The sequence below is a fragment of the Triticum urartu genome, chromosome 5A (assembly GCF_056163025.1).
Source record: "Triticum urartu cultivar PI428250 chromosome 5A, HENAU_Tu73, whole genome shotgun sequence".
In the NCBI taxonomy this organism is placed as follows: Eukaryota; Viridiplantae; Streptophyta; class Magnoliopsida; order Poales; family Poaceae; genus Triticum; species Triticum urartu.
This window is the reverse complement of record NC_141877.1, coordinates 49,986,244-50,128,925: the sequence shown is the minus strand read 5'-3', so window position 1 is coordinate 50,128,925 and position 142,682 is coordinate 49,986,244. Positions and strand designations below refer to the sequence as shown.

General features: G+C 46.2%; 11 protein-coding genes across 12 annotated transcripts; 7 read left to right on the top strand and 4 right to left on the bottom strand.

Annotated features, from left to right (window-relative positions):
- Window positions 1-722: 722 nt before the first annotated feature.
- Window positions 723-2,209, bottom strand: LOC147967947 (uncharacterized). Its single transcript, XM_087523326.1, has 4 exons — window positions 2,106-2,209; window positions 1,576-1,945; window positions 1,326-1,442; window positions 723-1,157 (listed from the first exon to the last, which is right to left on the bottom strand). Exons 1-4 carry the CDS (start codon window positions 2,207-2,209, stop codon window positions 723-725), a joined length of 1,026 nt encoding a protein of 341 aa, XP_087379452.1.
- A 13,590-nt stretch (window positions 2,210-15,799) lies between these two features.
- LOC125555594 (uncharacterized) lies at window positions 15,800-17,715 on the top strand. The gene has a single exon (XM_048718495.2). It carries the CDS (start codon window positions 15,849-15,851, stop codon window positions 17,376-17,378), a length of 1,530 nt encoding a protein of 509 aa, XP_048574452.2. The 5' UTR covers window positions 15,800-15,848; the 3' UTR covers window positions 17,379-17,715.
- A 9,708-nt stretch (window positions 17,716-27,423) lies between these two features.
- LOC147967946 (protein FAR1-RELATED SEQUENCE 5-like) lies at window positions 27,424-29,141 on the top strand. The gene is made up of 4 exons (XM_087523325.1): window positions 27,424-27,567; window positions 27,642-27,707; window positions 27,801-27,926; window positions 28,011-29,141. Exons 1-4 carry the CDS (start codon window positions 27,424-27,426, stop codon window positions 29,139-29,141), a joined length of 1,467 nt encoding a protein of 488 aa, XP_087379451.1.
- Window positions 29,142-29,238: 97 nt separating this feature from the next.
- Window positions 29,239-30,224, top strand: LOC147967945 (protein FAR1-RELATED SEQUENCE 9-like). The gene has a single exon (XM_087522595.1). The coding sequence runs from the start codon at window positions 29,256-29,258 to the stop codon at window positions 30,222-30,224; it is 969 nt and encodes a 322-aa protein (XP_087378721.1). The 5' UTR covers window positions 29,239-29,255.
- A 13,540-nt stretch (window positions 30,225-43,764) lies between these two features.
- Window positions 43,765-46,111, bottom strand: LOC147967944 (uncharacterized). The gene is made up of 3 exons (XM_087523324.1): window positions 45,794-46,111; window positions 44,135-44,218; window positions 43,765-44,034 (listed from the first exon to the last, which is right to left on the bottom strand). Exons 1-3 carry the CDS (start codon window positions 46,109-46,111, stop codon window positions 43,765-43,767), a joined length of 672 nt encoding a protein of 223 aa, XP_087379450.1.
- A 1,874-nt stretch (window positions 46,112-47,985) lies between these two features.
- Window positions 47,986-50,912, bottom strand: LOC125506736 (uncharacterized). 2 transcript variants are annotated; one of them, XM_087522594.1, is made up of 3 exons: window positions 49,698-50,912; window positions 49,164-49,260; window positions 47,986-48,732 (listed from the first exon to the last, which is right to left on the bottom strand). In XM_087522594.1, the coding sequence occupies exons 1-2, from the start codon at window positions 50,521-50,523 to the stop codon at window positions 49,211-49,213; spliced, it is 876 nt and encodes a 291-aa protein (XP_087378720.1). In that variant the 5' UTR covers window positions 50,524-50,912; the 3' UTR covers window positions 47,986-48,732; window positions 49,164-49,210. The 2 variants fall into 2 exon arrangements, with proteins under 2 accessions (XP_087378720.1, XP_087378719.1); XM_087522593.1 differs by having other exon boundaries at window positions 47,986-49,260.
- Window positions 50,913-65,631: 14,719 nt separating this feature from the next.
- Window positions 65,632-72,359, top strand: LOC125555593 (meiosis-specific protein PAIR3-like). Its single transcript, XM_048718494.2, has 11 exons — window positions 65,632-65,821; window positions 66,459-66,536; window positions 66,646-68,295; window positions 68,413-68,560; window positions 69,468-69,611; window positions 69,687-69,750; window positions 69,830-69,979; window positions 70,118-70,176; window positions 71,095-71,229; window positions 71,735-71,826; window positions 71,907-72,359. The coding sequence occupies exons 2-11, from the start codon at window positions 66,504-66,506 to the stop codon at window positions 71,973-71,975; spliced, it is 2,544 nt and encodes an 847-aa protein (XP_048574451.2). The 5' UTR covers window positions 65,632-65,821; window positions 66,459-66,503; the 3' UTR covers window positions 71,976-72,359.
- A 424-nt stretch (window positions 72,360-72,783) lies between these two features.
- On the top strand, window positions 72,784-88,088 carry LOC125507782 (protein WIR1B-like). Its single transcript, XM_087525452.1, has 2 exons — window positions 72,784-72,905; window positions 87,968-88,088. The coding sequence occupies exons 1-2, from the start codon at window positions 72,787-72,789 to the stop codon at window positions 88,086-88,088; spliced, it is 240 nt and encodes a 79-aa protein (XP_087381578.1). The 5' UTR covers window positions 72,784-72,786.
- On the bottom strand, window positions 79,688-83,603 carry LOC125507780 (uncharacterized). The gene is made up of 3 exons (XM_048672277.2): window positions 82,146-83,603; window positions 81,928-82,005; window positions 79,688-81,529 (listed from the first exon to the last, which is right to left on the bottom strand). Exons 1-3 carry the CDS (start codon window positions 83,219-83,221, stop codon window positions 79,945-79,947), a joined length of 2,739 nt encoding a protein of 912 aa, XP_048528234.2. The 5' UTR covers window positions 83,222-83,603; the 3' UTR covers window positions 79,688-79,944.
- A 2,218-nt stretch (window positions 88,089-90,306) lies between the features above and the next one.
- LOC125555592 (protein WIR1B) lies at window positions 90,307-90,974 on the top strand. The gene is made up of 2 exons (XM_048718493.1): window positions 90,307-90,543; window positions 90,665-90,974. Exons 1-2 carry the CDS (start codon window positions 90,405-90,407, stop codon window positions 90,787-90,789), a joined length of 264 nt encoding a protein of 87 aa, XP_048574450.1. The 5' UTR covers window positions 90,307-90,404; the 3' UTR covers window positions 90,790-90,974.
- Window positions 90,975-93,069: 2,095 nt separating this feature from the next.
- LOC125555591 (protein WIR1A-like) lies at window positions 93,070-93,985 on the top strand. The gene is made up of 2 exons (XM_048718491.2): window positions 93,070-93,532; window positions 93,671-93,985. The coding sequence occupies exons 1-2, from the start codon at window positions 93,412-93,414 to the stop codon at window positions 93,793-93,795; spliced, it is 246 nt and encodes an 81-aa protein (XP_048574448.2). The 5' UTR covers window positions 93,070-93,411; the 3' UTR covers window positions 93,796-93,985.
- Window positions 93,986-142,682: the final 48,697 nt, after the last annotated feature.

Below are 142,682 nucleotides of genomic sequence, written 5' to 3'. Positions count from 1 at the left end.
GCATGTACAATGGTGCTATCTTAGGAGTGCCATGTAGGATAAATGATGAGATGGAGGAGAGAGAACTCATAAGAAAAGGCTTGTCTTCTCTTATTTAAGATAAGACAAGAGATGATCTCTTAGCATAATTTGTCTCACCATGTTCTAATGAATTACTAGTTATTGAAGATAAGGCTAAGATATAACCCATTGTAGACATACTTTTTTATCATCTTTAAAATACATGCAAAACTTAAGATAAGACTGTCCTATCAACCATTGTACATGCCCTTATATCTTGGTGGGCTGCAATTAGACGCGATGTGAAAGAGAAATTTCGGAGAAGAGAGCAACTAGTGATACCAACAGCTCTCATGTTGGATTAAAAAAAATTCTTCTCATGACTTACAACATTGATCGATTGCCATACTGTTGATTTTGTGTTTAAACTTGTGTGTATTTAAATTTCCAAACTTTTGTTTTCCTTTGTCGAAACTGGTTATGTCGTTCACATAAAGTTGTGTTCGAGGTGAAATGGTGGACGCTGCAAATGTAAGAATGCGTACATTTCAACATATGCATGAAGTGAAATACATGAATGTCGGGTGCTGAATTCTACTAGCTCAGAGTAAGTTTTGGAACTTGAATTCTCACAAAAGCAACATTCAACTCAGTTCTAACTTGACAGGCAGCCTTAGCAAGCGACGTACTGATGAAGTGATGAGCGTGAGGAAGGACAAGTGTCAAAACAAAAGGCATGCTGGCCTTGGTTCGCACGTCAGGTCGGCCGCTCTCGACCTCTTGGCAGAGCGACGGTCGCCGGAGTCCGGCTCATGTGCTCCTGCGTGGCTGCGTCTCGACGGCGGTGGGTCGTGGTGCGCGTCGACGTCAGCGCCGGTGCTCCTGCGTCTCGGCGGCGGTGGGGGAGCGGGGAACAGAGGGTGTTCCACTTCCACGACGTCTGGGTTGACGAGTGCCGCAAGGAGATCCATGTCCTCTTCCATGGGCGGTGCTAGGGCGCCGGGCAACAGAGGGTGTTCCACTTCCACGACGTATGGGTTGACGAGCGCCGCCAGGAGATCCATGTCCTCTTCCATGGGCGGTGCCAGGGCGCCGGGCAAAAACCAGGCCAGGAACAGTAGTACCAGGGAGCAGAAAGCGCCGATCCCATTCTGCGTCTGCATCCATAGTAAATCCAGCGAGTTCATGCATGTTAAGCACCAGCAGCAGCAAAGGTAGCTAGATAACGAAAGAATGTGCTTTGGCAAAACTGAATGTTATAATGTGCAGCAGCAGTAGAGCTACGAAGGTATGAAGTCCAAGGAAGGAAGGAAGAAATTTCGCACCGCCATGTATAAGTCCTCATGCTGTGGTGCCGGCTTCGTGACGCCCCGTATACACCACGCGAAGCAGTGTACGATGGAGAAGGCAGACATGCCCCAGGGCGGAAGCGTGTCTTGGTCCTGCAATGCAATGCAACAAAGGAACCGTGCAGGTTCAGGTTCAGGTTCATCATTTTCAGAGTATACACTTTGTTCAGTTGAGTTAGTTGAAACTTGAAAGCTGAGAGATGGATGACGCTCGATCAGATGGTACCAGGAACCAGTAGGTCAGCGGCGGCGCGGCGGCGGACACCGAGCCCGCGATGGTGCAGAGAAACTTGAAGGTGCCTAGATCGACGGACCCGACGGAGAGCAAGAGGGCCACGTAGATCCCGGCGGTCGCCATCGGCCTGATAGCACGGCGTCGCTCCTCACCGGTGCACAGGAAGAGGAAAGTGACGAGGTACACCGCCTGGAACGCGGCGCCCCAGGCGTTGACAGACACCGGCTCGACCGTGTCGTCGATGACTTTGACGCCGTACGCGAGCCAGGCCAAGCTGCCCGTGAGCGCGGCGATGATGGGTTCCGGGCGCCGGCCACCCCCGCCCAGCGCGCGGTGGCGCCACGAGATGCATGTCGCCCAACTGCAACATGTACAAAGCGCGCATGAATGAAAGTCGGAAATGATCCATCGAGAAAATGAATGCTTCCTTGCTTGCTTCATTCGATTCGATTAGATGGTTCCACTTCCATAATGATCGATCGATCGATAATGCACTCCTTGAACTTCTGCTGAGTACTTACAGTGAAAAGAGGGGGCTGATCCAGGCCGTTCCCCAGCAAAAGACATCCAGGTGGCTAGCGTCTGCCCATCCCTTGGCCATCCTCTCTGCCCATCCCTGCGCCATCTGTGGAAGTAATCAGTAGTAACTTTTAATAATGTGATTGATGTTAGAGAAGAGCAGCACAAGACAAGAGCTGCGGCTTCACTGATTACTTGGGGGCGATTGCATAGTCTGAAAGATGAAGACAGTAAGTAAATTCAAAGTGCAGCTTCATTGATCGATTTTGCCAGCAGAAGATGAATCAATGTAAGTAATCAGTGAAAGTAACCAGGGGATGCAAACATATATACATATATGAATCCAAGGATTATTTACTAAGTAACTCAAGACGAGCAAAACCTTGATTACGTCTACGTCTGACTTGGGAGCAAGTGCAGCAAGCAAAGCAAATGAATCCGTTCCGAATTATTTACTCAAAAAACAAAATGAATCCACTCTCTGTTGGTTAGTAGAGTATCTCATCCGGGTGCAGAAGCTAGCAGGCATGCATTCAAATTCCTCCGGGTGCTCACATATTAAACCCCAAGAAACAAAATTAGCAGGCAGGTATCCAATCCAGCAGCAGCCTCAGCAAAAATTTAGTAACCACATATAAATTTAACCCACCCAAGGTCCATGAACAAATAAATTTCACCGTAGAGATTTTTTAGAAAAAGGAATCTCACCGTGCCTTAAGATGGCCCTCCCGCAGTAAACAAATCTCTACTCCTAATGGACGAGTTGGTTGAATAGTCCCACCACTTTCGTCTGGGTTTTTTTCGTCTGGTTTTTTTTCGTCTGGTTTTTTCGTCCCCTCCCCCACCCCTTTTCTACGGGTTTATTTTCGTCTCCATTCTTTTCTTGTAAACCAACACTTTCCTAAGATACAAAAAATCACAGGTCTAACTTTCCTAACTTACCTAAATCAACTTATTCCTCCCATCAATGCAATTTACTTTAGGAAATAAAATAACGAATTTTAAGGAAACAAATAACGGAATTTTACCCATGATCTATTTAAACCAAATTTATATGCCAATAAGATCAATTTTCGGTAACTTTTATATGGAAAGGAATAATTCATGATCAATCTTTAATCAAGCATAAAAAAATTGGGTAGTATTTGGTAACTTTTATATGGAAATGAATAAATCACGATCAATCTTTGATCAATCATAAATCATTACTATTATATGAGAATGGGTCATTTGATTCCTCTCTCGAAAAAGAAAAAAACAGTACGCCGCCAACTCCTCTCTCGATCCTATCCTCCTTGATATTTTTGCTAGGTTGTGGCTATGGGATGGCGCCGCCGCCGCCGCCATCACGGGACCACAGTTCCATGCCTCCGCCGTCCAACGTCTTGCCCCTTCCCGTTCTAGGGCTTCCACAAGTCAACATCGCACCTCCTTCCCACCAGAGAACATGTAGCAGTAGGAGCAGAGAGGAATCGGGGGCAAGGTTCGCCGGAAGCACCTCGCTGGGACAATCCCCATGGCGACCAGGCGCATAACCAGCACGCGGCAGTCGCTCCACGGCCAGCCAACAGAGGTGAGTCGCCTGTCCGCCCATCAACATAATCTCTCTTTCTCGCCGCGCTGCATGGGAAACGACCGCTCTAGGGATTCTCGATTCGGTCCTGGCTGCGTCGTTAGGTTTCTCACGGCTTTGTTTCAGTTGAGTTCTGATGTTCATAGTCTAATTCGTCAAGACCAAATTTTCATTAATAATGTTTCCAACCAGGACAGTCTGATGCGAGAGAGTTTCTTGCCCGATTCGTGTGTCAACTAGCAATTCCTTGATCTTTACTCATGTTTCTCGTTCGTGATGTCCAGGTGCCGCAGGCCCGACAGGGAAGGAGAAGAACGCCGGCGCCAGCGCTGGCCTCCCCTGTGTGAGAGGAAACAGACGGGTGCTCGGGGACATCGGCGACGTTCTCCACGTGAACGTCCTCGACGGGTAAGAAAATCAGCGCAAGGATCGAATAATGTTCTGTTTTTTTGTTCTTCCGTTCTTTGGACTGAACTGAATCTTGTCTTGTTCACTGCAACAGCAAGATCCAACTGCCGACGGGGATCAATCACCCAATCACCAGGAGCTTCGGCGCCAACCTCTTGAAGAAGGCTCAGGCCGATCCATCTAAGGTATGAACAACACCCCCTTTTCCGCTCATACAGGCTTTCGAAAGCAATTTCCTATAGATGACATCAACATTTTGATCCTGCACTTGCAGATGACATCAACATTTTGATCCTACACTTGCAGGAGTTCTTGGGTTCTTCTTAATTTACCATTGCTGGAGGAACTAGACCAACACTCTAGGTAGTATCGCTAATAGAGTGGTGTGTTAAGTGGATGAGCAGGATAGGTAGATAACTTACTTTGCAAGCAAAATTCTAGGTGTGAATGCACTGTTTTGTTGGGGTTTCAGCATTCAACGTTTTCATATTACCATACACTAGTAAGAATGCACGTGCAACGCACGTATAATTATCTCATTCCAAATTCTCATGATATAAATATCATTGTAATTTAAATGGCCCTGCAAATAATTATTACATTCTGATTATCATCAGAATTTCCTAAGCATCTATGTCACAACATGATAATATCATAAGAATTTCGAACTGCATACACACCTGGTAAAATAAAAACAGCTAAACAAGAAATAATAACAAGATTACAATCTTATGGAAACACCATGATTTCAGTTTACACACTTGCCAAAGCAGATAGTGGAAGCATAGTACTGTATGTAAGCAAGCACATCAATTATCATAAGTTAGAACAATGAGTAAACCAGAGGAAGGGGTACACCATCAAGGATGGGTGAACTCTTTGTAGCAGCAGCAGCAGCAGCAGCTGTTTAGTAGCCACTGCAAGAGTTCAAACTGTCAACATGCAGTACCTCGGAGTGTCAAAATTGCAAGTGAACATGCAAAGTCTGATTAATCATCATGATATAAAATTCATCAAGAGTATAAGATGTATATTTTCTTCCGAGACATCCTTAAGAGGTAGAGAAAAGCGGAAAATTATAGCTGTACAATAGCTGCAACAGGCACACCAAGGTTTCTAAACTCTTCAATTTGGAAAATGGAAAATTAATGCCTGCAGACAACGGTTTTATTTAGATCAAAAGAAAAGAAAAATGAAACTACAAACTGGAAAGGAAGAAAGTCATCCTGCCATTCAGTTGACACAGGACTATAAATACACAGACAACAAGCTACTATATTTTGCGCATCAGCAACACCATATGCTAGATACTACTCGTGGCTTAACGATGAGTTGAAATGATAAATTAGCTTCCGCTAGTTCCTTCTGTAACTCACTGCCATGGATGCGTTTTATTTGCATTACACAATAGCGTGCAAATAGAGTCGAGATTAGGTACAACAATTATGTGACATGCAAGACATATAAATGATCTTCAACAGTGCATAAAGATAGAAGAGTACAGTAACACTGAAGTCACACTTCTGCATAAGTGTAATTCAAATAAAAAGTCACATACAGTACAAAATCAATGAAGTCATATACTTCTGCATAAGTATTTCAAATAGAAGGGCGTTCAGAGAATGTGGTGCTCGGAGTTTGGGTCTTCCTTCGGTTCCAAGTTCCTGCAATATAACTAAATTTTCTGAATTTGCAGACAATTCAAGAATGGGGAAATATTTTTCAATGGATCGATGAGCAAAAAATCATTAAAGGAGCTAAACATGAGCTTAACCAGATTCTGCGAATAAATGCATCACACTACACAGATAAAAGGCAATCTCAGAACAGGTTAACAAATGCATGAGCATCTAATTAAATGAGAATAGCTGAACACCGTGGATGACAAAATTTAATTGCCCAATGTCCGAAGGTAAGGATACAGAGCGAATATGATCCAATAAAAGTCCTTAAATTAGCCTAGAAGAAGAGAGAAGCTCTGAGTAATTAAGTATGTCACTAAAAAGAGAACTGAAAATGTTCAATGTAAACTTTACTTGAATTAAAGGCAAACTTAAGCAAGAGAGAGAAGATGGCATAGATTCATATAAGCATCTACTAAATGCACATAGAAAAGGAGATATTCTGCAACTAACCATAAAAAATTTACGTGCAACATGTACTGACAAAGTTACGATTTAATGTAGAATTATTCATCGAAGGAAAATAGATTGATGCTCATTGGCGCCTTCAACTGTCACTGAAGAACCGCACAAAAAGTAAATGTTTTCTAACCCAATAATGAAATTTCGTATCGATAGGGAAACATAACTAAAAATAGAGTAGCACAAAAACCTCAATTGAACTTGTGAGAATTATGGGCTTCCATGTGCGCCCGCCCACCCCCCCCCCCCCCCCCCCATCCCATGGCAGCAGCGACTTCCACGTGCGCCCGTGTCCCCTGCGGAGGTGGCGGCTAGCGCGTCCGGATGGCGGCGGCAGATTTGACTCCCACATCCCCAGAGGCGGTGGCGGTGGTTCCCCGATGGTTCCTTCACATTTTCACATCTACTAATAGCCTTCGCCTTGGCAAAAGTGAGGAAACCAGGTACCTATGTCAAAATATGGCAAATGCCCATTAGTAACATGGTCAAGTAAAGAAAATTTAAGCTAGGAACCTTCTACCACTCATTACTTATCACATTGCATGTCATCATAGAATGTTTTCGCTTTCCAGAAAAGGCTGCTTGGCAGGAGGACTATTACGTCATACCACATTTGCTAACTAATATTTTATCGAGAAGTGCAAGCTAAATATTTCATACAAGCTGATTCTCTCCTAGAAGCTCGGCAAGAGTGTCATTTTGTAAATCATAATCCCTTCACGTCAGCAAGTACATGAAGAACTAACATAAATGAACCATGCTTCATCTATAGAGGAAAAATGGATAAATCACACAAGGGAAAGCGTAGCATCAGACACTCGATCTGGACCTGACCGTTCTAATTTCTAACCACAATTATAAGCACCCCAACCACTGTAATATTTGATATTTGTCGAATTGCAGTTTCTTACTACTCAATGTCCCCCAATTTGCTTGAAACTAAATTATTGCCTCCCATAGTGTAACAAGACATCACCAAATACACAAACCGGAGACTGGAATCACCAGCTACCACATGCATCCAATCCAGGGGTGCATGGTATGGCTTGGGGAGATGAGAGGGTGAATGAATTCTTACTCTACATCAGATGAGATGTAGAGGACCTCGAGCGGGGATGCCACTGGGAGCCAATTTTGGGCGTCGGCGCACAGGAGCACAATTGGGCGATGAGCCTCAACAGCAGCATCACCCTGAGAAGCGGCGGCTGCTGCTGCGCCCTGCGTCCTTGCCAGATGGGGTGGCTCCCGTGTCGTAGGAAGCGGCGATCGGTGCGGTACCCTCGGTGGTTCACGAATCATCGGCAGTCCCGCGGCGTCCCCTGAAGGTGTGGGAGGTGGCGGCCCTCCGGTGGCTCAGCCGACGACGGGAACGAAGCAGGAACGTGGGGCGGATCGCACTGGGCAGGGAAACGTCTGGTGGGCGGCGGGGGAGAAAGCGAGAGGCATAGTCTTCGGCTCCTCGTCGCCATGCCGAGTGGAGGCCGGTGGTGGTGATTTTTCTTGGGAGATATGGATCGTGATCCAAAAGGTTGAGGTGATGGACGTGTCAATCTGTGCAAATACCCGATTAGTTTCCTAATAAAACGCGGTCGTGATTAGTTTCCTAATAAGAAGCGATGGTGATTATAGTTTCCTAATTGATTGGGCATGGATTTACCCTCTACGGTGAAGCACGGTCAGTCAATATAAATTGTTAAGTGCACACAGAGGATGGATTAAATTAAGGCTAGCCATTAGATTGAGTTTAGGGGTTCTAATCATGCGGTGATAGTGATTCCGTGTACGTTTTATGGAGTGCACGTAAGAAAGTTCTTGTTTGATTGTTTAATAGTAGTGGAGATTATGTACGTAGATATATATCTCAATACCATTCATTCCTTGACTCTAATGGCGGGGTTAGTGTGTTTCCTCTGCGACCAATGCAAGGACTGTGCTGGCCATACTTCTTAGATATCTCACTACTAATGCAATGCATCTACTCGAGGCAGGGTTGGCACTGTTGCCTTGAGGATGTCTGATTGGAGAACACCATCATCCTCTCCTTGGTCTCTGATGTCTTGGTAGAGTGGTGGATCACGAGCAGGGTCCTCATTTCAAAGAAGCGGTGAGGTTTTGATTCTCTGGTCATGTTAACCGGCTGGAGCCTTTATTATTTGCCAACACTAATATGTGACCACTCAAATCTTATCTGATATGCTTCTTTGGAAGCTGGCCAGAGGAACCGGAGTTGCTGCATGTGGGAGTAGTTCCATTTGTATCTAGGAGTGATGTATTATTGGTGTTCCTATTATTACGACAGCTCTCTTGTAACATTACTTGCTTTCTCCTTCTATAATAAATATTGTAAGCAATTTGCGTGCTCTAAAAAACAAGGTCGGGTTAGTACTCACCTCGTCCTATAAGAGGCTATTGTGTATGCACATGGTTGACTTGGCAGCAGAGACTCATTAATTCAGTATCAATGTTAACTGTGCCTCTGCTTATTTTGAACACTCTGCTTTTGAGTTGCATATAGTTTATGTTCGTCAATTAGTTGACAACCTCACACCTTAACATAGCTGAGAATTATTATTGTGCGTATAACTGGACAGAAAATTAATTGATGCAGACTTGAAGATGGTGAAGAAGTTGGTTGGAAAGAGCAAAAAAGAAGCAGGCTGGACTTAAGGTCGACAACTTGATGTGCATGAGGAGTAGGCATAGGCGAGCATGGCTGCACAGAGCAGTGACATTAGCCGGTGACCGGCCAGCACGGCCTCGACGAGGATGCTCCACCCCATGCTTGCCATTGTTCTGCACCACCAAGGTTTTGTTTTTTCCCCTTCTCTTTCCTTCCTCCAATCTTCAGTCGAGCTGGATGAACAGAAACAAACTATCTCTTCTATTTGTAGATGAAGAAGTTATCTGGCTTACCAGCCGCCTGAGCACCCAGATCTTCGCGCCCGACTATTGAAGAAGCCTTGGGCTGATTAAGCTATCTCAAACAAGGTACATACATCCCCGTTGGCCAAGGTTCACAGATTTTTAAATTAAATATATGCTGAAAACTCACCATTATATATGTGGTTATCATCTGAAATTAAATATGCAGCTGTGACCTACTCCCTCCGTCCCAAAATAAGTGTCTCAACTTTAGTACAACTTTATAATGAAGTTAGTAAAAAGTTGAGACACGTATTTCGGGACTGAGAGAGTAGATAATATTCAGACTATTTCTCACTATTGTCCAAAATTTGTTTGAGAGAAGTAGTCCAAATTTTGTTTGAGAGAACAGAAAGCTTATAGTCATCACGAGAAAACAGTTGTCGTGGATGTTGATGCTCGAGCTGATAGGAGAAAAATAGTTGCTTTTATCAGAGGCTACGACATACCTGGGCAAGCTTCAAACTTTACTATCCAAACTTTGTTGTAAGTGTCTGACTCCTTTGTCGTGTACTTGTGTATTTTTGCAGCTTCTCATGTAACAGCTATTGGAGTCTATTTTTTTACAGGAGTAGGAAACTTATGTTATGTTTGGTTCTTAATCACTACAATGAGATCATAATAGACAGGAAGAATAGTTACATCTTCTCCTATGCTTAGTGTTAATTTGAATTGTTGTTCTGAAATTTTTATTTAGGGAAACTGAAAGTAATTATCCTTGTCCTCCATTTGCAGTCAGATGATGCCCGCGGCCCTAGGGAACCATGGTATGACTTGCATTCAGAAATTGATGATCCAACAGCTTATGATGTTCTACAGAATTTTCAGGAGCATTGGTTGAAGGCATCGAAACGCCATGCCAAATATCCTCTGAATATTCTCGAGATGAACCCATGAACCAGATTTGGAAACATTTATGGATCAATAAATCTTAATATTTGATCCACTATTAGCTAATAATTGTTATAGCTTATGATCTTATCGAGTTTAGGGTCGCTTATTATCTTATAGCTAAAGACACAAGCTGTTGAAAAATATCGTGGAAGTAAGTACTTTTCTCCCTCTCCACTTTCGTCGGTGACAAGTTCAGTTTTTTTTGTATTGATGGATCAAGTCGTGTTGGTTTAACTTCATAGTATAAGGAACTTGCAGTTATTTTTTGTTCATTATCTTATAAGCTACATAAAATAGCAGTATTATCTTGAAGCTGGTGATGGATTAGTGGCCCCAGGTATTCCTGGTAGTGCAAACATATATTCATTTTTGTGAACTGAAAATGGGGGATATAGTATGTGTGATGAGTGGGATGGGAAAGGTTCAATAAGGCCTTGTACAATGGGAGGTGCTTAGGAGAGGTGCTTAGAGAAATAAACCAGGATTTCCTTAAGCACCGGTGCTTATTTGTACAGGGTAGACGCTTAACTAAGCGTCTCTTCTATAGAAATAGGCACCGGTGCTTCAGAAAAACCCGGTTTATTTTTCTAAGAACCTCCCTAAGCATCTTCCATTGTACAAGGCCTAAGGAGACATGAGTAGATTGGTTATCTGTACCATATCAACATAATGTACTTTTAGTTTTCAAATTCTGATGTGAGCGTACGACTGACCCCTGTCATATTGGGTATAAAGAATTTTCCTTTTTCATCATGCCTCCTTGTACATGTTCTTTTGTGAGATTAAGAAAGAAAAAGCAAAATGGTTCAATTGCATAGGATGCATAAATACAACATTTTGCAACTGAATTAGTTCAGTGTTGTTTTTCCGTAAGAATAAACACAATATTTTGTAGGTTATGTTAGCTGGAATCTGGACTGCATGCTTAGAAATTGCAAAATTTTAAAAATTAGATTAAACAAATATAGTTGAATCATACTTCATATTACTCAGTGAAACGGAGGCACGGTGGATTCACTTGGCAAACTCTGAGCTGGTGTTAGAGTGAACACTCTCAGGGCGGGGAGGTGGTCGGACATCACTAATGCCGCCACGGCCAACGGACGAAGAATAGAGTTCCTTTCTGCTTTCCCGTGCATGGATGAATGATTGGAGGAGGAGAAGGTGAGCTTGCTTGGAGAAGTATACATGATGAGAGCTATATGTTTGAATAATGGTATACTATATGTTTTATTGTCCTGTGGCCAATTTGAATTGCACACATATCACCCGTTGAGGGGAAAGGAAAAAAAATAACACACATGATCGGCTTTCCTGCTCGCCTTCTTCTTTTCTCTTCTCTGGCGGTACCATCTCTCCCATCACCAGTCCTCCCGGCATCTCCAATGCGGCAAGAGATGAAGATGGATGTGCCGACGCGCGTCGACCACCACAAAATAGTCCCGGTTGATCTTGCTACATACAAGAGCCCCCGAACTTCGGGTGTTTTCGCGCTCACGCATGAGCTTCATGGTGACGTCGCCAAGCAAGAGAACTAGAGGAGATCGATGAACGAATCGATGCACATTTCCCAATTAGAATATTTATTTAATTATCCTGTTTTTTGTTGTTTCGTGGCAACACATGGGAATTCAGTTAGGTTGATTAAGATCTATTTTTGTCTTACGCCTTTTTATTAGGTTGATTATGATCCTTTTTTGTCCTACCTGTTGCAATAGGCATTGGAGTGGGATTTGGGTAGCATTGTGTTTTTCTAAGGAAGGCCATCATGGCTCTCTTGCATTATTTATGAGATTACATCGAAGAAAGGGGTTCATCGACCCAGTACGATGTTTTCTTATAATTAAAACAAAATACAGCTAACTATCGGATCATATGATTTACTTCACTTTGAGAGTGCTTTAATTTTCCCTCCTCATTTAATTGTCAAAACTTAAGCATGTTAAAGAATCACAATGGTTAATGGGAAGGTGGGATATGCGAGAGGCACTTTAGCACTTGTTGTAATGTGCTTGTGGTATTTCTCGCCTTCTACCCATAGTAACACATGAACATTTCTTTATTAAAAAAAAGACATGAACATTTCTTTGTCATAGTAGACGCATGGTGAAAGTGAGGTAGGTTTTGAAGGAGAGGGCTCCAACGAGAAATGTCCCTGTGGTGGGAAACCGAGCCGGAAGAGAATGGTCCTGTAGGAAAAGAAAAGGGTGAGTCGTGGGTTGGTTTCCTTTTGTGTTGGGCCCGCGTGTTGGAGACAACATGTCGGATAGTCCGGACAACCACATTTCTCTCACACATATGGTTTGGATTTGGAGGATCCCAAACAAACGGTTCAATTTTGGCGAGCCCGCTGGGCATCTGTACACGTCCGGACGTACGAGAGAAAAATGAACTTCGACCTTGAAAACGACCTTAATCATTTATTTATTTACTTATATGCATTGTATCCCGTAGCAATGCACAGACATTTTATTAGTGATAATAAAATCCGTGCCCCAACAAACAAAACTAGTAGCAGCATGGACAAATAAATCCGCGGATCGACGGAGGAACACGTACGGACCCTGGTACACAGCGTACACGAGAGATCGGTGGAGTTGGCCGGCCTGATTCGCTCGTCCTACGCGATACATCCATTTCTACAATAAGTAATTCAAGAACTAAAATTCGTACCTTCCAAATGAATGCATGCAGGTCGTTCCTGTGCTTCCCAAGCCCCTCAAGCCAACCAGGGGCCGGACTTTACTTACGCAACAAGTACTTGTGCCAACTAATGCAGTTCACTTGATTATTAATCAATCCATCATTAAAGGAAGGAAGGGAGCCCACCTAGTCGCGTGGCGAGAGGGATCCGGCTTGCCTGCTCTCTTCCCATGTTCCCATCCGTGCTCCCAGTCCATCCTACGACTGTCTTTTTCTCTTTTTTCTTTCTAATCTAATTACCCCCCCCCCCCCCCCTAATTTAAAGAGGATGGGCCGGGCCTTATTTTGTTCCAATCAAACCATGCCACGTATGCGGGAGCACGGATGGACGCACGCCGGGGGAGCAGGCAAGTCTCGTCCGTGGTGAGAGGAGGGGACACCATGGGATTTGGTGGGCCCAGACGACCACTACCTCACTTGAAAATTTCCTCTTCTCAAAGGAAAAAACATTAAAGAAGACCCCACTTCTATTTTTAGCAGCGGAAGGAATTTGGTTTCAACTCGAATATGAAAAGCGAATGTATTAGTGGCCCAAGCCCAAATAAAACCTTTGAGAGAGAGAATGCGGAGGTGCTCCTCCTCTATCACCTCTCCCACTCCCTCACAACACCACCGACTTGCTCCCTCTCGCCTCCGCCTACGACAACCTTGGAAAGGGGCCTTCTCGCGCATCCACCCTCAGTATTCTTTGCGACCAGCTTTTTCACGTTGCATGCTTCAACAACATCATCTGGTCGGAAAAGTAGGCGATTAAGTGGGTCCGATTCTAACTTTGTACAATTAAATAAATACAGTTCTATTGCCTTACACCGTTTTTGGCATTCATAAATCATAATTTGTTATCTAAAGACTTATGGATGTCATGGGTTTGTAAGACTTGTTGAATGTGGCTGATATGAATCCAACCCAACAACTAGCCCATTTTGTTGTCATCACATGTTGTATGTGTGTTTTATGTTGTCCCAACTGAACTTGCTTGCTACTGATGGATATAAGGGCGAAATACCAGTTCTCTTACAAGCGTGTTGCTTGAGTGTTTCTTTTTATTGATATTATGCTTATGGTGTTTCCAGGAAATATGCACTTGTAATATCCACTTCACTTTACAAGCACTACTACTTAACTACAATATAGACGGTCATCATGCTAGCAGTGATGCTATGTATATCACTGTCACGACAGTCAAGTTTGATCATTTTCTTTCATTCAACTGCACTACACCATGACACTCAAAGTAGTGTCAAACAATTTGTTGAGATAGGCCACATAGAGCGACATACTTAATGTCGGTAAAAAAAATTGACGAGAAAAAGCAGTTGCCGACTATACTGCCATCGGCAAAGGTCTTTATCAAAATATAAATATAATTTGACTGGCACTATGATAGGATAGGTGTGATCTACACCGCCAGACTTTCTACACCGACATAAGTTTCTATGCCTATGGTTCATATGACATTGTTCTATAAGCACAGATAGTTCGACGTCCAATATTTCTATCGAAACACTGCTCGGGGTTTGACATTTTAGCACAAATCCAGACGCACCATATATATTATCTTGAAATTAAACTCAAAATATGCAATTCATGTTCAGTTTGTAATACATATATCAAAAATAGCAATCTTAGCTACAACCATTAAGCAAATGCAAAAGTCAACATACAAGTCGTGTCATGTTACAAAATATGATGGTCAAGTTCCTATGCTACCAAGCGTGTTCAATCACTCGGAATATTATGGAAGAGGCCAAGTCTTCAATCACCAAGCTGACAACAACTTCCATATGAACAAAATGTGTAAACCATATTATGAACAAAAGCGGCCACCATATAACATCTAAATTAGATCAACTTGTAGACTTGCTACTTCCTGACATTTGTCCCTGCAAAGGAACTCATGTGTTTCAGCAATTTCAGACCAAATAATTTGATCATTTTTCTGAGTTGCCATTGCGTCCAAAGATCTATAAAAAAAATAGTATAGAAGTTGTATTGCAACGTACTGGCTTGCTCAACAAACACTTGCGTCCTCTTGAATTATGCATCTCTCTCACATTGTAAAAGCAACCATCAATATTAGAAGTACTAGTTCCAATAGGATCAAAACATGTGCCATATTTGTTTGTAGAAGACCATTTGAACATACACATGCAAGTCTCGTGAACAAATTCAACCAAGCAAGGAGGCATCTTTTTTTTGACGATTTTTATGAAGTGGTTTTGTTTTCAGCATACATCAATTGCTCTATGAACCACTATCTGACGAAGAAGAGCATTCTTTGCAAGTATGCCACACAACATTGCCAAGATAAATAAACATGTCAAATATAAGTATGTCTTTTTCGACTAAAAGTTCTTAAACATACATAAAACCGATAATCTCATAAGCGATTGTAATTGTGCAAATAGTTTGTATACGAAATATATCCTTATCAGATATTTGCATTTAAAGTTCATCAACCAAATCATATAATCATGCTTATGGCAGCAACCTTCGGTTGAGCTACTAGCAACTGCACACTATTGGTCATTTGCATTGGCGCGGACACGAAATGGACCTGTGCGTGCAACTCGAGCCCTGGATCCACCGTCTCCAGTTGATGCCGTCGACGAGGAAAAACAGACCCGCTTGTGTTCGAGTAATGCTACACGTACAAACAAGTTACAAGGTTTTACAAAGAGGGTTAATTTGATTGGTCAATAGGTGAGGAGGCGGCCCACCTCCTCTGGAAATTTGAAAATTATGGGAGGAGGGGCAAGTTTGTGATTGGTTAGTAGATGGAAAAAACACTAATCAGCATGTAATTGCGTGTAATTCTTTGTATATTTAACATTATTGCTTGTGTTCTTCCCAATTTCGACTTGCACAAATTTGAAATCCAACCCACTTTTCCTGCGCTGAAAAGGGCTGGGATCGCCGGACCCTTGACCCGCTTTGACTAGGTCCCTCGCTCAAGACGGTTACGCGAGTGACGTGACGTGACCTGACGCCGTGCTCCGCTTTGCTCTCTCCCCTGCCATCACCGCGGCCGGCTACGCTTTATAGCCAGCCCCCTCCGGATCCATCCCCATCCCCATTCCAGTTCGTTGGTTCAGCCAGCCATGGCTCTCCGTCTTCACCACCTACCCCTCCTCCTCCTCCTCCTCCTCCTCGTGCTATCCACCGCCTCCGCCACCCACTCGCCGGAGAGCGCCACCGCCTCCGCCTCCGCCCGCGCCCACCACCACCACCGCCGCTCGCCGTTCGGCACGGCCACCGCCCACTTCCACCCCGTCCCTGCCGCCGCGCCCTCCATGCACCAAAACCACCTCCACGCCGACAGCCAGTCCCTGCTCTCCGCCGGCGACGTCGACCCCGTCCTCGCCGACGCGCAGGCCCGTCCCGCTCCGCTCGTGCCGCCCCAGGCCGAAGCGGCATCACCGCCTCCCACGCTCGTCCTCCCGCTGCCGGATCTCGCGGAGGCGACGCCGCGGCCGCAGGAGGAGGGCTCCGCGCCGACGACGACCAGCACGCTTCTCCCGCTCCCTGCCACGGTGGCGACGACCGCGAGCCCGCCTCCGCCTCCCGCCGCGTCCGACGCCGAGCAGGGGCTGCAGCAGCTCTCCAGGGTGCTCACCTCGCTGGGGTACAACGAGATGGCCTCGGAGGCGCCGCTCCTCGCCCGCGCGCCGCCGCTCGCGAGGTGGCCCGGGGCCATCACCGTCTTCGCCGCCCCCGACGCCTTCCTCCAGGCCGCCTGCCCCATGTGCTCGCGCCGCCACCTCCTCGAGCAGCACATCGCCATGGGCTACTACCCCTACTCCGAGCTCGCCGCCGCAGCCACCATGAAGATCCCCTCCGCCTCCGTCGGCTTCTGCATCAAGGTCGCCACCGAGCGGGGCCCCTTCGGCATCCACTACGCCAGGATCTACGCCGACGGCGTCGAGGTGTCCCACCCCGAGCTCTACAACGACGGCCGCTACGTCGTCCACGGCCTCCACGGCTTCCTGCGCCCGCTCACGCACTCCTGCTTCGACGGCCCGCACCACCACCACCTCACGAGCCGCTCCGCCGCAGCCTCCGCGGCGACTGCTTCCTCCGTGGTGCGCATCATGATCCGCGACGCCATGGCGCGACTCCGTGACGGGGGCTACGGCTTCATGGCGCTGGCCATGCGCGTCAAGTTTGCCGAGCTCGAGAAGTTTGCCAACCTGACGCTCTTCGCGCTCGACGACCCGGCCATCTTCGTCGGCGGAGGCCACGACTACGTCTCGGCGGTGCGCTTCCACATCGTCCCCAACCACCGCCTCACGCGCGCAGACCTCCACCGCCTCCGCCCCGGCACGGTGCTCCCCACGCTGGCCGGCGAGGGCCAGAGCCTCGTCGTCACCCACTACGCCACCGGCTCAGCCTCCTCCAACGACGACGTCCGCATCAACTACATACCCATCAAGGAGCCCGACGTGGTGGTCAACTCGCGCATTGCCGTCCACGGCGTCTACGCGCCGTTCCCCCGCCTCCACCTCGCCGACCTCGCCGTCGCGTCCGCCACCGACCAGACGAACGGCACCTGCGGCGTGGGGGAGCCCTTCGGCGACTGCGCCTCCTCAGCGATCACCTCTCCGAAGAGGCAAGTAGCTCCCGGCGAGTGATGCGATGCGTACGTCTCGTCTCCATCGTTTTGCTCTGTTATTATGTTTCTAGCCATGGAGGATTTACTGCTAGTAGTGCGTAGTGGTGGAGTAGTGGTTCGGATTTGGGCAGTCGTTTAGTTCAATAGAGGTTCAGATGAGAGATGAGTACTTCTGATTGCATTTTGTGGCACCGAATGATTGTTGCATAGCTTATCCAGTACGACTTGAATCAATTTTGGTGCGAATTTGATTCATCTTCTCGTTGCTCTGTTCCGACTGTTTGCTCAACTTCTGTTCTTGCCTGTGCTAATTTTGTTCCTGCATGCATCAGTTACAGTTTATATGGTTCAATTCACTTCGATTTTACTCTGAATCATCCTATGCATGCATACATACAACTACAAGGAATGTTGTTCAGTTGTTAGGATTCTGATTGAAAAGCGTGCGTGTTTGTTGATCAGGCACAGGACCCGATGCCACAAACTTACTGCAATGATCGTTTTGTTCTTCTTCTGTTATGATGTGCAGTACTAGGTTGAGTTTGCAGATGATCTTGTGATGGTTGATCTGCAGGATCTTTGTCTACTTCAGTTTGTTTGTTCTGGTCATGCTAAATTGCTAACCGAATGTCTTTGGCATTCCCCTTTCGGTTATGGCTCGTGAACTTACGGTGTTTGTCTTGTTTCAGATCTGTTAAGGTGTGCATGATAGATCGACTGCATGTTCTATTTTTGCACCGTGGATCATGTAGGATGAATGTCATTCAGATACTGGATCAGCCTTACTGAAACTCTTTGATATTCCCGCCTCTTCGGTTTTGACTGACGAACTCAACTCGGTTAAATTCTAGCTTATGACAGAAATGTTGGTAGCTGGGCTAACTTTCAGGATTTTATCAGTAGTTATGATTGATCAACTACAGAACCTGACTTTACCTTGAATTGTGTTTCATCACACGGTTTTCTTGAAGTTACTAGGTAGTTTGTTTCCTAGATTCGTGTCTCATCGAGCAATTTTCCGGAGCTTGTTCTTGGGCTAAGTTACTTTCTGTTGGTTGCTGAGCTAAGTTTTAGCATATCTTGGCACAGGCACGGATGCCACAAACACACTGCCGTGATCATTTTGTTCTTGTCATGTTAAAATGTACTAGTACTAAACTGAGTTTGCATATGATCTTGTGATGGTTTTGATCTGCATTACCTTTGTGTACCTCAGTTTGTTCTGTCATCCATACCATTTGCATATTCTGTGTTTCGCACCATGGATCATGCAGCGCAAATGTCATACATGCTTACTGATTTTTTTTATATTCCCCTTTCCGTTTTGACTCACGAGTCATGAGTGATAATTTTGTTTCTGCTATGTTAAGATGTAAATTGGATGTCATGATTTAATCTGCTGTTTCTTTATATACTTCAGTCTGTTATTGTCACCGCTGTGTACATCATTGATCAACTTCATATGCTTGTTTTGACTCATGAACTTTACCTCACTTAGATTACACTGTATGACAGAAATATCGTGTGCTGCTCGGCTATGTTTCAGTATTTCATCAATGGTACTCCCTCCGTCCCATAATGTAAGACGTTTTTTGACTCTAGTGTAGTGTCAAAAAACATCTTACATTATGGGACGGAGGGAGTAGTAGTTTGTTTCATAGAGTTGTGTCTGATTAAGTAGTTTTCAAGAGTTGGTTGCTGGGCTAAGTTTCAGCATACTAGGTAGTTTCCTTGAAAATGCAAATGCAACTAGTTTCAGCTTACTTGCTGATCAAACTGTTTTCTAGAGTTGTGCAAATACAACTTGCAGTTTCTGTAATAGTCTGCACCGATAAAGGTCTCATGATGGTTTTTAGCCAGTAATCTCGCTCACTTTCATGTGTTTTTTGAGACAAGGAAAGAAACTGCATATAGGAAAATGTTCAGATTACATGCATGTACTCTAGAGATTTCTGCTTACACTGAATGCATGTGTTTGTGTTGCTTGTGCTAATTTCGTTCCCTCATGCATCAGCTAGTGTTTAAGATGGCCCCGTTTATTTCCAACTTTTATTCTGAATCTTGCCGCGTCGGTGCATGCATGGGAATGTGGTTCAGTTGGTACTCCCTCTGTACCAAAATATAGACGTTTTTGTGGTTTAAGTTGAACTACAAAAACGTCTTATATTTTGGTACAGATAAGTAAGATTCTGTTTGAAGTTTGAACCGCATGTGTGTTTGATAAGGCACAGGCACGGATGCCCGAAACTTGCTGCAATGATAGTTTTGTTTTTATCCTGTTAAGATCTAGTACTACATTCAGTTTGCAGATAATCCTGTTGTTTGTAAAGAATTTTAAGAATTTTTTTTTGAATAATCTATGATGATCCTTTCCCAGATGATCAACAACACAAATGATCTTGTGATGGTTCGACATGCAGGATCTTTGTGCACTTCAGTTTGTTCTCATAATCATTGCCATCTGCATACTTCTGTGTTATGCAGCGCAAATGTCACACAGACACAGAGGATCAAGCTAACTGAAAATATTTGATATTCCCCTGTTGGTTTTGACTCCTGAACTTATGGTTATCTTCTTGATTGTGTCTTCTCTTAAGATGTAGACTGGATGATAATGTGATGATTTGATCTCGATGTGAGAGATTTGGGCAGCCGTTTAGTTCATAGATGTGAGAGATTTGGGCAGTCGACGTGATGAGTACCGTGTTGTTCTACGTCTGATCACATTCTGTGGCACCGAATGGTTGTTGCCTAGCTTATCCAGTACGACTTGAATGAGTTTTGGTGCAAATTTGGTTCATCTTCTTGTTGCTTGTGCTAATTTTGTTCCTGTACACGTCAGTTACTGTCTACTAGATTGCTCAATTCACTTCCAAGTTTCATCCTATGCATGCATGCATACATACAAGGAAATTTGTTCAGTTGGTAGGATTCTGTTTGAAATGCGTGTGTGTAATCATCAATCAGGCACATGCACAGGCACGGATGCCCCAAACTCACTCACTGGAATGATCGTTTCGTTCTTGTTTCTTGCAGATGATCATGTGATGGTTTGTGTACTTCACTTTGTTTGCTCCGCTCATCCTTACCATGTGCATATTCTGTGTTTTGTACCATGGATTATACCGCGCGAAAGCTATATAGGATCATACAAAATTGCTAACTGAAAATCCTTGGTATCCCCCTTTCAGTTTGGACTCGTGAACTTACGGTGATCATTTTGTTTCTGGTCCGTCTCTAAGGTGTAGTAGTAAACTGGATGATCCTATCCCTATGATGGGTTTGATCTGCAGGTCAGTTGGTTCTGCTCATCATTGTGTAGTGTGTGTGGAAAGTTTAGGGAAAACGTCGTACCCTACCGAGGGCGACGGGTTCATGTTTATATAGCCGGCGCTTATCTCTGGTACATGCGTACAGGTTGTTCAGATTACAAACTTGGGATACAAGGGATAGAGAAGAATATATTCGGTTACAAGAGATAGAACTAACTTAAACAACCAATGTATATCTACAAGTCCAACCTCGCTAAACCTGTCGCATGTAGTATGTTTAACACTCCCCCTTAATCACAACTTACATAAGTTAAGATTACGCTTGAATTCTTTAAAGCTTTTTGTAGGCAACGCTTTTTGTAAATCCATCAGCAACTTGATCTCTAGAATGGATAAACCGAATGTCCAGTTGCTTGCTAGCAACTCTTTCTCTGACAAAATGAAAGTCTATTTCAATGTGCTTCGTTCTAGCATGAAAAACTGGGTTAGCTGATAAGTATGTAGCACCAAGGTTGTCACACCATAAGCATGGAGCTGGAATCCGTTTAATGCCAAGTTCCCTTAGCAAAGACTGAACCCGGATAATTTCTACTGTAGCATTTGCAAGAGCTTTGTATTCTGCCTCTGTACTTGACCTTGATACGGTGGCTTGTTTCTTTGCACACCATGATATGAGATTAGGCCCAAAGAACACCGCAAAACCACCTGTTGATCGTCTGTCATCTACATAGCCTGCCCAGTCAGAGTCTGAGAAAGCACTGATAAGCACAGATGATGATTTGCTGAAAGTAAGACCAGTACCCAAAGTATGTTTAACATATCTGACAATGCGCTTAGCTGCAGTCCAATGAGCAGTAGTGGGTGCATGAAGAAATTGACATACTTTGTTAACATCACACTGGTAGAAAAAGGGCCTATAGTCCCGGTTCGTAAGGGCCTTTAGTCCCGGTTCCTGAACCGGGACTAAAGTGTCGGTACTAATGCCCCGACCCTTTAGTCCCGGTTCAATCCAGAACCAGGACTGATGGGCCTCCACGTGGGCAGTGCCGGCAGCCCAGGCAGGGGGGCCTTTGGTCCCGGTTGATGACATAAACCGGGACCAATAGGCTTCCACGCGTCAGCATCTGGCTGGAGCTGAGATTTTTCTTTTTTTAAAAAAAAAGTGGCTGTTTTAGGGGTTTAGGGGGTTATTTTTAGGTTGTTATTAGCTAGCTAATAGAGAGAAGTGTCCTCTCTTATATCTTCATCCTTGGTTTACCTACGCTACTGCTATGTTCATTTCACCCGTAGATATATATATATAATAACTCATGCATGCTCGCATCATACATCATCATATATAATAACAAGTCCTACTAATTAATCAAGCATCATCATACAACTTCTACTCGTTATTAATAATAAGTCATACGATCATCATCCTCATAGTCATCGAACCCAACCCTACATAATTGTTCTTAGCACATGATCATCAGTATCAGGTAGGATCTAAACACACTTAAGGTAAAATAGCATAAAACAATATAGACCCTGACTCTCCATTATGAAGAATGGAGATGATCCTGTCTCCAATTCTTGCGCCTCGCTTCCTTTTGCTTCCAAGAAGCTCCTTACGACTGTCCATACATTTTTTCCATCCTTTGATTGTCATGTCTCCACTTCTTTTAGAAATCCGGTATGGACAGTTGAGATTCGTAGGATGACCTGGATATATGTTCAAAACACGAAGGCTGCCGCCATTCTGATACATCAAATGACGCACACAATCCTCTGGGATAAGCTGTTGAAAAACATAGTAATAACTTCGTAGTTAGCAATGATGTACTAGTTTTAGAAGTATGCAAAAAGATGCACGGATGTCGTAATAGTAAAAAAACTTACCAGGGTATCTCCATGGTAGTTACCGTAGTTCAACACGTGCACTAGTGGCACGTATTGACCATAATGTTGAGGAGTTTGATTGTAGATGTTGTAATTCTCCAGATCGTTACAAAATCCAACCAGATGAGTTTTCTCCTTGTAAGTTAACTCAGAGCCATCGGTGTAGTAAGTTCTATCTACCATCTTCTGCACATTCTTTGATACTTCAAAATAAGCTGTCAATGGAAATAAGTTGTCAACTATTTTGAAATGAACAATATAAATTAGTTAATAATTAACTATGTTTGAGAAACTCACATAGCGGTAGAACTGGAGGAGTATCAACAAGGACCCAAATATCCATATTGTCTTGCTCTATTTCAGGATCACCAAGATCCATGGTGACAAGCATACCCTCATCAAAACCATACAATTTGCAAAATGCTTCCCAATTTTTGCAACCAAAATGAGTTACGCTCTCAGCATTATACAACTTTACTTCAAAATCCACATCATGATGGGTCCTTAGGTGAATTTTCTTCGTTTCAAAATTTTCATGGTCTTCAAAATCCATCCTCTCCAAGACATAGCGTCTTGCATGGCATGGGATAAACTATACTCGAATTGTAAAAGATGAAAATTACACGTTGAAATAGTTGAAGTCATGCTTAATTATGAAAAAAAACACTTGTCGTCGTTGCGTACAGTTTCAATTTCGAAAGTCTCCTCGAGCTTAATGCTGAAGCGCCGACCATCGTCCAGGTGAGGCCTGTCGCACTCACCTCGATCGTCGTGGCACCAGTCGCACTCCCCCGGGAGACTTTCGTCATCCGATGATGACATTTCCTATACGTTCATAATTCAAAGACTAAATTAGATCATTATTATTCAACTAATCATATGCATATGCCTTGCATAGTGCTCTCCAATTTGAGCATTCAATAAGAAAAATCAAATCACAAAATAAAGTAGTAAAATAAACTACTTCTATAGTAAAATAAACCGCAAAATAAACTAGTTCTATTAATTTTCTTGCTAAAAATAAACTACTTCTATAGTAAAATAAACCGGTTTTATTAAATCCACTAGTTCAACTACTAAGCACTTACTATAAATAGAATAATGTAGTACTTACTAAAAATAAACAAGTTTACCTAGTTCTAACTAATTCCATTAAACACTTTCTAAGTAGTACTAATTACTAAAAGTTAATTATCGGGGGGGGGGGGGTATGTCGACAACGACATACCCGATAACAAAAAATAAGAAGAGGAAGAAGAAGAAAAAAAGAGGAGAAGAAGAAAGGAAAAGGAGAAGAAAAAAAAGAAAAAAAAAAGGAGAACAAGAAGGAATAATATAGGAGAACAAGAAGAATTCTTCTTCTTCTCCTCTATTCCTTCTTCTTCTCTTCTTTTTTTCTTCTTCTTTTTCATCTTCTTATTTATTTCTCCTGTTATTTCTCTCCTCTTCTTCTTCTCCTCCTTCTTCCTCTTCTTATTTTCCTTTTTTCTCTCCTTCTTTTTCTTCAAAATATGAACATATACATAAATGACTTTGATAATACATAACGTTCAGATTCCTACACAATATGAACAAAATTACAACAGAAAAAAATAATAAAAATTCTATGAACAAAATAAAAATTCTATGAACAAAATTACAACAAAAAAATCATAAAAATTCTATGAAAAAATTGACATATTATTTGCATATATATGAACACACAAACTTTTGCATATGCAACAATAATATCACCAAAAAAATGTATGAACAGAAAAAAAAATTTCTAAATTTTGCATCTAAATTATACATCTAAATTAAGTACAACTAAATTAACTATACATCTAAATTAACTATACATCCTAACTATACAACTAAATTAACTATACATTCTAAATTAGGAAATTACGGCGACGGGGCAGCGGCGGCGAGGAGGCAGGGGGGCACGGGGCGGCGACGGCGACGGCGCGGTCGGGGGAGACGGCAGGGGCGGCGGACGGCGACGTTGAGGGGCACGGCGTCGGCGGCGAGGAGGCAGGGGGCACGGGGCGACGACGGCGACGGCACGGTCGGGGGCGAGGAGGCAGGGGGGGCACAGGGCGGCGATGGCGACGGCACGGTCGGGGGCGAGGAGGCAGGGGGGCACGGGGCGGCGACGGCGACGAGGAGGCAGGGGGGCACGGGGCGGCGACGGCGACGGCACGGTCGGGGGCGACGGCAGGGGCGGCGGACGGCGACGGTGAGGGGCACGGCGTCGGCGGCGAGGAGGCAGGGGGGCACGGGGCGGCGACAGCGTCTGCGGCCGCGCGGGACGGCGGCGGAGGCAGGGGCGACGGCGAGGCGCAGCCTGGCGGCGTCGTCGGGCGGGGAAGAACGAACTGAACCCAAAATTTTCGCAAGTGCTACTTATATAGACGAAGCATTGGTCCCGGTTCGTGACAGAAACCGGGACGAATGCACCCTTTAGACCCGGTTGCTGCCACCAACCGGGACCAAAGGCCACTTTTCGGCAGCCCAAAGGGCGGGAAGCGGCGACCATTGGTCCCGGTTGGTGCCACGAACCGGGACGAAAGGACCCCTTTCATCCCGGTTGGTGCCACCAACCGGGACCAAAGGGCGTGTACTGGAACTGCCGCGGTGCGTTGGGATGTTTAGTCTCACCTCGCTAGCCGAGAGGGGCTCGGAGTGGTTTATAAGCCCTGCGGAGCCGACCACTTCGAGCTCCTCTCTACTGCAGGCTTACGGGACTAAATCCACTCTCTGTGCCTGTGGGCCTACTGGGCCTACTGTGGGCCTGCATCCTGGCCCAACTAGCGGGTTTCTAGTCGTATGCAGGCTGTGGTGGCCCAGTAGGCGGCATTTTTTTAAAAAAAAATCCAGTTTTTTGTTTTTTACTAACAGCAAAATACTTACTAGTTTTTTGGTTTTTTACTAACAGCAAAAAATTTATGATAATTCTTTTTGCTATTAAAGTTTCTTTTTGCTTATAATGTTCTAAACAGAAAATACTTAGATAATTTATTCTTTGTTGCTTTATTTGTTGTTAATATAAGTTTTTTTTCCAGATTTTTTGTTTTGTTTTCTGCATTATTCATTTTCTTTTTTTTTGCTTTATTTTTTATTTTAGGTCACAAAATTTGTTTATGAATAGTTAAAATTTGAATAGTTTAAATTTGAATTTTTTAAGATTTGTGTGAATCACTAGTTTATGAATAACTTTACTATTTGAAATTCCACGAACCGGGGCACAAACCGGGACTAAAGGGAGCCTGTGGTCCCGGTTCATTCCATGAACCGGGGCCAATGGTGGTGGGCCAGGAGCCAGGCCCATTGGTCCCGGTTCGTCCCACCAACCGGGACCAAAAGGTCCAGATGAACCGGGACCAATGGCCCACGTGGCCCGGCCGACCCCCTGGGATCACGAACCGGGACCAATGCCCACATTGGTCCCGGTTCTACTTTGAACCGGGACTAATGGGCTGAGCCGGCCTGGACCATAGCCCTGTTTTCTACTAGTGTCAAAGGATATATCTGGCCTTGTAAGGGTCAAGTACTAAAGTGCACCTACCAAACTTCTGTAGTTGGCACTGTCCTCTTGATTCAAGAGGTTTCCTTCTGTCAGAGACAATTTTTCCTTCTCGGTGATCTTCATTTGTCTCAGGAAAAGTATGCAACAGATCTGGTAAAAAGGGCTGGTTTGCAAGGATGTAAACCCTCATCAACTCCCTTATCAAGCTCTGAAAAATTGTCTCTGACAGAAGGAAACCTCTTGAATCAAGAGGACAGTGCCAACTACAGAGCTTCTGCGTTCCTCAGGGCACCCTGACCGGCCAGATCACCGAGAAGCTCACGCGCACGAACTACGTGATCTGGGTACGCCAGAGCATGTAGTTCGTGCGCTGAGCTTCTCGGTGATCTGGCCGGTCAGGGTGCCCTGAGGAACGCTCGAGGAGGAGGACATGGTGGCTTGGTTGTGGAGATCGAGAACTAGATGTAATGGAAGAGAATGGCTCTGTATACCATGTGGAAAGTTTAGGGAAAACGTCGTACCCTACCGAGGGCGACGGGTTCGTGTTTATATAGCCAGCGCTTATCTCTGGTACATGCGTACAGGGAGCCCTGCTCCGGTGCTCCCCCCTAACCTAATTTCGGAGGGGTATTTTTGTCCCCGTGAATTTGTTTTTTTCCTGGCCCGCCGCAGCCCAGATCCAAGCCCTGTCTAGCCTTGTATAACCCAGACCGTATACGTACAGTACCCTGGTCCAAAAAAAACATAGATACGACCCCACGTCCACGTAAGACCTGCCGATTCCAATCATTCACGCGAGCAGCTCCATTAATTTTGCGAGCATTGACGCGGCTCCATAAGTAGTAGATCTCCACCGGCGGCTATCTCGTCGCCGGCGATCTCGTCGGACAGCGGGCGCGACAACGTCGTGAATCTCCAACGATCGCGCACAGGTACCGCATCCCGCGTCCCCCCTCTAGTCTCGCTCGCGGCAACGTCGAACGAACTGCTGCCGCGCCAGTGGCAATGGTTAACCTAGCGGAGCGGGTAACCTAGCTACCCGGCGGCGCATGCGATCGTGGATCTTGTTCCGGTAGTGCTGCTCCTCGTGATCTGGGTTCACGTAGCATTGGTTGCCGTCGGCTGTGCGCACCACCAGTATCGTTATTTGATGTGGCGGCTAACCTAGGTATCCGGCGGCAGAGGTAATCACAGATCTAGCTAGGTTTTGAGATCGTGCAGTTCCTTGCGATTGAAAGTGATCACGACGGGTGGCGTGGCCATCTTCCTTACTAAGTTTGGCAGATCTGAATGGCCTCGGTTGCGGTTGTTTACATAATATCTGTGATCGTGTGCTATGTGTTTTATATTTCATCATTGATAATGTTTGCACATGTGATGATACATATTATTGGTTGTAGGAAATGGCGGAAGAGGAGTTAACTGATATCATGCTAGACATGGAGTTTGGAGAACTGATGAAAGACTGGATAGAAGATTGGTCAGATGATGAAAATTCAGATCGTGAAGATCGGTCAGAGAATGAGAACGAATGGGACGATCTTAATGTGAGTGGCATTGTCATGTTGTAATTTTTTGGTGGCATCCGACAACATTAAATCTTTGTGTTGAAAATTTATAGATCAATGAGCTTGATGATGATCAGGAAAACAACTCGGAGCTCTCGAATGAAGATTACATTAGTCAGGTATGTAAGTGAAAAATTTTGTTGGCATGCAAATCGAATTTCTTCTGGAATATTATATGATAAGTAATTATGTATTTGTGTTGTATTTTTCAGTTCATTTCCGAATGTCATAATGTGTACGACTATTACGGTGAATCCAACGCGGAGACAAGCCTTAACGACGAATCATTAGATGCACCTGGTTCTGGGGAGTCCGAGTCGTCGGTCATCATGAGTGAGGTATGTGTGTAATCAATGTTCTATGGAAGTAAGTAATGTTAAACCATAGAAATCTGTTTTCATGGCTGTGGTTTGATTGTGTAGGTGACACAAGATGATGGTGCAAAGAATGTCCAAGATACTGCCAGTGCAGATGATAAGAGGGATATGTTCATGCAGATAATGGAAATGACCTTTATGTCTCACGATGATGCGTATGATTTCTACAACAGCTATGCTAGAGATAATGGTTTCAGCATTAAAAAGAATAAGGTCAAGTATAGCAAAACAGAGTCACGTCATATGCGTTATAGGCGGTTTGTTTGTTCAAGACAAGGGAAACGTGACAGCAAGTTGCTAACCGAGGAAGGACACAGCCGTAGGCTCAGAGCCAAGACACGCTGCTTTTGCGAAGCGCACCTGACCGTCAAGCTTGACCAAAAGCGTGGGGTTTGGTATGTTGAAAGTTTTGAGGACAAGCATAGCCATATGTTGGCAGGACCGGACGAGGTACCTTTTCTTTGGTCCCACGGAAAAATCAAAGAGTACCAGAAGCATGAGATAATGTCCATGGGAGCTGCAGGGATTAGAATTCACGACATGATGGATTGCTTCATCAGCAAGCATGTATGGTACGGCGGTGTTGGTTTTACCAGGCGTGAAATATACAACCTTTGCGCCAAGGAGAAGAGGAAGCTGCTTTCAAAAGGTGATGCTGCCACAGCCATAGGCATCATGGCCAGTAGGAAACAGAGGGATCCTAGCTTCTTTTTCGAGTATAGGCTAGATAAGGAAGGACATTTGAATAGGATGTTCTGGTGCGACTCCCAGTCTCGTCATGACTATGAGGACTTCGGCGACGTGCTTGTATTTGACAGCACGTACAAGATGAACCGCTATGGTATGCCATTCATACCTTTTGTTGGTCTTAACAATCACCGGAAGACCACTGTTTTTGGTTGTGCCATAGTTTCGGACGAGATTGAGGAGACATACGTGTGGCTTCTGCAGACGTTTTTGAGGTCCATGTGTCAAAAGATGCCTAAGAGTGTAATCAAAGACGCCGACGCTGCGATGATCAAGGCAATTCGCGAAGTCTTGCCAGACGTGTGGCACCGTATATGTACGTGGCACATAGAGAAAAATATGAAGATTCACCTTAGTCACAAGTCCTTGAAGGAGTTCAAAACTCTTCTGTACTACAGCACGTCCACGGCAACGTTTGAGGAGAGATGACACGCATTTTCCAAAAAATGGCAGTCGGAAAAAACTGTAACATGGTTGAGGCGGATGTATAAGAAGAGAAGACTGTGGGCCGCGGCATATCTAACAGAGGGGTTTTGGCTTGGCATGAAAAGCAACCAGCGGAGTGAAAGCCTGAACTCATGCCTTCACCTCCACCTAGACGGTGAAATGACCCTGGTGGATATGATTTTGCACTATGAGAATGCCGTTGTGCGTATCCGTGAAAACGAGGCGCGAGATGACTGCACGGCCTCACAGAGTTTACCGGTGCCAGTTACTAGCTCGAGGGAACTTGAGATAGCTGCTTCTCACGTCTTCACTCCAGCAAACTTCTATATCTTGCAGGATGATCTTAGAAAAATTGACGGCATGGAGATTGTAGAAATTAAGCTGGGAGACGGATCACAGCAGTACATCGTGCCCTGGAAGAATAACCGGAAGCGCCGTTTTTGGGTGGAGTATACACCAGTAAATTCCGCAGAAACTATAAGGTGCAGCTGCAGAAGAATGATTCGAAAGGGTCTACCTTGCAAGCACATATTCCATGTACTGAAGCACTTGAACATATATGAAATACCAAAGTGTTTAGTTCTTATTCGGTTCACGAAAGAAGCAAGGTTGGGACTGCCCGCGAGGCGCACAAGCGATCTGTTGGGATTTGGTTGGACTGGGGCCGGGGAAAGAATGAAATATAGCCAGGTCAGTGTGTTAGCATCTGAAGCTATGCATGCAGCATGCAAACACCCTAGTTTGTGGGATCAGTTACAGGAGAGTTTGAAGGCTGTGATAGCTAAGAGTCATGAGTATGATCTGCTACAGGAAAATTTGTTGAAGCAAACAAATGACATCAGTAAGTGTGCAGTTGAATATGTGGACGATGGTGAAGGCAACATGATTGAGGTTAAAGATCCTATGAAAGTGTCAAGCAAAGGTGCAACAAAGGCAGATGAGAGCCGCCTTGTCTCGAAAAATGGTAGACCACTCTCTTTTGATGAGTTGAAAACCCGGTGCGGCGCTTGCAAATTGGTAGGACACACTAGACGTAGCAAGAAATGCAAACTAAATGAGAAGTAAGTGTTTGTATGCATTGTGGATTATTAAAGCTTGTATCATTCATTAACTTAGCTTGTCTTCTATCAGGTGCAGAAAAGTGGAGAAGGAACAAGAGTAGAACACTTGCTTCAAATATTTACTGTGTTAATCGGCCGGCTCATACTTTGGCTAAGGTAGCTGTAGGCGCTTGTGTTTCTTTGGTTTGGACTTGGAGGCTTTGGCCCCCTGATTGTATCCTTAGTGTATTAGCAGACGAGATCCCAGTCTTTGTTTAAATAAAGTAAGATGTTTCCCTGTAAACAAAAATCAAAAAAATTCTTTACTGTGTAATGACCGGGGCGGGAGGTAGAAAGAATATTATTGTACGTTTCCCCTGCCCACGTCCTAAATGCCATTAAATAAGTAACTGTACCACTCTCCTCCCCACCACACACTCACCCACCTCCCACGGGCGCCGGTTCTAACTCCCCTCTTATCCCCACCTACAATAGATCGAGAATACCCTCGCCGGCGACCACTGCAGCCGCCTCCATGGAGAGAAGCCTCGGCTGGCAGAGAGCGATGAGGGACCTCGCCGGCGATGACGAGGGGTGGCGCGCGCAGTTGACGGAGGTGTGCGGCTGGTTCCCCAGCACGGAGATGTTGGTCAACCACGCGCGTGGCCTTGTCAAAGTCCTCACCGACGCCGAGAGGAAGCGCGCCTTCCCCTACGGCCGCGGCGTCCCGCTGGCTGTCCTACTCGTGTGGGCAATGCGAGAGGCCACGCTGAGCGACTCCCTGTTCAGCGCGCAAGGTGGTGGATGTACCGCTCCACCACCATGATGCTGCGGCCAGATTCAGCACGCGTCGCGTCGAGGGCGGGCCGCGTCGACATCGAGCTCTCTGTCCCTGTGCCCGTCAGCCCGGACTACCAGGTCCGCCATGTGTCGAAGCCAGTGCTGCCGTTCGGCTCTGACGTCGTGGAGGACGACGTGGAGGAGGTACTAGTCATCCCTGATGACCATGAGGAGGGCGAGGAGGACGCTGTGCAGATGGTAGCGCCGGTCGCCGTCGAGGGTGGCAAGACAATGCCCATCGACGTCGAGCTCCTTCCCCTCCTCCCTAACATAGTGAAGGTGGAAGAAGAGGAGGTGGCTCAGGATCAGGTGGCGCAGCTGTCCAACAGAACGGTGGTCAAGAAGAAGGCTTCTCCGTGTGTGGTGCGCCGCTCACGCCGCCTCAAATTTCTGAAGAAGTGAAGATGGGCACATTTGCTGAAGAAGGAGGAAGCTGCTGGTTATCTTAAGTTAGGTATGCTGTTATATGTTTCAGCATATAAGTTAACATTATTTTGGGTTTGATGTTGGTTAGGTATGCTTTTATATGTAAGCATATAAGTTATGCAATCGGTACGGTTTGATCGGGTTCTTTGTGGCTGAAGAACTGAATATCTACTGCTCACCCTAAGTGCCAAGTTCAGTTAAATTTCTGATTATTGAATATGTATTGTTGCTTTGCTTCAGTGTTGCATGGAAGCTGCTAGATGTTGCTCCTATGTTGGAACAAGACAATGAACTAGTCTGCTACATAAATCAGTAGTGTTGCTAGGTGATGTGCCCATGTGCATCACATACCAAATATAGAACATGCCAAAAGTGCATTGTCTATCAAATACAGGACATGCCAAAAGTGCATTGTCTGCCAAATATAGAACATGCCAAAAGTGCACTGTCTACCAATCATGATGGCCCCAAGTTATTTATGCTGCAATCTCTGTTACACTTTGCCCATAAACTGAATAGCAAATAATTCAGCATCATTTCATCATGTCAATTACAATGATGTCAATAACTTTATGAACAATCTACTTGCTAACTATGACAGCAATCATAATGGCAAGCAGACCAAGATACAGAAGACCTCCAAATCCTAAAATCCTATCCCTATAGAGCAATATCTCCTTGTGCATCTTAACCATCGCCCTCTTTTCTTTCTCATTCCTTTTAATTTCAGCTTCATATTCTGTAATCTTAGTCTCCAGTTTCTTGTTCTTCATGGCAAGATACTGAATGACTAACTTTGCTTTGCTATCCCACTCCCCATCAACCCATTCAACATACTCAGAAGTGATATCATCCTAAATAAGTCATGAGCAATTCAAGTCATTTTATAACTGAACTTGTCGCTGCAAGCGTTAAACACTGAACTTTTTTGCAGCTTGACCGCAATAGCAGTACTAGTTTGAAGATCATGGTCAGTAGACTAACCTGAAACACACATCCCCCGAGTGCGCTGCCAAAATTGTCTGCATCTATGCAGACACGGCCACTAGGAGTTTCCTGATGACCACATAGATGAAGCTTGTCATGGCCACAGGTGATGAATTATGGGCGATAATGCTGGGATGTAAAGAACAACGGTAAAGAACTTACCTTTTTGCCACCAAAGTGTAGCACTGAAGAAACCCTAGCCGTGGGTTCTCCCGGCCCGCCGCCACCCACGAAACCCCCGTCCCCTGTTCCACTAGATCCGCCGCCGCTGCCTCCTGTGCCACTGAATCCGGCCCACCTGCTTGCAGGACCCAGGGTTCGACCTAACTTGCGGTCGCCACCGCTCTTCTCGCCGCAGCCGCCGCCGCCCGACGCCCAGCTCGCTGTCATGCTTTCGCCGTCGAGATTTGGATGCGCAAATAGAGAGGAAGGGCTAGGGATTTGGAAAGCGAAACGAGAAAAGGGGAAAGATCGATGTGAACCTGGCAAAATGGGCTGGTGTAGCGCTGCCGGGAAGATAGCCCGCCTGTGGGGCCCCTCATGTGGTTAGATGGGCCGTGCCTGGCATTATGATGAGTACAGAAAAAGTTAATTATACATATAATTAAAAACGACGGGTTTGTAAAACAAACTAGAAAATCATGATGCCTGTTAACACGCGATAGAGCCAACGAGCTGACATGACTTTGATGAGTGTAATATTACATTATGGCTCGATATATTTACTTATCTACCATGACTACTTTTCATAATAATGTGATGAGGGGGAATTACTAGGAGATTATGCAAGAAGATGACATGCAGATAGCTAAGGCAGAATGCTAAGCTTGGTAGAGTTTAAAAAAAAGTTAAGATTGTGAAAATTTTAATATGAAACTTACGAGAGCAGTTGAAGAGAAAAATAGACTATTATAAAAAAAATGGAGAAGGAGAAAAATATTAATCAAGAACACTTGATAAGTGAAGCCGTGAAAAATACAATTATAAAAAATTGGAGAAGGAGAAAAATATTAAGCAAGAACAATTGATAAGTGAAGCCAAAACTTTATTGGTACGACCAAATTGTCTTCTCTGAGCGAATTTTATGACCGAATTGTCTTGTACGAGCGAATTGTCTGACAGACACAATACACATGCGTGTGCCCTATTTATTACATAAAAATGATAGAACCCCTAAGATAATCATGCCGTCGAAACCTTCGACCGGACTAAATCCAAACCACTAAAACTTCAATCTTGCATGCCGCATGAATTCTTCAGGTGCATTTTGCTTGCGATTTCGCGAATTTTGTTCTTCACACACTCCATCGAGTTTGAAGGTGACATAATCAACTCTGCGACGAAATGTCCTCTCCTTGCGTTAACGGTGGCCTGCAAAAAATGACATAAAGGTTACATGAACCGAAGTTGCTACACCACCATAGTAGCTAGTCTACAAACGAAAATAACAGCATACCTGTGTAAATTTGCGGGTGATTTTGTCCCCGTCCCAATGTTCTAGACATTCTGTGACAAAAAGGCCACAAGAGTTCCTGGTACATATGCAAACATTAGCGGTGGGCAATACAAACATGTGTGTTGTTGTTTGATTGTGCATGGTGTCCTATTAACTCACCCATCCTCTTGCTGGGGTATGTCATACTCCTTGATAGGCCACTTACTTACGTCCGGATATTTCCCTGGTGTAATAAGATTTGCCTGACGCATATTGTGTGCTATAGCCATTCGCTATAAAGAGGATAGTGTTAAAGATCAATCATAAACAATATGTAAGAGCAATGGTACAAATGTTGGTTACATTACCAGTGCTTTAACAGTCCTCTCAGTCAGGTCCAGAGGATAGAGCGAATCGAGAGCTTGGAATTCTTTCTTGATCATGTGCATGACCACGGTCATCCAGTGGCTATTGTCGATATTCAACGCGATATACGTCTAGAGTGCAAAAAACCATTACGGATCAAAAGAAATACTTGATGAACTATCATGTAGTGATGAATCACAAACATTACGTACCTTATCACGCACAGTATACTCTTTCGTGACTCTATTAACTGCCCCAGCTTTGGTCATAGCACTATCCATGTTGCAGCTCGATGGCAATGGATCGTCATGTGCGATAGCACGATCTACAAGGAATTTGGACCTCCACGCTGGACAGAGGTAACGATCATGACCAACACGCAGCTCCAAATGTCCCATATAAGCATCAATAACCTACATAGAATATCAGCGCATTACATGTTGAGAGTTGAGACATAGATTTTTGAGCATCTTATAAAGAGGACATGCAAGTAGTACTTACATCGTCCGACAGCCATCTATGAGCTAGTACCGGTAGAATCCTTTCGGAAGTCAGAGTTATGCCACGGCCTTCACTGTAGTAAAAATTTTTGTTCTTGTTCTTCTCAGTGCTAGCAGCTAACTCGACAAATGAAACAGCTGCATCAATTATTTCCGGCGTCAACTCATCTGCCACATCCTCCGGCACATTATTGTTTGAAAATAGAGCTGCATGAAATAATATGAACGTCAACAATGGTGATCATATGCATTGGTAGTAAATAAAAAAAATTAAGAATGTTAGTTACGAGACCTCTAGTAGCAGTACTAGTACCAGAGGTTCTCTGACCACGGCTGGTACGCCTGTCGGGCTTGTCAAGTGCGTAGGGGGAATCAAATTTCTTGGGAACGGTCCGCTTCCGCTTACCGGACATAACCTCCTCATCCTTATCGATTGTTGCACCCTTTTTTCCATTCGCCTTAGCCATGAACTTGCCGACAGAAGATGGACAAATGTCTATGTCCGATGAAGGTGCTTGAGTAGAAGTACCAACCACCCAAGGGTTTTCCGGTGTACCCCCACATACATCATTACGCTTAATAGGTGAAGCTTCCTTGTGTCCTTTCAGCTTCGATGGGGTTTTCTGTTTCGCAAACTAAATCGTGTGAACATTTCTGGACGAAAAAAATTAAACCAGAAAATTATAGATAGAAAGATAAATACATAGTACCTTAGGTACGGTTTTATGGTCGGGAAGCACTTCAGACTGCGTCATGTCAATGATCGGCTCTCCATCACTGTCCATGTCTTCCTTGTACACGAATTCCTTCTTTTCATATGGACCATTCTCAAACGAATCCACTTCGTCCGGATCATTCTCCGCGGATGGCACGGCAGCAGCCGGCTTGTACATGACATCTTCTTTGTTCAACTTCTCCAACAACCTCTGCAATAGAAATATAAACTTAGTAATGGTAGGATGGTTTAAAACAGCAAACATACTGTAAAGTATAAAGTTTGGGTGTGATACCTCAGCTACTTGATCAGGGATTTGCCTCATCTCGGTGTGTATGAAGTCCATGCACCGCTTCATTAGAAGCTCCATCCAATCTTCCGACAATGCGGCTGACGTTGACTTCTTTGCGTTTCCAGTTGCAGGCTTGGTTTTTGGCTTCATGGTAGGCGCATTATTTGGGATGTTGGGCTCCTGAGCCCTATACTCCTGGGTGATATTATTTTCGATCCGCATGCGATATTGAAGTACATGTGATGAATAAAAAATAAATAGTATTAAGTTACAAAACATTTAATAAAGACGAAACACAATGACTTACCCTTACGTTACCACGGCCGCGCCCATTATCATAGTCGAACCTATCTCTCCTAGTGGCTACGCCTTCTGTCCAGTTCCTCATAAGAGGTTGTATGGACAAGTTGGGATTATAGGCGCATTCTCCTTCGACCGGTTGCACCTTCTCCCAGTACAAGTACTACAAAAAAATATAAGGATTTAGAGTTAGTAAAATACATCACATAAAATTTGCAATGATATGATAATTGACATTATGCAACAGGTCTGATATATGTACCTGCAAGAGATCCAAATTGCCTTTCGGCCATTGGCGGAGGTGTTTGCCTTTCTTCACTATGCGAAGGCAATCAAGGAGAACACGCATGGTGAAGGCATTCCAGTTAATCTTTGAAATACGTTTCACATCTAGACCAAAGCGTAGTACTGCTTTGGCACAATCTTGCTCGACATGGGAGCAATAATTGTTCCTAACAGGACCAACACTACTTTGCGAAGGAAATCGTCGTCGGTGGCTTTACTTTTAATTATGTCCTCAATGAGATTATCTATCACTATGTTTTCTGACGTCTTACTGAGAAATTATGGCGGCACCCGCTCCTTCATGTCCTCGCCTTCTTCAGTCAGAATGTCCGAAGCGGACGGTCCTTGGTTCTCGAGGTTAAAGATGCACTCGACGTCGACTGCACCGAGAGTCACCTCCCCAACCTGCTCTTGTATAATGAATCTGCCCGTGCTGGCCTGAAAATTCTCAATCATATACCTAATCAGCAGGGTACGCATCTTAATAGATGGTATTTGCAGCATGTTGCGCAACGATGTATCAGCCACTCTAGCGCGTTGACCGCTCGATAGATCTGCAACAAGCTTGCACCAGTTCTCAACTGCGCATACTATTTCTCCATTCAGCTCGTCCATCCTGTTGAAAGAAAATATATAACTTCGTGACATTAGCTAACACTAAAGCAAAAATAACAATAGGCATGCAAAAATATAAAACTTTCTGGCAGTAGCTAACACTAATGCAAAAATAACACTAATGGAAATACAATACTATCACCATGTATACTGCAACATGCAGCCAAGTGTGTGCTGACATGAGGCAATAAAAAAATAACTACAATTGGTAATTGAATTTACTTGCATCTGATCAAGTTCTTTGAGTATCATTTAAATTATATAATCAATAAATTTAATATGGTAAACGGTTACTTATTCCTCTGGTTGTCTTACTAACAGGGTGATAAATTGTTCACCTGTAAATAAACTAGAGTCTATAGCAATGGTACCTATTTGAGGTTCATCAACATCTAATGTTAATAACTCTTTAATGTTCTATGTGCACAACAATATAATTGGATCATGTGACAAAAATATAATTGGATCTTGTGAAAAAAAATGTATTGCATCATGCTTCTCGAGAAACAACATCTTATTCTACCATGCTATGAAAGAACCAAAGAATGTTTTCATCTACGCCATCTGGTCAGAACACATCTAGTCCAGTTCATACTAGTTGAAAATATGTGGTAAACCTAAGTCCATCAAAGCAACGAGACGGAGGAAGTAGCTTGCTATGAAAGCGCGAGGGAAGGAGGACAATTTACTTGATCGGTCGACGAAGATGAAAGAAGTCGGCGATGCGTTCTCGACGTAGTTCGTCGAGGTCGGCCTTCACGTGCGGACGACCTTGATCTTCTTGGGGTTTTTGTGGCATGTGGGATGCGGCGGACGGAGCTGTCGACGCCTCGCCGGCAGGAGTCGATCTAGTCGACGACATGTGCGAGGAGGAGTAGATTATATACGAGGTCGAAGCCTAGGTCGTCGTAACTTCCCTGTGGCCAATCTCGCGATCTATATTTTCCTCCGTTGAAGCGAGGCTGAACGTGCTCCTCAATCGTAGGGATTAGGAACATATGGATTAGCACGATCCCAGAATTGTGTAACAGAACGGCAACTACTCCCGTGATCGACGTGCGTGTGATCGACGTGCATGGAAAGCGCAGCGTTGTGGGCTCCACAATATGGATCCGACACTTATTTGCGGTCTGGGCCGGCCCACCTACCTGCATTGTTTCTTCCCTCAAAATAAATATCATTGGTTCATCCCTAAAAAACTCTTTGTGACACGTATTAGTTATTGTATACTTGTATATGTTCAACAATATTTATAGTATCTCTATCATTTCTACAATATTATACATGCATCGAGTGTCGGAAATGAACGATACTTGTCATGCATGCATGCCATGGTCATCGTAGGTTACGGATTAAGTTTGGGATCATTTAGTGAGATCGTAGGTTACGCATAAACCACTTTCAGACCTGCCCTCCGGCAGACACGAATGGTCCTGCTTGTACATGGTGCATGTGGTTTGGGATCATTTGGTGGGACCATCAAGGAAAACCAATTTCAGACCTGACCTCCGGCAGACCTGAATGGTCCTGCTTGTACATGGTGCATGTGGAAGCATGCATGAGATGACCCCAACTTTTGGGAGCTTGTGGGCTTGGCCAATGTGGTCCCCCAGGTAAGGTGTGCACGAATTCGGACACAAAACGCACGTTGCGTCATGTGGGGGTAGTGTTGTAGGGTTTTGTCACCGGAAAACCCTAGAAAATGCATCGAGTGTCGCAAATGAACGATACTTGTCACGCATGCATGCCATGGTCATCATAGGGTATGCATGAAGTTTGGGACCATTTGGTGGGACCGTCAAGGAAAACCAATTTCAGACCTGATCTCCGGCAGACCCGAATGGTCCTGCTTGTAGATAGTGCATGTGGGGGCATGCATGAGATGACCCTAACTTTTGGGAGCATGTGAGGATGGCCAATGTGCCCCCTCCCCTCCCCCAGGCAAGGTGTGCACGAGTTCGGACACAAAACACACGTTGTGTCACGTGAGGGCAGTGTTGTAGGGTTTTGTCAACAGAAAAACCTTAGAAAATGCATCCAGTTTTGGAAATGAACGATACTCGTCATGCATGCTTGCCATGGTCATCCTAGGGTTTGCATACAGTTTGGTCTGAATTGGTGAGACCGAGAAGATAAATCTGCTCCTAGTACATGGTGCATGTGGAGGTATGCATGCGACTGTCCCAACTACATTTGATTTAATAATATTTGAAGTTTCAAACAGAAAATAAAATTTATAATTTGGAATGAAGAATTGAAATAATGAAGAAGTGCAATAGAACTTAACATATTATCAATTACATTTTGGAAATATTTCGAATATAAAGAAGAGAACAAATATTAGAATGAAGAAGTGAAATAAAACAGAACATTTTATCTTACAAATTAAAAATATTTAAAAAATAATAAAGATAAGAAATATTAGAATTAACAATTAAAATAAAACACACCATTTTAGTTTATATTTCGTAAATATTATCAATATACAAAAGAGAACGAACAAATGAAATAAAACACAACAGAATTTGGCATATTTTTTAAATTTTAGTAAACACTGTTAGAAATAATATAGAAAAAAGAGACTTGATTTTAAATATTACAAATATAAACAAGAAAAGAAACAAAGAAAATTTAAAACGTATCAGCGAGCGGAGTAAGGCTGCCCTGGGCCAGCCCGCCCGAATTGGGCCCAAGGCGGAGCCGCGCAGGGCACATCGCAGCGCACAGCCGTTGGGTGGTGGGAGTTCAGTCCCACCTCGCCAAGCGAGGGAGCGCTGCACCGGTTTATATACCCAGCTACGACTCCCCTCTCAAGCTCCTATCAATTGCAGGCAGTACATTGCCTAACTCTTGTCCCCTCTGCCCCGTGGGGCCTACTAGCAGCAGAGATAATATGCACCACGGGCCTGCATCCTGGCCCATGCAACACAGGGTTCCTAGTCGTATGCAGGCCGTGGAGTATGAATTCTCCTGCTCTGGTAGGTGGGCACTTTTTTTGGCATATTGCCATTTGTATTGATCTTCAAATCACACACTAAATTATACACATGCTCACTTGCATTCAATACATAATTTTTTGTGCATACATGACAAGTTAATGTTTTGACCTTCAAGTCATCTAATAAATTTTACACATGCTCACTTACATGTAATACACATGGATATTAATTGGATTTCAACAAAAATGAGGCCGTGGTGTATGAATTCTACTACCACATGCATGCAAGATGCATAGAGTGTCGGAAATGAACGGTAGTTGCCAGGCATGCTTGCTATGGTCATCGTAGGGTGTGCATAAAAGTTTGGTATCAATTGGTGAGACCGAGAAGAAGAACCTGCTTGTAGTACATGGTGCAAGTGGAGGCATACACGCGATTGTCCCAACTATATTTGATTTAATAATATTTCAAGTATGAAACAGAAAATAAAATTTATAATTAGGAAAGACAACCATGAAAAGTGAAATATGAGAGAACAATATATCATACATTATTTAAATTTATAACTGTCAGAACAAAGAAAATAGGAGAATATAGAAAACAAAAGAAAAAATTTGAATGAATAAGTGCAATAAAAGACAACATATTATCTTATATTTTGGAAATATTTCAAATATAAAGAAGATAACAAATATTACAATGAAGAAGTGAAATAAAACAGAACATTTTATCTTACAAACTAAAAATATTTTAAAAATAATAAAGATAAGAAATATTGGAATGAAGAATTAAGTTAAAACACAACATTTAAGTTCATATTTCGTAAATATTATCAATATATAAAAGAGTACGAACAAATGAAATAAAACACAACAGAATTTGGCATATTTTTTAAATTTTAGTAAACACTGTTAGAAATAATATAGAAAAAAGAGACTTGATTTTAAATATTACAAATATAAACAAGAAAAGAAACAAAGAAAATTTAAAACGTATCAGCGAGCGGAGTAAGGCTGCCTGGGCTAGCCCGCCCGAATTGGGCCCAAGGCGAAGCCGCGCAGGGCACATCGCAGCGCACAACCGTTGGGTGGTGGGAGTTTAGTCCCACCTCGCCAAGCGAGGAAGCGCCGCACCGGTTTATATACCCGGCTGCGACTCCCCTCTCAAGCTCCTATCAATTGCAGGCAGTACATTGCCTAACTCTCGTCCCTTCTGCCCCATGGGGCCTACTAGCAGCAGAGATAATCTGCACCACGGGCCTGCATCCTGGCCCATGCACCGCAGGGTTCCTAGTCGTATGCAGGCCGTGGAGTATGAATTCTCCTGCTCTGGTAGGTGGGCAATTTTTTTGGCATATTGCCATTGTGTATTGATTTGATCTTGAAATCACACACTAAATTATACACATGCTCACTTGCGTTCCATACACATATTTTTTTGCATATATGACAAGTTAATGTTTTGACCTTCAAGTCATTTTTTCAAAAACTGGCTTAAGTTAGACCAAATGGCCCCTCCGGAATGCGGTCATTTTTTCGACCACCTCTAAATGACCTCAACTTTGGCACACATGATCTATTGCACAAAAAAAGGTGGGTTCCAAAGGTTTTATATTTTTTTGAATTTTTTATTAATTTCTAATGCCCTCTAGACTGACCGGTCAAAACATCGGTCTATACCTCAGGAGGGCATTGTAAAAATTCTTTTTCCAAATTTTCTTTCATAGCCATGATTGGCACATGTGGGTCACCATGTTCAAGAAAGTTTGTGTGATTTGAAGGTGGTGGGAAAAATCACATTTTTTCAAAAACTGGCTTAAGTTAGACCAAATGGCCCCTCCGGAATGCGGTCATTTTTTCGACCACCTCCAAATGACCTCAACTTTGGCACACATGATCTATTGCACAAACAAAGGTGGGTTCCAAAGGTTTTATATTTTTTTGAATTTTTTATTAATTTATAATGCCCTCTAGACTGACCGGTCAAAACAGCGGTCTATACCTCAGGGGGGCATTGTAAAAAATTCTTTTTCCAAATTTTTTTTCATAGCCATGATTGGCACATGTGGGTCACCATGTTCAAGAAAGTTTGTGTGATTTGGAGGTGGTGGGAAAAATCACATTTTTTCAAAAACTGGCTTAAGTTAGACCAAATGGCCCCTCCGGAATGCGGTCATTTTTTCAACCACCTCCAAATGACCTCAACTTTGGCACACATGATCTATTGCACAAACAAAGGTGGGTTCCAAAGGTTTTATATTTTTTTGAATTTTTTATTAATTTATAATGCCCTCTAGACTGACCGGTCAAAACAGCGGTCTATACCTCAGGGGGGCATTGTAAAAAAATTCTTTTTCCAAATTTTCTTTCATAGCCATGATTGGCACATGTGGGTCACCATGTTCAAGAAAGTTTGTGTGATTTGGAGGTGGTGGGAAAAATCACATTTTTTCAAAAACTGGCTTAAGTTAAGACCAAATGGCCCCTCCGAAATGCGGTCATTTTTTCAACCACCTCCAAATGACCTCAACTTTGGCACACATGATCTATTGCACAAACAAAGGTGGGTTCCAAAGGTTTTATATTTTTTTGAATTTTTTATTAATTTATAATGCCCTCTAGATTGACCGGTCAAAACATCGGTCTATACCTCAGGGGGGCATTGTAAAAAATTCTTTTTCCAAATTTTCTTTCATAGCCATTATTGGCACATGTGGGTCACCATGTTCAAGAAAGTTTGTGTGATTTGGAGGTGGTGGGAAAAATCACATTTTTTCAAAAACTGGCTTAAGTTAGACCAAATGGCCCCTCCGGAATGCGGTCATTTTTTCGACCACCTCCAAATGACCTCAACTTTGGCACACATGATCTATTGCACAAACAAAGGTGGGTTCCAAAGGTTTTATATTTTTTTGAATTTTTTATTAATTTATAATGCCCTCTAGACTGACTGGTCAAAACATCGGTCTATACCTAGGGGGGGCATTGTAAAAAATTCTTTCTATATTTTTGAAATTATTTGAATTTATAATGCCCTCTTAAATTTGTTTACCTTTTTAATGCCCTCTTATTTTTTGAATTTTTTATTTATTAAACTAGGTTTACAAGATGGCTAGGATGGCCCATGCTTTTCCTTTTGTTTATTTTTTCCTTTTCCTTCACTTTACATAAAAATTACCTGAGCACTCCAAAAATAACATAAAATTTACATGACCCCTCAAATAATAACATACAAAAAATTCAAAAGGTATTTTTATCAAACACATCTTTTTGAATATGTATATTTTCTTTTCTTCTAAATTTATATTTAATTCCTTCACACTTTGATGATGGAATATTTGCTCTGTAATTGCAACATAGGTTCAAATGATGGAACATTTGATCTTTTTGCTTATTCAAATTATGAGTTGATGGAATGTGTGAGGATGAACAATTATCAGTAACTTTACTAAACCCCATGTACTATAATTCATGACAGCCATTTTGGAACATTGCGACATTCAATATTTGGTATAATTGGCACATGGGCACAGCATGTTGCACTTGCCCACAGCATAGACAAGTGTTGCAGCATGTCTCAAGCAACACTAAAGCGCCATTTGTTTTTTCACACCATCGAAACAACAACTAAACATGAAGGAAGCATTCACCACCATTAAAGATAAGGCCACACATATATAGATAGCATTCTAATAGGTAGCAGGCAGTTCACAACAGATCCAGTTCAACCACACAATACATTACATTAATATATCAAGTTTTCTCGCAGTTCAGACCCAGATGCAGCTTTCCCAAAAGTAAAACATCATCAAATATACTGATGATGAGTACGGCTTCCAGCTTCCGATGATCAGCATGATGTATGACTACATGTCAGGGTTTCTCAGGACCTTCAGGAGCGCCTTATGCTGACTAATGATCCTATAATCATGACTGGAGATCGATGTAGCCCGACAATGTTCCATCAGATGCTCCAATAACCCAGACCTGGGCTTGGCCTTGCTGCAGTAGGGGCACCGGTACTTTTCATTCCTCCAGTTGTAGTACTTGGCAGGTCCTTGGGCCCTGATCTTCAACACCTCCTTCTCTTCAAAGGACTCGACGTTCCCCTCGACCACATCATCTCCAGATTCATACTGCACAAATTAATGACTGACATTAATACATTATGCATTCAAAAACTATAAACACATAATACTAACTCAATGCAGAAATAACATTTGAACTAGGCCTTACCTCGTACGGCTCATCTTCATCAGACTCATATGGGTAGAACCCAGTCTTGTCCCACTTCCTCTTGTTGCCCACAAGATCCTCCTCCTCCTGCTATATTGTCAAACAAGCACATCAATTACAATGAATTGAATTGCAGTTCACAGAATGTCATTACAAACAAAATTGTGAATGTGAACCACATTGGTATGTTGCAAGTGACCAAATGCTTTTCTTATAAATACAGAATCTAAGCAATCAATCAACAGACAAATGATGTCCTTCATAAATGCTAATGAAAATGCAAGCTGGATTCTTGACATTCCCTAGATAAACCCAACACTTTACTTTTGAGGGAATTACCCCCCCCCCCCACACACACTACTTAATGGAAACATATAGTATATTTTGTTGCTAGGATCCTGCGTTGGAATGTTTAGTTCACACTTTACATATAGTATATACTAATTACAAAAGCCAACTACAAATTTTAATATGCACAAATTATTGTTTTTGGGACAATGCAGCAAAGCTCCTACACATATTAACATAATGCAGTAGTTAATTAGGTACAACTTCAACTATAAATGCATACATCTCCAACAAACATCTAAAATTTCATTACTTACCTAAACAACAACAAATTATACTATAGATGAATCTTGTATCATCTAAATAAATTCATTGGCACATCTTAATTAATGCATTCCAAATCAAATATGTTTCCATCCAGTATCATTGAACCACAGATCAAATCAAATAATCATAAATGTCAGCAGCATTGAACTACAGATCTAATAATCATATGACATCTATCTGACCTTAAATTCCCCCTTAAATAAGGTATTCATCCTCATACTAATTAAATTCTAACAAGCAAAAATTCAACTACTAATCTAATAAGCATCTGGAAAAAACCCAAGATGCTTTTATCTCTGAAGCAACGGCATTGCAGAGGATGTTCAATGCTGTCAACATCTCTGATGCAACGACAAAATTCCTCTACTAACCCAAAGTAAATAAGCATAGACTGCCCCTTCCCCTTGACCACGCTTCCCCTCTCCTTAAGAAGCCCCAATCCAGCACAAAAAAATCCAGCCCTTGAGAAGCTCTTTTTGATTAACATGACAACACCCAGTACATGAGCACATCCTTCACTATATTTACAACCAAACTAATGCACCATCTAATCACCTCACGTAGACAATTTCCAAAAACACAAGGCCATGCACAACCCATCTCATAGCCTCTGCCTGACAGGCATCAATCAAGCATCAAATAACTGCAACTATGACAACATGCATCAATCAAGCATCTAAGAATTGCAACTATGACCGCCATAATCCCTAGAACTAAGCATCCATTTAATTAATCATCAAGCCAAAGAACTAAAGCAGGCACCAACCCAAACCAATACAGAAGTATATATTTGACTCCAAACACCTAAAGAATTGCAAAAATTCCACTACTAATCTAATAAGCATCTAAAAAAACACCATCCCTCAATCTGGCTACTTCTAACCTAATCTAATAATCATATGTGGTCCACCATTCTTGCACGAATCAAATACAGGAAAACCCTAATGCAGAGAAAACCCTACCTCCAACAAATCTAACCAAGCAAAGTTCTGGCCACAAACCCTACAATCTAAAAACTACCAACTAAAAGTTAGCCGCAGATACCTTCTGCTCCGCTTCCTCCTTGTCGGAGCCGGCCTCCACCTTCTCCACCTCATGTGCGTCGTCGGAGCCCGCCCCCACCTTCTGCGCCTCGCCAGAGCCCGCCTCCACCTTCTGCGCCTCGCCGGAGTTGGCCAGAGCGGGCGCATCTGGCTGGACCGCGCCGTTGCGGCCCACCCCTGCCTTCTCCAGATCTCCAGCGGAGGGAGCACCGCACTGGACGCCGGCACGCCCCCTCACAAAGGTGCCCGCAGCGATCTGCCGCGCCTGCTCCACCAGATCTGCGCCCCAATCGGGGCGCTCGCCTCCTGCGTCCGCCATTGCGATGGAGAGGATGCGGTGAGGGAGACGAGGAGGTTGGAGAGGAGAGGGAGTGGGGAATGGAGAGTGGAGAGAGGGAGACGATGCGGCGGGGGGAAATGGTGGGCGATGCGGCCGGAGGTGGTTGCCGTCCACATTTATACGATGGGACAGTTTTGGCAACTACCTGTGACACGTGCTGCCCCACGCGCGGGCGGCTTAATTTTTTTTGCAGGGGGCGCGCGGGCGCGGGCGGCTTCACGCGTGCACGAAAGGCCGCCGTATACGGACGGGTATACGATCTAACTGGGCCCGTACGGGCCTCCCAGGGCTCCTCGACGGCTATACGCGGGGGCAACAAAGATGATCGTGCCCCTTGTTATGAACCGTTTTTGGTTCATCCTGGCCGTTGATGTGTTTTCCCACCCCGCGTTCAGCCCAGGGGGGAGCACCGGAGCAGAAACGGCATACAGGTTGTTCAGATTACAAACTTAGGATACAAGGGATAGAGAAGAATATATTCGGTTACAAGAGATAGAACTAACTTAAACAACCAATGTATATCTACAAGTCCAACCTGGCTAAACCTGTCGCATGTAGTATGTTTAACAGTGTGCATGATTGATTGACTGCATGTTGTGTTTGACGGATGTCATAAAGATACAGGATCAACCTTAAACTCTTTGATATTCCCATCTTTTCGGCTTTGACTCATGAACTCACCTCGGTTAGCTTCCAGCTTATGACAAAAATGTTGGTAGCTGGGCATGCATGTAAAATTCTGCAGTGGTGACCTTGGAATCCTTGTTGATATTTAGCCTGTGATCTCGCTCGCTTACAAGCTTATGTTTCCTGAGAGAAAGGGAGCGCAGGGGAAAATGTTCGGCATCGTGATCTTTAGCCTGCTTTGCATTTTCCTTCTATATTATCCTGTTTACATCTGCTAATTTCTGCTATATGCTGCCGGTTCCAGGTCATAAACTTGTGAATCACAAAAATAAGTAGTGCTGATTTGTGACGAGAGCACACACACATATACCAGTACAGCACCACAGAATCTGTCCCTTTTTTCTCCCTATTTTCCCAACATCACATAGTCAAAGCAACTCTAGCCGATCCCTAAAAAATAGCTGATCCCCTAAATAATAGAGTGTCCGGTTGAGTAAGCTTAGTGGAGTATTTATACTCCATTAACTTTTGACCAGACCTATCCGATCTCCTAAATTATTTAGTGGAATAAAACTTATTTTTGTCATTTGCATTTCATTTTTGGCCACCAAAACAAATTCCGTTGCTTCTTTATTTCATTGAATGACATTTTATACTCCCTCTGTTTCTAAATATAAGTCTTTTTATAGATTCCAATATGGACTACATACGGAGCAAAATAATTGAATCTAAACTCTAAACTACGTCTGTATACATCCGTGTGTAGTCCATTTTGAAATCTCAAAAAGGGCTTATATTTACGAACGGAGGGAGTACATCGGAGTACATTATTATCGGAGTACAAGTTCATCAATTCTTTGCTACAAGAATGAAACAAAGAAAACAAGAATCGCGATTATAGTACATTTTAATAGAAATCCAACTTCCATAACTGCTCCCAGTAGTTGGATTAATATTATCTCTCAGTCTTCATTGTTTATTCTCTCACTTGGATTCTCGAGCTTGCACACTTCTTTCTTCTTCAGTTCCACATAATTTGACATTGCGCCGCCTCTAGTCTCTACTCTAGCAAGGAGTGCACGAACATCTATCAAATTTCTCGCTATCAGTAGATCGATGTAATCTTCTCCCCAAAACCAAGACTCGCATCCATCCTACACACAAATTTGAGCAAACAATGATCTACAAATTGCGATGAATCCGATAAACAACCAGATAAAAAGACGCACTCAAGCCAGCCTTTTGGCACTTGGAGAACACCCATCCGCGATGTTCTGGCGTGGTCGAAACTCGGCGCATCACGTGCCACGGGCAGTCGTCGCACTTTATGACCGGCAATGGGGAGCCGACAAGCTGTTGGGCCACTGCTTGACTGGAAGGAGTTGGTCGCGGATCAGGCATCAAATGTTGAAAATAGTTTAAATTTGCGCACAATAACAAGTCTATGCAAGCCATGAATGGATTGTTGTGCATTGATGCTTGATTGAGATAGCTTGGTATAGACATTTTGAATTTTGTTGAGCTAGTGATGTGTGTTCGTGTGTGGCAATAAAAAGGGTGAAAACATGCAATTTGTCAGGTAGAAATACTCCTACTAGTGATCCGTTGAAACAGTCATCAATTCATCATCACAGATGTCACAGTGAGAGATCCCCAAGACCGCGAGAATAAAAATGATAAGATGCATCCATGTTTCCCTACAAAAAGATGAGCATGTATATTTTCCTGAACTTGATGAGCACATTATGGATGCTGTCCTGTGGCAGCCGTTACATGCTGAAGCAACTTTAGTTCTACAGAACATAGTAACTGTGCGTGCTGAAACCACAGCCAGATTTCTCTCTAAACAGATCAGTCATAAACAACTACAATAAACCCAAACTCATCCAGATTTTCTCCAAAATGAGAGTTTGACAAACTACCACCATCGTCCTAATGTAGCACAACCCCTGCATCCATTAGTTCCAGGAAACCTAAAAAGTAAAGAAAATGTATTAGGGACGTTTGACTCAACATGGAAAAGACCGAGTAAACACGAGTGCTATTGTAGTCTAAAATCTATCTCCCCTCCAAAAATGAAACAGAAAGTGGGTCAGAGGCTCCGGGAGTTAGCATCCGAGCAACATGTTTACTTTACAGCACAGAATTACAACATTATTGTTTGTTTGCAAATATTCTAGCAATCTTCAATTTTAGACTTTATCAATTGTTATACTACCTCTGTAAACTAATATAAGACGTTTTGGATCACTAAAGTAGTGACTCAAAATGTCTTATATTACCAGAGGGAGTAACATTGAAGGAAACAGAAAGAAGCAGTCATCAATACCACTAGGAAAAACAAAGCAGTCCTGACAATGCGAATGGATGATCAACAAAGAAGCATTATATAAGAGAATAATACCCAGAGATGCATAAGCTGCCTGCCAGATTCATACCCATTCCCTACTTCTAGATGAAACTAACCAGATCATCTGTTGATTCCAAGCCATCCTTCTTGCCTGAAAAAAAGTTATCCTCGGTCAAGGTAGTACAGTATAATATAAACTTAAACAAGAGACGCAATATTGCTAACCCAGAACAATTTATAACAGTATAAACACTATGTGTTGTTACTTGCTATGCACATAGTAGTCTCGTGCGAATAGATATGATTTTGATCTTACTGAGGTACAACTACACCAAATACGGGCTAACAAGTCGGTCTAACTAGATCAATAGTACCAATCCTAGTAGGAGTATTTGATTGCAATTCATGTTCGGATCTTATTGACAACGTCAATTCGACACCGAAATTCATCCATGTGTATGTTTCCACATTATGACCCATGAACAATTCATAATCTTCTGTCCAAGCACTACCTATCAAGCAAATGCAAAACTGAAAAGTAAGGAGATATATATTGGTAGCAGTTAAAACAAGCAGGTGATTACATACCTGCCGTTGCCGTGGGGATCCGGCTTGATCCAAGCCACGGTGGAAGCACGCATGGTACCAGAGAAAAGTACTCGTCTTCAAGCCGAGAGGCCCCGACCACCTTCCCATTGTACATGTCCACGACGAGGACGTGCTCGCCGGCCTTGATGTAAATGACACTGGCGTCGAGAGGGTCAAGGACGGCGATCTGCGGCGCCGATTGAGCCGAGTTCTCCTGCCACGGGTAGCCTCCGTCCGCCAACACCTTCCTGAGCGACACCTGGTGCTCCAGCTTCCACCCGTTGCCCTCGCCGTCGTCGAGCGCATATGAGCTGAGCAGAAACGGCCCGCCCGGAGTCACCTCGGCGTAGCGCAGCCTCCCCTCGCTCACGTCGATGCGCCGGCGCTTGGCCAGCTCCATCATGAACAGCGCCCGTTCCTCGACTTTGTTGAGATCTCGTTCGTCCGCACATGCAGGCGCGGGCAGCACGCTGCCGCTGGGCAGCTCGACGAAGCGGATCTCCGGCCGGTCGGCGAAGGGGTCGACGGAGATGGCGCCCAATGTCAGGTCGACCCACCACAGGCGGCCGTCGAAGGCAACCGTCTCCTGGTTCATCTCCATCTCGCGCGGGAGCAGCGGTCCGCCGGGCGAGCCCATCATCACCGTCTTCCACTTGCCTTGGTCGGAGAGGAAGCGCGCAAGGGCGGAGCCATTGAAGACGAGGTCGGCGACGGCGAACCTGTCGGGCGGCCCGCACCCGAGCCCTCCGTCAGCCTGAGTGAGGAGGCCCATGCGGTGGACGACGAGGATCTTCCTGCAGCCGCCGATGTCGGGGAGGCGGAGCATCTGGCCGGTGAGGGGGTTGCAGACGAAGCGCTGGATCTCGGGGTTCCTGGTGAGGTCCCAGGAGGTGCAGGGGCCCTCCGCCCGGAGGTCGTGGTAGCTGAGCAGGAGGTGGCCGTCGCCGCTGGCGGCGCCGACGTGGCCGAAGAGGACCTGGACGACGTTGCCGCCGAGGTATTGGACCCTGCCGCCGTCCGCGGTGGGGCGTGCCGTGGGGTCGATGAGGTGCGCCGGGGCGGAGATGCTGGAGACGCCCGGAGGGTCCACGGGGCGGAAGCACGCGGTCTGGGCCGACGAAGACCGGTCAACCTCGGCCGAGTGGTCGATGATGGCCCATGGTGGCGGGTGCGAGGAGGCGGCGCCGGTAGAGAGGGAGCGGCGAAGGCGGCGCCGGCGGTGGAGAGGTAGCGACCGGAGACGGCAGCGGTGGAGAGGGCCAGGAGGCGGCGGAGCGACATGGTGTGGTCCGTCCGTCTGGTGGATGTGTTGGGTGACTAGCTCCTTGCTGTGGATAGTCAGTGTGCAGTCTTCCCTTCCTGACAAAAAAAAAAGGTTGCAACTTTAATTCCAAGTTCAAAAAACCAAGTACAGTTTGCTTTTTTTTTAGCATCGCATACACTCACCCCTATGAACGCACACACGCACACCCTATCCCTATGAGCACCTCCGAGAGACTGAGCCGGCATATCATCTTGAGATTTACGAAGTCACCGTAGGCGCTTCGTTGTCGACGGAAACGTCTCCTCCCACTGAAAGCGCATCACCGGAAATCCTGAAATAAATCCAGAAATAATGCAAGCACCAGGATTTGAACCCTAGTGGGTTGGCTATACCACTGTCCACCTAACCAACTCAACCACATGTTGATTCGCAGTACAGTTTGCTTTTGATATCGGAATTTGTGGTAGTACATATATTTTCAGAGTGGTTTTGTGGAGATATTTTGTCAATAAAAAAAGAGAACCGTTTCTTGTGGGCCCGTCACCATGCAGCAGTGTCACATAGGCATGGGTGGGGCTGCGGCCAGAAGGCTCGCCAGGAAGCTTTCAAATTAGTTCAAAAAAAACTTTGAATTTCATTTATAGTATGAAAAAAAATGGTTGTATAGAGAACTCTTAGGGCGTCCACATTGTGTGCTGAATTGAGTTGCAAACTTTCACCACTCATCCACCAGTCCATCACTCATCTACCGTCGTCGAAGATGGGCATTTGCCACTACGAACGCCCTGGCCAGCCGAATATGCTACTGCAGGCCTGACTGCAGAGCTCCGCGGTGGAGTAGTGCCGAGCTCAGGCGACGGCCATTGGCACGGGGTGGCTACAGCACGGGAGACCGAGGGCTTAGGAGCTTGAGGGATGCTTGGCCAGGCCGAGGTGCATGAGAGATGCACGGTAGGCGCTGCCGGCGGTGCCCAACGAGGCTGGGGTGGTAGGGAGCATCGTCAAGGCAAATTTTCATATATTTGCCTTGGCAAACACAACTTTTCATATATTTTTAATACAAAACTAAAAAAAGCAAATTTCAATGTGTTCCCATGGCAAATTATACTGATGAATGCCGAATTAAGACGTGTTTGCCATGGCATCTTCGTGCAGCTATTGCGAGCAAAGAAATAGTTTGTACTAGTCTCATGGCAAATACAGTTCCAGACCCATGGCTAAAAGAAACCTGTTCTTGGCAAATTTTGAAGTGTCGTGGCATTTTTATTTTGTTTGCTCTACATAATGGCAAATTTTTATAAGTTTCTGTTCTTCTCCTTCAAAAGATATGTAGAACATACTGTTCTATATCATGGCATTTGCCATGACCTATATAGAATTTTTAAAATTTGCCATGTTTATTTGTACTATATTTTTGTTTCTATATTGCCATCATGATTTGGTTTCCCATTGGATCCATGAGAAACAAAAGCTTTTGCTTTGGGACTGTACAAGAAGCAGCGTTGCAGCAGGGCCTTTTTATCCTCTTGGCCACCGATCGATCCCAGTGGTTCTTCTGTGTCTGCAAAAGGGAAAAACGGGCAGCCTTTCCCTTTGTTTTGCTGTCCTTGGTGTTTCCCATGCTCAAAGTCTGCATGGATGGACAAGGCGCCTGTGTTGTGTTTGTACCGCTGTCGCCAAGCGTGTTGATCTCAAAAAGAAAGAGAGGTGCCCCAGTTGGCCGAAGCAGGTTATGGTATGGACTTCGAGCTCCCGGCAAAAACCCAAACTAAGATGCATAAATGTGCCGCCCATTTCTTCACAAATTTGGCAACGGTTGCTGGATTCCCTAGTATTGTTTAGGACAATTTCAACGCGCCGACGCACGTGGATACGGAATTGATCCGTTTTTATTCTGTTTGGGTTGGTCAGTCGGACGCTGATGTCCGCTTTTAGCCATGAGCGTGTAGATGCACTCATTTCGGATTTAGGTGTTTGAAAAACTAAATCCAATCAAACACTAAAAAAATATAAACTTAACATTTAAACTGTTGACGAAATCCACTTACATTAATTTAAATTTAAAAACTAAAATTTAAAACTTTTTCAAAAGTAGCCCCACAACCCACAGTCCAAGGCGTCGTCATCCTCAGATCGACGAACGTCGGCGCCTCCATCCACGGGAAGGCCTGGTAGTAGGCCGCCAGCGCCACCTGCTGCTACCTGATGCAGTAGCAGCACGCGGAGGGCGCCGGTTGCTGCTGCACCGCCAGCACTACGGCTTGGCCGACCTCGCCCGATCTGCCGCTTGTCGCTCGGCCTCCAACGTCCGACACTTTTAGGACGTGCTTCTTAGCCTATTTGTCAGTCACGCCTAGCCAAACCGACGTGCACAATACATAGACCTGCACGGTGCTCGTCCACACCCAGAACTGCATGCCGGATGCTGGTGGCGCGTTGGCCTCAACGTCGGCCGTAGGCGGTGCTGGTGGCGTGTTGGCCTCAACGTCTGTCGTAGGCGGTGCTGGTGACGATGGAGGCGTGTTGGCCTCAAGGCCGACTGCAAAATATGACACGGCCTTCGCAAGGCCCGGCCACCTAACGAGCTCCTGGAGCTCCGATTCCTTGTCGGGCCACCTGTTGGCGTTCCCAGCCGCCAATGAGCGACATGAAAGCCAATGGTCGCTATGTCGGTGCTCGCCGAGGAGGCAATGAAAAACACAACGAAGAAGACCAAGAAAGCGGTACCGATCGAGGAGGCGGTGAAGAAGATGGCCAAGATAGCGGCTCCAGTGCCTCGTCCTCATCCGGCGCCTCGGGCACCATCTCCGGCTCTAGTGCGTCTGGTCGCCGTTGCCGGCAACAAGGGTCATGTGCGCTAAGTGGTCAATGAAATGCCTTAAAGGTAACAAATGCATTTTTCATTTCGGACGATGCATTGTGCAATGATTGCTTGCGATCGATGGTTGATGGATTTGTGTCATTACAAAAATCCATGCATGTGTTTGTCCTTTCATGTTGAGTAGGCCGTGAGCAAACTGAGACGCCGCGGGTTAAGTGAGCTAGCAAAAAGTCCTACACTTATGAAAATTGACTTACGTGAATAGGTGTCTTCTCTCATCCAGTGCCGGAGCTTCAGCTGGGCCAACCTGGGTCGCCGCCCCCAGCCCATGAAGTTTTTTCAAAATAAATACTACTCCCTCCGTCTCATAATGTAAGATGTTTTTTGACACTACACTAGTGTCATTATGGGACAGAGGGAGTAGTAACTGGCCCATATATCTAGTAATCAACGTCCAAATCTCCTTCTGCTTGCCCCCTAACCCCCCTCCCCCCCCCCCCCCCCCCGAAAACTGTTGGAAATATGCCCTAGAGGCAATAATAAATTGGTTATTATTATATTTCCTTGTTCATGATAATCGTTTATTATCCATGCTATAATTGTATTGATAGGAAACTCAGATACATGTGTGGATACATAGACAGCACCATGTCCCTAGTAAGCCTCTAATTGACTAGCTCGTTGATCAATAGATGGTTACGGTTTCCTGACCATGGACATTGGATGTCGTTGATAACGGGATCACATCATTAGGAGAATGATGTGATGGACAAGACCCAATCCTAAGCCTAGCACAAAGATCGTGTAGTTCGTTCGCTTAAGCTTTTCTAATGTCAAGTATCATTTCCTTAGACCATGAGATTGTGCAACTCCCGGATACCGTAGGAGTGCTTTGGGTGTGCCAAACGTCACAATGTAACTGGGTGGCTATAAAGGTACATTACAGGTATCTCCGAAAGTGTCTGTTGGGTTGGTACGAATCGAGACTGGGATTTGTCACTCCGTGTAAACGGAGAGGTATCTCTGGGCCCACTCGGTAGGACATCATCATAATGTGCACAATGTGATCAAGGAGTTGATCACGGGATGATGTGTTACGGAACGAGTAAAGAGACTTTCCGGTAACGAGATTGAACAAGGTATAGGGATACCGACGATCGAATCTCGGGCAAGTATCGTACCGCTAGACAAAGGGAATTGTATACGGGATTGATTAAGTCCTTGACATCGTGGTTCATCCGATGAGATCATCGTGGAGCATGTGGGAGCCATCATGGGTATCCAGATCCCGCTGTTGGTTATTGACCGGAGAACGTCTCGGTCATGTCTGCATGTCTCCCGAACCCGTAGGGTCTACACACTTAAGGTTCGATGACGCTAGGGTTATAAAGGAAGTTTGTATGTGGTTACCGAATGTTGTTCGGAGTCCCGGATGAGATCCCGGACGTCACGAGGAGTTCCGGAATGGTCTGGAGGTAAAGATTCATATATAGGAAGTGCTATTTCGGCCATCGGGACAAGTTTCGGGGTCATCGGTATTGTACCGGGACCACCGGAAGGGTCCCGGGGGTCCACCGGGTGGGGCCACCTATCCCGGAGGGTCCCATGGGCTGAAGTGGGAAGGGATCCAGCCCAAAGTGGGCTGGGGCGCCACTTTCCCCTAGGGCCCATGCGCCTAGTGTGGGGAAACCCTAAAAGAAAGAGTCCTAGGAGGGGAAGGCACCTCCTAGGTGCCTTGGGGGGGAGGGAATCCTCCCTTGGCCGCCACCCCTTTTCCCATCTAGGGCTGCCGCCCCCCCTAGGGGTGGGAACCCTAGAGGGGGCGCACCCTCCTCCCCTCCTCCTATAAATAGTGAGGCCTAGGGGCTGCCCAACACATGATTTGATCTCTCCCTGTTGGTGCAGCCCTCCCTCTCTTTCTCCTCATATCTCCTGTGGTGCTTGGCGAAGCCCTGCAGGATTGCCATGCTCCTCCATCACCACCACGCCGTTGTGCTGCTGCTGGATGGAGTCTTCCTCAACCTCTCCCTCTCTCCTTGCTGGATCAAGGCATGGGAGACGTCACCGGGCTGTACGTGTGTTGAACGCGGAGGTGCCGTCCGTTCGGCACTAGGATCATCGGTGATTTGGATCACGACGAGTACGACTCCATCAACCCCGTTCTCTTGAACGCTTCCGCTTAGCGATCTACAAGGGTATGTAGATGCACTCTCCTTCCCCTCGTTGCTGGTCTCTTCATAGATAGATCTTGGTGACACGTAGGAAAATTTTGAATTTATGCTACGTTCCCCAACAGTGGCATCATGAGCTAGGTCTATGCGTAGTTTCTATGCACGAGTAGAACACAAAGTAGTTGTGGGCGTTGATTTTGTTCAATATGCTTGCCGTTACTAGTCTTATCTTGATTCGGCGGCATCGTGGGATGAAGCGGCCCGGACCAACCTTACACGTACTCTTACGTGAGACCGGTTCCACCGACAAACATGCACTAGTTGCATTAGGTGGCTGGCGGGTGTCTGTCTCTCCCACTTTAGTCGGATCGGATTCGATGAAAAGGGTCCTTATGAAGGGTAAATAGCAATTGGCATATCACGTTCTGGTCTTTGCGTAGGTAAGAAACGTTCTTGCTAGAAACCCATAGCAGCCACGTAAAACATGCAAACAACAATTAGAGGACGTCTAACTTGTTTTTGCAGGGTATGCTATGTGATGTGATATGGCCAAAAGGATGTGATGAATGATATATATGATGTATGAGATTGATCATGTTCTTGTAATAGGTATCACGACTTGCATGTCAATGAGTATGACAACCGGCAGGAGCCATAGGAGTTGTCTTTATTTATTTATGACCTGCGTGTCAACTTAAAAGTCATGTAATTACTTTACTTTATTGCTAAAGCGTTAGCCATAGTAGTAGAAGTAATAGATGATGAGACAACTTCAAGAAGACACGATGATGGAGATCATGATGATGGAGATCATGGTGTCATGCCAGTGACAAGATGATCATGGAGCCCCAAGATGGAGATCAAAGGAGCTATATGATATTGGCCATATCATGTCACTATTATTTGATTGCATGTGATGTTTATCATGTTTATACATCTTATTTGCTTAGAATGACGGTAGTAAATAAGATGATCCCTTACAACAATTTCAAGAAGTGTTCTCCCCTAACTGTGCACCGTTGCTAAAGTTCATCGTTTCGAAGCACCACGTGATGATCGGGTGTGATAGATCATTACGTTCACATACAACGGGTGTAAGACAGTTTTACACATGCAAAACACTTAGGTTAACTTGACGAGCCTAGCATGTGCATAGACATGGCCTCGGAACACAGAAGACCGAAAGGTCGAGCATGAGTCGTATGGTAGATACGATCAACATGAAGATGTTCACCGACGTTGACTAGTCCGTCTCACGTGATGATCGGACACGGCCTAGTTGACTCGGATCATGTAATCACTTAGATGACTAGAGGGATGTCTATCTGAGTGGGAGTTCATAAGATGAACTTAATTATCCTGAACATAGTCAAAAAGGTCTTCGCAAATTATGTCGTAACTCGCGCTTCTGTTCTACTGTTTCGTTATGTTACTAGAGAAAATTTAGTTGAAAGTTGATAGTAGCAATTATGCGGACTAGGTCCGTAAACTGAGGATTGTCCTCATTGCTCAATAGAAGGCTTATGTCCTTAATGCACCGCTCAGTGTGCTGAACCTCGAACGTTGTCTGTGGATGTTGCGAACATCTGACATACACATTTTGATAACTACATGATAGTTCAGTTAAACGGTTTAGAGTTGAGGCACCGAAGACGTTTTTGAAGCGTCGCGAAACATATGAGATGTTTCGAGGGCTGAAATTGGGATTTCAGGCTCGTGCCCACGTCAAGAGGTATAAGACCTCCGACGATTTTCTTAGCCTGCAAACTAAGGGAGAAAAGCTCAATTGTTGAACTTGTGCTCAGATTGTCTGAGTACAACAATCGCTTGAATCGAGTGGGAGTTGATCTTCCAGATGAGATAGTGATGTTTCTCCGAAGTCATTACCACCAAGCTGCTAGAGCTTCGTGATGAACTATGATATATCAGGGACATATATGATGATCCTTGAGATATTCGCGATGTTTGACACCGCGAAAGTAGAAATCAAGAAGGAGCATCAATTGTTGATGGTTGGTGAAACCACTAGTTTCAAGAAGGGCAAGGGCAAAAAGGGATGCTTCATGAAACGGCAAATCAGCTGCTGCTCTAGTGAAGAAACCCAAGGTTGAACCCAAACCCGAGACTAAGTGCTCTGTAATAAGGGGAACAGCCACTGGAGCAGAATTACCCTAGATACTTGGTAGATGAGAAGGCTGGCAAGGTCGATAGAAGTATATTGGATATACATTGTGTTGATGTGTACTTTACTAGTACTCCTAGTAGCACCAGGGTATTAGATACCGGTTCGGTTGCTAAGGGTTAGTAACTCGAAATAAAAGCTACGGAATAAACGGAGACTAGCTAAAGGTGAGATGACGATATGTGTTGGAAGTATTTCCAAGGTTGATCAAATATCGTACGCTCCCTCTACCATCGAGATTGGTGTTTGCGTTGAGCATAGACATGATTGGATTATGTCTATCGCAATACGGTTATTCATTTAAAGAGAATAATGGTTACTCTGTTCATTTGAATAATACCTTCAATGGTCTTACACCTGAAATGAATGGTTTATTGAATCTCGATCGTAGTGATACACATGTTCATGCCAAAAGATAGTAATGATAGTACCACCTACTTGTGGCACTGCCACGTAAGTCATATCGGTATAAAACGCATGAAGAAGCTCCATGTTGATGGATCTTTGGACTCACTCATTTTTGAAAGGTTTGAGACATGCGAACCATGTCTGTTGGTGTATATGCATGAAGAAACTCCATGCAAATGGACCATTTGGACTCACTTGATTTTGAATCACTTGAGACATGCAAATCATACCACATGGGCAAGATGACTGAAAGCCTCGTTTTCAGTAAAATGGAACTAGAAAGCAACTTGTTGGAAGTAATACATTTTGATGTGTGCAGTCCAATGAGTGCTGAGGCGTGTAGTGGATATCGTTATGTCCTTACTTCACGAATGATTTGAGTAAATGTTGAGTATATTTACTTGATGAATCACGTGTCTGAATTATTGAAAGGTTCAAGTAATTTCAGGGTCAAGTTGAAAGATCGTCGTGACAAGAGGATAAAATATCTATGATATGATCATAGAGATGAATATCTGAATTACGAGTTTGGCACAGAATTAAGACATTGTGGAAATTGTTTCACAACTAATACAGCCTGGAACACCATAGTGTGATGGTGTGTCCGAACATCATAACTGCACCCTATTGGATATGATGCATACCATGATGTCTCTTATCGAATTACCATGATAGTTTATAGGTTAGGCATTAGAGACAACCGCATTCACTTTAAATAGGGCACCACGTAATTCCGATGAGGTGACACCGTATGAACTATGGTTTAGAGAAACCTAAGCTGTCATTTCTTAGAAGTTTGGGGTTGCGACGCTTATGTGAAAAAGTTTCAGGCTGATAAGCTCGAACCCAAAGCGGATAAATGCATCTTCATAGGACACCCAAAAAAACAGTTGGGTATACCTCCTGTCTCAGATCCGAAAGCAATAAGGGATTGTTTCTAGAATCGGGTCCTTTCTCGAGGAAAAGTTTCTCTCGAAAGAATTGAGTGGGAGGATGGTGGAGACTTGATGAGGTTATTGAACCGTCTCTTCAACTAGTGTGTTGCAGGGCACAGGGAGTTGTTCCTGTGGCACCTACACCAATTGAAGTGGAAGCTTATGATAGTGATCATGAAACTTCAGATCAAGTCACTGCCAAACCTCGTGGGATGACAAGGATGCGTACTACTTCAGAGTGGTACGTAATCCTGTCTTGGAAGTCATGTTGCTAGACAACGATGAACCTATGAGCTATGGAGAAGCGATGGTGGGCTCGGATTCCGATAAATGGCTCGAGGCCATAAAATCCGAGAGAGGATCCATGTATGGAAACAAAGTGTAGACTTTGACAGAACAGCTCGATGGTCGTGAGGCTGTTGAGTATAGATGGATTTTAAAAGGAAGACGGACAATGATGGTAAATGTCACCATTAAGAAAGCTCGACTTGTCATTAAGAAGTTTCCCGACAAGTTCAAGGAGTTGACTACGATGAGACTCTCTCACTCGTAGCGATGCTAAGAGTCTGTTGGAATTATATTAGCGATTACTACATTATTTATGAAATCTTGCAGATAGGATGTCAAAACATTGTTTCCTCGATGATTTTTCTTGAGGAAAGGTTGTATGTGATACAACCAGAAGGTTTTGTCAATTCTGAAAGATGCTAATAAGTATGCAAAGCTCCAGCTATCCTTCTGAGGACTGGAGTAAGCATCTCGGAGTTGGAATGTATGCTTTGATGAGATGATCAAAGATTTTGGGTGTATACAAAGTTTATGAGAAACTTGTATTTCCAAAGAAGTGAGTGGGAGCACTATAGAATTTCTGATGAATATATGTTGTTGACATATTATTGATCAGAAATGACGTAGAATTTCTGGAAAGCATATAGGGTTATTTGGAAAGTGTTTTTCAATGGAAAGCCTGGATTAAGCTGTTTGAACATTGAGCATCAAGATCTATAAGGATAGATCAAAACGCTTAATGGTACTTTCAAATGAGCACATACCTTGACATGATCTTGAAGGTGTTCAAGATGGACCAGTCAAAGAAGGAGTTCTTGCCTGAGTTGTAAGGTATGAAGTTAAGACTTAAAGCTCGACCACGGTAGAATAGAGAGAAAGGACGAAGGTCGTCCCCTATGCTTAAAACGTAGGCTCTACAGTATGCTATGCTGTGTACCGCACCTGAAGTGTGCCTTGCCTTGAGTCAGTCAAGGGGTACAAGAGTGATCCAAGAATGGATCACAGGACAGCGGTCAAAGTTATCCTTAGTAACTAGTGGACTAAGGAATTTTCTCGATTATGGAGGTGGTAAAAGAGTTCGTCGTAAAGGGTTACGTCGATGCAAGCTTAACACCTATCCGGATAGCTCTGAGTAGAGATACCGGATACGTATAATGGAGCAACAATTTAGAATAGCTCCAAGTAGAACAGTTATTTGGAATAGCTCCAAATAGAACGTGGTAGCTACATCTAGGAGATGACATAGAGATTTGTAAAGCGCACACGGATCTGAAAGGTTCAGACCCGTTGACTAAAACCTCTCTCACAAGCAACATGATCAAACCCAGAACTCATTGAGTGTTAATCACATAGTGATGTGAACTAGATTATTGACTCTAGTAAACTCTTTGGATGTTGGTTACATGGCGATGTGACCTGTGAGTGTTAATCACATGGCGATGTGAACTAGATTATTGACTCTAGTGCAAGTGGGAGACTGTTGGTATGCCCTAGAGGCAATAATAAATTGGTTATTATTATATTTCCTTGTTCATGATAATCGTTTATTATCCATGCTATAATTGTATTGATAGGAAACTCAGATACATGTGTGGATACATAGACAGCACCATGTCCCTAGTAAGCCTCTAGTTGACTAGCTCGTTGATCAATAGATGGTTACGGTTTCCTGACCATGGACATTGGATGTCGTTGATAACGGGATCACATCATTAGGAGAATGATGTGATGGACAAGACCCAATCCTAAGCCTAGCACAAAGATCGTGTAGTTCGTTCGCTTAAGCTTTTCTAATGTCAAGTATCATTTCCTTAGACCATGAGATTGTGCAACTCCCGGATACCGTAGGAGTGCTTTGGGTGTGCCAAACGTCACAATGTAACTGGGTGGCTATAAAGGTACATTACAGGTATCTCCGAAAGTGTCTGTTGGGTTGGTACGAATCGAGACTGGGATTTGTCACTCCGTGTAAACGGAGAGGTATCTCTGGGCCCACTCGGTAGGACATCATCATAATGTGCACAATGTGATCAAGGAGTTGATCACGGGATGATGTGTTACGGAACGAGTAAAGAGACTTTCCGGTAACGAGATTGAACAAGGTATAGGGATACCGACGATCGAATCTCGGGCAAGTATCGTACCGCTAGACAAAGGGAATTGTATACGGGATTGATTAAGTCCTTGACATCGTGGTTCATCCGATGAGATCATCGTGGAGCATGTGGGAGCCATCATGGGTATCCAGATCCCGCTGTTGGTTATTGACCGGAGAACGTCTCGGTCATGTCTGCATGTCTCCCGAACCCGTAGGGTCTACACACTTAAGGTTCGATGACGCTAGGGTTATAAAGGAAGTTTGTATGTGGTTACCGAATGTTGTTTGGAGTCCCGGATGAGATCCCGGACGTCACGAGGAGTTCCGGAATGGTCTGGAGGTAAAGATTCATATATAGGAAGTGCTATTTCGGCCATCGGGACAAGTTTCGGGGTCATCGGTATTGTACCGGGACCACCGGAAGGGTCCCGGGGGTCCACCGGGTGGGGCCACCTATCCCGGAGGGTCCCATGGGCTGAAGTGGGAAGGGATCCAGCCCAAAGTGGGCTGGGGCGCCACTTTCCCCTAGGGCCCATGCGCCTAGTGTGGGGAAACCCTAAAAGAAAGAGTCCTAGGAGGGGAAGGCACCTCCTAGGTGCCTTGGGGGGGAGGGAATCCTCCCTTGGCCGCCACCCCTTTTCCCATCTAGGGCTGCCGCCCCCCCTAGGGGTGGGAACCCTAGAGGGGGCGCACCCTCCTCCCCTCCTCCTATAAATAGTGAGGCCTAGGGGCTGCCCAACACATGATTTGATCTCTCCCTGTTGGTGCAGCCCTCCCTCTCTTTCTCCTCATATCTCCTGTGGTGCTTGGCGAAGCCCTGCAGGATTGCCATGCTCCTCCATCACCATCACGCCGTTGTGCTGCTGCTGGATGGAGTCTTCCTCAACCTCTCCCTCTCTCCTTGCTGGATCAAGGCATGGGAGACGTCACCGGGCTGTACGTGTGTTGAACGCGGAGGTGCCGTCCGTTCGGCACTAGGATCATCGGTGATTTGGATCACGACGAGTACGACTCCATCAACCCCGTTCTCTTGAACGCTTCCGCTTAGCGATCTACAAGGGTATGTAGATGCACTCTCCTTCCCCTCGTTGCTGGTCTCTCCATAGATAGATCTTGGTGACACGTAGGAAAATTTTGAATTTATGCTACGTTCCCCAACAAAAACAGCCCAAGCTCCGCCACTGCTCTCATCAATCCCAGGCGCAAGGCTGACCCCTCTTTTGCACAATTCCAGGCGCAAGGCTGACCCCTCCCTTTTTCTCTCTTGTTCTCCATCGGAGTAGTTCTGCCACGCTGCAAGGCTACTTCAACCCCTTCTAGTTCTCTCACAATGCTAAGTTCTGGATGGCGAAGCGCTGCCGGTGACTTCGTACATGTGGATACCGGCTGAGAGATCATGCTTTCGATCTTTCGTTCGAGGGATTTTGCATCAAAGATCTTCACCAACTCTCCTTCGGCTACACTTCGAGTCGGTAACGATTTAATGTAATCTCATCTGCGTCTTCATAGTTTTCTTGGGTTTGATTCATAAGACATAGTTTTTGTTGGTATCTACTACATTCCCTACAATGGCATCACGAGCGATCTATGAGCAGATGCACGCTGCGATTTAGAACACAAGAGATGTATGGGTATTGCACAAAAGTTTTGCAGTAGATGAGATCTATTGCTTAAAAATTTGCAATGGATGAGATCTATTGCTTAATAAAATTGTCTGAGTAGTAGATAAGATCTATTATTAGTAGATGTAATCTATTTACTTGATGCATTCCCTATAGTCTTCGGCCTTGTAAAATGGTTCAATATCTTCTTTGCGCACCTACTCCAAAGTGATCAAGCCTTGCCTGAGGAATATCACACTTCGGGCATCCGAGGATCCCCAGGAGAACCCTCCAAGTGGAATTTGTCTAGTCTTCGGATTTGAAGACCCTTTTAGTGTAGAGCTATCTTCATGGCGAAGTCTTCCCACACCGAGAGAGTGGCGCCGATTCAGTCGCATTCTAATAACTTTGACCAAACCCGAAGCGCCCCACCGTGCACTATAGGATTGCACGGTCTTCTTAGATGTTATTATGGCGTGTTAGTGCGGCTCGAGGCCGCCACTATTGGCACATCTAATCAATAAAGGGATCGTGCTCCGGATTTGTAGCGACATTATCAGCAAACCCCTCGATTCACGAGCATACGTAATGCACATCATATGGGAAACTCGCAAATTTACTGCCACCCAGTGCACCCTTCGTTGTTTTTACCAACCCATAAAAAACGGTATGGCAAAAATGAATAAAGCCTCATGCACTCATCTCGCTCCTGCTCCCCTCTTCAAGCTCCAACGCTTGAAGAACCGAATCTCCAAAAGCTTCCAGTACCCCCTTCTTTTTTTTCCTCCTCCCACCTCGAGCGATGGCCGGAAAGGGAACCCACGGTGCCACGGCGAAGGCCTCCAAGGGCGAGCCGAAGGCCATAACAGGGAGTCAGGTGGCTGCCGACGATGCAGGAGAAGGCGGAGAGCAGGAAGGGGCAATGGTTCCCTTCCATCGTCACCGTGGGGGACACCGTTGAGTCCAGGACCTGGGGTTCTTCTGGCGTCTCAGGGCGTCCGGTGCCACTTGCTGCTCTCTAGAGGGTCATCGGGCCGCTCTACCGTCAAGGTGCCGGAGCCCCGCGCTGACGAGCGCGTGGTTTTTGTCTCGCATCTCCCCCGAGGTCTGGGATTTCCAATCCACCCTTTTCTCCTAGGTCTTCTTTATTTCTATGGCCTCCAATCCCATCGTCTTGCCCCAAATTCCATTCTCCACATCGCCTCTTATATCACACATGAGCCGGCACTACGACCGCGACGCACCCCCGGCTGGAGCGATCGAACCAGCTCGACGCGGGGCGAAGGCGCTGATAGGCGGGTCCGGCTAGACCATCGCAGGTGCGCCCGAAGCCTCCCAATGATAGTGGCCCCCAGGTCGCCTTGGTGCGGGCCGTCCGGGCAGACTAGACGGCTTGCATCGCCTAGAGAGGGCCCCTCCCCGGCACGCCACCGACACGATTGTGGCCCCGGGCACGCCCCGCGGTCCACCTATCATTCACCACCGAGCCGGTCTCTCCCACATGCAACGGCGCGAGAAACGCCGCGTGAGGGGGTGCCTGACGCGGCCCAATGATGATGGCCCTGGGCACACTCACATGGTCCACATACCCTTCATAGACCGCCCAGCCGGGTAATCGGGGTCCGAACCGTCCGAACAAGTCGGAGCGCCATCGAGTAGCCCCCACCATGGGACGAACGGCCATGGGGCTCTCTCTGCCCACGAGCAGTTGAGAAGGTGGGTACTTCGCCATTCTTTATAGAAGCAAATATCCATGTTAATGCAATATGGTATGAATCAAATTGAGCTATCGATATCTAAATTTGTGTGATTTTTTTTATAGAAAATTAAATTTAAAAGCTCATCGGGGAACTTGTTTAGCGGAGCAAATATAAAAATAGAATAAAAAAGTTAAGGTATAAGTGCCGCTTATAAGAGGCTCAATTGACAGCTTGCTCTTGGTGGCGAGGCCATGGCGGTCCTCCGTGACGACTCAAAGCGTCTCTCGCCCTCCTACGCCAACGCGCGCTCCCTTTCTTTGACTGACACGCGGGCCTCCCATGACGCAATGGCTTGTGCGACCAGTTCCCCAAAATTTCAAAATCCCCGCCGTCTTCGTCTCTTCGACACCCTTCTGAAAATTCGCCCCGCGACCCTCCCGAAATCCCCCCCCCCCCCCCCCCCCCCAATCCGCCACCCCCTCGCCCCCCCGTCTCTCTCGCTCGCGACCATGGCGACCGAAGCCTAGGCCATCCCCGCCGCCGGTCGCCGCCCCTGGCCCACCTCGCCGCCGCCTATACCTCGCCGCCGCCGCCGCACGCGAGGATTTCGGGGTTACGGGTTGGAATTAGGTGCCCGCCCGTGGATTTCCTAATCCGTATGTTCTAATTTCACCTCGATTGCAAGCTTGTTGCCGCCGTTTTTGTTTGCTCGCGTCGTCTGATTTCGCCGGGGTTTGCTCGGTTCCGATTGGTCGCTATCCAACACCCGATCCCCTGTTGGAATGGTTTTGTACACGCGGTTAGCTGCCGCAAGTCCCACAAATGTGTCACTATTGCTCTCCCCGAGTCAAGTTATTTGATCTAAGCGGTATTGCTTGTGGAAGACGATCTCTGGATGCTGAGACCACGTTTAGTCCGGTGCTCGGTGATACAGTTGCACCTGTTAATTTTGGTCTTCTATTAGTTCAATATGCTTAGAAGGGGCTGGTCCTGGCATTTCTCCGAGTAGGCTAAGTCGATCTGGTTGTTATGCTATCACTCTCAGCAGCCTGTTGGATTTGACCCATTTTAGTACTGCATAGCAATTCAGACCTGACATAAGTTACACTTGACGGGAATATTTTGCACAGTTCTGTCTTCTGTGTTACTGTTCATTTCTAAATTTTGGTCTCAGGCATGGCGTATAGTCTGATATTGTATTTATTTATACATCTGTGGAGCTTAATTTGATCCTAAAAGATGCTTTAACATTGGTGGAACCTTAGCTAATTCTCTTGTTCTCCTGTTTATCAGCTTCAACTTCAGTCAATCTGGTCTATTGTTATCCCAGAAGCCGCAATGACAGAAATTAAGCTGCCGAATATCCAGAAAGTGAGTAACAGCAACTTCCTGTGCTAAACTGTAGGATGTGCCTCCTGTTTCAGCTTTAGCTGTTCTTTCACAGCAGTATTTAACAACTCATGCATTGTGATGTGTCCAGGCTGCATCAAGTGATTACTGGAGTCTGGCCAGCAGCCAGTATCCATCTGGTAAATTTCCCAAGGTATCAATTGGCATCCCTATTCCAAGGACAGGAAGCAGAGATGCTGCTACCGCCCCTGCATTCGAGAGGAACCCGTCTCAGGGAACTGATGGAAGATCTAGACCCCCGAAAGGTTATAGTGCTTCACTCCGGGTCTCACAAGAAGCTGCAAACCATGGCGGGTCTGCTACAGAGGCACCTGAAGCCGCCCCTGTTAAGGGTTCTCTATCACAGCCTGATGACCATGCGCATGAGCAAACCGGAACCTTTTCCTTTGGAACAAGAAAAGAACAAGACAGCCAGCTTGACCAACTGCAAAAGACACCCTTCGTGAGTTCACAAGGGAAGCGCCAAGCGGAATCTGCAGATAAAACCAAACCCAACAGCGAAGTTCTCAGGATGAAGCTCTGGGGGATCCTTGGTACATCACAAACCAAGCAGGCTGTTGCTTCACCAAACCCTGAAGACATTGGGACACCTGACCAACCTAAAAGTTTAACCGCCAATGGACCACCTTCAGGGAACAAGAAGGTTTACACGTCACCTTTTCCTGATAATATCAAGACACCTGATCTGCTGAAGTGTCAAACAGCTACCTATGCAAAGAGTAAACCATCCTCTGATCCAATTGAGTCAGATTCTGATACTCCACAAGTAGTTGAAATAAGGCCTGTTACTCGCACCTTGGGTCGCAAGAAAGCACCAGCAGCCTCCAAGAAGCAGGATAAGAGCCAGAGTGCAAAGAAACCATTGTCTACTAAATGTTCCGCACCCAAGCAGAAAACACTGGACAATGTGTTTGTTTTTGATGAGAAATGCACACCCAAAACCGCAGGCAAATCTGCAGTTGGTAACTCTGGATGCTTGAGAAATCTTAGAAGCTCAAATAGGAAGGCTAAAGCAGAGCTTAAGAAGGTCAATTGTTCTAGCATGATTTCTGACAAGATCACACCGGATGATAGGGAAGGACAGCTATCTTCTAGAAATGCACCATCAGAGAATAAGGGAGAGAAAACCACCTCCTTTTCTTCTTTGTCCCGAACTGGAAAAACTGCTGAGAGCTGTTCTAGAAGCCCTACTCGGGAGAAACGGCTGAATGGAATGGCTAAAGTTGGGCCGCAGAAGATGCAGTCTTCAGAAAAGTTGCTGCCAACGACACTGAATGAAGGTGAAGATAAGCTCTCTTCTCAGAATATTTCATCAAAGAGCAAGGAAAATTATTCTTCATTGCTGCACCGCAAGGAGAATGCTAATTTGAGCAAAGCTTCAGACAAAAGTCCTCAGGCACATAAAGCAGCAGGAAATAATTTGAAGTCGCCACCATCTGGTGCTGCTAGTCCATCACCTGAACCGAAAATGTACCCATGGGACAATGAGGCAAGTCCCCAGATAAATGGTAAAAATGGAGAGAAGTTTGCCAGTCCATTGGCAGACAGATTCAGAGATATGCAAGATGACTTTGTAAGTCCTACTTTTGCAACTAATGTAAATGGCCACCGCCATAGAAGTAAAATGCTACATGATGACACATACAGCCCCAAGTATCCAAAAAGTGTGAACAGGTCAAGATCAAGTTCCTATGCTTCTGATCCAGGGTCTGAGCCATCGGTAGGCTTTCCAAATCTATAAATCATTTCCCAGCCATAGTAAATTTGTTTTGTCTATACTCATGTAACAGACTAACTCTATCTGTTTGTCACTCATTCATGTACTGTTGATATCCAGGACCGGATGGATAAAACCGATGAGTTACCTAACAGTGAATCTCCTAATTCCCCAAAAGAAAGAGAGAGCAAAAAACAACCAAATCTTTCACCCATTGCGCCAACTGAAGATGTAATGGCTCAAACTTCTATTCCAGGCTTTGGGAAAGGTCAGAATACTGACTTTGCAACTTTCAGTGCACATTAATACTTTGTACATGCAAATCAATAGTTTTCTAGAGTATGTTTTGTCCCTTTCAGATTTAGTGCTACATTTATAGAACCGAAGGTGATAGTGTTAGTTTACAGAGTACTACCCCTTCTGTTCTGCACGAGGATAATACTCTTCTAGAACACATTCTTCTTTATGTTTTTACACATATAAATTGACTTTCTCTATGTATCTATTACCAGTTAAACACTATTGGCAGAGCTCCTGTCCTTTTCCTGAAAAAAGGTTAAACATTGGGAGTCAGAGCATCCAATAGCAAAGTTAAAAGAAAATGCTAGGTGTTAATTGCACATTTTGCCACATGCTTGCGCTTTTCTAACCAAAGCGTAATTATGCACACATCAAGCACTAGGTGTGTTTTACTATCGCCTAGAGCCTAGGCATGTTTTTTTTTTCTAACTATGTCCGATAGTCCTACTTCTATTGCATCAGCTCTATTTCCACAAATTTTTCGTAGCAATCATTGATCAATCACTATCACTGGCAGAGCATCCAATAGTCCTACTGTGGCTTTAAGGTTAAGGCTCTCCAAAACATGATCCACTTACTCTTTAACTATTGTATGAAGTGCTTGCTCATGACAAGCCATTCAAATGGAATAGAAGCAACATGTGACATATTCTGTCATATGCATTCATGCTACTTTAAATGCGTTTCATTATTGTTTTTTGCTAAGTGCTTTAAGTTTAGTATTTCGACCACTTTAGTTCTGGAAAATTAATAACGTGAGCCAAGCTCTTCCCACATGCTGTTGGAGATGTATAAATTACACTATGTCATATATTTATCCAAAAATTGTTTACCTGTGAAGTGTTACTTATCTATAACTGGTTTTTCATGTGTAGGATATAAATCTCACAAATGGCTTTCAGATGTAGACAGCCCTGATAAATCTCCTCCAGAAAATCTGGATAGGAAATCACATCTGAAAGATGGTAAAAGAGGCAAAAAGCGGCGCTTACCTTCGCCTATTCCTTTTGCCACTTCAGGTAAAGTTGATTACCTTCTTGTGTTGAACTAACGGTTGCAGTTCATAACTGATATGTCATTACTAATTCATTCAGGAACACAAGAAACTATAATGTCAGACAAAGAACCAGTGCAATGCCCAGATGACTACCTAACCAGGTCCGTTTTGTAGGTTGTATAAAGAAATACATATCCTATATTGTTGGTTGATCCAATTTCGTTTCTTCATTGTAAGCAGGGCTTTTGATCAGTTACTGGTGGTGCTGGGAAGGTTTCAAACCAAGATCAAGTCTGAAACAAGAAACAAAAGTTCTGAGATACTGGTAGGTACTGGAGAGATAATACGCCAGCATCTTGAGGGAGTTGAGGTGCAGATGCAGGATGATGTGTAAGATCTTTGCCGGTGCTACCAAGAAACAACATCTTATCTGTATATACACACCTAGTTGTATATCTAGGCTTGTTATAGAAGTATCACATATATTAGAGGTGCGGCTATTTTTGACGCATTCAACTGTACTTTCAGGTATAAGCTGGTCAATGCAGGAAAATCTAAAAGAAAGCGACTAGAATCAACATTTGAAGGTACAGCCTATATTATGCTACTGCGGAAATTAATTTAGTGATCTGTTATTGTGAATCATGAGTTTTATGAAGATTAGACCCATTAGTCAGAATCCGCCCAGAGCGCAGTATCTATAAAGATAGGGTGTACTAGAGTTCTTATCCCTTGTGCCACTCATACTTCAGCTATTTGGATTATTCAGCTCGAGCAATTTACATAATCTTATACTTCAGCAAGTTGTAGAGTATTCATATAGACATATAAAGTTAGTCATGATCCGATTCCTGTATGTTATGTAGGTCCTGCATATCCTAAACTTTTAAAAAACATAATAAGATGAATGTTGAATGCATATAAACGATCCCCAAAAAACTAAGCTTAAATAGGTTGATTTTGTTCTTGAATCACTTTCACCGTCTGAATACTGAAGCATTTAATCAGTGCCATGAAAGATTAATTTGAGAAAATTTAATGTACCATTTCTTTGAATCTTTCTGCAGTTATCCACTATAGTTTGGTTATTTCTTATTTACTAGTCCCTCCGTTCACTATTATAAGATGTTCTAACTCTTTTCTGATTTGGGCGTGTATAGACGCATTTTAGTGTGTTTTTGTTCACTCATCTCAGTCCGTATTTAATCCATATTGAAGTATCCAAAACATCTTTGGAGTATCTTCTACCCTTTGGACTTTTTACTGTGTATGCATATATTTAGGCTTAGAGCCTGTTTGGTTGGTATGCTAACCATGCCACACCACAAGTTTGGTAGGTTTGACAAGGTTAGTCGCCTGTTTGGTTAGCAAGGCACACTTGTCGCAAGATTCCTTTGGGAATCCTTATACTTTACCTTGTTTTCTTGCATGTCTTCTGTTGTTTCTCTTGAATAAACGTTAGTTACTCAAATGATATAACCTGGTCCTATGTCTTCTGGTATCAGAGCAACAAGAACAGCTAAGGGTTCTTCATGAGAAGTTTAAGGAGGAGGTTAACCAGCAGTTGCTTGGTTGCAAGAACTCTCTCGAGGAATTTGAAGCCCATCATGCAGAACTTAAGGGAGTAGCTGACAAGCAAAGTAAGTTTAACTTGAAACCTTACACTTGCAAAATGCAAATGAAACATTTACTCGCTGGATTATTTATTACAAACTTATACCTCATGAACTCCCAAAAATGTGGAATCATGTTAACTTTTTTCAAGACGGGGCCTTATGAAATATGAAGTATCGCCATTGGAGCACTTTGATTACAGGTTGCAAACTTTATGTCATAACTGATCCAGGCACATAAGATTCCAACACTGGAGTTTTGAAGTTTGTAGCTGAATGATGTGGTTGAATCAGATGTTTTTCAATTGAAAAAGAATGATTGCCCAATCTCTACATAGGCACATGATTAGAAGAAATAGTCAGCAGTGAAGTAATTATAGTTTTAGCTCACTGTTATCATTGTTAAGAGGCAAATGGAATGAATCATCATACAGCCACTTGAAGAAATTCTGTTTAAATGCTCTGTTTTTCTAACCGTTTGCCACCAGGATTACCACTTAACCATGGTGTTGTTTTATGATTGCACCAACAGAAGCATCACACAAGAAGCTCCTCCAACAGGCCGAGAGAACAGTTGATTCTCAGCTCAAGGACGCCGAAATCAAAATCTCGGAGGTTCAGAAGGTAAGGCAAACATCATTCCTAAACCCCAGGGACGCCGGTATTGATCAAATGCTAACCTTTTCCACGGAAATGTTTCGCAGAGAGCCCGGAAGAAGATGAACGGCCTAAAACAGGTACTCAAGGAGCTCATCACCGAAACTGCAGACTGATCAAGCTCACCTGCTCTACACAAACACAAGTAGATACATAGCTAAGGCGAAACGAGTAGGGTACCACATCACAGACAGGTCTACGGCTCCATTTCACAAAGGGTATAGAAGGATGGCGCCAGAACGCATGTAGGGTTCATTTGCTTACAGTTCAGTTTGAACTATGCCTTGTAGGAGCATAGCATCGTTTTACGATCTTTACCACTTTGAGTCAGTGACTCGCTAACTTACCATCCGGGCAAGTTCTCACCAGTGCCTTAAAGCATGACGCATTTCTTCAATGAATCGTGTCGTGGCTCGAGTAATGTAACGATCCAGTACAAAATCGCAGATGCTTAAGTTGAATTTGCTGCCACGTGAAAGAAAAAGTGACAGTTAAATCAATTGTACTAATCTGGTGGCATCTTTGATTCCTTTTGCTTGCCAATGCCCCTGTTTCGTTGAGATGAGAAGAAATTAGAGGCAAGGTATGTCTGGCCTGGCTGTACACAAACAGTAGACATCTTTGATCCTTTTTTGCCATTGTTCCATCTTCATGTACGTCTGTACACAAGCTGTGGCAGATGACAGTGCATTCAAAACGGGAACCTACCTACCTTGGCCTTTGCAGATAACGGAATTGCAATGAGAGATACTCATGGATCTACAAGTAAACATCGTTGTCTCTCTCTCTCTATCTCTCTCGGCCAGAGGGACGGTCTATAAACACACACGGGCCTCTTCGACCAGCAAGTATCACAGCAGAACGTAGAGAGCCAGCTCTAAAAGCCTCGCTCGAATAATCATTAGCTAGCAGCCTCGAATCATGAGCATGTCGTCTGCCGGCCGCCGTCCCACGGCGCTCCTGCAGATCGCTCTCTTGGTCGTCGTCGCCGCGGTCATCATCAACAGCTCCGTCTGCCTTGGAGCCGCCGTAGGTCAGTCGACAACACCCGTCCGCGGGCCCCATCTCCCCAACACAATGCAAGGATCGGTCGATCGATATGTGTAACTGAACGGCGCGCGGCCTTACTATATGCATGCATGCCTCTTTCTAGTATCTGTACAAGTTACAGTAAAACTATATCGCCTCGTGTACCTACTTCTACGTGCACTCTGAATAAAACTGGTAATCGCTGCATGTCTGTCTGTCTGGAAACTGACGTGAATTCATGGTCAATTTGTATGAAGATGAAATCAAGTTTGGTTCGATGGACAGTGAGTAAATTCATTTTGCAGTACAGTCACGTGATGAAGAGTGCCTGCACAAACAAAAATCAATTCATGATGCACTTTTTTTAGAAAACTAGGTAATTGCCCGTGCGTTGCAACGGGGCATAAATATTCTAATGGTTCAGTACAATCATGGCAAATATATACCTTTACAATCCTCATGCACATTTTGCCAAATCATGTCTTGTTCATAAACATTTAGCTAGAAAGCAAATATAAGATGTAATGCATCCTTCGGTCCCATTTTTATATGGACAGAATATGAACGGGCAATGAAACCCCAAGATTGAGTTCTACTCCCTCTACAACAAGATATGTTTTGACAGTACAATAATGTCTAAAAATATCTTATATTATGTTACAGAGGGAATAGTTGCTTGTGTTTTTCGAACACCAACACATACGTAATCATATTGTCGTCTACCTCGCTTGGGAGATGAAGTGTATTGTATGTCTAATTTGCAAGTGAAACAACTGTTACCTGCACAGGAGACGTCATATTAAATTTCTTATTTACAAAAATAATGAAAGATGCATGCAATGATCACTCTAAATACATGTAGTACAACATGATGTTATGTGGTCCAGCTTCCACCCTTGTCACCTTGCTCTTCGATGACGATCGAGTCTCTGGAGACGAAATCCCATCAGCAGTGCCCATGGCATATGATCACAATTTACAGGTTATACATTAACATATACCAACATACTGGAATGTAGACATTAGTGCATGCCTTGAATCATTGACTGTCTTGAGCTTGTACTCCTTAACTGTTTCACCACGTGAATCTGTACTTCCCCTTTATAATTTCTCATGTACAACATCAGCATGATCAGAGAAGATAAGCACTGTTCACTACCGCAGGATTGTTATTATCTGAATTCTAATTGAAGTCACATGCTCTCGCTGTCCTGTCTTGCTCTTGCAGCAGTAGCTGCTGCTGCCGCCTTTTTATTAGTGATCTCTCTGCTTTGTTACCACGCATAAGCACAATTAGAAAGCTGATGTGATGGTTGCTAATGCACGTACGCGAATGCAAGGAGCTCACCTCAGTGGGTGCTACGGACATGGCGGGCGGCCGTGGCGCAGCATCTTGAGAATCATGGTCTTGAGGTGCGGTACACCGGTGAGCCCGTTCGGTCGCCCGCGTCTACAAATGAAACGTGCCCACAACGATAGGCCATAGGGATAAGAAAGAGATATATGAATCACGTTTTCAGAAAATCCAAATGGATAGTGCATGTGCAGGGCCGTTGATGGGGGAGTGCGAGCAGCCTAGAGATTTCTTTCCTTCGTTTCCGCAGATCTCGACAATTTCTTCCTGCATGCCACGCGCGGTCTTCGCGATTATCTTCCGTACATGCATCTGATTGCTTCCTTCTGATTTGTTTACCGATTGGTGGAAAAAAGAATGGAAATTGATGACCTCCATTGAGTTTATTGCATTACCAAAGAGGATATTCATTTTTTTTGCGCAATCAAGGAGGATATTCATTACCGTACCATAAATGTACTGATCACGTTTGTATTACAAAACAAAAGATTGGTTACCATACATGAATTATTTGGTTGCCAAAAATATAGCGGGTCCATCCAGCCAGATGTGAATAAAACCGACAAATAGGGAACCAGCAGAAAAAAAAACCGGTGGAGGGAGGAAAGAAAATCGGTGGTGGGGTGGGGCCATGGGGATGGACGAAGGGTGGGCGACGTAAGAGGGGAGAGGGAACCTTACGTTTCTTTTAGATAGTAGAGAAAATGATCACCCATAGCCTCTGCATCCGAGTGATGCATGCAACCCTTTTATTAAGAAAAGTATTCAAAAAGTCCGCAAATGCTTAGGTTGAATTGTGTCGTGGCTCGAGTAATGCAACGATTCAGTACAAGATCGCAAATGCTTAGGTTGAATTTGCTGCCATGTGAATGTGATAGTTAAATCCAGTGTACTCGTCTGGTGGCATCTTTGATTCTTTTTGCCAATGCCTTTTTTTTTTGAGCTTTCGTGCATGAGATTTGGATCAGCAAAAAATTATGGCAATATATGTATGTCTGGCTATGGCAAACCCTCCTGAGGAGGAAATATGTGGGTTTTAAGCGATATCCCAAGTACTTCCTCCATTTCAAAATCTAGTGCGCATACATTTTATTCCACATACCTGCTGGCACTGCGTTTTGGACGAGAAAGCCCCCGGCCTCTCATGCGAGTACTAGTACTACTATGGCCTCGACAGTGCAAAGAGTACCAGTACTAGTACGATGGCCACCTCCGTCTGCCCCTCACGAGCGCCCACGACCAGCTAGCAAAGCCGGCAAGGGAAGCGAGTATGCGGGCCAAGGACGCGACGGCGCCAGCCATGGACGTGCTGGAGGAGGAGACGCCGCCATGGCGGACGAGGATACGCTGGTCGGACGCGCGCTGCTGGCAAAACTCTGAGGCGCGGCTGCTGGGTGCGTTGGCGGATGGTGGACGAGCTCCACGCGCGCGCCGAGCTCCCGCGGCAGGTCGCCCTGCTCCCCGGCCTCCGCGCGCTCGTGCTGGAGCTCCTTCTCGGGATGCAGGGTAGGGGCACAGTGGCGCCGGAGGCGCCGACCAGTGACGCCAGTTGTGGACCCGGTCATGCCAGAGATGTCGGCCGTGGATGCGGAGACACTGGCTGGAGTATCTGTGCAGAGGAAACCGGCACTGATCTTGTTCTCGTACACCGGATGCGAACACAACGACGCCAGATGCGGAGGCGGAGACACCAGCAGCAGATGCGACGACAACGCCGGAGGCCGGCCGTGGACGCGAAGGCACCAAATGCAACCGCGACGACTAGATGCGGAGACGGAGACACCAGCAGCAGATGCGACGACGCCGGAGGCCGGCCATGAACGCGGAGGCGCCGGATGCGGGGCAACGTCACCGGAGACGCGACCGTGGACACAAGGACGCCGGAGGCGGACACGGAGATGCCGGAGACGCCGGCCTCCATCTCCTGAAATTTCCGCCGCCGAGGTGTTGGTGCTGGAGGAAGGGGATAAAGGCGCTCGTTGCGTGCGGGTGTGCTACTGCAGGGATAGTTTCGTCCAGAGGCGCCCAAAGTAGCTAATACGCACTACATATCGGAATATCGACAGAAAAATTATGCGCACTACATAGAGGAATCGGAGGGAGTATATTGGAAGTCCGGGGATTCTCATTTTTGGGTGGGTCTAATGGCCATGAAGAAATATTTTTCCTCTTACGGATCCTTCTCAATTAAGGACGGCTCGGAAATTAGATTCTGGAAGGACGAATGGCTAGAAAGCACCACACTCCGGAAACAATATCCGGCTCTATACAATATTGTACGTCATAAAGGTGATACTATCGCCACGGTAATGCAATCATTTCCGCCAAATGTGACATTCAAAAGAGATTTAATTGGATCCAGACTCCAATCATGGTACATCTTGCTTCAGCGGTTGTCCACGGTGCAATTGTCACATGGGTCTGATACATTTCGATGGAGCCTACATGGGAATGGACAATTATCAATGGAGTCTATGTATAGAGCGTTAATCTAGTCTGATGTGCTAGTTGATAATAATAAGAAGATCTAAAAGATGAAGATACATCTTAAGAATAAAATATTTGCGTGGTATCTTCATCGTGGAGTCATTCTTACTAAAGATAATCTTATTAAGAGAAATTGGCATGAAAGTTCGCAATGTGTCTTTTGTCACCATGATGAGACAGTAAAACATTTTGTTCTTCCAATGCAAATTGACTCGTTCTATATGGTCAGTCATCCAGATAGCTTCTGGCTTGTATCCTCCTGTAGTGTTGTTAATGTATTTGACAAGTGGTTACATAGGATTGATCACATGTTTAGAACTCTTCTTAGGGTGGGAGCACTTGCCGTTATCTGGTCGCTTTGGCTATGTAGAAATGATAAAGTTTTTAATGATAAAAGTACTTCTCTGATGCAGGTTATCTATAGATGTACCGGCACTCTTTGTTTATGGTCCTCTCTACAACATGTGGAGAATTGAGACCTGTTTACGAAGATGTGTACACGATTGGAGGATACGGCGAGGGATACTTTTATCCAACATGGGTGGCAGCATGATCTTAGGATTGCCTCACCTCCGCTTTAGGCGTTGTACAGACTCTACATGTTTCTTTGTATTTTGCCTTTTTTTATTTTTTGTTCGTGCGAGAGGACTTTGTTTGGCTGTGTACATGTTAGTTATGCAGAGGTTGGGTGTAATGTTTAAACCTTTTATCCAAAAAGGTTTCCGCCCCGCTTTATATATAAATCAAAGATCAACATCATCCGGAACAAACGCACGGCAACACCACACACACCCAAGGCAGGATACAAAAGCGTTGAGCGCAGCAACACCACCCCTAGCACACTACCATGAAGAGATGAAGCCGCATACAACGAATCGTGAACTCCAAAACGGCGGCTTCAGGAAGGATATGATACAGGAGCGCCGCCACCGCTACTGCTAAAATCCATAGCAATAGTGCCTTCTGCAAACGCGCTACTACTAAGGCTAAGCATGTAAAACAAAATCAAAAAATACATTAGTCATCAATGTTTTTTTTGTGTAGAATCTAAATTGTCAATAGGAAAACCGGTGAAGATTCCTATTGCGGCCACAGACCCTACACATAGAGTTCAATGAAGACTAAGTGCTTGTGATGGTTTGAGAAGTAACATATTTAAGATGATAAACACCCTGTTCGCTTAACAATATGGGACTAAACTTAGGCGCGAGGGGAATGAGACTTTAGCAGTAGCGTGTGTTGGCGGAACGCTCTACTGCTAAGTACGTTAGCAGTAGCGCGTCTACTGGAAGGGCGCTACTACAATACATGGTTTGGGGGCAACACCTTGGCAATTGTAGCAGTAGCGCTCCTATCACCTAACACGCTACTGCTACCAGTGTATTAGTAGTGTGCTTTTTTTGAAGTGCGCTACTGCTAAGTAGTAGTAGCGTCTGTTTTTATACCGCGCTGCTGATAAGATTTTATGTATAAAGTTTTCTTTAATAGTGGCTCCCTCCATGGCTAACTCCTCAGCTCTGCTCCATTGGATGTGTCCATAATTACTCAACATTGACCTGTTGGCTGCATCTTTGCAAACGCATAACTTGAAGGAGAGAGCATGTCTGCTCATTTGTTGTTTGCAACACAAGCACATAGCTATGTGCTCTATCCGTCTGCATCCTTTTATTCTGCTGGATATGTTCATGTTGGAGTAATCCTTTTATTCATTGATACTGGAGCAAAAAGAATTAAAGAAGATGCACTGACATTGTTGTTCGGTCAACACTGACGGAAGACGATGAGTAGGACGGCAAAAGGACTACACATTATGGAGCTTTGTTGAAGTCAAGTAGTTTGGGATAGTTCATTATTTGTTCAGTTTTCTTCGGAAATTTCTCCTCTTAAGTTAAGATAGGATAGTTGATGCGGATTGTGGAGGTTTTCTGTTGTATAGTAGTATAAATGAGTTTGATGTACACTCTGAATAAAAGCTTCTGGTAGTCAAAGCTCCTTGTGTATATGTTGTCAAGCATTTTTATTAGCCAAGAATACAACCTACTAGCATATGCCTAGCCAAGCCCGAGGCAAAAAATCTAGGCCCGTGCCCGGCCCGGGCCAGCCATCGGGCCTGTTTTTTGAGCCCAAGCCCGGCCTAAACGCGTAAAAGCCCGATCGGCCTCGGGCCAGGCCCCTTTAGGAAAGCACAAAAACGATGGGCCCGGGCCCGGCCATCGTGCCGGCCGGGCCGGGCTTCCCATGGCCAGGACTACACGGACGCACAGCTGGGCCACCACGTCCACCAGATCCTCAAAAAAACAAGCCGGGCCACCACGTCCATCCTCTCGCCACGCAGCAGTTGCTCCTCGAGGAGTCGCTCGTGGAGGCCGCGCGCGAGGAGGAGGACGGCGGCGACAAGCTTCCCGACGGTGGTGTTCGACCGCATCCTCCGGCGGGTCCTGTTTACGGTGGGCGTCCCGATGGCGTCGGGCGTGGCGCTCCTCAACGTGTACGACGTGGCTGATTCCCGCACTCTGGATCGCGTGACCTCCATGAGCTCACCATCCACTCGCCTCCAGCAACAGCCTCGATCGAGGCAGACTCACGATCGGGGAATTCTCTCCAGCCAAAAGTGGCACCAACCTCTGAGCTCCGATGCTAGCGTATTGATCCATGGTTACTTCCCGTGGCCGGCGACGGCTAAATGCTAGCTCAGATCGAGGTGCCCAGCAGGTGTTCGGTGAATTTCCCCAACAGGGAGTTTTTGCAGCCGAAGGTATCCAGGGCCCCTGACTCAATGTATGTTTCCTCTCCATCATTGATTTACTGTTATGTGGTCACTCTGTATCTACTTTCTTATCAACCTTAGGCTTACACGACACCAGGGAGATTTCGTAACCTAGTGGCATACCATGTTTCAGTAGTCGTAACAAAGGATTCATTTTCCTAAATACAGAGATATAATTACGACGCAGAGAGTGCACACAGAATCTGGTAATTGTGCCATATTCATTGGATTATTATGATACACATACCTGCCTAGGGAGTAACCCTATTACATCACTAAAAAGGGGGAGAGCTAAAGCAGGGTAGAGACTGGACAGAGATAAGCTGATTAGAGGCAAAACAGATTAGATCACAGCTCAAATGAGCAATTGCCCTGAATTCTGGACTACTTTGTGGATTGCCCTCACATTAGTAGGGCTATACTACAGGGAGGCACACAGATAAATGAGTCAGACTGGCTGATTTCCTTGGCTGTTCTGCCTCTCAATGCTCCCATAACGACGAGGATTCTTCCGCCGGCATAATGACAGTTTCATATGGATGGCAAAGTAGCCCAGCACGGCAACGATGAGCGCGACGACATACATAGATGTCTTCCACCCCCTGCAGGAGCCGGCTGCATAGGCCCCTAGGAGAGCAACCAAATCCAGTATGATCGTCTTGTTCATCACCCTCAGCGACCAATCTTCACATTCTTCTTTCTTCTTGGGCAGCCAATGCGGTAGCAGCATGATGATGACAACGATGGAAGCCACAAGAGAAATTGAGTTGCTGTAGAAGAAGAAGAGGTACCGGCCCCTCATGTTATCTTGCATCACCGGGCTGCCCGCCTCGTGCTCGTCGCTGCTGCTCTGCCACATCCCGCCGGGCGGTTCCAGTCCGGCCTGGTAGGCTACGCTTGCCACCAAGATGCCTACCAGCATCAGGTACTTGCGCCTCGCGTGCTTCTTCCTTTCTTCTGCATCCTTCTTCTTTTCTTCTACCTCCTTTCTTTCTTCTTCCTCCTTCTTCCTATCTTCTTCCTCCTTAGCGGCATCCTGTTCAAATATGGACCGCATGTCTGCTGCTGGATTGGCATTTCTTCTCCGCTCCCCCACAAAATATACTACTAGCAATCCGGCTGCAACGAAGAGGACCAGCGCCACCAAGACGAAGATGTAGATGGATGTCTTATCGTCCTGCGTGCTTCCGGCGGCGTAGGCCCCCATCAAACAAAACAAGCCCACCGCCGTACAAACAGACAACGCATTGCTTTCTATGGCTGGTCTATACACAGTGGGGTTCACCAGGAGGATGATGAGAGCGATGGACAACATGAAGCTCACCGAGTTGCAGTAGAAGAAGGCTTTGTAGCGGCGCTGGTCGTTGCACAGGAGGACCGGGTCACCGGCGTGGTTTCCGAGCTTGTCCTGGAGCAGGAAGCCGCCCGGAGGGGTGAGGCCGGCTTGGTAGGTGATGGTCGCGGCCAAGATTGCGAAGAGTAACAACCGTTTGCGCCTCTTGTCAAGAAACTGGTTGCGCCTCTCCTCAAGCAGTTTGCGCCTATCCTCAAGCACTTTGCGCCTATCCTCAAGCACCGGATCTTCATTATTGTCGTGATTCTTCTTTTCCTCATGATCCAGCGTGAAGAAGACAACATGGATCACCACGTAGCCCAGGACGGCGAATGCCAAGGCCATGGCATAGATGGATTGCTTCATGTTCCTGCAGCTCCCGGCGGCATACGCGCCGACGAGGCCAAACAGGTCGAGTATCATGGTTGCCTCCAGCACATGGTGCTTGACGAGAATCTCCTCCTGGACCAGGATGATGACCACCAATGACGCCACGAAAGAAACCGAATTGCAGTAGTAGAAGACATTGTACCGCCTAGCATCCGCCGTGAGAAGAATCGGGTTGCCGGCCATGTCCCCATCCTGCCAAAGTCCACCCGGTGGGTCCAACCCCGCTGAGTAGGTGATGGTGGCGGCAAGAGTGGCGAGCAGTAGAACAAGAGAGCGGGTCTTGTCCAGAGCTTCCCTGCTAGCACTGCAGCTGGCAGAGAAAGACACATAGTTCGGTTCAGTTCAAGTCTTGAATAGAAAGAAAGAATGAAGCGGTCTAATACTCTATAAGCAATTAATTATAGACGAAGAAGAGGATATGTACGTAGTACTCCCTCCTTTTTATTTAGTCCATATATTAGCTTTGGTCAAAGTCAAACTTTGTAATAAACTTGACAAAGTTTATAAACAAAAATATTAACATATACAATAACAAATCAATACCATTAGATTCATTATTGAATATACTTTCACATCATTTTGATTTTTTATGATAAATATTTATATTTTTTTCTAGAAACTTGCTCAAACTTTACGAAGTTTGACTTCAGTCAAACCTAATATGCAGAGTAAATAAAAATAGAGGAAGTATGTGCTTAGTAAGTATACCTGGCATTATCACCAGCCTGCCGCCGCCGGAACGACGCCAACCAGGCTGAGAAAAAAAGGAATACACCGGTACAAGCACTGCATCCATTCGATTCATTGCAGAGTAGAAGAAACAGATCGATTCAGTTGCAGAGAGAGAAGGAAAGAAAGAAAGAAAGAAAGAAAGAAGCAGTCAAAAATAATCTCAAACAAGAAGAGGTTATGTATGTGTTCAGTACCTGGCATTATCACTAGTCTGCTGATTTTCATCAGATTGTTGCTCTGGACTGGAACAAGAATTGCCGTAGAAGAAACGATGGAGTACCAGGAGTAGGATGAATGCCAGAACGGCGCCAACAAGGCTGACCACATAGACGGTGGTGTCATTCTTCCTGCAGCTGCCAGCGGCATAGGCGGCGACGAGGCTGACTAGCGCGACGATGATGCAAGTGTAGAGCTCGCGAGTCCGGGCCGTCTTCCCAAGGAGCTTCCTGCCGTCGATGATGAGAAGCATGGTGATGAACAGGGAAGCCATGAACGCTGTGGTGTTGCAGAGCAGGAACACCATCAGCCGCAGGCTGTGGTGATCCTTGAGGATGGCGTCGCCCGGCCGGTGGCTGCCGTCGGTGCTGTCCCAGAAGCCGCCCGGTGTGCTCAGCCCGGCGACATACGTGATGCTCACCGCGAATGTCGCCAGAAGCATCAGGACCTTGCGGAACCGTTCTTCGGCTTTCATCTCCTCCCGCGGCAACGGGAGCTCGGAGGTGGTGGACAAGGAGTTGCTGCTTTCGTTTGGAAAGCACCACCACCAGTCCAGGTCCAGCAGCTTGAGAAGCACGATGTAGATGAAAATGGCGGCCACCAGCGCGGCTGAGTAGAGAGATGACACCTTGTCTCGGCAGGTGCCGGCGGTGTAGGCGCCCACGAGGCTGAGCAGGTCGAGCACCATGACAAGCCGCAGCGGCACGACGCCTGAGCCTGAGGCGACCCACACGGCGTCCTTCTTGTCCTTGTCCTTGTCGTGCCGTATGGCGAGGATGAGGATGAGGACGATGACTACGAGGGACGCGATGAACGCGGTGGCGTTGCAATAGAAGAAGGCGAGGTGCCGGCGGTTGTCGGTGTCGTTGATGATGTGGTCGCCAGCGCGGTGGCCGTCTTCGTCGGAGCCCTTCTGCTGCCAGACGCCCCCCGGTGGGTTGAAGCCCGCGGTGTACGTGATGCTGGCCACCAGGGTGGCCAGCAGCAGGAGGTACTTCCGCAGTCTGTACTCCCATGGCTGGCCCTGGCCGGTCTCCATTGCCGCCGGCTGCATGCTGGGCCGGAATGAGCTAGCTTGCTTCCTCTTCCGGATTATTGTGGTGTGATGAGAATAGCCAACGGCAAACAACCATAGGGTTTAGGTTGATATAAGTTGTGTGATTATATAACGGCTCGACAAGTCGTCGGGAAAGGTCGCAAACTTCTTTTTTACTGGTTCCGGTATCTACCGGTGCTGGAGCATCCGCGGCTCGTCTGCGTCTAGATACGTGTGTACACTGCTACTTCTCACGTGTATTCTCTCAGGCTTTTTTTATCTCTCTCATTATGTCAACTCAGCTTGTCTTGTATAGCTCCATTTTTTGTCAGGAGGAGAGAGAGAGTAGCATGCGGCCTGTGATTTATCCCCACACAAAGTCCATGCTTTTTCTTACATTTGTGAATTTCTGCCGCCAAGACCTTTAGGACAATACCACTTTCCGTTTTTCAAATATCGTATATATATTTGAACTCCTATGGCCAAGATCTTTAAAACAAGATCAATCCTGAATACATTCAAACATGTTTAAATTTCAACGTTCCAAATGAGTGAAATATGTTTTCTGAAATAAGTGGAATAACTTTTTTGAATTTGGTGAAACCAATTCTTTGAAATGAGTGAAATTTGGTTTTCATGCATATGAAACATATTTTAGTGTGAAATATGCGCAACTAATTATTCCAAAAATGTGAAACTAGTTACTTACACAATGTGAAGCTGATTATTTCAAATTATTTGAAAATTCGTGAAATCTTGTTTTCAAACGACTGAAATTATTTTTCTAAATGACAGTTTTTGAATTATGTGAACTGGCATTTTTCTAATATATGAAACGTATTTCAGTTTGTTTCCCATTTTGCTTATTCCAGTTTGTGAAAATATTTGAAATGGGTTATTACAAATATGTGAAATTGATTATCTAAAATATGTGAAACTGGTATTTTTCAAATATATGAAACGTATTTCAGGTTGTTCCCCATTTTGCTCGCTCCAGTTTGTGAAAATATGTGAAAATGAGTTATTTCAAATATGTGAAATTGATTATCTAAAATATGTGAAAATGATACTTTTCAAATATATGAAACATATTTCTGTTTGTTTTGCCATTGTGCTTATTCCAGTTTTTGAAAATATGCGAAATGGGTCATTTCAAATATGTGAAATTGGTTGTCCAAAATATAAGAAACTGATACTTCTCAAATATCTAGTTCGCTGGCCGTCTTCGTCGGAGCCCTTCTGCTGCCAGACACCCCCGGCGGTTGAAGCCTGCGGTGTACGTGACGCTGGCCACCAGTGTGGCCAGCAGCAGGAGGTACTTCCGCAGTCTATACTCTCATGGCTGGCCCTGGCCGGGCAGCTGGCTGGCCGATCTCCATTGCCGCCGGCTGCATGCTGGGTCGAAATATAATGTGCTAGCTTCCTCTTCTCTTCTCTTCTGGATTATCAATTGTGGTGTGATGAGAATTAATGGCGAACGGCAAACAACCATAGGGTTTAGGTTGATATAAGTTGTGTCTGTGTGATTATATAACGGCTCGATTGGCAAGTCGTCGAGGGAAGGTGCCGAGGCTCTACTCCCACGGCGCCATTGCCGGGTGCAGTGCAGAGATGGTGGCCGGGATTCCCGAATCGAATGAGATCGATATACCGATTGGCCGTGACCGGGCTCCATTGATGGCTACAAGCAAGTGTGCTCCCCTCTTGTTACTTGTTGTAGTACACAATGTCCAGTGGCAAAGTACGGGAGAGTTGCATGTGATTATACAAGTGGTGGAAGGACTTGACTTCGCGCGCCGAGTCGTCGTGATCTTAAAATCTGTCAGATCGCTACTCCATTCTGTACTGCAACTTCCTCACGTGAGAGGAGACGAGTCAACCCGGTTTTGGAGAATAGACTATATATATGTAGCAGCGGTATGTAGACTACAGGATTGGATATAACTGCAGTGCGGATAGGACCGAGTCGTGAAGAAACTTTAGGGCGTCTTCAAAGCGGACCCTCAAACCTCCCGCAAGTATCCGGATTGAGCTGTCTGGGCGTAGTTTGTCATCCAATGCAGACTCGCATTCGCTTGCGGGCCGGCCTAGACGATCTGTTTTTTCGTAAAATTAGGGCTTTGCAGCAGTCCGGACATTTGTCTGGCCAATCAAAAGGCACCATGTATCCATCTTCTCTCTGTCCAGATGACGGAAGGCCGCTGCTGGTGAAAAGAAGGTGATTTAATGTTCGACAGAAGGCTGCTAGTGAGGCACTAGTGCATTTGACGGAAGCTACTAAATATGTTAGTTAGAGCGTCTACAACAGGACTTGGCAAATCCCGCCCTTCAAATGCCCGCGGACGCGCTGATCGGCCATCCCTCAAATAATGTAATCCACATCCGGACACCTCAATTATCATATCTCAAATCCATACAAAAGCATGTAGGATAGGGCAACTGTCGCAATGGAAGGTGGCTTTGGGTTGATCGATGTAATTTTTTTTATGCTTTGTTGAATAATTTAATAAAAATGGGTGTGTGCATCATTTTTTATGCAGAGGCCAGGGGCCTCAACCTCCTTTTCGAAGAAAAAAACAGCATAAGTGATAGATGTAAACCTTGTGCTTAGGATGTTTTATCCTTTTTATTATAACCAAAAGGTCTACAACTTTGATAAAAAAGAAATTTGATTTATTTACTTACATTTTGGAACTGTATGTTTTGTCAAGATCTTGATCCTGTAGTTCCTGGTCTAACTGACAATGCGTTCGTGGAGGACACCAACTTCTTTTGTGTAGAAAAACATAGCATCCAAAGTTCCATTGCTGGAATGGAACTTGTGAACATCTCAATAGTACGGTACAAGTTCCTAGCCTCGACACACCTAGTCGTTGAAATCCTAAAAAGGCATCCTAAAATTGATTTGCTGAAGCATCACTCATCTTCAGGAAAGAACTCACGAAAAAGGAGAGGAAAGAATGATCAGAACATCCTCCAATTGGCTTCCCGAACACAAACAGAAAAGTATGATCGTAATCATTTTCGATAGGATGCTACAAAAAAAACTCAAAACCGCAAAATGCAAATAGAAGAGTAGTTTTGAACAGAAGTTTCAGTTAATCCAGACCTCTCAAATTTGTCAGTGAAATAAGTAATGCACTCACAGTATAATATGGACCTAGCTAGTTACAGGATTGGTGGCGCCACGCCGAAGGTATGACAGAAAGTTACTAAATATTCCGAGCATCACTTCCGTCCAATAATTAACAATAGTAAATAGCAATCGATAGAACACATGTTACACCGAAATGCAGACGTGCGTGGTGGAAGAAAGCGAGGAGGATGGAGGGCAGCATGCGTGATGGAAGAAAGCGAGGAGGTTGGAGGGCAGCATGCGTGGAAATTTGGAGCAGCCGCCCGGAATCGGGGCCGGCAACAAGCTGGATGAGATGGACCTACCTCATTAGAGCGGCAGCAGAGGAGGATTCCAACGGCGGAGCTATGTACTCCCTCCGTCAGGGTTTAAAAGGCCTCTTGGCCAGGAAGCCATGTCCGGAATTGTAAGGGCGCGTACACTAAACCTGCTCCAATTGCAGTATTTTACCGTTTCCTATTCCCATGCCATGCCTTGTTAATCGCGTGTGCAGTTACGAACCGTGCATGCAAGCCAGTGCATGCTAGCATCTACTTTAAGCTAGAACAGAACCTCCTAATTGGCTAATTTCAGCTGTAATTTCCAAGCTCTTCTTTTAAGCACTGCCTTGGTCCTATCAAAGTGGTCTTTGGGTCTAATAAACCCGGACGGAGGGAGTAGTAATCGGCCTTGACCTTCTGGATAGCCCATGTCCACATACCCGCAGAAGGCCACGAGCTCATCTTTTCGCCAACCACGCTCGCTGCTCAGGGCCGCACGAGCGCCGCACGAACCTGCTCAAGGCTCGGCTCCATCTCTTTTCCCTGACTACGTTCGCTGCTCTGGGCACCGCTGCACGCCTCTGTTAGAAAGGAGATCACAAGATGATTGGAACCACACTTGTATTAATTCCAACAGTAGTACATATATACCAGTACAAAGCACTCGCAGGTGCTGCCACTAACTCAACTACCGCCGCAGCTAACTCCACAAATCTAGTGCATGTTATAACAGCGCAAGAGACTATGAGAACTCAGTTACGGAGAGACAGAGCAGGGCGACGGAGGTGCTGCGACCTGCAACCGGCGCACGCCACTGGAGGATTCCTTATTCCTTGGGTGGAATCGCGGCGGCGGTGGCGAGTTTTTGGCGCCGACCGAAGAGGTTGCAGCAGGCAGGTAGCTTGAGAGCAGCGGATGCAAGGGACGATTCCTTCATTGGGTGGTGGCGGCGGTTGAGACGAACACGTAGGCACATGGGATGTATTTTGATTTTGGTGTGAGAAAGAAAATAAAGGAATGGGTCCCTCCGGTGTATGCATGCGTGCATGACGGAAACGCTTCCTTTGATTTTGGTGCAAATCGCAATGGCAAGCATCACTTCCGGTGAGAGCTCTGCTTCAGGTGGAAAATGCTTAGTGGGATGGTCGCTGGTCTGCAGGCCACTTGAATTTGGAGGACTGGGCATATTTAACTTATTCGTCCACAACATTGCACTTCTTTTTCGATGGCATCCAAACCATTGTTAAGCTCACTATTATCATTGTTAAGAGGCAAATGGAATGAATCATCATACAACCATTTCAAAAATCTGTTTTTCTAACCGTTTGCCACCTGGATTACCACTTAACCATGGTGTTGTATTATGATTGCATCAACCGGTAGCAACGACCCTAACCACCCTGCTGTTCCGACGCCGGGCGGTGCTGGTGGTCAACCCTACACCCGCACAGCTTACGGATGTAAACCACCGGCGGGTAGCCAGCCCTAATTGTATCCGTGCGCAGCATACCCCGTCTCTCAAACACTGTGCATGCAAAGATCGATGGATATATGTAAATGGTCGGCGGCCTAGATGTATGTGTGCCTTGCTCTTGCCCTTATCGTCGTTGTCGCCGCCGGTGAGGTCGATGAAGACGGGAGGCGGACTAGCCCACCCGAATGCGGCTTGATATGCCGCCAGGGCTGCCTCCTCTGGCGTCTGCTACGGCGGCGGCAATGCAGCGAGGCGGGCACGCTCCTCCTCCTCCTTCTCAATGCGCAATGCCTCCTTGTCCTGCTCCCTACGCATCTGCCGCTTATAGTCGGCCGCCTCCTCGGCGAGCCAATGCGCCTTCCAGCCCTCAAGGTGAGCCGCCTCCTCCTCCGGGGTCGTAGCGTAGTGGATGGGAGGCGCACTAATCCACTCGTGGTACTCGCCAGTCGACTCCTCGGCCCAGGTGGGTGACTGCGGTGACCGCTTCCGTGTGGGCGTGGGCTCGGGCTCGGGCTCGGCCTTGGGCTCGAGCGGCGCCGGCAGGATGAGAAGCAGGGCGTGGACGGAGCCGTCGTTGACAAGGCGAGGGCTTGGTCTAGCCCATCCCAACGGACGTCCTACTCAAGCCGGCTCACCTCGAGCGCGTGCTGCAGGGCCTCCTTGAGGGCAACTTGGTACGCCGCCTCCTCCTTCTCCTTTGGCAAAACTTGTAGGGGTGGTGGCGGAATGTCGTGGTCGACGTGGACGCCGCGGCGATGCTCCTTCTCGTGCTCAAGCGCAAACCAACGCTCCTAGTTGGGGGAGTGTGGCACGTATGCACGCGTCACGCGCTGCTCGGGTGTAAGGACCTCACGACGCCGGCGAACCTCCTCGACGTGCGCCCGCACCGAGCTCGGAACCGCCAGAATGGGGATCCGCTACGGGTCCAGATGCCTGCCACGTGGCAGGTTGATATCCGGATACTGCAGTGGCCGGCGGTACTGCTAGTGCCATTGCGCTGGTGGAATGGTATGTAGAGCCGCTCCCTCTCCCGCGGTGGTGAGCCACGTCTGGCCGACACAGGAGGCTGCGCAGGGGAAGAGCTCGCGTCGAAGCTGAACTCCCCCTTCCCCTTCCCGCTGAAGAAGCCCATGGCTGGTGGCTGACTGGCTAGGGTTTCGTTTGCTAGGATTTGCTGGTCGCCGGTGAGGGGGCAAGCGTGTCCAGATGTGGACGGGAGAGATGGAAGTGGATGAGGCTTGGCGCACCGCATGCTTTCATTAAAAAGGACGGCACACGACTCTTCCACACATTGCCAGACTGGTCCGAGGTAGGTGGCCGCATTTAATACTACCGCATGTGGTGGTTGGCTGGCTGACTTGTGGGGCTGCTGCGGACACTGAGGGGACGCGAGGTGCGTCCGCTTCGTGTCCGCGCCGACGTATTTCAGGCCAAAATTTGAGCTTGAAATGTGTCAGCGTAGACACGAAGCGGACGCATTTTGGGTTTGAGTCGCCTCGTTGGGTCGGCGTTTTTGTCCGCCACGGCTCAAACGGACATGGACGGACGAAATGGGTCGCCCGTTTGGAGTTACTCTAATAATAATGCCGAAAGATTAAAAATCTGACGTCGGATTTTTTGAAATGGCAATACGAACGTTTTTTAGGGTAATTTGTATTGGTGTGAGGATATTAAATTTAGTTTTGCAAACGTGGCAATTTCCTGTAAAAAATGAATTGTGGCGGATTTGTTGTGTCCGTCAACTAAAATTGACATCCTCAACGAACGCAATTTGCCAGAAAAACTATTTGTTTTGTGGTGCCTAAAAATCTGATATTCGCTGGATGTTCAGGTCCTTATAATAAGAAAGAAAGAAACAGACACATATCGAGCGAGGAAACTTTTCCTTTTGGAGCTCTAAATTAACTTGTAGTGTGTATTTTTCTTTCAGGGGTACTTGTAGTCAATGTAGTGTAGATACTCCGTATAAAGTAAGCAGTAGGCCGGACAGAGAAAGAGCGAGATGGGGCCCTTGTTGATTAACCGAAGAAAAATGAAGAAGAGAATCTGTCTCTTCCTGCGCGGCCGTAGTGACTAATCGTCGGTCGTCGATCTCTTCCTCCGCGGTCGTTGTGCATGGCCACCACTGATCACCGGCCTTGACTAACCGTAGAAATTCGGCGGCACCGCAAATACACGAGAACGCACGATTGATATCTCTCTCGACGCCGGACAATCTATAAATTGGCACGGGCCTTCTTCCATCGTCAAGCATCACAGCAGGATAGCAGACGTACGTACACAGGCAGCTAGAGCTCTCACAGCCAGCTCGCTCGAGACACACCAGCTAGCATGGCGTCCCTGGGTGGCAGAGCTTCCGGCCGTCGTCCCACGGCGCTCGTGCATATCGCTCTCTTCGTTGTCGTCGCCGCGGTCATCATCAACAGCTCCGTCTGCCTTGGAGCCGCCGTCCACGCCGCCGCCGCCTCAGGTCAGTCGTCGGACGGTGTCCGTTCATTTCCTTCCCATTTTTGTAATTGATTAACATGTTATACATGCTGACCTCGACCTGCTGAGTGCCGAATAACGGACGTCCATGGTTTCCCGTCCAGGCACCGGTGCTCTCGACCCTAACGTCCCTGCTGTTCCGACGCCGGGCGGTCCCGGTCAACCCTACACCGGCCGTGGGTGCCGCACAGTTTACGGATGTAAACCACCAGTGGGTAGCCAGCCCTAATTACATCCGGGCGCAGATCCCATCTCCCAGACATAATGCATGCGAGGATCCATCGATATATGTAACTGGTTAACACAAGTTAATCTACACTGTCACGCACCACCTTATGTACACGGTAATACCCTCTCGTGATGTACTTGTACCGACTTAAACTCGAATAAATCTGGATTGTTACATGTCTGAAATTTCGTGTGAATGCATGGTCAATTTTTGTGAAGATGATATTACGTTTGGTTCGGAATTTACGGCTATATATCAATGCAAAAAGTAAAAAATAATAATCGAAACAGAGGCATAAGCTTGCCTCATCCATTAATTAAAAAGGATAACAAAATTTGTTACGCATCACCTCAAATACAAAAGGGTTCATTACTTCCTCGGTATTATGTTAGTACCCTATTCTTTTGCACCCACAAAACCCAAAGTCAAGCTTCCCTTTTGATGATGCCGAAGATAACCGGTGCTGGTGTTGATTTGTGTTGGAACACACGAGTGTTTCTCTTATTTCAAATGGTCCAACCAACTAGGATGGTGAAGACGAACCAAACTGCGGTTAGATAGTTAGGAGGACAGTCCCTAGCCCAGTAGATGTGCGTTCCTGGTCTAGCATTTCTCTGGATTTATTTCAGGCCTTTTGGTGATGTGCGTTTAGTGGGCAGAGATGTTCCCATCGACTACGAACATGTCTGTGGCGACTTCGTCAATGAAACCGTTTAGGGAAAGAAGGGGGCCGGTGGCGCTAGGAGGTGGGTGCGGAAGCGTGAGGATCGCTAGGCTCTAATGCCATGAAAGCGATTAGGGGAATTTTCCACACTTGGGTTTTTCCATTGCATGCTAATATATAGACAAATATTACAATCCTAACCATAAATGGGAGATCGCAATAATAACGATTCTCCTCAATTTAGGGGATCATGAGATATGTCACGATATGTGACATATTACTCTAATAGTCAATGCCAGCTCAGTCTCTCGGAGGTGCTCATAGGGATTGGATGTGTGTGCGTGCGTTTTTAAGGATGAGCTTATGTGCGTATGTATGAGCGTCTGCGTCGGTATTGTGTTAGAAGAAAACTAGCATGGTGATGGATGCCATGGCCTTTTTACTGGTGATGTTGCTTCCGAACATGTTTTGCTCCACCAATGTGATAGAGAGTGCAAGGTCCCTCAAGTTGCCGTGTCAATCCCATGTAGACCGCAAGGGAGGAAGAGGATAAAGGTTGCAAGCCGCCAGCCGTGCCGATCCAACCCATGATAGAACCACACATACCAACCCCTCACACGCTTATATCACTATGCTACTTATTCTTCATTGGCCCCAAACATGTAGGAGATCCACTACGGCCCATTGAACTCATGGTTGGGCCTTCGCTCACGTCTTGACCTATTGGTCTGGCATTGCATCCTTCTAGGTGTGGAGTGCCTTCGCTAGGTAGGTTGCTAACATACTTACTCGCATTACCCATTAGATGGCTGCAAGCGTGTGGATCAGACGTCACGGCAACTGTGGCATCCTCTCCCCTCGATTCACTACAAGAAAATTAAATAAAGACGAATATGAAACTTACTCGGAGAAGACTATTTAAACCTTGACACTGTAAGCCGAGTGCTGCACCCGGCTTATGCCACTCTGCTTATATTAGACCGGCTTAGATCATAAGCCGAGATCCACTTCACGGGCACTCGGCTTACCGGTAAGACCGATTTAGATTAAAGTGAGTATCCGTGTTTTTAGACTCGGCATACGTCGAGCCACACTGCGACGTGCAATTTTTCTAGCCTGATCCTGCATTTGATGAGCGTTCGTGGGTCAAACAACAGTTGAGGCTGTGTCAATCCGGGTAAATCTTGGGTTTATCAAAGCTGTCAATGACAATGATATCCACTTTATTCTCAAAACAAAGGGGCATTGACTCTCAATGATGGCCCTGTCAGACGTCAATCTAATAGTTTAAGCACACGTAGAAGAACGAAAAAGCCTTTTCTTTCAAAGTTGGAGTGGTGATTCTGGAAGAAGCGGGGGGGGGGGGGGGGGGGGGGGGGGGTGATTCAGGGAGAATCGCCCAAAAGAACTGGGCCTTAGCCTCTTACAGGCCTTCTTTGATTCATAGGGTAGGAAAATCGTAGCAATAGAAAAGTCATAAAAAATAAGATGACATGTCTCACAAATCCTTAAAGCTCTAATTTAACGTGTAGTGCACACATAAGGAAGCAGAGGGAGAACAAACAAGGACCACCCGGGGATGGAAACACTAGCGGTTGAGGGACGTCGCCAGCAGCCTAGCTTGTTGACTAACCGGAGAAAAATGGTGAAGGAGAATCTTCTCTTCCTGCGCGGCCCTAGGGACTAATCGTCCGTCGTCGCCGCATGCGTCGGGTCGTCGATCGAGCGAGGTCTCTCTCGCCAGTCGTCATGCACTCACCAGCCTTGACTAACCGTAGAAATTTGGTAGTACCAAGATACTAGTATGCTGCTTGTTCTCTCTCTCTCTCGGACGGCCTATAAATACGTACGCACGGGCCTTCTTCGCCCAGCAAGCATCACAGCGGGGCGTACACAGCTAGCTACCCAGCTCTCAAAGCCTCGCTCGAATCATTAGCTAGCAGACTCGAATCATCAGCATGGCGTCTGCCGGCCGCCGCCCCACGGTGCTCCTGCAGATCGCTCTCTTCGTCGTCATCGCCGCGGTCATCATCAACAGCTCCGTCTGCCTTGGAGCCGCCGCCGGCGACGCCACTGCAGGTCAGTCGACACTTGACTGTGTTTAATTCCCTTCAAATGTGTTCCTTCATTTCGTTGTCATATTTCGAATTGATTAGCTAGTAATATGATGTCCTGCTGAATGACATACGTTCATGGTTTTCCACTTTTCCCGTCCAGGCTCTGGTGCTTTCGACCCTAACCGCCCTGCTGTCCCGTCGACGGGTGGTGCTGGTAAACCCTACACCGGCCGTGGGTGCCTCCGTAACTACCGCTGCTACCCACCGGCTGCTGGCCAACCCTAAGTAAGGAATTCCCCTAAAAATAATGCAAAGATCGATCGATGTATGTAACTGAACGACGGCCTAGATGCATGCATGCATGCCTCCGACGTGTCAGCGCAAGTTATTCTACTGCCATGCATCACCTTATACACAGTAATATTGTTTCCTGTTCTATTTACACTCTGAATAAAACTGGATATATATTGCTGCATATCTGGAAACTGATGTGAACTCTCGGTCAGTTTGTGTGAAGAAAGTTTGGCTCGGAATTTATAGATCAATTTTCTTTTGAAAGATCCAGCATTGCTGGCTTCATCTGATTTAGGTAGGGAGCATATGGTAAAACAGAGTTGTTGACAATGGGGATTCAAGCTGACTTGAACCAAGAAAACAGAACAAAGAGAATGGGTGACAGGCCGCCGGCCTGAGTAAAACAAAGGCAACTATCTCGCATCACAAATCACTCGTGGGCGGCGGACATTGGGCCTGAGCTTACGGCCGTCATGCTCCGCCAGTTCCTGGACGTATGGCAGCGAGTGGAGAACGTGGCCCTGCATGAGGATGCACAGGACAAGCTACGTTGGGCGTGGGAGAAGGATGGCATATTTTCGGCACGATCGGCATACGCGGCCAAGTTCGCGGGACTTGAGGTTGCACCAACGGCGGAGTTCACGTGGAAATCACGGGCGCCCCTGCAGCGTCAGTTCTTCATTTGGCTGGCTATGAGGAATAGGTGTTGGACCTCTGACCGACTCGCCAGACGGGGACTCCCCCACCAAAGCTCGTGTCCGTTTTGCGGCCAGCAGGAGGAGACCATCACCCACATCATGATCGGATGTGTCTTTGCTAGGGAGGTATGGAGCAAGGTGTGCCTGGCCTTGGGACAACCTGAGCGTGCTCCAACAGTGACGGAGTCTCTTCCAGAATGGTGTATCGGGCAGGAGGAAATTGGATAGCATTGGAAGGTGCCTAGGACATCTATCTTGGTCCTATGGGAACTATTGACTCACCGGAATGCAGTGGTTTTCAACGGAGAGGCGCCATCCACGCTCAAGGCGCTCAGGAGCATTGAAACCGAAGCCGGGGCATGGAAGCAGGCAGGATTACTACGAGGGGAAGTCGAGGCGTTTGTGGTGGGCCTTGCATTGTGGGAGAGTAATGAGTAGTCCTTAAATGGAGTAGTCGGGTGGGATGGCCGAGGGCTACCTGTAAATAACATTGTAGTTCATGTGTGGAGGGTTTCTACCCTTTCCTTCTATAATATGTGATACGCACACTCGTGTGTATTCGAGAAAAACAAACAAAATCCCCAAACAGGTTCTCTAGGGCTTTTGCTCCTGCCAAGCGCCATTGTTCCATGCTTCGTCGAATCGCTTGGGTTATATCTGATGCTTTTGCTTGCTTTTGCCTGAAAATACAGTTGTTGCGCTCACACCGGATTTCCCATGTGATCATCATGATCATGGTCTTAACCCCTTTTCTTTCTCTTGCGGTTGCTCTTGATAGGATGTCTCTGACAGCGTTTGCGGTGGAGCTTTGATCTTGCGCTGGTAGCTCTAGCGACCGGCATCCCTTCCATTCTGCCGCTGTGCTCCATACCTCCCTGGCTAGGCAGCAGTTCCAAAATAGATGCGTTGATGATTCCAGGTTTCGCAGACACAGTTGACAGAATATGGAGACAGTGAATAAATTCTGTTTGGGTAAAGTCAGGTAACAAAGAGTACCCGAAAGCTTTGAGTGAAACTAGATTCAACTCATGATCTACTATGTGTATCCTTAGCTCTAGCAGTATGCATACCTTACCTATAAATTCTGTTGGTGTTAAAGCCAGACAATGATTTCGCAAAATAAGAAGTAAAGCCAGACAATGATGGTGAAAGCAATCTCTAATCGAAACAAAATTCAACTCATGATACATGTTCAATTTACAGTAATGATTCCTCAAAAAGAAAGTATATTGCTAAAAAAATGTGGTACTTTGCAGTATACAGTACTGTAAAAATCGTGATAGGGTCGTTATCGACATGCCGACCTGAAGGTCAAGAGTGACACTGTCAGTGGTGACTGTCAGGCGAACTGATGTGCTTGAGCACTTGTTGTCATTGTATCGCTCCAATGTTTTCTCAAGTTCCACACAGAAGCGCGCGCGCACGCACTCACACACCCCTATAGGCTGCTGAGGTTGTACTCATTTGCTTTAATCCTCGAGGTTGGCGCCACTTTTGGCCGGAGGGAATTACCCGGGTCGCCTCGATCGGAGGCTATTGCTCGAGGTGAGTGGATGGTGTGTGCATGGAGGTCACGCGATTCAGAGTGCGGGAATCAGCTGGTTTAGCCGGACCATGCGAGGGGACACCGGAAAGAGCAAGGCCAGGCTCCTCCTCGTCCTCGTGCGCGGCCTCCTCGCGCGACTCCTTGAGGAGCAACTTCTGCGTGAGGTGGCGAGAGGGTGGACGTGGTGGCCCGCCTGTGCGTGGATCGGTCACTCGCCGTTCTTGGAAACGGGTTCCTCGTGGGGGCGCCAGGCGGTCTCGCGCCAGACAGTGGCATCGCCTAGTTGCCCCTCATAGCCACGCTTGGACTTACTCACCGACGGCCGCCACCGTGTCGAAGTAGTCTTGCAGATCAAATTCAATGGTGTCGTTTTTCTTTTCGCAATCACTTCATTTCACTATCGAACAAAAGAAATAAAAATACAGTCCTCCCAAAAAAGACAATTCGGCATGAATCTAGACATGTCTGGATTGAGTTAGTAGTACACACCTTTATCATTGAAGCACAAACTGAGAACGTATCCAACAGTGTGGTCAAGGAGCTAAGCAAAACTAATGAAGAGGTTCGATATAGTCCACAAATCGTGTGCACAACTATATGAAAATCAAGCAAACTATGATTGGCAACTGACCCAAATATTGTCCGACCTTAAAAAAGAGCTAAAACTTCTGCCTTCTATAAAAATATGATACGTCATTGACGTACTCTCGAAAAAAAGAGCTAAAGATAGGTTTCATACTTACTCCTACAAACAAACTGCCGATATCTATTTAACCTATAATTACAAAAATAAAATAAAATATAGACCCATGGTTCATATATTTTGTTAAAGCACCAACTCGGGGGGAAAGAGCCACATTGCATGTTGTCCGTAATAGCAAGACTCGCGGAATCTTGACGGGTTAGCATCCGAGTCTTCATATTGAAGACCTCGCCCGACTTGATGAAATAAATGGCATCCTCCTTCACATCTCCACAAGGTGCAGAAACAAATTTCGAAAAGCCATAGCCGATGAAGAGTGCTCGGCCACCGCCGAGCCCATTTGCCAGTGGCACCCATTTGCGTGCGTCAAAATCGGCCATGAAAACATCTACCCATCGAATGGACAATAAGTAGTCTGGAAGGATATGCGTGCGTGGCTTCACCATAAACAGGTCCCCACGTGACTGGACTAAGTGCCAGCTAGTGATTTCGTCATCAGGTCCTGTATCTGAGCTGCAATTTAGATAATTGAGATTATTTAGACCATCAACGTCATCGCCATCATCGTCATCATCATCATTTGCCATTGTAGGCCCCTTCTCGTTATCAAAATCATTGACCACCTCATTATTTGTCGTAGTTGTTACATCCACCACTGCCTCCATCTTCTCCTGCTCACCCTCGTTCTCATCATGTGCAGCGACATCAACAACTATGCCCTCTTCTTCCTCCTCCTCCTCCTCCCCTGCATCATGATCATGATGATCATCATCATTGTCGCTATAATCCCCATCAGAATCAGTTGCAGGCCACCAATCATAAGCAAAGTAATCAGGCGGCTGCCTGATTACACGGCGTCCAATGGTGACCGTGGGCCTTCCATCCACATCCAGTCCTAGATCAAAAGGGATGAGGTCCTCTGCCTTGGTGATGCCATAGAGTTTACCATCAGAGAAGGCAATGTCAATGATATAAACATATGGAGCTGCTCGTGGTTCTGGTAGCCACACACCCTTTCCTGGTAGAATCACAATGAACGAATGACTCTCATCGGTGGTGGTGACGGCGATGAAGTCATGGGCGGTGGACCGCATCTGGAACTTACGGATGTTGTAAGTGCGGTGGAGGACCGCGTCCAACTCCGTGAGGGGGATGTACTCGAGAGAGAAGATATTATGTAGCGAATAGTTGTTGAGGCGGTAAGCTTGTCCTTCCTTGGGATTTTGCTGGCAGATGCCGAGAAGTAGCCACTCGTTGCAGGAGCCGCAGCAATGTGCATCGTCGGGAATGGAGGTGGGGTATTCCGAGCGGCCATCGGTGGGTGTGATGACTTGTCCATCAGAGAAGACGATCCATGGTGCTGGGCGGCCTGGGGGCCATGGCGTTGCACGGCGGAGTGCCATGAACGGCACACGGCGCCGGAGCGGGCGCGGTTGGCTGGGTCAGGGAGGCTGGCGATGACAAGGTCCAGGAGGTCTAGAGGGAGTTCGGCCCAGCTGAACGCCGCCATGAGAACCGATCGACAGTTCTTCGATCAGAATTAGCAATTACGGAAAGCTGAGTACGTACTTATTGTCAGAACTGTGTAGTCTTGCACCGCTACGTACGTACGTACGTGCAGAGACGGTGGCATGCACATCGTCGCCAGCCGGCAATTTCTTGTAGAACCAGTTTTCATTGGATGCATGAATCATTCGTTCACGTACGTACGTCAAAGGGGAGCAAGAGATGTAGTCATCGGTTGTACATTGATACTTGTATGTTGCACGTGCATGGCAAGGAGTTCAAAACTTCAAACGTGTACGTTACAGTTGTAGATTTTTCTTTTTCTTTTTTGAAATCAAGAGTTTCTTCTATCCACTAGCGTATTTGCTCGTTTATTCTTGCCCTGCAAGGAGATGATGGACATCCTCGCAAAAAAGAAAAGAAAAAAAAGAGGAGATGATGGACATGTGCGGGGGCCTACCTACCCTGTAGAATACATAAACGTATTTTCAAATACATGTTGAATATTTTTTTAGTGGTTAGTGGCATGAAACATTTTTTAAACTAGGCGAACATGTTTTTATATTGAAAAAACACTTTTAAAGATGTTTGAACATTTTTTTACATTGTAAACACATTTTTAAAAGCAGAGGCAGTACAAAGGTATGTCAAGAGTGCATATCAGTTAGGATTTGATGTTGCGCACAGAAGTACAGCTTTTGTTTCCAGCTCCAGACCGAATGGTCGTCGCTCTTGCTGGCAAATGATCTGGGGGTCGGAAGTTCCCCCAACAGTACGCAACTTCGCATGGCGGGTCGCGACCGATTCATTACCGACGTGGAGGAACAAACATGCTCGGAACTTGGAAACAACTGATTTATGCCTGTTTGCAGCACTGAAACTGAGGACAGTTTCCATGCTCTTTGCTGTTGTACATTATCAGGGATACTCTGGGATACAATGGCTGAAGTATGGGCTCTACCAAGTATTTTCTCAGTGATGAATACTAGGAAAGAATGGATTCTGCAAGCACTAGAACCGCTGTCAGAAATTGAACGATCAATGTTTCTAATGACGTTATGGCGGGCATGGCATATTCGGAACGAGGTTGTTCTTCACAATCCACCACCGCCTATGGAAGCTTCTAGACATCTTTTGGTGAGCTATCTTGATTCCCTCATTGGCATTAAGTCAGATCTCATAGCTGATCCAAATAAGGGAAAATCCAACATCATTTATGAAAATAATTCCAGTAGGTTGCATGTGATAACGAGTATTAGCCAAGTGGATTGCTCCAAAACCTGGTTGGCTAAAACTTTCCACTGATGGGTCCTATGATAATGATGGTTTAGCTGGTGCCGGTGTGGTTCTGCGAGATGAGAAGGGTGCTATTATTTTTTTCTTCATGCAGACAACTATTTTCATGCTGTGACTCTATAGAAGCTGAATTGTGTGCTTGTATGGAAGGCCTATCATTGGCTATCCAATGAAGTGATCTTCCAATGGCCAAGGAGGTGGATAGCTCTACTTATGCGTCGCTCATTAAAGAGATTAGATATATTTTGTCTCTCCGTGAATCTTGTATTACTCACATCAATCGTAGCCAAAATAAGGTTAGAGATAGTTTAGCTAAGTTTGCTCCTTTAGAGGGCAGACTTGGATTGGATCAGGGCCTTTAGTTGCTGCAGAACTTTCTATGATTGATTGTATGAATTCTGGGAGTTGAGTAATACAGTATTTCAAAAAAAGGTATGTAAATTATACAAACGAGTCAAAGTTTCGCTTAGTGCCCTTAGTAATCAATTTTATTGAACTCTTAGATATATTTCTTGCTGAAAGTATCCCTGATCCCACTGATAATGAGTAGGCCCAGCTTTAATACCTAAGAGTAGATCAAAAGGCACCGGTATTCTCTAATCTAACTTGAATATCGAGTTATATTTCCGTACGATTCATGCTAATATTGGCATTCTCGGGTCCCTGGAATGGAAGAGATAATTAAATTAATTAGTTTATCTTTGCCGTTATCCTTATTTATCAGAATCTAGTGAGTGTTCCATGAGATTTTGAGTCTCGCGTGTCTACCATTTCACCATCAAGGCATCTTGAAAGTGCTCCATTTTCCCATTGAGGACAAACCTCAACCTGTGCTCGAGGGTTCTAGCAATTGATATCCTTTCGCAAATAATTGAAATGCAATTTCGTGATCTGACGCTTTGGCGTATGCAGGAACTCATCGTACTCCTGCTCCCCGACCTCCGTCTGTGGGTTTTCGAAGATGGAATGTCTAATGTTTTTTTGTCTGCCATTTGTTTTTTCTAGAAATAACCCTCCCTCCTAAAGATCCCACCGGAACTGATAACATTCGAGATTATGCAGGATTATACACGAAAGATACTTTTTTTTTGGCTTTTTTATCTTCCATATCCCTTTTAGGGTTCTATATCTTTACTATATTTAATACAGTTGTTATATCACACATGCTTTTTTATAGGGAAACTACATCCTCGAGGTCTTGTCATCGAAAACCTTCCCCGATTGACACAGACCTTGGCGCATCTCGGATTTGGTCACCGCTCACGTGAATGGACCTTGCTCCTCCTTTCCATGGCTTCTACTCGTGTGCTCATCAATGGCATGTCGGGCCCATGATTGACCATGCTCGGGGGCTCCGCCAGGGTGACCCCTCTCGCTGATGTTGTACCCTGGCCATCACCGTCCTCAACTCTCTAATCACCCAGGCGGCGGCCCATGGTGTTCTCCATCGCCTGACTGCTTGTCATGTTGTGTCCAACATCTCCCTCTACGCTAATGACGTTGTCGTTTTCTGTCATCTGGACCATGTGATTTGCTCGCCATTCACAAGAACATGCGCATCTTTGGAGACACATATGGTATGTTGACCAACTTTGCTAAGTTTATGCCCTTCCGATCTATTGCTCGCTACACCACCACACGGAGACGGCTCAGGTCATGAACTGCCCGATCTCACGGTTCCGGACCACCTACCTTAGGTTGTCGTTCTCGATGCGCAAAGTGCCCACATCTGCTCAGATCACGAAATTAACGTGGAGAGCGGATTGCTTTCGGCTGTCATGTCCTCTACGCGATGTCGATGCACCTTCTCATGGCTATTGCCTCAACAAAACTATCCTCGGCCAGGCTAACAAATCATCCAGAGCTTCCTCTAGATTGGTCGCAATGGCTGGTCGCTTGGCCTCGGGTTTGTTGTCCCATATCCTTCATTGGCTAGTCGTTTAGGATCTCTAATGCATCAAGATCATGTTGCACGTGGATTATTGACTGGTCTGTTTTGGTCTATCTGGAAATGCAGAAATGATGTGGTGTTTAGATCGAAAAATTTAAGTGCTCCCATGATGATTGTTAGGAGATTATACAACTGGATTATTGACTGGTCTATTTTGCAGGAAAAAAACCCAAAACAAAGAATGTTGATGCTGGGAGCAAGAACAATAGAGCGGGTGGCAAGTGAAATCTACAAGGCGTTGTTGTTGGGGAACGTAGCATGCAATTTTAAAAAAATTCCTACGATCACGCAAGATCTATCTAGGAGATGCATAGCAACGAGAGGGGGAGAGTGTGTCCATGTACCCTCGTCGACCGAAAGCGGAAGCGTTATGTTAACGCGGTTGATGTAGTCGAACGTCTTTGCGATCCAACCGATCTAGTACCAAACATACGGCACCTCCGAGTTCAGCACACGTTCAGATTGATGACGTCCCTCGAACTCTTGATCCAGCAGAGGGTCGAAGGAGAGTTCCGTCAGCACGACGGAGTGGTGACGGTGATGGTGATGTGATGCACGCAGGGCTTCGCCTAAGCACTACGACGCTATGACCGGAGGAGTAAACTGTGAAGGGGGCACCGCACACGGCTAAGATAACAACTGTTGTGTCTCCAAGGGGTGTCCTGCCCACGTATATAAAGGAGGGAGAGGAAGGAGGCCGGCCCTAGGGGGCGCGCCATGAGGGGGGAGTCCTACTAGGACTCCTAGTCCTAGTAGGATTCGGCCCCCCTTTATTCCTTCTCATGGAGGGGGAAAGAGGGAAGGGAGAGGGAAGATGAGAAGGAAAGGGGGGGGGGGGCGTGCCCCCTCCCCTAGTCCAATTCGGACTCCCTATGGGAGGGGGCGTGGCCACCCCTTGTGGGCTGCCTCCCCTCTCCCCTATGGCCCATGTACTCCCATTACTTTCCTCGGGAGGTTCCGGTAACCCCTCGGTACTACGATAAACATCCGAAACGTCCCGAAACCATTCCGGTGTCCAAATACTATCGTCCAATATATCAATCTTTACCTCTCGACCATTTCGAGACTCCTCGTCATATCTGTGATCTCATCCAGGACTTCGAACAATCTTCGGTCACCAAAACACATAACTCATAATACAAATCATTATCGAACGTTAAGCGTGCGGACCCTATGGGTTCGAGAACTAAGTAGATATGACCGAGACACATCTCCTATCAATAACCAACAGCGGAACCTGGATGCTCATATTGGTTCCTACATATTCTACGAAGATCTTTATCGGTCAAACTGCAATAACAACATACGTCATTCCCTTTGTCATCGGTATGTTACTTGTCCGAGATTCGATCGTCGGTATCCTCATACCTAGTTCAATCTCGTTACCGGCAAGTCTCTTTACTCGTTTCGTAATGCATCATCCCGTAACTAACTAATTAGTCACATTTTTTGCAAGGTTATAGTGATGTGTATTACCGAGAGGGCCCAGAAATACCTCTTTGATACTCGGAGTGACAAATCCTAATCTTGATCTATGCCAACCCAACAAACACCTTCGGAGACACCTGTAGATCATCTTTATAATCACCCAGTTACGCTGTGATGTTTGATAGCACACAAGGTGTTCCTCCGGTATTCGGGAGTTGCATAATCTCATAGTCAAAGGAATATGTATAAGTTATGAAGAAAGCAATAACAATAAAACTTAAGGATCATTATGATAAGTTAACGGATGGGTCTTGTCCATCACATCATTCTCCTAATGATATGATCTCGTTCATCAAATGACAACACATGTCTATGTTAGAAAACTTAACCATCTTTGATTAACGCGCTAGTCTAGTAGAGGCATATTAGGGACACTTTGTTTTGTCTATGTATTCACACATGTATCAAGTTTTCGGTTAATACAATTCTAGCATGAATAATAAACCTTTATCATGATATAAGGAAATATAAATAACAACTTTATTATTGTTTCTAGGGCATATTTCCTTCAGTCACAGAGGTGGAGGCCTGGAATGAGAAGATTGGGTGCTGCTGTGACTTAGCCTGCTTAGGCTTTAGCTTGCTGGAGGTCTCGCGGTAGTTTGTATTAGCCCTGGATCCTTTTTTAATGGCTCTTCACTCCTTGCTGCTAGCTTTAGCTTGCTGCCCTTTTGCTGTTCTAAGACTTATGGTAGTCCCTGAAGACTTGATACTTGGTTCGCTTAAAACTACTACTCTCGTCCTGGTTTCTTTAATAAATTCGGAGGAAACCCCCTCTTTTAATCAAAAAAAACGTGCGCTGGGTATGTGTAGCACGGTGATGAGTCCAGCCGTTGGCAGCACCTTCACCTCCCCTCTAATCCCGAGGCTCGCAACACGTTCCGCCTTGACCCTCAAGTCTCGTTGGGAATGGCCTCTCTTGCCGCTTCCAAACCGCTCCTTACATTAATGGGCATTGCATCGCTCATTTTTGACCTTGTTCCTTGCATCGGCGTTGTCAGAGATGGGATGCACTAGCGCTCCTTGGTCCATGATATTCATGGCGCCCTTAGCCCCATGTGGCTCGTGCAATACATTGATTTGTGGCGCTATATCCATGGCTTCACTCTCTTTGACTCTCCCAATGAGCTCTGTTGGTGATGGACTTCTCCCGGACAGTACAACGCGAAATCGTGCTATAAGCAATTATTTGTCGGCTCCATCCACGACCAACATTGGCGCCTTATATGGAAGGTTTGGGCTCTGCTGCGGATCAAGGCATTCTTATGGTTGGCTCTTCAAGATCGTTGTTGGACCGAGGACCGGCTCGCATGCCGGGGTTTACCCGACGAAGCTACATGTGTGTTCTTTGATTATGAGTTAGAGTGCATGCAGCATCTTCACGGTGGTTGCTCCCTCTCGCGTTGCATGACATCCTTTCGACCTTTCCTAGTGCAGGCTCGCGATCACCCTGCCCACCCCGACATGTTTTTCCTTAACTAGTGGGCTAGCTCGAACCCCCCTGTCCCAACTTCTATGCACAAGGGATTAAACTTCATGATCTCTCTTGCTACCTGGGAACTCTAGAAACACCGTAATGGATGCACCCTCGACGGGCTGCGTCCCTATATTAGCTTGGTCACCGAGACTATCCGCGATGAGGCGCGTCTTTGGACTTGGGCTCGGGCCACTGGTTTGCTACACATCATCCCCACAGTTAGCGCGTGCTTTTTGGGTTGAGCAACCCCGATTTTTTTTCTGGTCACGTGTTCCCGTCATCTGTGCACCTAACCTACTGTAACACCTCGCCCTTGTAATTTCACTCTACCTATCACTAAAAGATACACACGCATTGTGTATTGACGAAATGAAAAGTTTGTATTCAGCCTAGTAAAAATATCAACTACTACAGGAATTATACATCATCCGTAAGAAAAAAGACACAAAAAAGCACACATATTGTCCCACCTTATTTCTACTGCCACAATACTTTTTCTTAAGTCAACACTTAAGGCCTTGATTCATTAGAAAAGAAAGAACAGTGTTGTCGGTTAATTTGTGAATAATCAGACGAAAAGTGTTAAAACAAGCTTGCAAAACTGGGCACCCCGGTCGACGTGGCTAGTCACAAAACCCACACATCAACATTGTTGAGGTTGTCCCTAAAAAAAAACATTGTTGAGGTTGCCTACAATTTTTTTTAGAAATGAAGGTTAAAACCCCTGTCATCTGCATCAATCTATGCATACAGCCATCTTTATTAATTATTCAACAAAGATCTAACAAGAACATACATCAAGCCATCCGAAGCCATCACTCACACGTACAAACTTGATAATGTGGAGTGCTCTCACTCCTCATATTTAAAATCGGTGTCGTTGCCGATCCATCCGCGTAACATATTGGAATCTATAGCTGGTGCAGCAAGTCTAAAGCGTATACCACATGCACATGTCTTGGAAGCCGCCATCATCATCGAACCACTGACCCATCTTTAGGAAAAAGATCCGTATCATCCTTACCAGTCCGGCCATCCATCGACGCCGCCATGGCGCCCAACGACACCACATCCGTACGCGCAAAACTGCTGAGCAAGTCAAGGTCGCCGCTGGTACACCGTAGCACCATGCCGCCAAGTACCACCAGCCGGCACAGCCTAAAGTCTGTGGAAGATCTGTCATGCGTAGCACCTGCCGAATAGACATGACACGACGTAGCACCTGTCGGCCAGGTATGAGTTGACATCTCCACCGAAGCTCCGTGTAAGACGAAGCCGCTTCACCTCTTGCATCTGTCTTCCAGGCTGCTCCACAAACGATACTCCCAAGAGAGAAACAACACCCCAGTGCCGCTATCGTCCGATCCGGAAGACCAAATTCTAGGGTTTCCCCAAAGCAACCCGAGTGGGTCGACAGTAGTTACACGACGATGCCTTCATCAAGGTAACGATGCAGAATGTTGCCATCGCCTGCCGTCAGCTCGGTTTTCACCGGTAACTATGTCTCTCCGACTCGCAGCCGGGGCTAGGTAATGGATCTCAAGATCTGACCACCCAGCCTCAGGACGACCACCTCCGATGGAGGAGATGACCACCATCGCCAAGCCCAGGGTAGCCGCCCCGACGCCAGCATGATGCAGAACAAGACCAAGAGTGCCACCACAATCCAAAGCCGAACCGGAGGTTGAGCGGCTGCAACATGGCCGTCACCGCCACCTGCCGCTACGGCTACAGAGCCGCCGCCACACTCCAGCCATCGTTGTCCGCCATCACCACCGAGGAGATCAAGATGGGAATCGCCGCAACGATCTTGAGCAGCTGACGCGAAGAAGGCCGCACCGAGCCTCTCGGGTTTTGCCCTGGCGTTGTCACCGGCGGCAGCGGAGAGGAGAGTGGTGGCAGGGGACCAGAGGATGGAGGTGGGGTTTTTGATTTTCGGGCGAGAAAATCAAATTTCAGCCAAAATTGGGCCATCTCGCTGGGGACCGGTAAAAGTCTCTGTCGGCCAATTTTTTCGCCCCAGTTTGAATATTTTTTGGCCCGGCCCAGCTTTTGGAGGCTACCATTAAGCTCTGCCTCAGCCAAAACGATTGAAACGAGCACCCAAACTCTAACACATCTTATTTGCTCCTCCAGTTTTGTGCGGCGGCGCCGCTACCCACAGGGCACAGCAGCAGACGCGCATCCCCGACCCGTCGCCGTCGGCCTCCCAGCTCACGCCTCCCGCTCCTGCATCGTTCGCGCCTCCGTGATCCCGCCGTTGACCTCTGATGGTGCTGCTGAAGCCGTCGACAACTCCTCCCCAACTGTATGGCCTGCAGCCTCTCAGATTCGTTCGATGGTCGATGCAATTAACAAACCTTTTCCTTTCCCGTTAGTTTTGTTTTTTGAGATGTTCCCGTTGGTTGTTGAAGACTTCGGCATGGTGCTCCACGGCAATCTGCATGTCTTTTTTTTTCTGAAAGTTGTTTGTGTCGAATGTAAGTCTTGAACTAATCTGTGACCGTTATTGTATGAGATTATGATTGCACGACGCATTGCTCTCTTGCATAAGTACATATATATGATGTACAACGATGGACCACGGACCTCAACTATACAGAAACTAGGAGGCGGGCCCAATACACAATATGCATATAACACATATACTCAACACCCCCCACCCCGCAGTCGAAGCAGCACCGCGGCTGACGCAAAGACTGGACCGGAACTCCTCAAAGGACGCCGTAGGCAAGCCCTTGGTCATGATATCTGCAAATTAAGCTACTGACCCGATTGATATTCTAAATATCAAATTAAAACGTTTTAAAAAGTTCTTCAAGGGATGGGGCTCGAATAAGTTTGGCCATGAAAAGATCAGAAAGAGGAAAATCAGAGAGGAGCTGAGATGGATTGAGGAGGAGGAAGAGAAAGGAAATATTGATCCTGGTATCTTTTGCAGAAAGACCGCGCTGTTAGTTGAGTTGAATGAAATCCTAATTAATGAGGAATTATTTTTGCTACAACAATCTAAAAAACGCTGGTTGCTTAAAGGAGATAGTAACACAACCTACTATCAAAAAATTGCTAATGGGCATAAAAGGAAAAACACCATTCATTCAATGAATGTTGGTGATGTTACTATTGAAGGGACTGATAACATTTTGAGACATGCCACTGATTTTTATAAGTCTTTGTTTGGGCCAGCCCCTGGGAATTTATTTCTACTTGATCCTGAGATTTGGGGGGATAATGAGAGATTAGATGAGGCTGACAATTTGATTTTGACTAGACCTTTCTCTGAGGAGGAAGTCAAAACAGCTCTATTCTCGATGAACAGTAACAGAGCCCCAGGGCCTGACAATATCCCTGCTGAATTCTATCAGCACTGTTGGGAGATTGTTAAAAAAGACATAATGAATCTTTTCCTAGCATTCTATGAGGGAAGACTGGATGTGCATAGACTAAACTATGGCATCATCACTCTGCTCCCAAAAGTTAACGGAGCTAATAAGATTCAACAATTTAGACCCATATGTTTACTTAGATGCCCCTATAAATTGATCACCAAGGTCCTAGATAATAGAGTGGCTCCCTATGCAGATGTGCTATTTAGTAAACACCAGAATGCTTTCATTAAAAACAGGCACATCATGGATGGGATCATGTCCCTCCATGAGAATTTACATTACACCCATATTAGGAAGAAAGTGGGGATCGTCATTAAGCTAGATTTTGAGAAAGCTTATGACAAGGTGAGTTGGGAGTTTTTGCTGCAATGCCTAGAAAACAGAGGTTTTGGCACCACTTGGTGTGGATGGATGAAGAAAATCATTCAAAATGGAACCGTCAGTGTTAAACTAAATAACACTTTGGGTCCATATTTCCAAAGTTACAAGGGAGTAAGACAAGGGTATTCTATTTCTCCATTCCTATTTAACATTGCAGCTGAATGTTTGTCCAAAATGGTGCTTCAAGCACAGAAACATGGGCTGATTACTAGGCTAGCCTCTGAATTAGTGGAAAATGGTCTGGCCTGTTGGGGAACGTAGTAATTTCAAAAAAATTCCTACGCACACGCAAGATCATGGTGATGCATAGCAACGAGAGGGGAGAGTGTTGTCTACGTACCCTCGTAGACCAAAAGCGGAAGCGTTATAACAACGCGGTTGATGTAGTCGTACGTCTTCACGGCCCGACCGATCAAGCACCGAAACTACGGCACCTTCGAGTTCTAGCACACGTTCAGCTCGATGACGATCCCCAGATTCCGATCCAGCAGAATGTTGGGGAAGAGTTCCGTCAGCACGACAACGTGGTGACGATCTTGATGTTCTACCGTCGCAGGGCTTCGCCTAAGCACCACTACAATATTATCGAGGATTATGGTGGAGGGGGCACCACACACGGCTAAGAGATCAATGATCAATTGTTGTGTCTATGGGGTGCCCCCCCTCCGTATATAAATGGGGGGGAGAAGGAGAGGGTCCGCCATGGGGAGGAGGCGCGCCCAAGGGGGGCAATCCTACTCCAAGTAGGTTTTGCCCCCCCCCTTTCCTATTCCAACTAGGAGAAGGGGGAAGGAGGAGGTGGAGAGAAGGAAGGAGAAGGGGGGCCGCCGCCCCCTTCCCTTGTCCAATTCGGATTGGGGCAAGGGGGGCCGCGCGCCACCTCCTGGCCTCCCTCCTTTCCACTAAGTTCCATAAGGCCCAATAGCTTCCGGGGGTGTTCCGGTAACCCCCGGAACTCTGGTTTTATCCGAAACTTCTCCGGAACATTTCCGCTGTCCGAATATAGTCGTCCAATATATCAATCTTTATGTCTCGACCATTTCGAGACTCCTCGTCATGTCCGTGATCACATCCAGGACTCTGAACAACCTTCGGTACATCAAAACATATAAACTCTTAATGAAACTGTCATCGTAACGTTAAGCATGCGGACCCTACGGGTTCGAGAACAATGTAGACATGACCGAGACACGTCTCCGGTCAATAACCAATAGAGGAACCTGGATGCTCATATTGGCTCCCACACATTCTACGAAGATCTTTATCGGTCAGACCGCATAACAACTTACGTTGTTCCCTTTGTCATCGGTATGTTACTTGTCCGAGATTCGATCGTCGGTATCTCAATACCTAGTTCAATCTCGTTACCGGCAAGTCTCTTTACTCGTTCCGTAATACATCATCTCGTAACTAACTCATTAGTTGCATTACTTGCAAGGCTTAAGTGATGTGCATTACCGAGAGGGCCCAGAGATACCTCTCCGACAATCGGAGTGACAAATCCTAATCTCGAAATACGCCAACCCAACATGTACCTTCGGAGACACCTGTAGAGCTCCTTTATAATCACCCAGTTACGTTGTGACGTTTGGTAGCACACAAAGTGTTCCTCCGGTAAACGGGAGTTGCATAATCTCATAGTCATAGGAACATGTATAAGTCATGAAGAAAGCAATAGCAACATACTAAACGATCAAGTGCTAAGCTAACAGAATGGGTCAAGTCAATCACATCATTCTCCCAATGATGTGATCCCGTTAATCAAATGACAACTCATGTCTATGGTTAGGAAACATAACCATCCTTGACCAACGAGCTAGTCAAGTAGAGGCATACTAGTGATACTCTGTTTGTCTATGTATTCACACAAGTATTATGTTTTCGGTTAATACAATTCTAGCATGAATAATAAACATTTATCATGATATAAGGAAATAAATAATAACTTTATTATTGCCTCTAGGGCATATTTCCTTCATGGCCATCTTACAGTATGCTGATGATACGGTGATTTGCATCGAGCATGACCCCGAGAAAGCCCTAAATATGAAAATACTGCTCTATATGTTTGACCTAATGTCAGGATTGAAAATCAATTTCCAGAAAAGTGAGATTTTATGTGTTGGAGGGGTCGATAATATTCTGACAACATATGCTGATATGTTTAATTGACAGATTGGGCATTTACCCGTGAAATATTTGGGAGTACCAGTAAGCTACTCATCCTTAAAAGGAGTGGACTGGGAATTTTTGGAAGAAAGATACATTAAAAGATGTGAGTCCGGTTTAGGAAGCAATGCTTCCTTAGGAGGTAGACTGACCCTGCTCAATGCTGATATCTCAAGCATTGCTTTTTACTACCTGTCCATGTTTTTGCTTTCAAAGACCATGATTGCAAGACTGGATAAACACAGAAGGAGATTTTTCTGGCAAGTCACTAAAACAGAAAAATGTACTATTTGGTCAAATGGACTAGGATCTGTCGATCTAAAAGCAAAGGGGGGTTGGGAGTTAAAGACCTGCATAAACAGAATTTGAGTTTGCTCACCAAATGGCGGTGGAAATTGGAGACCACAAATGGTTTATGGCAGGATATTATTAAGGCTAGATATCTTCGTAGAGATACTATTGCCTCGGTTAAAGGGAAAATCAGTGACTCCCCATGCTGGAAGGCGATAATGAAAGTGAAAGACATTTATATGGTAGGTAGGCGTGTGGTGATCCATTCTGGCAATATTGCTAGACTTTGGATGGATCCTGTTGGGGATCAATTACCTTTTTGCGAACAATTCCCCAGATTGTTCTCGATATGTAATTATCCTGACTGTACTGTCAACTCTTGCTTAGCAGCTAATCCCATGTCTTTCTTCCAAAGAAGACTAAATCATGAAATGGGGGAGCAGTGGCATCAGATGGTGGATGCAGTTAGTAAAGCTTGCATTTCTAGTGAAGGTGACAAAATCAAATGGGGGTTGGGTTCTAAAACCTACTTCACTACTCGATCGGTTTATACATTTCTGGAGAGACATATTTCGGGATGTGACTATAACTGGATTTGGAAAGCAAGTATACCTTGGAAGATCCAAATCTTTATGTGGCAATTGTCACAAAATGCAATTTTAACCAAAGATGTGATGAAGCTCAGGGGGTGGAAAAAAGATCCTAAATGCTCCTTTTGTGCTGCAAAAGAAACATCTCAACATCTCTTTTTTACCTGCCCAGTGGCCAGGGTAACTTGGAGATCGATGGCTTGTATGTTTGGGACTGATCTATGCCCAAACAACCTATGGCAAGCGTATTCATGGTGTTATTCTTTCTTCCCAGAAGGGGAAGTGTTCTATACAGTGGGCATTGCTGCCATATGCTGGGCGATCTGGACGTGTCGCAACAGAGCTACTTTTTAGTTTATTCCTCTCAGAAACCCATCTGAATGCACTTTCTCTACTTGTGCTCTTCTTTGTTACTGGAAAGGGCTGATGAAATAGCAAAAGGATACGGAGGACCTGAGGACTGGAGCGAACATGCTGAAGAGCAATGCCTCAAGACTGGTGCAGATCTGTGCCACGGCACACCAGGAGGATGGGGCTTGCTGGAGGTCAACCAAGGAGTGAAGTCTACTGCTATGCAGGAAGGGATGCTGTTCTGCTGGTTATGTGTGGGTTTTGTGCTTAGGCCTTTTGTCCTTGGCTCATAAACTAGACTGTTTGTTGGTTTTTGGCCGATGATGTGATGTAATGGTGTCGTCGGGTTTTCGCCCCACAGTGAGTTATCTCGATGGCGAGTGCTTACAGTGGGTTTCCCGGCGATGCCTGAACTGGCTTTCCCCTTTCCCGCCCTTTCTCTGGACATTTGATGTATCCGTTATGTCGCAGTAATGGAAAGGGGTAATGCCCGGTTAAAAAAAAGATATCTGCAAATTGTTGGGAAGTAGGGACGTGTAAAACACGAATATGGCCAAGGGCCACCTGTTCCCGAACAAAATGAATATCCAACTCAATATACTTGGTCCGTCGATGATGCACCGGGTTAGCGGAGAGGTAGACCGCCGAGACATTGTTGCAGTAGACCGCTGCGATTGGCGTCTTTGGGAGCCGCAAGGTGGGCTGCTTACTGATCTGTTTTTTGCTGGAACTGAGTTGTCTTTTGCTGGAACCGATGTAAATTTTTGCTTCAAACGATCACCAGAGTTTCTCTAGTTGTCCAGTTTGTTTTTTGCTGGAATCGTAGTTATATTTTGCTGGAATCGTAGTTATTTTGCTGGAACTGTAGCAACGGCGACGTGATCGATGTTTTGCGATCGATCTGACTACCTATGTTAAACGGATACGGTAGGTATATTTATGGGTAGAGGATGAATAAAATGGTTCAACAGTGCATTAGAAACTAAATTAATAAATTACTTAATAAATTTTCAGGAGCACTGAAAGTACGAACAACTTCCTCTGTAGACTGTAGTTTCCCGTAAGTCCTCTGTAGTTGCATACTAGTTTGTTTATGTTTTTTCTGTTGATGGATCTGAGTGTTCGTATGGAAGAGATCTGAATGCAAATTCTCTTCAATAGTTTCTCTCACATAAGTCCCCAGCACTAGCAGCATGGATGGGGTACAAAATAAGAGCAAAGAGGATGGATCAATGGAGCTTACTTGCGATTGCATGATGGATCGGCGAGACGCTGCGTCGCTGCCAGTGGCGCGGAGAGACCGGCAGATGGCGATGTGGCAACTGCCAGGTGACGGCGGCGCCGATATATACCAGTTGTTGTGCACGAGGGTTTGTGTTAGCGATCAGGATTGAAGCAATCAGACGGCGATAGACTCCTGTCGTGAAGATCCCGTTTTTCTTTTTCTTTTGAAGGTGGGACAAGGTTATGATCGAGCAGCGTGGGATCGCCTGAGATCGAGCAGCGACCTGGTTCGCGCGTAGACTCACGCGGAGTCGTGGACGCCAACAGCCCAGGCCCAGGAATAACATTTTTTTCTGAGAAATATACATACTAGGCCTATAAAAATTTGGGGCCCCAAATTGTATGGGCCCTGTGCGGGCCGCACACTCTGTACCACTATGGGCCCGGTCCGGGGGGGGGGGGGGGGGCACTGCTCGGCGTGATGGGGAGCGTGGGGATTTCCCCCTTTTTCTCTCGCTGGCGACGCAGGGAAGACGACAAACTGGAGGGGAAGGGTCAAATCTAAGGGCTGTACAGGAGGGAATCAGACGGCTGGTGGGTGACCGACCCAAATTTGAGCCGGTCGACCGGCTCCTATCACTGCCCTTATATAAAGCCTTTACTGGTTCACAATGAACACCTATTGTTTTTCTTCTGAATTGTCAGACATATCAAAAGCTGGACTATATATGTAGACCGTCCGACCGTATAAACAGAACCATCACATCTAGATATCACAAAATCTAGGACATCCATATGATGGACTTGCAGCTAGATGGCTTGGATTATTGCTTCTCTAGGATCAATGGGAGGCCGGCGCCTCATAATATTATCATACAAGAATATTAATTTCCCAACTTGTATTATTTCCTAAGTTTATTATTATTGGGACCTTATATACTATGGTCTGACGGGGTAGGTTCAAAGGCCCACACACTAAAAATTGAACTGACAAGCACGGAATGTTTCAGTAAACCTATTATCTATTATCCTTCAAGGTAAATTGAAGTACATAGAAATGAAATGAAATGAAATAATAGCTATACTGCCGAAAATGCCATTTGGAGGCCGAGCTGCATGGTGCTCTTTATCTTGCGCGTTGGTCTTTGCAGCGATCAGGAGCTCAGGATCAGGCTCGTATTACTCCCCCGTATTTCACCGTACAGCTATGTATTAGCCACCGTATTATCACTTTATCAATAGTGCTATCCCAGGTGGATCACTGTGCGTACCAACGCATTCACACTTTCGTCATATAAGTTGTGTTTAGCCATCAAACGAACGCCGGCCGCTCCCAAGCTTCATATTCGATATTTATACAACTCAGCTCACCACGGCTCGACGCACAAATAAGAACACCACCATAGCCATGGCCTCTCCTTCATCTTCAGTCCGATCAAGAGACTGGCGCTCACACCGCCTACTCATCATGCCCCGATTGTCGAGATCAATAGCAGCCGTCAACCCGGCAAGAATCTGAGGAAGCGAAGTGTCTGGTCGACAGTGTAAACTATCTCTATCGAACTATGTCCTTCGTCCCCTCAATTCGTTTTTCTACTGAACCCATTTTTCTCTTGCTTTTACATAAGTATTGACAGGGACCAAACAAATGTGGTTGCTTCAGATTTTCCAATCTTTTTTGTCTCCAAGTCTCCTTCATCTTCTTCATCCGCCCAAGTGATTCTTCCCCCATCCCTGAATCCGGGGAAATCCAAACATCTTCTACAACAGGAAATATAATTGGTTCAACATGTTGTTGCCGCCCTCTCTCTCGCCTCTGCACTCGCCTTGCACTCGAGGAAGAAGAGGACTGGAGGAGGAAGAAGGACACAAAATACAAGAAATTCAGAGCCGGCGCACGAACGCCGCCGTGGGCGCGCGCCCGCACGCTCTAGTCTTCTTTATCTTTCAATGACTACATGGCTGGCTCCCCTTTCACACAAACATGGAGCAGTCTACGGGTTTTATACCCGGGCTGGTGCTCATACACGCTGCACGCCTGCACCCCACCCCTCCCTGCTGCATGCCCACGAGCTGCATGCGCGCGCCCACGACACGCACAACCGCGACCGGCTCGCAAAACAGACTCACGCACACACGCGCGCCTGGCTGCTGCACCCGAGCGATCCGCTCGGCCTCACGCACAACGCGCCGGACGCGGGCAACTCAACAGACTAAGGGCACACACACGCTACACACACATGCGCACACACATCCGAGCCCGCCACGGTGGGACCCGACGCGGCCACCGCACGCACGCACACGCACCGTGCCTGACCCGTCCGAGCCCTGGCTTATTTGCCCAACACAACAATCAACACCAACCGACTGCCTTGCAGCAACTGCATCCCTTATGACTGATTCACTGATCCTGTATCCAATCGAAGAATGATGCTCTGGCCACGGTAGATGAACAAACAATAAGATCTGAGTGTAGCAGAGGGATGAGGAAGAAAATCTCGTCCTAAACTCTGCCAAGACCCAGACCCACGCCATAACGGTAAGAGACTCACCACTTGCAGATCTGGTAGAACTTACCTTGATTCGCGAAGAAACACTCCATCCCGTCCCTGGAGAACAAAGTCTCGCCTGGTGTGCGAGAGGTAGAGGACGGCTGGTCGAGCGATGTGCTCCTGGCACAATCTAGCAGAAAGTATAAAGTGATCATCGCCCCTGTAGTGCCCTACCCGCGTCCACCAAATAGTATAAACTAGATAACACCCCGCGCGCTGCTGCGGGAAATTTTTAGCACGCATGGGTTTACCTTAAATTCAAGAAACTCATGCGGTTAACATGTTCAATAGTAGTAATAATAACCCAAAAAGAAATAGTAGAAATAAATTTAACTATAAAAAATGGAAATAAACCAATCAACAATGGTGAAATCTGACAAAAAGAAATTCAAACATGTACTCTGAATCTCTGGTTAGAGGAGGCAAGAATTTTACACATTGTTCTAAACTTTTAATGTACTCTGTTTAGAGTATAAGAATTGGGATTGTAGATAGACTGGTCAGATATGTGTCTCTTAGCAAGGATCCATTGGATTCCTATGTAGGGTAATTAGCAAGGAAGTAATCATGCTTGCCTGCATGCATACGTGTGCACGCCAGTCAGTACCAGCGACGGCATACACACATCCGTAAGAGCATCTTCAACAGCCGCGCTAAGCGCCGCACGCAAAAAACCTGTTTGCCGCGCGCGCTTCGGCTGGTTTAGCGCGCCCGCCTGCGCTGGCTCCAGCAGCCGCACTATAATGCAGCGCGCGCGCGCTGCTCCAGCAGAGCGCAAAAATACAGCGCGCGCGCCGCACAGACCACGTATACATGTATTATGAGCAAAAATGATCAAACAAACAAAATAAATCAACAATAAATAGTTCAATTTCGTTATCATTACAACTCAAACAAATAGTTTATCGTTCAGTACAACAAATGCAATAAACACAACAAATAGTTCATGAACAATACAATGTCGAATGCAGATATCATCATGCTCTTTGTCGTCCATGCCATGCCCATCACTCTTCAATCAAATCATTCTGAAGTTCATTGTGCGTTGCGGGACGCCGAATGGCATGATAGGAGGCAATAAAACGGGCTACCCTTTCAGCCCTCCGTCGCACTCGCACGGGATATCACAAGAGCTTATACTGTGAGTAGTCTAAATCTTGGCCACGCTCATTCTCGACGATCATGTTGTGCATGATCACACAAGCGTGCATGATGTACCAAAGCATTTTTTGATTCCAAAATCTAGCCGGTCCTCTCGCAATAGCAAATTGGGCTTGCAAAATCCCAAATGCTCTCTCCACATCTTTTCTAGCCGCCGCATGAGCATTGTGGAAGTCAAGATTTTTCTTATCTTCCGGCTTTTTCAACGGCTTCACGAAGGTTTGCCACTTTGGATAGATGCCATCCGCTAGATAATAGCCATAGTTGTACGTACGGCCATTTGCTACAAACTGCACCGGTGGCAACTCACCGTTTGCAATCTTATTCATCAGTGGTGACCGGTTGACAACATTGATGTCATTCAAAGATCCAGGCATTCCAAAGAATGCATGCCAAATCCAAGTCTCCTGATCGGCCACCGCTTCAAGGATTATAGTGGAACCCTTTTTTTGGCCGTGGAATTGCCCATGCCATGCCTTTGGACAATTCTTCCAACTCCAATGCATGCAATCTATTGAGCCAAGCATGCCAGGAAAACCGCGAACTTTGTTCATCGCCAATAGCCTTGCGACGTCTTCAGCATTGGGAGATCTCAAATACTCCTCGCCAAACACTTGCACAATTCCCACTGCAAAGCGCTTGACACACATGATGGCTTGGCTCTCACCCATAGCCAAGTGATCATCAACAAGATCAGCCGGTATACCGTATGCCAACATACGCAAAGCGGCTGTCACCTTCTGAAAGGTGCTATGCCCGAGCTTTCCGGCGGCATTCCTCCTTTGCTGAAAAAAACGGTCATGGCTCGCTAGTTTCTTTGCAATGCGCCTGAACAACTCGGTGCTCATCCTAAACCGGCGACGAAAATACGACTCGGGGTATATGGGATTCTCCGCAAAATAATGCCTGATCAATCTGTTGTGGGCATCGATCCTATCCATCCAAATTTTTTGCCGACCCATAACCGAACCACCGTGCTTCGGTTTTTTTATATGCATAGCTAGGATCATTGCAAGATCCTCCTCCTCTTCCATATCAAATTCTTCTTCGGAAGAATCATACGACGAACTCATCTACAATGTTCAATACTATACTATAAAAACTACAATTCAAAACATGCATCAAATTCATGAAGTTTGAGCAATACATACCTTGTAGGCGTTTTGTCAAACACCTTGCGGGCGCGGCGCGGCAGCGAGCGCTCGGGCGCTGTTCCTCGGACGACGGAGGCGCGCGAGCGCTGACGGGACTAGGAGGGGATGGGGCGGAAGCGCGGGCGCGCGAGGATAGGCCGGGGAAGCCTGAACGGTCGCCGGGGGGCGCGGGCGGCGGCGGCGCGGCCGGACGGGGGGTGGAAGTGGGAGAGGAAGTGCGGGCGCGAGCGCTGGAGTGTGCCGCGCGCTGCAGCGGGCGCCCGAAATACACCGCGCGGCTAAGTTTTTCGACCACGTGCCCAACCCGTTATAGCGCGCGCGCCGTTTTTACGCGCCCGCTGGAGCGACCCGCCGCGTTGCGCGCGCTAAAATGGCCTAATTTGCGGCGTGGCGCTAGTTTAGCGCGGCTGTTGGAGATGCTCGAACAGCAGCAGCATGCACACCCACACACCCGCGGTGCTCTCGTTGGTAAGGCAGCCGAAGGACGTCACGTCACAGGGGCGGGGGTAGATGAGATGACAGGTGAGGGGCCCGGAAGTGCACACGCTGGTGAGTCTCCGGAGGACGTCGTACTGGAGATCCTGGCACACCTGCACGACGTCGCTGACCTTTTCGGGTGTGCCGATGTAAAGAAGGGGGATCGATGGAGAAGAAGAGGGGCCATGCAGGGGATTAGTGGTTCCCGTGGTTGAGATTGGAAACAGCGGGAAAGAAATCTTATAGGAAGGGAAGAAATAATGGTTGCCTTTCTGATGCTCTTGGGTTACTAATTAATTAGAAGAAGAAAGAAGGAAATCGAAGAGGGAGGGAAAGTGGAAGGGAAAGGGTTACACGTGCAACACGCACTCACGCTATTGAAAGCCTCGAACTAAATGGCAGATACCCCCATTCCAGTAAACTGAATGATTTAAGAAAAAATTGTTGACATGGCCCATTCGGTGAATGCATGAGGTGGGCAAAGTTTGTCTGATGTGGCTCTTTGCTGATGCGGACATGGTGCATGTTAAATAAATAGATAGTGGGGGTGAACTTCTTAGTAAGTATATAGATTGAGTTAGTGGGTTGCTCCTCTTTAGTATTGATGATGTAGCATGATGATGATGTAAACAGTGTGCATGTTGAGAGAATAAGTAGAAGTGGGGAGCAACTTTTTAAGAATGTTACATTCAAAGTTGCCCGCATAGCACATCATGTTCCCGCAATCATCGGACAGCATAATCTCCCACGTACAAATCAGGAACACCAAATGGACGACACCGCTGTATTTCCAACAAACAATCAGCGTATAGTAATTTGAAAAGCAGGGCACACTGATAACGCTAGAATGACAGGACCAGATAAAGGGAGCCATGTAGCTCGGCCTCTAAAACGTCTCTCTCCTATATTGCAGTATTTAAAATGAACTACAACTTGCCAATTGGAGCGGCGCTATAAGAAAGAGTGAATCAATCCGGTATTTAAAATGGAGTGGCACTATAAGAAAGAGTCAATCACATAGAAATGTCAAATAAGTTAAAGAAACTCTGGTGAAGTGAGAAGAGTGCGGTTTTTCTACACCCACCCTCGGTGCACCCGCGCAAGAAAACATATCAAAACATTTCCAAAAAATCTGAAACTTTGTGGAAATGTTCATCAACAAATGTTAGAGAGGCTTGCAAATTTTGGTGGTCAAATGACATTCGAGGAGCTCTATACAAAAAAAAGGGCCATGCAAAGATCAGCTTGTGTGGTAATTCAAGGAGAACAAGAATAGTTGTACTCATGAATTAGTGATACGGGAATCACCTTCTCAAAACATAGGTGAAGGCTGGCACCAAAGTAGATAAAATTTTCCAGACTAATACTCATTCGTGTCAAAATATAAGACGTGTTTGATACTGTCATAGTGTCAAATATTTTGATACAGAGGGAGCAGGTGGAGAAAATCACCGCATGAACCGCTGAAAAAGGGGTCATTGTGCATGACTTACATGTAGCTAATGCGTGAATAACATGGCAGACTAACAACCATCTGAAGAAAAATCTATGCCCGCATTATTTCTACACTATGCGTAGGAAAAATTTATTGATGATAGACCCGTAGATATTGATACATTTATCTTGCAGATGGAAGAGAAACTCCGAAACACCAAGTGAGAAATCATTCGTACTCGTACCTGAGAAAACGGAGAATCATGTCAGAACTGAAAGATTGTACTTACTTTCACTGTGATAGTAATTTCACCCTATTCGTGAAATTATATATGCCATAAATTTCTACAACACTTTCTTTTACCATTGTACAGTTCACTGAATTATTTTACCGGCATAGAAGACCATTGTACAGTTCACTTTCTTTTAATAATCAAGTTTAGCATGAGTTCCTCAGCTTTATGAACAAATTTGAGTAGATTTTGTTGATTACGAACTCACAGTTCCAGATTGGGTAACGATTTCAGTCTCAATATAGCTAATCTAGCAGGATTAATCTCGTAGCGTCAAGCGCTTGTTTTTCCAACAACACATGATTTTTTATACACATGGGTCTCTTGCATGCAAATATCCCCTATTCCATGGGATGGTCTGGCCATCAGGACGTGACTGATTGTGGTCCTGGCCAATGGGTCAATGATTTAGGGTTCGGTGTGTGGGAAATATGTCCTAAAGGCAATAATAAAATGGTTATTATTGTATTTTCTTGTTCATGATAATTGTCTATTGTTCATGCTATAATTGTATTAACCGGAAACCGTAATACATGTGTGAATACATAGACCACAACATGTCCCTAGTAAGCCTCTAGTTGACTAGCTCGTTGATTAATAGATGGTCATGGTTTCCTGACCATGGACATTGGATGTCATTGATAACGGGATCACATCATTAGGAGAATGATGTGATGGACACGACCCAATCTTAAGCGCAGCACAAGATCGTGTAGTTCGTTTACTAAAGCTTTTCTAATGTCAAATATCATTTCCTTAGACCATGAGATTGTGCAACTCCCGGATACCGTAGGAATGCTTTGGGTGCACCAAACGTCACAACGTAACTAGGTGGCTATAAATGTGCACTACAGGTATCTCCGAAAGTGTCTGTTGGGTTGGCACGAATCGAGACTGGGATTTGTCACTCCGTATGACGGAGAGGTATCTCTGGGCCCACTCGGTAATGCATCATCATAATGAGCTCAATGTGACTAATGAGTTAGCCACGGGATCATGCGTTACGGAACGAGTAAAGAGACTTGCTGGTAACGACATTGAACGAGGTATTGAGATACCGACGATCGAATCTTGGGCAAGTAACATACCGATGGACAAAGGGAATTGTATACGGGATTGATTGAATCCCCGACATCGTGGTTCATCCGATGAGAACATCGTGGAACATGTGGGAGCCAATATGGGTATCCAGATCCCGCTATTGGTTATTGACCGGAGAGGTGTCTCGGTCATGTCTGCATGGTTCCCGAACCCGTAGGGTCTACATACTTAAGGTTCGGTGATGCTAGAGTTGTTATGGGAAATAGTATGTGGTTACCGAAGGTAGTTCAGAGTCCCGGATGAGATCCCGGACGTCACGAGGAGTTCCGGAATGGTCTGGCGGTGAAGATTGATATATTGGAAGAAGGGTATTGGAGTCCGGAAGTGTTCCGGGAGTACCAGGCTATGGCCAGCATTGACCGAAAGGTGTTTCGGGAGCCCCGGCAAGTGTTGGAGGGCCTCATGGGCCAAAGGGGAAGGGGCAAACCAGCCCACTATGGGGTGGTGCGCCCCCCACACCCTTTCCCACGTTACTTGGGGAGGTGGGGCACCTCCACCTGGCTTGGGAGGCAAGCCTCCACCTGCTTGGATTGGGGGGCAAGTCTCCCTAGGTTTTTCCCTAGGGAGATCCAATCTGCTTGGCCGCCGCCCCCTAGGGGAAACCCTAGGGCGCCTCCCCCTCTCCCCTTGCCCCTATATATAGTGGAGGGGTGGGAGGGCAGCCGCACCCCTTCCCTGGCGCAGCCCCTCCCTCCTCCAACTCTTCCTTCTCCTCCGTAGAGCTTGGCGAAGCCCTGCAGGAATACCACAAGCTCCACCACCACGCCGTCGTGCTGCCGGAGTTCTCCCTCAACTTTTCCTCTCCCCTTACTGGATCAAGAAGGAGGAGACGTCCCCGGGCTGTATGTGTGTTGAACGCGGAGGCGCCGTCCGTTCGGCGCTAGATCGGATCTTCCTCGATTTGAATCGCCGTGAGTACGACTCCATCAACTGCATTCTTGTAACGCTTCCTCTTAGCGATCTTCAAGGGTATGAAGATGCACTCCCTCTCTCTCATTGCTAGTATCTCCTAGATTGATCTTGGTGACACGTAGGAAAATTTTGAATTATTGCTACGTTCCCCAACAGTGGCATCATGAGCTAGGTCTGCGTAGATTCTATGCACGAGTAGAACACAAAGTAGTTGTGGGTGATGATTTGTTCAATTTGCTTGCCGTTACTAGTCTTATCTTGATTCGGCGGCATTGTGGGATGAAGCGGCCCAGACCGACCTTACACGTACACTTACGTGAGACAGGTTCCACCGACTGACATGCACTTGATGCATAAGGTGGCTAGCGGGTGTCTGTCTCTCCCACTTTAGTCGGATTGGATTCGATGAAGAGGGTCTTTATGAAGGGTAAATAGCAATTGGCATATCACCGTTGTGGCTTTTGCGTAGGTAAGAAACGTTCTTGCTAGAAACTCATAGCAGCCACGTAAAACATGCAACAACAATTAGAGGACGTCTAACTTGTTTTTGCAGGGTATGCTATGTGATGTGATATGGCCAAAAGGATGTGACGAATTATATATATGTGATGTATGAGATTGATCATGTTCTTGTAATAGGAATCACGACTTGCATGTCGATGAGTATGACAACTGGCAGGAGCCGTAGGAGTTGTCTTAATTTATTGTATGACCTGCGTGTCAATGAAAAACGCCATGTAATTACTTTACTTTATTGCGAACCGTTAGCCATAGTAGGAGAAGTAATAGTTGGCGAGACAACTTCATGAAGACACGATGATGAAGATCATGATGATGGAGATCATGGTGTCATGCCGGTGAGGAAGGTGATCATGCTGCGCCTTGAAGATGGAGATCAAAAGGCGCAAGATGATATTGGCCATATCATGTCACTTTATGATTTGCATGTGATGTTTGTCATGTTTACATCTTATTTCCTTAGAACGACGGTAGCATAAATAAGATGATCCCTCGCTAAAATTTTAAGAAAGTGTTCCCCCTAACTGTGCACCGTTGCGATGGTTCGTTGTTTCAAAGCACCACGTGGTGATCGGGTGTGATAGATTCTAACGTTCGCATACAACGGGTGTAAGCCAGATTTACACATGCGAAACACTTAGGTTGACTTGACGAGCCTAGCATGTACAGACATGGCCTCGGAACACAAGAGACCGAAAGGTCGAACATGAGTCGTATAGTAGATACGATCAACATGAAGATGTTCACCGATGATGACTAGTCCGTCTCACGTGATGATCGGACACGGCCTAGTTGACTCGGATCATGTATCACTTAGATGACTAGAGGGATGTCTATTTAAGTGAGAGTTCATTAAATAATCAGACAAACTTAATTATCATGAACATAGTCAAAAGGTCTTTGCAAATTATGTCGTAGCTTACGCTTTAGTTCTACTGTTTAGATATGTTCCTAGAGAAAATTTAGTTGAAAGTTGATAGTAGCAATTTTGCGGACTGGGTCCGTATACTGAGGATTGTTCTCATTGCTGCACAGAAGGATTATGTCCTTAATGCACCGCTCAGTGTGCGGAACCTCGAGCGTCGGTTGTGGATGTTGCGAACATCTGACATACACGTTTTGATGACTACATGATAGTTCAGTGCGTAATGCTAAATGGTTTAGAATTGAGGCACCAAAGACGTTTTTGAAACATCACAGAACATATGAGATGTTCAAAGGACTGAAATTGGGATTTCAGACTAGTGCCCACGTCAAGAGGTATGAGACCTCTGACAAGTTTCTTAAGCCTGCAAACTAAGGAGAAAAGCTCAATCATTGAGCATGTGCTCAGATTATATGAGTACTACAATCGCTTGAATCGAGTGGGAGTTAATCTTCCAGATGAGATAGTGATGGTTCTCCAAAGTCACTGCCACCAAGCTACTAGAGCTTCGTGATGAACTATAACATATCAGGGATAGATATGATGATCCTTGAGTTATTCGCGACACCGCGAAAGTAGAAATCAAATAGGAGCATCAATTGTTGATGGTTAGTAAAACCACTAGTTTCAAGAAGGGCAAGGGCAAGAAAGGGATACTTCATGAAACAGCAAATCAGTTGCTGCTCGAGTGAAGAAACCCAAGGTTGAACCCAAACCCGAGACTAAGTGCTTCTATAATAAGAGGAATGGTCACTGAAGCAGAACTACCCTAGATACTTGGTAGATGAGAAGGCTGGCAAGGTCGACAGAAGTATTTTGAATATACGTTATATTATTGTGTACTTTACTAGTACTCCTAGTAGCACCAGGGTAATAAATACCGATTCGGTTGCTAAGTGTTAGTAACTCGAAATAAAAGGCTACGGAGACTAGCTAAAGGTGAGATGACGATATGTGTTGGAAGTGTTTCCAAGGTTGATGTGATCAAACATCGCACGCTCCGTCTACCATCGGGATTGGTGTTAAACCTAAATAATTGTTATTTGGTGTTTGCGTTGAGCATAGACATGATTGGATTATGTTTATCGCAATACGGTTATTTATTTAAGGAGAATAATGGTTGCTCTGTTTATTTGAATAATACCTTCAATGGTCTTGCACCTAAAATGAATGATTTATTGAATCTCGATCGTAGTGATACACATGTTCATGCCAAAAGATATAAGATAGTAATGATAGTACCACATACTTGTGGCACTGCAATTTGAGTCATATTGGTATAAAACGCATGAAGAAGCTCCATGTTGATGGATCTTTGGACTCACTCGTTTTTGAAAAGATTGAGACATGCGAACCATGTCTATTGGTATATATGCATGAAGAAACTCCATACAGATGGATCGTTTGGACTCACTTGATTTTGAATCACTTGAGACATGCAAATCATACCAGATGGGCAAGATGACAGAAAGGCCTCATTTTCAGTAAGATGGAACAAGAAAGCAACTTGCTGGAAGTAATACATTTTGATGTGTGCAGTCCAATGAGTGCTGAGGCACACAGTGGATATCGTTATGTTCTTACTTCACAGATGATTTGAGTAGATGCTAAGTATATTTACTTGATGAAACACAAGTCTGAATTATTGAAAGGTTCAAGTAATTTCAGAGTGAAGTTGAAGATCATCGTGACAAGAGGATAAAATGTCTATGATATGATCATAGAGATGAATATCTGAGTTACGAGTTTGGCACACAATTAAGACATTGTGGAAATTGTTTCACGACTAATACCGCCTGGAACACCATAGTGTGATGGTGTGTCCGAACATCATAGATGCACCCTATTGGATGTGGTGCATACCATGATGTCTCTTATCGAATTACCACTATCGTCTATGGGTTAGGCATTATGGACAACCGCATTCACTTTATATAGGGCACCACGCAATTCTGTTGAGACGACACCGTATGAACTATGGTTTAGAGAAACCTAAGCTGTCATTTCTTAAAAGTTTGGGGCTGCGACGCGTATGTGAAAAAGTTTTAGGATGATAAGCTCGAAACCAAAGCGGATAACTGCATCTTCATAGAATACCCAAAACAGTTGGCTATACCTCCTATTTCAGATCCGGAAGCAAAAGTGATTGTTTCTAGAAACGGGTCCTTTCTCGAGGAAAAGTTTCTCTCGAGAGAATTGAGTGGGAGGATGGTGGAGACTTGATGAGGTTATTGAACCGTCACTTCAACTAGTGTGTAGCAGGGCACAGGGAGTTGTTCCTATGGCACCTACACCAATTGAAGTGGAAGCTTATGATAGTGATCATGAAACTTTGGATCAAGTCACTACCAAACCTCGTAGGTCGACAATGATGCGTACTACTTCAGAGTGGTACGTAAGCCTGTCTTGGAATTCATGTTGCTAGACAACAATGAACCTACGAGCTATGGAGAAGCGATGGTGGGCCCGGATTCCGACGAATGGCTCGAGGCCATAAAATCCGAGAGGATCCATGTGTGAAAACAAAGTATAGACTTTGGAAGAACTACTTGATGGTCGTAAGGCTATTGGGTACATATGGATTTTAAAAGGAAGACGGATAATGATGGTAAGTATCACCATTAAGAAAGCTCAACTTGTCGTTAAGATGTTTTCTGACAAGTTCAAGGAGTTGACTATGATGAGACTTTTTCACTCGTAGCGATGCTAAGAGTCTGTTGGAATTATATTAGCAGTTAATGCATTATTTATGAAATCTTGCAGATAGGATGTCAAAACATTGTTTCCTCGATGATTTTCTTGAGGAAAGGTTGTATGTGATACAACCAGAAGGTTTTGTCAATCCTAAAAGATGCTAACAAGTATGCAAAGCTCCGGCAATCCTTCTAAGGACTGGAGTAAGCATCTCGGAGTTGGAATGTACGCTTTGATGAGATGATCAAAGATTTTGGGTTTATACAAAGTTTATGAGAAACTTGTATTTCCAAAGAAGTGAGTGGGAGCACTATATAATTTTTGATGAGTATATGTTGTTAACATATTGTTGATCAGAAATGATGTAGAATTTCTGGAAAGCATACAGGGTTATTTGAAAAGTGTTTTTCAATGGAAAACCTGGATTAAGCTACTTGAACATTGAGCATAAAGATCTATAAGGATAGATAAAAAACGCTTAATAGTACTTCCAAATGAATACATACCGTGACAAGATTTTGAAGGAGTTCAAAATAGATCAACAAAGAAGGAGTTCTTGGCTGTGTTATAAGGTGTGAGTATTGAGTAAGACTCAAGACCCGACCACGGCAGAAGAGAGAGAAAGGACGAAGGTCGTCCCCTATGCTTTTGACGTAGGCTCTACGGTATGCTATGCTGTGTATCGCACTTGAAGTGTGCCTTGCCTTGAGTCAGTCAAGGGGTACAAGAGTGATCCAGGAATGGATCACATGACAGTGGTCGAACTTATCCTTAGTAACTAATGGACTAAGGAATTTTCTCGATTATGGAGGTGGTAAAAGAGTTCGTCGTAAAGGGTTACGTCGATGCAAACTTTGACACTAATCCGGACGACTCTGAGTAGTAAACCGGATTCGTATAGTAGAGCAGTTATTTAGAATAGCTCAAAGTAGCGCGTGGTAGCTGCATCTACAAGATGACATAGAGATTTGCAAAGCACACATGGATCTGAAAAGGTTCAGACCCATTGACTAATAAACCTCTCCCACAAGCAAGATATGAACAAACCCTATGGGTGTTGGATTCGTTACAATCACATAGTGATGTGAACTAGATTATTGACTCTAGTGCAACTGGGAGACTGTTGGAAATATGCCCTAGAGGCAATAATAAAATGGTTATTATTGTATTTCCTTGTTCATGATAATTGTGTGTTGTTCATGCTATAATTGTATTAACCGGAAACCGTAATACATGTGTGAATACATAGACCACAACATGTCCCTAGTAAGCCTCTAGTTGACTAGCTCGTTGATCAATAGATGGTCATGGTTTCCTGACCTTATGCGAGTACTGGACTGCAGCTAAGCCCCCGAGTGGGAGGCTGGCTCACCACTCGGTAGGATTTTTCAAAACTTAGGCGAGTACTGGACTGCAGCTAAGCCCCCGAGTGGGAGGTTGGCTCACCACTCGGTAGGATTTTTCAAAACTTAGGCGAGTACTGGACTGCAGCTAAGCCCCCAAGTGGGAGGCTGGCTCACCACTCGGTAGGATTTTTCAAAACTTAGGCGAGTACTGGACTGCAGCTACGCCCCCGAGTGGGAGGCTGGCTCACCACTCGGTAGGATTTTTCAAACTTAGGCGAAACGGATTCGCAGCTAAGCCCTCGAGTGAGAGGCTGGCTCACCACTCGGTGGGATTTTTCAAACTTAGGCGAAATAGATTCGCAGCTAAGTCACCCACAGGGGATTTCAAACACAAACAAAAGCAACAACAACTGTTTAGGAAGATTATAAGGCTCTTGTCTTTGATAAATAAACTACAAAGGTCTTTCTTATTGTTGGAAATATGCCCTAGAGGCAATAATAAATTAGTTATTATTATATTTCCTTGTTCATGATAATTGTCTTTATTCATGCTATAATTGTATTGATAGGAAACTCAGATACATGTGTGGATACATAGACAACACCATGTCCCTAGTAAGCCTCTAGTTGACTAGCTCGTTGATCAATAGATGGTTACGGTTTCCTAACCATGGACATTGGATGTCGTTGATAACGGGATCACATCATTAGGAGAATGATGTGATGGACAAGACCCAATCCTAAGCCTAGCACAAAGATCGTGTAGTTCGTATGCTATAGCTTTTCTAATGTCAAGTATCATTTCCTTAGACCATGAGATTGTGCAACTCCCGGATACCGTAGGAATGCTTTGGGTGTATCAAACGTCACAACGCAACTGGGTGACTATAAAGGTGCATTACAGGTATCTCTGAAAGTGTCTGTTGGGTTGGCACGAATCGAGACTGGGATTTGTCACTCCGTGTAAGCGGAGAGGTATCTCTGGGCCCACTCGGTAGGACATCATCATATGCGCAATGTGACCAAGGAGTTGATCACGGGATGATGTGTTACGGAACGAGTAAAGAGACTTGCCGGTAACGAGATTGAACTAGGTATCGGTATACCGACGATCGAATCTCGGGCAAGTAACATACCGATAGACAAAGGGAATTGTATACGGGATTGATTAAGTCCTTGACATCGTGGTTCATCCGATGAGATCATCATGGAACATGTGGGAGCCATCATGGGTATCCATATCCCGCTGTTGGTTATTGACCGGAGAACGTCTCGGTCATGTCTGCATGTCTCCCGAACCCGTAGGGTCTACACACTTAAGGTTCGGTGACGCTAGGGTTATAGAGATATTAGTATGCGGTAACCCGAAAGTTGTTCGGAGTCCCGGATGAGATCCTGGACGTCACGAGGAGTTCCGGAATGGTCCGGAGGTAAAGAATTATATATAGGAAGTGCTATTTCGGCCATCAGGACAAGTTTCGGGGTCATCGGTATTGTACCGGGACCACCGGAAGGGTCCCGGGGGCCCACCGGGTGGGGCCACCTGCCCCGTGGGGCCACATGGGCTGTAGGGGGTGTGCCTTGGCCTATATGGGCCGAGGGCACCAGCCCCAAGAGGCCCATGCGCCAAGAGAGAAAAAAGGGGAGAGTCCTACAAGGGGAAGGCACCTCCGAGGTGCCTTGGGGAGGATGGACTCCTCCCCACCCTTGGCCGCACCCTTCCTTGGAGGAAGGGGCAAGGGCTGCGCCTCCCCCTCTCCCTTGGCCCTATATATAGTGGGGAAAAAGGAGGAGCAAACCAATCTAAGGCCTGGCGCCTCCCTCTCCCTCCCGTGACACATCTTCCTCCTCCCGCAGCGCTTAGCGAAGCCCTGTTGGAATCCCGCTACTTCCACCACGCCGTCGTGCTGCTGGATCTCCATCAACCTCTCCCTCCTCCTTTCTGGATCAAGGCATGGGAGACGTCTCCGTTCCGTACGTGTGTTGAACGCGGAGGTGCCGTGCGTTCGGCACTTGATCATCGGTGATTTGAATCACGACGAGTACGACTCCATCGACCCCGTTCACTTGAACGCTTCCGCTTAGCGATCTACAAGGGTATGTAGATGCACTCTCCTTCCCCTCGTTGCTAGTCTCTCCATAGATTGATCTTGGTGATGCGTAGAAAATTTTGAATTTATGCTACGTTCCGCAACACTTATTACATCTCATCCGAGTGAGTGCTTAAGTATAAAAGGGGCGGAGCAGCTCCGCATTCCAAGCTCGTGGCTCGTCTTTCTGATGCTCGACATTGTAAAGATGGTATGCTCCATTATGGAGAACTCTGGTGATAATGAAGGGGCCTTCCCAAGCAGGGGCGAGCTTGTGTGGCTTCTGTTGATCCACTCGAAGAACCAAGTCTCCCTCTTAAAAGGCTCGACCCCTCACGTTTCTGGCATGGAATCGACGCAAGTCTTGCTGATAAATGGTCGACCGGATCAAGGCCATCTCTCTTTCCTCCTCTAAGAGGTCGACTGAATCCTGCCGGGCCTATTTTGCTTCCTCTTTAGAGAAGAGCTCGACTCGGGGGGCGTTGTGGAGCAGGTCACTTGGCAGAACAGCTTCGGCTCCATAAACCAAAAAGAACGGAGTTCGGCCAGTCGACCGATTGGGAGTTGTCCTCAAACCCCAAAGAACTGATGGAAGTTCATCGACCCAGGCGCCTGCTGCGTGCTTGAGATCACGCATCAGTCGGGGTTTCAGTCCCTTGAGAATTAAGCCATTTGCTCTTTCTGCTTGTCCATTCAACTGAGGGTGAGCGACTGAAGCATAGTCGACTCGTGTGCCTTGAGAAGCGCAGAAGGCTCTAAACTCATCAGAATCGAAGTTCGACCCGTTGTCAGTGATGATGATGTGCGGAACCCTATATCTGAATGTGAACTCTCTGATGAAACTGACAGCAGTGCTGGCTTCAAGATTCTTGATAGGTTTAGCTTCAATCCATTTGGTAAACTTGTCGACTGCTACAAGCACATGAGTGAAGCCGCTCCTACCAGTTCTCAGTGGTCCAACCATATCCAATCCCCAAACAGCAAAGGGCCAGACGAGGGGAATGGTCTTAAGGGCTGACGCTGGCTTGTGAGACATATCAGAGTAAAACTGGCAGCCTTCACATTTGTCGACTATATCTTTCACCATTCATTTGCACGTGGCCAATAAAATCCGGCTCGGTATGCTTTAGCCACAATGGCCCGGGAGGACGCATGGTGACCACAGGTCCCCAAGTGGATGTCGTTGAGGATCATTCGACCTTCTTCTAGTGTTATGCATTTCTGGCTGACTCCAGTTACACTTTCTCTGAACAACTGTCCTTTTATCACTGTAAAGGCTTTGGATCGACGGACGATCTGTCGAGCCTCTTCTTCATCCTCTGGGAGTTCCTTCCTAAGGATGTACGCAATGTATGGCACTGTCCAGTCAGGAGTGATGACCAGAACCTCCATGATTAGGTCGACCATAGCTGGGACCTCGACTTCAGTCGGATCTGTAGCGCTCTTAGGTTGCGGGGGATCTTCAGTGAAAGGATCTTCCTGAACTGAAGGTGTATGAATGTGCTCCAAAAACACGTTGTAGGGAATGGCTTCCCTCTTGGAACCTATCTTTGCCAAATCATCGGCTGCTTGATTTTTCAGTCGGGGTATATGATGGAGCTCTAACCCCTCAAACTTCTTTTCCAACTTCCTCACCGCATTGCAGTAACCATTCATGGCTGGGCTTCTGACGTCCCACTCTTTCATCACTTGATTGACTACCAAATCCGAGTCACCATAGACCATGAGGCGACGGACGCTGAGTGAGATGGCCATACGCAACCCATATAAGAGTGCTTCATATTCTGCTTTGTTATTGGAGGAATCAAAGTGAATCTGAAGGACATATCTGAGCTTGTCTCCTCGGGGGGATACCAGTACCACCCCAGCACCAGAACCATTCCGCATCTTGGAACCATCAAAGAACATGGTCCAGTGCTTCGAGTGAACTTGAGTCGGTAGTTGCTGTTCGATCCACTCGACGAGGAAATCCGCTGTTGCTTGGGACTTGATAGCTTTCTTTGCCTCAAACTTGATATCTAAGGGAAGGAGTTCAATCGCCCACTTTGCCACTCGACCAGTTGCGTCTCTGTTGTGCAGAATCTTTGACAGTGGAGCGTCGCTGACGACTATAATTGAGTGTTCAGAGAAGTAATGTGCAACCTTCTTCGTGGTCATATAAATCCCATAAACAAGCTTCTGATAATGTGGATATCTTTGCTTTGATGGAGTCAAAACTTCAAAAACATAATATACTGGGCGTTGAATTTTATAAGCTTTTCCCTCTTCTTCCCGCTCGACCGTAAGTACTGTACTGACGACTTGTCCAGTGGCTGCAATATAAAGCAATAACGGCTCTTTGCTTATTGGAGCAGCAAGCACCAGCTGGGTGGAAAGCAGAGCTTTTAGCTCTGCAAACGCTGCATCAGCTTCAGGAGTCCACGCGAACTTATCTGACTTCTTCATCAGTCGGTAGAGAGGCAGTGCCTTCTCACCGAGTCGAGAAATGAATCGACTTAGGGCGGCCAAGCAACCAGTAAGCTTCTGGACATCATGCACACGCACGGGGCATTTCATCTGGAGTATGGCACCCACTTTCTCGGGGTTAGCGTCCATCCCTCGTTCGGAAATGAGAAAACCGAGTAATTTTCCTCCTGGAACTCCGAATGTGCACTTCGATGGATTAAGCTTGATATCATACCTTCTGAGGTTGGCAAAGGTTTCAGCGAGGTCAGTCAGTAGGTCAGAACCTTTACGTGACTTGACCACAATGTCATCCATGTACGCTTCCACATTCCGACTGATTTGAGTGAATAAACACTTCTGAATCATCCGCATGAATGTGGCTCCAGCGTTCTTCAGGCCGAATGGCATAGTGACATAACAGAAGCACTCGAATGGGGTGATGAAAGCTGTTTTAATCTCATCGGGTCCATACAGACGGATCTGATGATACCTGGAATAACCGTCCAAAAAGGACAAACACTCGCACCCCGTAGTCGAGTCGACTATTTGATCGATGCGAGGGAGAGGAAAGTGATCCTTCGGGCAGGCCCGATTGATATGCTTGAAGTCAATGCACATGCGAAGTGAGTCGTCCTTCTTAGGGACCATGACAACATTAGCTAACCACTCGAAGTGGTAAATCTCTCGAATAAACTCGGCTGCCAGAAGCCGAGCCACTTCTTCACCGATTGCCTTTCTCTTCTGTACGGCGGACCGTCGAAGATGTTCTTTGACCAGTTTTACTTTTGGGTCGACTCGCAAACGATGCTCAGCCAGTCCCCTGGGAACACCTGGCATGTCAGAGGGTTTCCATGCAAAGATGTCCCAGTTCTCACGGAGGAACTGGGTGAGCACTTCTTCCTATTTGGAGTCGAGTGTTGTTGAAATGTGAGTCGGAGCAGCATTGGGATCGGTCGGGTGAATATGAATCGATTTCGTTTCACCAGACGACTGAAATGTTGAATCCGTGGCAGGCTTCTTAGCTCGCAACAAATCACTCGGATCTGCATTTTTCCGATACTCCTGCAATTCCACTACTGCCATCTGCGCATCGGCGATCTTCGAGCCCTTCTGGAAGCACTCTTCTGCCTTCTTTCGATTGCCAGTGATAGTGATCACACCTTTAGGACCAGGCATCTTCAATTTGAGGAACACATAGCATGGTCGAGCCATAAAACGTGCATAAGCTGGCCTGCCCAGAATAGCGTGATAAGCACTCTGGAAATCCACAACTTCAAATGTCAACTTTTCTTTGCGGTAATTCTTGGAATCATCAAAAACCACATCACGAGCAATCTGGCCGAGTGACTCAGCCTTCTTGCTTGGAATGACTCCATGGAAACTCATATTGCTTTCGCTGAGTCTGGACATCAGAATGCCCATCCCTTTCAGTGTCTCTACATACAGAATATTCGGGCCACTGCCACCATCCATCAGGACTTTAGTCAGTCGAGTGCCTTCGACGACTGGGTCGACCACCAATGCTTGCCTCCCAGGGGTGGCTATGTGCGTCGGGTGATCGGACTGGTCGAATGTGATAGCAGTCTGAGACCATTTCAAATAACTGGGTGTCGCCGGAGCGACCATGTTTACTTCTCTGTTGATGACTTTCAGTCGACTTTTGCTCTCAACATCAGCAAAAATCATCAGAGTGGAATTGACGTGAGGGTAACCATCATCACTTTCCTCCTTGTCCTGAACTTTGTCTGACTCTTTTTCCTTCTCTTTGGGCTGTTTCTCTCGGAACTGTTGGATCAGGAGCCGACACTGTCGAGTGGTATGCTTCGGGTAAATGATTTTACCCTCCTTATCTTTCTTTGTGTGGATGTGGCATGGCAAATCCAGCACATGATTTCCATCTTGGTCTTTTATTTTCTTGGGATTCCATGGCCCTTTGGGCTTCCCCTTGGATTTTCCCTGAGTCACGGCTAAGGTTTCTCCAGGAGCAGCTGGCTCGGCTTTGCGCTTCTCCTTCCGACTGGAGTTTCCTCCTCCGGTTTCATGGGCGACTATTTTGTGCTTGCCACTCCGTAGCCGATCCTCCTCTTCACCATTGGCATACTTGGTGGCAATCTCCATCATCCGACTCAGAGACATATCTCCGGCCTGACCGAACTTTAGATTCAACTCTCGATATTTGACGCCTTCCTTGAAGGCACAAACTGCTTGGTGATCAGACATATTCTCCACCGTGTGATGCAACATGATCCATCTCTGGATATAATCCCTCAAAGTTTCATTTGTCTTATGCACACAAGATTGCAGCTCTGTCAACCCCGCTGGCCGTTTACATGTTCCTTCAAATGTTCTGACAAACACTCGGGCAAGATCTTCCCAACTGTAAATGCTGCTAGGAGCTAATTGATTCAGCCATGCTCTGGCCGAGCCCTCCAACATCAGAGGAAGGTGTTTCATGGTCACTTCATCATTGCCGCCGCCAATCTGAACAGCCACTCAGTAGTCCTCAAGCCAAGTGTCAGGCTTGGACTCACCAGTGAACTTACTGACTCCAGTCGCCAACCTGAAGTTGGGAGGAATCACCGCGGCCCTGATGGCTCTGCTGAAGCACTCTGGACCTGATACATGCACTCTACTGCTGGTTGGTAAATCTCTATCATGACCTTCTCGGTGAGCTCTGTTCCTGTCGACCAAACCCTGAACGAGAATAGATCTCGCATCAAAGCCCGTCTCCCTGAGGTTGACTGGAATCCTTCGCCCAACACTGTGAGGGCGTCTGTCATCATGTTGTCGAGGCATGTATGACCCACTCCTTGGGGGAGGCGTGGGCACTCGACGACGATCATCGTGATCGAGTCGGTGTTCATACTGCTCACAGTTTCTGTACTGGTCTCGCCGGTCTCCACGTCCCGCACGCCTCAGGGGCGATCTTGGGCTGTGAGCCGACTAGACTGTATCTGCCATAACAGATCTGCTATGGATCCTATTCCGCGACTATGACACAGTTGTATTCTGTTCTCCTGTTGCCCGGAGTAAAGCTCTAATCTGCATTAGGCCTCTGCCAGCTTCTGACTGGGAGGGCTGAATTGACTCTGCTATTCGAGCTGCAGCTGTGAGATTCTGGATCGGAGTTCGATATACCTGAGTCGGAGGTGGAAAGAGTTGACGTCGACTGGATTTTGGAACCTGCTATCGCGCACGCTCGTCGAGTACGCGCTGGAGATTCTCCAGTCGAGTGCGCTCAGCCAAGTTGGCCAGGCGCGCGTCCTCCAAGGCCCGAGCCTTGGAGGTTTCTCCAATGATAGGAGTGTGAAGTGCATCCATGTTCTAGCGGCGAAGTTCTTCCCTCTGCTGCGAAGAGAGGGGCTCGGGGAGGTACTCCTCATGGACACTTGACGGATCGCCTCCGTTGGCATGGGGGAAGCCGGGAGGACTATGAGGTCCATCGACCATCAGGACCTCCGCCGCGGGATCACTGCTGTCGCACTTGGATGCAGTCTCTGCAGTGCTGTCGGAGTAAATGACCACGGGTAGCCCAGCCGGCTCCCCCTGGCGCTTCAGAAAAATTACAAAGCCATTCTGGCCTTCAAGGCCCAAGGCGTGGGGCCGCCTTCCCCCAGCCGGCTACCTCTCAGAGCGGCTGGACGAAGGCGGCCCTGCTTCAAGACCTCCCAAGGAAAACCACGAGAGGGCCGGCTCCTAGAAGCCGGCCACGAGAAGGCCGGCTCCCAGAAGCCGGCCACAAGAGGGCTGCCTCCCAGAAGCCGGCCCCCAACCAGCAGCCAAGACCGTGCCCTCAAAGTCTACCCCTACATAACGGCGATGAGATGGGGCGTGGCTACAGTAAAGCCTGCCACCCCCGAATCCCAGGACGCGCATGGCTATAGTGTGTCGTACAGGGTGGCCATCCCAGTCCGGCGCAGCACTGTTGCCATGTTGACCGTGACATCACCCACGGAAAGCTGTCAGTACGACCCAAGGACTGCGGGCCCCATCGGTCAAGAGGACGCCCGACGGCGGCCAGGCCTCCCGCAGTTGGCCTGGGGTATATCCGGCCCCCAGAAGCCGGCTAGTCCCTCCCCTCGAGGGACGCGCCTTATTAAGAAGACAAGATGTGGTAAGGCTACAGTGATATGCCGCCTAACGGCGGCACCGCGGCCATGCTTACCACGACGAAGCCCACGTCACCAGAGGCGGGGCAACAGTAACCAGCCCCTGACAAGACCCCTGAGCGGTGGGACCAGCCTGTCGGCTAGGAAGCCGGCAACCGACGGGCCCACCAGTCGGCGGGCCCCATCGGCCGGCGGAGAAGCCGGCAAGCATAGACGCAGACAGCTAGGGCCCATGCCCAACTGGATTACCATTGTACCCCTGGGGGGGTAGGCCTATATAAACCCCCCAGGGCGCCCATACACGGGGAGATCTTTTTAGGAGTTTTAGACAACACAACGAGGGGAGAAGAAACCTAGCCTTGCTGTCGGTGTCAAAACTGACGGATCTCGGGTAGGGGGTCCCGAACTGTGCGTCTAGGCCGGATGCTAACAGGAGGCAAGGGACACGAAGTTTTACCCAGGTTCGGGCCCTCTCGATGGAGGTAAAACCCTACGTTCTGCTTGATTAATATTGATGATATGGATAGTACAAGAGTAGATCTACCACGAGATCAGAGAGGCTAAACCCTAGAAGCTAGCCTATGGTATGATTGTTGATGTGTATGTTGTCCTACGGACTAAAACCCTCTGGTTTATATAGACACCGAATAGGGTTAGGATTACATAGAGTCGGTTACAATGGTAGGAGATCTTCATATCCGTATCGCCAAGCTTGCCTTCCACGCCAAGGAAAGTCCCTTCCGGACACGGGACAGAGTCTTCAATCTTGTATCTTCATAGTCCAGGAGTCCGGCTTGAAGGTATAGTTCGGCTATCCGAACACCCCCTAATCCAGGACTCCCTCAGTAGCCCCCGAACCAGGCTTCAATGACGATAAGTCCAGCACACAGATTTTCTTCGGCATTGCAAGGCGGGTTCTCCTCCAAATTCCGTGTACCTGTTTGAATAAAGTCCGGTTTCTTGTAGATGTTGTGCTCCTTAGCTTCTACGCCCAATAATGGCCATTTCCCACGTGTCAAGCGAATATGAAAAGTCTGAGTGTTTTTTCGTTCACACCCCTAGCTGCGTAAATGAGCTTCCCTATTTAAGGGGACGAGGATTTAGATCCAATTCACACCTTCTCCCCTCCACGAGTGTTAATCAGAGCGCATCCGACAAAGGTCCATTCCACCATGGTCAGCCGCCGCAACTCCTCTGCTCGCCCTTCCAGCCCTAAGCCTGGATATTGGGAGAGATGTTCCACTCCGCATAGCGAACTAGTGACGCTCCAGACCAAGGGATTTCTACCCCCGGCCTATATGGTCCCGGTTCGAGCCGGTCTTGCTGTCTACAACGGCGGAGAGCAAGCAGAGAATGCCCCTAATCCATCCAAAGGAGAGCGGTTGTGCCTTGTCCCTTACTTAATAAGGAGGCTCGGATTTCCCATCCACCCATTTCTCCGGGGGCTGCTGGAGTTCTACGGCCTCCAGCTACATCATCTCACGCCTGCCTCAGTATTGCATATCGCGGGCTTTGTAGCCCTTTGCGAGCTGTTCTTGGGTATTGAAGCTCATTTCGGACTGTGGAAGGAGCTGTTTTGCCTCGTGCCTCGTTCCAAGAAAGGGTCAATATATCAAGTGGGCGGAGCCGAAGTATGGCGCATCGCCGGGACCGGATATCTGTCCGGAACTCCAAAGAAGGCGTCCGAAGATTGGCCCTCGGAATGGTTCTATATAGAAGACGTCCCGCTGCCGGATCCTGTCCGGATCGGCCTCCCAGAATTCGATAGTGCTCCCTTAAAGAAGCGCCTAAGCTGGCATCCACGGAGCCATCAAAGGGAAAGTGACAGGAACATCGTTTACCTGATGGGCCGAATAAGATTGTTGGCCCATTCCAGACTAACCATGATCAGAGTTATGGCCGAATGCATCATGCGGGGGGTGCAGCCGCTTCAGTATAGAAGCCACCCCATGTGGGATTTCAGCGGGGAGGACGACGCCACCCGCTACGGCCGTAAAGGGCCAGATTCAGTTACCGCTCTATTAAAGATCTTGTCCACTTTGTACAAGGGAGAAGAGGAGGAATTTCTCCGCGTCAACCCACAGGGTGGATTATCTATGCACAATCCCCCAAGCTGGGTAAGTGGTTGCATCTACTTGCTCATCCGTTTAGTGTTCCCATTGTTGAATACTTAGTCTGATGACCTCAACGCAGGAACTGCGCCGGGCTGTTAAGGAAATAAGCAGCCCACCTCCACAACCCGAGGACCCAGGACGGTCTCTCGACCCGGCCTCTCAAGAGGATCCGGACATATCCGTGGAGCTGATTGATGGAGTGTTCCATCAATTGAGTGAGGACAACACCTTGGTGGCCATTACGGTCGATTACCCAGGGCTAATCCTGACGCCCCAGGTACCTGAGATCGAAGTCGCAGTAACCCGGATAGGGGTCCGTCCATGCATGTTCAATTTCCTGATTGCAACCGAACTTTGCAGGGGAGGTTGTTGAGGCGGAAGGCCGAACCTGCGGCGACAAGCCAACGAGGGGCCGCAGGGCCCCGTGGGCAGAAAAGAGGTGCAGACCGGACCTAGGCATCAGCGCAGAGGTATGGTGCACCCCTCTATCCCAGTTGTTATACCTTGGAGGCACATTTGACACTTGCGCCCCCTTCAGGACAAAGAGACCTCGCCGGACTATATCCAGAGAGGCTGCTAATCGCGCCTCCACCAGCCAGGCTCCAAAGCCTGGTCTGGGGGCGAAGGCGAACGCAAGGCGAACGCAAGGCGCGTGCCGGACGTTCCTCCGACGGAGGATGCGGACGGGTTGTCTGCCACCAACTCTGAAGTGGAAAGTGCCATGAACCACAGGCGTCACCAGACAATTCTTCGCGACGCTGGCTTCTCCCAAGAGGCGTTAGATGCCTTCAATTCGGGAGATGCGCACCTCCGTACCGCTCAAAATGGTCTAGCCAAAGCCACGGAGCAATATGTAAAATACATACGGGTAAGAAAATTTTGGTAAATATATATGTAGCAGTAGCCCCCGAGACTTGAAATAGTTAGAATAACTGGTTTAAGGATCATTTGATATGCAGGTTCTTACAGGAAAGAATTCCCTACTGTCCCAGGAGCTGGAAGAGTGCAAAGCCCAACTGGAGGCCGCACTAGCCGCGGCAGGGGAGCCTAAGGAGGCCCCTTCTGGTAATATACATTTTGAAAGATAAGTATTTTGTGAAGCACGGCTTTGGTGCGAATCTGACAAATAAAATTGCAGATGGCACCGGATTGAATCCGGAAAAGCAACATCTCCTACGCCAGCTAAAGGCTGGTGAGAGGGTGCTATTAAAGGTGATGGGGGAGAAGAACGTTCACCAAGATGCCAACACCCGGCTGGGCATCGAGCTGAAAGATGTTCGTGCCCAGCTATCAGACTCCGTGAAGGAGAATCAGCGGCTTCGGCGCGGCATATTTAGTAAGTGCTTGAACGAACCATTTGAAAGAAAGTTCGGCGGGGAAGTCGACTGACAGAGCAATGTCTGTAGGTGTGTTAACAGTTCGTCCGGCGGAGGAGATGCCCGGTTCTACGGGTGACCTTCTTCCCGAGCTCTCGCAACTGCTCGATCGAGTTCGGCAAGCGATGCGAGGCGTCGCCCAGGCCCTGTGGCCATCCGTCTCCATGCCCGAAGGTATTGGAGAGCTTGCGAAGAAGCTAAAGGGAGCACGGTGGCGCTTCCATTTGTGGAAGATATCAGCCTGCCGTCAAGGTGCTAGGGAGGCCTGGGCCATGGTGAAGACGCAGTACTCAAAGGCTGACCCCAACCACATGGCCGAGGTCGGTCCTATAGGGCCCGATGGGAAGGAGATCCCTATAAGCTTGGTGTACGGCCAAGTAGAGTTGGCCACAAAGTACTCCCAGCAGGACTGTAAATTAGACAACCTGTTAGATGGTATTGAAGAGGAATACAATCAGTCAAAATGACTATGTAATCGAATTGACATTTATAATGCCTTCTAGCCGGATTGTAGATCATTTGTCATGGCTGACCTTTTCGCTTCAACCTCGGGGCCTGATGGTCCGGAGTGTGTCCGAATTCCCATGCGGTTATATACGAACCGGGAATGCGCGAAGACCAGGCGTAGGGGTCATTAGTGCGTGAACATACAAGTGCCCGACTAGTTATGTTATATTACATGGTTAGTAAGAAACATCTTCCAGGGAGAATAGTTCCGTTAGGGGTTCCTTTCCCTGGGGGCCATGCCCTAAAGTGCATGTCCATGCTGCGAAAAGAAATGCAGGAAAAACGCCTGGGGGCACACAGATAAAGAAAAAGATCATCTTTAGTTCACCGACCGAATATTCTCTTAAGAACGCTAGCTTTGGGCTTCACCCAGTCTGAGGTACACGTCCGGCTGATCCGGCAGTAACAATCGCAGAGGTGCTCCCTTTACCACCTAGCCGAATAATCGGGAACGTAGGGGTAAACACAGGAGCCAGGCAACCCAGCTTGGCCAAAACTTAAGTCATATCGATGCATATAATGGTGAATAAAAGGTACATGTGGAAGTTTGGCACATGTGTTAGGCATGAAGCCCGTATAAATAAGCTTCTGTTTAAAGAAGCCCCCAGGTTCACTGAGCGCGGATAGCGCGTCAATTTGTGAGCCTTTAAAGGTTATAAGAGAGAGAAAAAGGGAGAAGGAGAGAAATGTAAGATGGAAAGTATATAAAAAATGGACAGAGTAAGGAGACGAACACAAGATCCGGCGCTAGGCATAGAATCTTCGGAGACGGGCTGCGTTCCATGGGTTCGGCTCGAGTCAGTTATCCGATGCGTTTCGCAGGCGGTACGCTCCACCAGTCAGGACTTGGTCAATTATGAAGGGACCTTCCCACTTGGGCTTGAGTTTGTCCTTTTTCTTGTCCGGCAGGCGTAGAACTAATTCGCCAACGTTGTAATTTTTGGCCCGTACTTCTCTGCTTTGGTATCTTCGAGCTTGCTGTTGATAGAATGCGGAACGGGCTTTCGCCACATCACGCTCCTCCTCTAATGCGTCCAAACTGTCCTGCCGATCGAGCTCGGTTTCTCTTTCCTCGTCCATGCGCACTCGAGTTGAGCATGAATTATGTCGCAAGGCAGAACTGCCTCTGCGCCGTACACCATGAAGAATGGTGTGTATCCGGTGGTGCGATTCAGCGTGGTCCGCAGCCCCCAGAGTACGGAGTCGAGCTCCTCTACCCAGTGCGTGTTAGATTCCTTGAGGGACCGCACTATTCTGGGTTTGATGCCGCTCATGACAAGACCATTTGCATGTTCGACCTGGCCATTAGTTTGTGGGTGATAGACGGAAGCATAATCGAGTTTTATGCCCATGTTTTTGCACAAGAGTTTTACCTCGTCGGCCATAAAGTTCGTGCCATTATCAGTGATGATGCTGTGGGGGACGCCGTAACGGTGTACAACCCCGGATATGAAGTCTATCACAGGTCCGGATTCGGCCGTCTTAACAGGCTTGGCTTCTATCCATTTGGTGAACTTATCCACCATGACTAGTAAGTATTTGTGCTTGTGGGTTCCGCCTTTAAGGGGTCCAACCATATCAAGCCCCTAGACCGCAAAGGGCTAAGTGATGGGGATAGTTTGGAGGGCGGTGGGTGGCATATGGCTTTGGTTTGCAAAGAGCTGGCAGCCGGTGCATCGTTGGACTAAGTCCTGAGCGTCTGCCCGGGCCGTCGGCCAATAAAAGCCTGCACGGAAGGCTTTGCTTACCAGGGACCGGGCTGCAGCGTGATGACCGCCGAGTCCGGCATGGATTTCAGCCAGGAGATTCCGCCCCTCCTCTTCGGAGATGCGCCTTTGAAGGACTCCGGTAGTGCTTTTCTTACAAAGCTCTCCCTCGTGGACTCTGTAGGCTTTGGATCACCGCACTATGCAGCGTGCCTCATTTTGGTCCTCGGGGAGTTCCTGCCTAGTAAGGTAGGCGAGGAATGGTTCTGTCCACGGGGCGATGACGGCCATTATTACGTGGGCTGAAGGTGTTATTTCAATGGCAGGGCCTCCGATTGTGTCAGAATGTTCGGTGTCGGGCAGTGCGGTTGGGTCTGGGCTGTTAGTGTTCGACTCCCCTTCCCATACCACGGATGGCTTGAAAAGCCTTTCCAAGAAGATGTTGGGGGGACTACATCGCGTTTTGCGCCGATGCGTGCTAGGACATCTGCCGCCTGATTATTTTCCCGGGCTATATGGTGAAATTCAAGTCCCTTGAACCGAGCTGACATTTTTAGGACGACATTGCGGTAAGCTGCCATTTTCGGATCCTTGGCATCGAAGTCTCCATTTATTTGGGAGATTGCGAGGTTCGAGTCCCCGCACACCTCTAGGCGTTGGATGCCCATGGATACTGCCATCCGGAGACCATGTAGAAGGGCCTCATATCCGGTTGCATTGTTGGAGTCAGTGTACAGAATCTATAGTACGTATTGAACTGTGTCTCCTGTGGGGGACGTCAAAACGACGCCAGCCCCCAGTCCAGCCAACATTTTGGAGCCGTCTAAATGCATGATCCAATTTGAATATGTGCCGTACTCTCTAGGGAGTTCGGCCTCCGTCCATTCTGCGACGAAGTCGGCC

Excerpts from the sequence above, each read along its gene's own strand:
- LOC147967947 (XM_087523326.1), bottom strand. The coding sequence starts at position 2,209 with ATGGCGCAGGGATGGGCAGAGAGGATGGCCAAGGGATGGGCAGACGCT. Across the intron at positions 1,946-2,105 it reads ATCAGCCCCCTCTTTTCACT|TTGGGCGACATGCATCTCGT; the intron begins GTAAGTACTCAG and ends TACATGTTGCAG. Across the intron at positions 1,443-1,575 it reads CGCTGACCTACTGGTTCCTG|GACCAAGACACGCTTCCGCC; the intron begins GTACCATCTGAT and ends ATTGCATTGCAG.
- LOC125555594 (XM_048718495.2), top strand. The coding sequence starts at position 15,849 with ATGGCTCTCCGTCTTCACCACCTACCCCTCCTCCTCCTCCTCCTCCTC.
- LOC147967946 (XM_087523325.1), top strand. The coding sequence starts at position 27,424 with ATGGCGGAAGAGGAGTTAACTGATATCATGCTAGACATGGAGTTTGGA. Across the intron at positions 27,568-27,641 it reads ACGAATGGGACGATCTTAAT|ATCAATGAGCTTGATGATGA; the intron begins GTGAGTGGCATT and ends GAAAATTTATAG. Across the intron at positions 27,708-27,800 it reads ATGAAGATTACATTAGTCAG|TTCATTTCCGAATGTCATAA; the intron begins GTATGTAAGTGA and ends TGTATTTTTCAG.
- LOC147967945 (XM_087522595.1), top strand. The coding sequence starts at position 29,256 with ATGAAAAGCAACCAGCGGAGTGAAAGCCTGAACTCATGCCTTCACCTC.
- LOC147967944 (XM_087523324.1), bottom strand. The coding sequence starts at position 46,111 with ATGGCGGACGCAGGAGGCGAGCGCCCCGATTGGGGCGCAGATCTGGTG. Across the intron at positions 44,219-45,793 it reads AGGAGGAAGCGGAGCAGAAG|GAGGAGGATCTTGTGGGCAA; the intron begins GTATCTGCGGCT and ends ATATAGCAGGAG. Across the intron at positions 44,035-44,134 it reads ATGAAGATGAGCCGTACGAG|TATGAATCTGGAGATGATGT; the intron begins GTAAGGCCTAGT and ends TAATTTGTGCAG.
- LOC125506736 (XM_087522593.1), bottom strand. The coding sequence starts at position 50,523 with ATGCTCCGCCTCCCCGACATCGGCGGCTGCAGGAAGATCCTCGTCGTC. Across the intron at positions 49,261-49,697 it reads GATCCCCACGGCAACGGCAG|GCAAGAAGGATGGCTTGGAA; the intron begins GTATGTAATCAC and ends ACTTTTTTTCAG.
- LOC125555593 (XM_048718494.2), top strand. The coding sequence starts at position 66,504 with ATGACAGAAATTAAGCTGCCGAATATCCAGAAA. Across the intron at positions 69,612-69,686 it reads TATTCCTTTTGCCACTTCAG|GAACACAAGAAACTATAATG; the intron begins GTAAAGTTGATT and ends TAATTCATTCAG. Across the intron at positions 70,177-71,094 it reads ACTAGAATCAACATTTGAAG|AGCAACAAGAACAGCTAAGG; the intron begins GTACAGCCTATA and ends TTCTGGTATCAG.
- LOC125507782 (XM_087525452.1), top strand. The coding sequence starts at position 72,787 with ATGTCGTCTGCCGGCCGCCGTCCCACGGCGCTCCTGCAGATCGCTCTC. Across the intron at positions 72,906-87,967 it reads GCCGTAGGTCAGTCGACAAC|TGCATCAACCGGTAGCAACG; the intron begins ACCCGTCCGCGG and ends TTGTATTATGAT.
- LOC125507780 (XM_048672277.2), bottom strand. The coding sequence starts at position 83,221 with ATGCAGCCGGCGGCAATGGAGACCGGCCAGGGCCAGCCATGGGAGTAC. Across the intron at positions 82,006-82,145 it reads CAGACTAGTGATAATGCCAG|TGCTTGTACCGGTGTATTCC; the intron begins GTACTGAACACA and ends GAATGGATGCAG. Across the intron at positions 81,530-81,927 it reads CAGGCTGGTGATAATGCCAG|CTGCAGTGCTAGCAGGGAAG; the intron begins GTATACTTACTA and ends TTTCTCTGCCAG.
- LOC125555592 (XM_048718493.1), top strand. The coding sequence starts at position 90,405 with ATGGCGTCCCTGGGTGGCAGAGCTTCCGGCCGTCGTCCCACGGCGCTC. Across the intron at positions 90,544-90,664 it reads CCACGCCGCCGCCGCCTCAG|GCACCGGTGCTCTCGACCCT; the intron begins GTCAGTCGTCGG and ends TTTCCCGTCCAG.
- LOC125555591 (XM_048718491.2), top strand. The coding sequence starts at position 93,412 with ATGGCGTCTGCCGGCCGCCGCCCCACGGTGCTCCTGCAGATCGCTCTC. Across the intron at positions 93,533-93,670 it reads CGCCGGCGACGCCACTGCAG|GCTCTGGTGCTTTCGACCCT; the intron begins GTCAGTCGACAC and ends TTTCCCGTCCAG.